The sequence below is a fragment of the Schistosoma haematobium genome, chromosome ZW (assembly GCF_000699445.3).
Source record: "Schistosoma haematobium chromosome ZW, whole genome shotgun sequence".
Classification (NCBI taxonomy): Eukaryota; Metazoa; Platyhelminthes; class Trematoda; order Strigeidida; family Schistosomatidae; genus Schistosoma; species Schistosoma haematobium.
In genome coordinates this window covers 21050741-21168071 of record NC_067195.1, presented here as the reverse complement: position 1 = coordinate 21168071, position 117331 = coordinate 21050741, and the positions used below count along the sequence as shown (strand labels likewise).

At 36.7% G+C, this 117331-nt stretch overlaps 4 protein-coding genes across 5 annotated transcripts; 1 reads left to right on the top strand and 3 right to left on the bottom strand.

The window, feature by feature from the left end:
* Positions 1 to 25780: 25780 nt before the first annotated feature.
* MS3_00001109 (uncharacterized protein) lies at positions 25781 to 36374 on the bottom strand. The gene has a single exon (XM_051208616.1). It carries the CDS (start codon positions 34728 to 34730, stop codon positions 34389 to 34391), a length of 342 nt encoding a protein of 113 aa, XP_051070702.1. The 5' UTR covers positions 34731 to 36374; the 3' UTR covers positions 25781 to 34388.
* An 802-nt stretch (positions 36375 to 37176) lies between these two features.
* On the bottom strand, positions 37177 to 55086 carry MS3_00003005 (uncharacterized protein; the record flags this gene model as incomplete). 2 transcript variants are annotated; one of them, XM_012941134.2, is made up of 8 exons in its annotated part: positions 37177 to 38254; positions 39120 to 39214; positions 41105 to 41146; positions 46188 to 46329; positions 46556 to 46703; positions 49267 to 49311; positions 51460 to 51508; positions 53980 to 55004. In XM_012941134.2, the coding sequence occupies 8 exons, from the start codon at positions 55002 to 55004 to the stop codon at positions 38211 to 38213; spliced, it is 1590 nt and encodes a 529-aa protein (XP_012796588.2). In that variant the 3' UTR covers positions 37177 to 38210. The 2 variants fall into 2 exon arrangements, with proteins under 2 accessions (XP_012796588.2, XP_051070701.1); XM_051210683.1 differs by lacking the exon at positions 37177 to 38254 and adding an exon at positions 45221 to 45294 and having other exon boundaries at positions 38312 to 39214; positions 53980 to 55086.
* A 17594-nt stretch (positions 55087 to 72680) lies between these two features.
* Positions 72681 to 75859, top strand: PAK1IP1 (p21-activated protein kinase-interacting protein 1-like protein). Its single transcript, XM_051210682.1, has 3 exons — positions 72681 to 72871; positions 73868 to 74230; positions 74787 to 75859. Exons 2-3 carry the CDS (start codon positions 74030 to 74032, stop codon positions 75771 to 75773), a joined length of 1188 nt encoding a protein of 395 aa, XP_051070700.1. The 5' UTR covers positions 72681 to 72871; positions 73868 to 74029; the 3' UTR covers positions 75774 to 75859.
* A 536-nt stretch (positions 75860 to 76395) lies between these two features.
* PRKAR1A (cAMP-dependent protein kinase type I-alpha regulatory subunit) lies at positions 76396 to 101963 on the bottom strand. Its single transcript, XM_051218688.1, has 8 exons — positions 101775 to 101963; positions 99955 to 100443; positions 99225 to 99316; positions 94085 to 94193; positions 90488 to 90707; positions 85637 to 85758; positions 79215 to 79296; positions 76396 to 76759 (listed from the first exon to the last, which is right to left on the bottom strand). The coding sequence occupies exons 1-8, from the start codon at positions 101922 to 101924 to the stop codon at positions 76587 to 76589; spliced, it is 1437 nt and encodes a 478-aa protein (XP_051070699.1). The 5' UTR covers positions 101925 to 101963; the 3' UTR covers positions 76396 to 76586.
* Positions 101964 to 117331: the final 15368 nt, after the last annotated feature.

Genomic DNA, 117331 nt, shown 5'->3' with positions numbered 1-117331 from the left:
AAAGAATGTTCTTGAATGAGTGTAGACATCAATATAATACGATTGATGAATCCCACAAGATAAGTGGTTAGCATGCAAATCTACAGTACTTCCTAGCATTAAGCTACGTAGGGTCTTAGTATACAAAGCAATTTGTGACTAGTGAACTGGATTACTATTACTTTCATAGTATAGTGCATGATCAGTGGAACAGTATGAAAGTAAAAGAGTTCGTCTCTCAAAGAAATGATTTGACCTTTCTTCTAAAATTCCTATTAGTTTTGAAATAAATCCTCAGTACTTCGTGATAAATACCTTTATGCTAGTTTTTTGTTAAAATAAACAACATATACTTCCTAATTTGATTGGTCATACTGTTGCAATTTTTACGTCAGCAAAGTGTAGATAAATAAGTACTCACACTAGACTATCACTGAGCAACAAACATATGATCCAGAAGGAGCAAGCACTTTCTCTCGTTCCCCTTCGATGACTGCTGACGGTGTTATGGTCTATAGGTGTCCATCACCGAACGTTGATGAGGATCGTCAGGCCACACAGCACTTATGAGATGGTGAAGATTTGTAACTCAGGTGGATGCTTTTGATGGAGTTTTGTTCCATCCAGCTCAAAGAACAAAACTCCATCAAAAACACAGTACTTATTTTTATGGTTAACGTTCCTGCTTGCTACGAATAAACAGTTGCTTGAGCAGAGTTGTAGCAAGAAAGCAAAGTCAAATTCCAGCCAAATGGCTAAATTAATATTGATTAAATGTAAATCTCAAAAGAAACAACTCCCAAGTTTCAATAGAAATAATCTATTACTGAAGAATCACTATCGTAAATCTTGACCAAACAAAATATATTAGGGCTACTATTATTGAATGGATATCTTGAAAGAAATCGAACTAGTGAAAAGAGAATAGAGTTGTGAAAGATACATCAAATCAGTGGTTGTGCATACCTGTTAATTAAAACAGGGTGACAACTTTAGGCTAACTAACCTCAGCTCCGACAGGTAGTAGATATACCGCAACCAAATCAGACTGTTTGATTCGTGCTCTTGTTCCATCTTCGAAAATGACAAAACATCTGTATGAAACAGTTTAGAGAGAAAACAATCCAATATTTACGGAAATAACATCGATGCAATTAATTTTGCACTACCTGTTTTAAGTAATCTAAGAAGAGAAAGTTCGACAGGTAAAGTATAATTCAAATCAATGATGCAATGCTTAAAAGTTGAATGTCAGAACCAGAAGATTACAATGTCACAACTGTTAAGTTTAATGAATCTACTAAGTGCTTAATGTGAAACAGTATAGAAATTAAAGGAGTGACGAGATAAATCCTAATGGAATAAGCACAAATTCTTATGTTTTGTTTCGAGCAACACATTGATGATGAAATTCAGCTAAGGAAAATGAAATAAATCGCTGATCGAATACGAAAACAAATGGGAAATTTGGCACCAAAGCGATTTGATACATTACCAAACGCCATACAAAAAAATGATCCTATTTTTACCAAAAATAACTGAATAGAACTTTTAACAAAGTGAAGTGTTAATATATGGACGTATTAAGAAACGTCCAACTGATTGCATTTATATGGAAAACTTACATTACATAGCGAAGAATATTATTTATAAATCTGTCATAACCTCTAATAAAAATCAACGAGTCTCTTAAAAGTCAGAAATTAATTTGAAGGGTATTATTGAAGCTTCTATTCTAAGTTGAAATTGTTTTGATTATTGCCGGTTGGTAGTGATGACCAAACTGCTTAAAAGAAAGTGAATATTCCCAAAAAAAATGCTGTATATTTTGTAGTAAGAAAAAAGAGAAATCGTTACATACAATGAAATGAAACATTTTACCTGGAGCCAGATTCATTAGGATATATTTTACCGGCATAATAATTCTTTTCCGTTTTCCATTTGCCATAAACCCACTGTTCGCCTATGTTCAAAAAAGTTTGAAGAAAAAGGCAAAAACAATCACTCTGGAATGATTTTCAATATTTATGGAAACGAAAACCACTGTGAATTATATACCTATTGCTAGAATACTGTATTTATACAAAATATATACACATCCAACGTTCTGGAAGTAGAAAAAATTATGCTAAAATTGCACTGTTACGAAAGACACTAGACTATGTTAACTCGTACTAATCAAATGCTAACTACGGTAATATAAAGACGATGTCAACAAACATATATCCATTGATACAACAACGAATAACTCGGATCCAATGAGAAAAACACGTGAGAGCCTTAATTCTAATGCCTGTTGGGAACTTTGTCTTGCCAATGAACAAGCTGAAAATCTAGTTCCATTATGTGGACAACGAACTTGTTATCAACCCAAAGGATCAACTGGAAAGTATATGACACAAATTCTAAGCGAGAAACAGAATCAAGAAGCAAACAACCTTTCGATGATGTATTGATCACAAGGAGCAGAGCGGTATCGGAAAACCTGAAACTCATGTATTTTAGAAGCCCACCTATACTCCCTAAAACCTTAGTTACAGCAGCGAAAACGTAATGATTCACAAATTAAGCTGTGCACAAACCTTTTTCAAAAGAAAGAATATACAATGAATCTATATCAAAATCATCAGAAAGAAGTAACTCAACGGATATTAAAACCGTTCGTAATATATACAGACTGAATCCTTAAAAGATCACTGTAATCAACAAGATAAAAATCAAAGAATATCACGACAAAAGACAAAAAAATAACGACTTCGAGAAACACTACGTCGGACAAAGTTCACACCTTCTCTGTCTGCATCTACGTCAGAGTTTGCTGGGGGTTAAACGCCATAACATATGTTCGCATACATCAATGCATGTGGCAAATTATTGACATGAATTCGACAAAGAAAATGTCAAAATGACGGACAGAAGAAAAAACCAAACTAGAACTTTTAGGAGGCTGCCATTTAAATCATCAATCAACATACTACTAGATGAAATAAAATAGACCCGACCTAACAATCGTCATGAAAAATGATAGACAATTGAAAGACCAGATATCAGGCCAAAGGACCAAAATCAATATCCAAACAACAATAGTACAATTATGGACAACAATCTATAAAATACCATGTAAATAGAGCAAGCTGATAATCAGTAGTAGAGAAATTGTTTAGTTATTCTTAAGACATACACCCTTATGATTTTTTGCTAGAAAGACATTATCAGCTTCGTAACTAAATCATCCGGCTCACGCAACGTAACTCAAAAACATCGGTGTTTGCACTAACAGAGGCAGTAATTGTCAGCGAAAACAATGATTCATAACAATGTTATTTACTTTTCAGTTACTAATTTTGTACTACATATACTGCCAACAGCATTACCTCGACATTCCAGAAAAAAATCATGATACAATCCATCGCATACAAATTTGTGCTAAGTTACTGAATTGCATTTAATTAATCCTCATTACCGAAAAGTAAACAAAATTAATGAAAATGTATAAGGAAATGTAGAACCTGAAAAATACGAATTGTCTCAAGTTGTTATAACACACTAGCATAGCGAGATAAAATTACCAAGACGAATCCCATATCAGTAGAAGTAGTAACAGTATCAATAGTAGTAGGAAACATTAGGTGAAGAAAATAAACAAAGGAGTATAAAGAGATTTTTGAATTTAGGATCTAAGGGAAAATACAAGGTGAACGCGCGTGAACTATTGCAGATGATTCTGAGCGATGTTACGATAGTTACGCAGACCTCAATTAGGTAATTTGCACCTACTTACATGACTCAGTCCAACTGTCAGTGACTTTATGGAAAAGTTGTAAAAGTCAGTTCACATGAAATTGATTAGTTTGATGCTACTTTTCTACACCTTTTTTACGCGTCTAAGAAAGACTAACTTCTCAAAAATATTTCTTTAACCGACAGGTGACTGACACAGTCACCAACTTACTTTTGAACAGGTAAACACTAACAAATTCTTATTACGTCAAAATGTTGATTTCATAAAATTGAATGAGAATGGTGTCCAGATATATATATATCATTATATAGCAACACTTTAGTAAGTCTGCAAATAAATTGTCATTATTTAAGAACTGTATTATTATAAGCGTAGTGAATAGAGCATGGAAATGGTAAGTGTTGATCCAAAAAGATAAAAACTACGATTACAAAGAATATCAAAAACTGAAGGAAAAACAAGAAAACACACCTGGAGTTGATTCACTTAACGTGAGAGTAATATCTTCAGTTTCTGTGATAGCAGTTTTTGTCGTCAACGTTATGGCACTAGCAGAATCCGATATCAACTCTGTATCGGTCTGCTTGACAAATTGATTTGTTTCAGTGCTAGAGAAAATGAGTTTTTTAAAGAAATTTTTTATGAATAAACTAGTTGCGAACAAAATCACTATATTTTGTTGCAAGCAACAGAGCAATCGAGTCGATTAACATCTCAGTATATTTAGTTGAAAAATCAAATTTCTATTATGAAATTTCTTTTATTAAAGATGGTGAATTTCAATTTTGATGGCTTACATAATGTTATAAATATTTCTGAACATTAAAAGGGAATAATATACAACTGAAAATCTTTATTTCTTAAAAATTATTTTAGTCAGAGAAACCTGTTTAAGAAAAGGAAACTTTGAAGTATACAACGATTATTTAAAAATACCTTCTAATAAATTACACATTTCGTTTCAGGATACCACTTGAACAGAACCCATACATCAAGTACGCGTAAGCATAAGTTAAACTGGCCAGTTCATAAGACCAAAAGAGGTGCAAGAGAGATTAACACTGCGAGCTAACGGATGGAAGACAAATAGTTTAATCACCAAGCCACCATTATGCACCCGTTTGAACAAATGACATGAATACAAGACATAAAAACTTATATTTGAATTGTATGATATTTTTCATTTTATACGATTTATAACTAAGGTGTGGTAGTAAAGGTATCTGTGATTAGTCATTAAGTGTGGAAAACAAGAACTCACATCACTGACTATCAAATATATTGATTTCTATTCCGGACCGACAGAGAGTGCTCGTAACTGTGTGGAATGAAGTATTGTATAGCATTTCCTTTGGTTCGCTATTCTTGATCGTGAATCGTGTATCTGATATAACGTGATCTAGTCTCTATTGTTTACCGTTCGAGTATCCAATCTCCCAGACAAGTTTTATTATCACATAATTGTATTAACATGGTATATAGCAGAGAGAGGAAAGATACTTTAAACCATCCGCTATATCAATAACAATTACCTCTACTCTTTTCATTAGATGTAAACAATGCTATTAATTAATTACTCATAACATAAGTATCAAATGGAGTTATGTCTCGACGCTGATCAGGTTTTTGAAAACAGACCTTGTGTTTAGCCAACCTCTATAAATGTATGAATATGTTGGAAGAAAGTTAGGGGAGACCAAGCCAATGTGGTATCAGTCCATGACGTCACTGGTAACTGTGCTATCATCTATGTAAGTTTGGACTACCTGGTTGGGGTCCATGAGATCATCGTAACCAGTGATTGGGTACATGCCTAAGAATCGACCACGATGGTGGAGACGCATCCACTCTTGATCTTCGCTGAAATTCAAAGTCGTAAGATCTTTTTATACTTTTTTATGTATACCTAGTCTTTCCTACTGCTACTGATATTATTACTACTTGTTTCCCTGGTTTATCTTGTTAGTTTCATATCGCTATGCCAATCTGGTATGGCAACTTGAACCGGTGCATTTATGCAGCAGATTCTACGTCATGCATGTTATTTATTTATTTTTCATTTGTTCCTTTAGGATCCTGGAGTTCATGTGTACCATTGGTTTGGAATCAGGGTTTTCCAACTCCCCTAGGTGGAATCTCCGTGTCCACCAACCCCGTTAAAGTGCCGGACATTCGCTTTACGTCCTCTCAATTTCGTAAACAACACCCCAGCCGCGAGAAGGCAGTGAGTAGGACTTCCTTGGCAGAAATTGTATGTACGTGGCAATGTGAGAGCATTTTGAGAAAGAGAACTGACTCTCCACATTCTCGGCAGCCCAGGGCATGACTGACTATCCGTTTGGTTGTAATCCTCAAACAGTTTAAACTAGAGGTTTGAGATTTCTAGGAGGAAAATATTTGTTAATATGTTCATCAATCGATGGTATTCATGAGTGGTAAGTTCGCAGCGTTTCACGATATTTTCGTTACTAATAACTAGTCGAGCCACATAAGCAACGCGACTTGTTTTATAAATGTCTTTTTAGCAATTAAGCTATTATACAATACCAACAGTAACATCTGAAGCTGGTCAAAACAACAACCTCGTAACGCTACAATCTACAGTGATTGTATTACATACAATGGTTTTGTAAACATATACAAAATATATTCCATTTTATATAGGAATTCTTACTTTGGATAATGGAATGACTCGTTGGTTGTATCCTCAGAAGGTGTTTCACTTACCAGGGTTAATGAGGAACGATGAGTGAAATCTGTTGTAATAAAAATAAATAAACAGATAATATGGTTAACATATAACGAAAAGGGTTATGTACTGTTAACGAATTATGTATAATTTTATGTTACATGAATTCGTTCCTGGTCGACCGCAATGATCTTATCACCAATAAATTCCAATAAAATAATAATAGTAGAGTGAAAATTGAACTAAGTATAAAATATTAACATATCGGATACAATCTACCTCAACTCAATTAAACAATACAACAGGCAGTTGAAAAATAGGTAACTTCAATGTATCGATACTAAATACAAAAGAGGTTGGAGGGAAGGTAGAAGCAACCAAACCAAAACGAAGCATCAGTTCATGAGGTAATCGACTATTAGATTAAGGCATGGTGGTAGGGACAAGCTACCTGGTTTAAATCTGCACGATCATTGTGACCAATAGTTGGTGACTTTGGATGAAACGTCCCAGAGTCGGTCGCATCGGCTTAAATCCATTCACTCCATCTTCCCTTAGATCCTCAGTTTCAAAACTATATTATGTTTTTCACTCTGTGAATTCATTTTTTATTCTTGAATTATTCTGTCCATGCCTAATCCTTCTCCTCCTACCACTACTATTACTTTTACTACTCTGACAATTGTCTTGATAACTTCACCTCACTTCGTTGATATGGAACGATAACTGGTTTAGGTTATCATACAGGGTTCTATCTTGCACATGACTGGCTGAAAAATAGGGGACTGAGTAAAAGGTTAGGAGATATCAAGAACTATTACAACAATTCACAATCATATTAATTATTAGTCATCTACTTAATGAAATGATACGTGTGGTTAAGAGATTACCAAAAATAAACAATCTAGATTTTATTTCTAGAGGAAACTTACCATGTGCCGATTTGTTGTTCGAACTAAAAGACGAAGGAAGTAAACTTAAACGAAGCAAGTTAGACTCCGCTGATTTTTGTGCAGCGTTTAACGTGGTAGATGATTCACACCCTTGTTTATCCTTTAGTTCACGAATGCGCTTTAAAATATATGAAAAGATGGGTACATTTCAAAGTACCATTATTTTTTAGCACTGACGTAAGGAAAACAGTAAGTAGAGTAGAAATACATGTGTGAAATTAAGGCTTATTACAACAGAAATTTAAATTCCAACCAACAGATAACACGCCCATAGATCAAATTACATACTGAGGCTTAGAACACAGTAATATTTCTGGGTTTTACTAAATATGTGCCATTCATATCTTATTACAAAAAACTGCAGTGGAACGATGATATGCATAATTTTGATGTGCAAGAACGCAGACTGAAGAAATGGTAACTCTTTGAACTATCTAGTGGATTATTACTATGTATACTTTTATGACTGAACTACTGTTTCTCCATTCTGTCTATTGTAAGGATATGTTTGACCCATTAACCATTACTATATATCTCATTATTCCTAATCTATTCTTGACCGATTACTTGCAGCTTGTCAGTTTACTGTCAGTTTGGGCCGTTTTATGTATAACTATGACTTCCAACTATATGTTGTGATGTGGTACAGTATTCCTATATATAAATCCACGTATGCTTGGAATAAATATAATAGAAACTTTACAGTATCCTTCCCTTTCAGACTTTATATATATATATATAGTTCGCTTTATATTAGATACTTTGGTAGTTGTTTGCGATACTACGTGGTTGCTCAAAACAAGTTAGGTAAAGCGGCTTTGGAACCTGCAAATTAGTGGGTTAAAGTCGAACGCTTTAACCAGAAAGCAATCTCCCACAATTTGCTTAGTCAATTTCTACTTATTTAGATTAAATTATTAGTCCCTCAAGACCAAGGAAAATGACTCTATATGATACTTCAAGTAGATCAGCGTTATATAGTATTACCAAACTAAATGTTCACAAATCAGGAAATGAATGTAAACAACAAAGAGAAATAGATTTTAATCATAGCACAACCAAGGTAGTAATACGGTAGTACAATTATCTACTTATACTAGGAAAAATATGGAAAACTCAGTACGAAAAATGTTCATAAAATTTATATACGTGAACAAGATATCTTACTTTATTTGCTGAACGAGGAATAAAAAGGTCAGAACTTGATGATGATGTTGTGCTTGCGCGAACTGGACATTTATCTCCAACGAATTCTTCGACACTTAACTGTGAAAGTAAAAAATTCAAGACGGTTATGCATACATGGAGAAATTTAGATCCTGTGTTAAAGATTATGCTTCTTAATTTCCATACTTACAGTTTCTTATATTTTAATTTATTTCAACACATAAATATTGGAACACGAGGGCACGAAATATATATACGCCACACAAAACAATGAGGATGGGAAGAGAGAAAAAAGAAGGTAAGGGGCGTAAAAGAAAAAAAGAACAATAACGAAGAGATTGGTGTAAGGTAGTGTAATAGTAATAATAGTAATAATGAGGGAACGGAAAGGTACAATCAGAAGAAATCTTTCAGTTAAGGAAGATACAACCACATTTTATGAAGAAAGTTAAAGAAATTTACAGCAGGATCGCCACTGGCTTCTATTCTGAGCCATATCTGATAAAGTCTCTAGTCCCTCAGTCGCACCATCTCTTAGACTACAGCCAGGGAGTCGTGAAGGACCAACACCAGTTAGCCCTTTGTAGCTTTCTTTCATACCACGACATCATGTCATACACTGACCACCTCTCCGCTTCTTCCAACCAGTCCCAAAGTCGGCAAGTAATGCACGACGTGGAATTCTCTGGGACGACATTCGTAGAACATGTCCTAGCCACCGAAGTCGGTGTTTCAAGATGGTGACACCAATTGCATTATCGTCTCTGTGCCCGAACACACGACGCCGAACCTCTGAATTACTAACATGGTGCTACCACTGGATGTCAGCAATCCTCCAGAGACAACGATGATCAAACACAGAGAGTCGTCTAACATCCTCAACTCGGAGAGGCCAGGCTCCACAAGCATAGAGCAGAACTGCTCTCACCGACGCGTTGTAGATTCGACCTTTTGCAGCCAGACTGACATCATGAAGGCGCCAAAGATGGCCCAGATTGGCATAAGCCACTCTGGCTTTCACTATACGTGCATTGATCTCACCACTAACGCCACCACCAGCACTTATGCAGCTACCCAGATACACGAACTTCTCGACTACTTCTATCTGCTCACCATTCAGAGTGAGTATAGGATTAGAATCCTGCCAGCCTTGTAGAAGTACTTCGCACTTTGAAGGTGCAAAGCACATACCATACCTACGGACACTGATTGCCAACTGATTAAGTGTGGATTGCATGCCTTGGGCATTATCGCACAGTAAGACAATATCATCCGCATACTCAAGGTCGAGAAGTCTTTCTCCAGACAACAGATCCACACCACCATTACTTACATCCATCAGAGCTGTTTCCAGAATGTCATCAATGGCTTTTAGGATGTTAATAAACTTCTCAGGCACACCCTTCTTCAATAGACAACCCCAGAGAACAGGCCTGTCCAACGAATCGAAGACAGCCCTGATGTCAAGAAACCTACGATTGTTGGCCTTTGATAAGTATGGCGGTGTTCTAACATTAGGCGGAGGGTGAATATATGATCAATACATCCTCGACCAGAACGAAACCCAGCCTGCTCCTCGCGAGTCAATCTTCCTCGCGTTTTTGAACCTACAAAGTATGACGGAAGCCAACAGTTTGGACGCAATCGGAAGTGGACTTATCTCCTGATAGTTGTTACAGGAACGACGTGAACCCATTTTAAAGATAGGGACAACTATCGACTCATTCCATGACGTTGGTACACTCTCTAGTTCCCAGACATTTGTAAACAACGTCGTCAGTTCCTTAGCTAGAAAGTCACCACCATCTTTAAAAAGAGCCGAAGGTAAGTCATCTGGGCCAGGTGATTTGTAGCGCTTCAAGAGTTGGAGTTCCTTGCAGACTTCCTCCTCATTTGGTGGATCAGTTGTCACCGGCCATGGAGGGCAGGACAGTCTGATCGATGTTGCCGGAGCAGCAGGCCAGTTGAACTGCCCTTCGTCCAAGACGTCGGTGGATGTTGGTGATTGGCATCCCCACATCCTCGCAGATTGTTTCGCTCACACCAGACTTCTTGCTGCCAGTGTCTCGGGTGAGTTGGAAGAACTTCCGGTGGTTACCAGATCCAGCCGCTGCTCCCAGCTCATTAGCACGCTCCGACCAGCAGGCTTCTCGGTCCTTACGCAAGCTTTGCTCAGTTTCATTACGTGACATCCTTCGTTTGTGGCCAAACTCACGGTCACCCGGAGTAGACCGACGGGCTTCAATGAGTTGTAAGGAACCAGAAGAAATCCAGTGCTTATAAGCGGGACGTTTCGTGAAGCCGCAAGCGGCTTTACTCGCCATTTTGATGGTGTTATGAAGTTGCAACCAATGTTCATCTATACTTTTCGGTGGAATGGTAGCTAGCCTAGAAACTAGCTCGATTCGATACTTACTTGCAACAGAAGTTGCAACCAACATACATCAATACGTTGGTGGCTTCACTTCGTTGTCCACTGAAAAGTAAGGTAAGATTGGCGCAGACCAAGGCATGATCAGAGTCCAGATAGGTACTCCAAAAGGAGCGGCAGTCTTGTACACAACCACGCCAGCGGTAGCTGATCGCGATGTGATCAATCTGAATCCAGGCTTGAGATGCAGAAGGAGGATGCCAGGTGGGACATCGGCGATGACTGTGCCGAAAGTTAGTGCTAGCCAGAAACAGGTTGTGGTCTGTGGACAGTTGCAGTAGACGGTCCCCGTTATCTATCCTGCGACCAACAAGTCCCCATTCGCCACCTAAACGACTCTCTTCTGTGCCTAGACGCCCGACCTGAGCATTCAAGTCTCCGGCTACTAATACAATATCTGTCGAACGCACTTTCTGGAGAACAACAGTTAACTGGTGGTAGAATTCATCCTTGATTGCATCCGGACTGCAATCTGTCGGGGCATAGGCGGAGATGACGAAAAGACATCGTTTCTCACGCCGATTTCTTCTCACTTTGATGGAACTTTCTAATCTAACAGTACATAACGGACTGTCAATGGGGATCCAATCAATTAGTGCTGCCTCAGCTCTAGCGCTTAGTCCGACACCAATGCCAGCAACACCAGACGAAGATGCCACAGGGTCACCGGATAAGCGCACGTAAAACAAGCCTTTTGAAGCGACAGATGTAGAACGAATTTGTAGTACTTCACCAGAGTCTTAAATACGGGTCTCGGATAGACAGCAAACATCGATATTAAGACTTTCTAAAAACATAGCCAGCCCTATCTGTTGTCCGAGCTGCATGAGTGTGCGAACGTTGAAGGCAGCCAGTTTGAATGATGCACGTGGTTTCAGAAAACTGCTTCCGTACTCATATTCGGTGGTAACATACAATTTTCAACCGGACAGTGACTCGAGAACGTTTAGATAGAGTCGAATTTCCACCATGGGCGAGCTGCTGTATAAGTCGAAAAAATAAGCATAGACAGAGTAGGAATAGAAGAGGGTAAGTGACGTGATAAATAATAATAATAATAATAATAATAATAATAATAATAATAATAATAATAATAATGTGAATCTTTTTAACTGTAAATCGAATCGAGAATGGAATTTTCAGTAGGTATCGACATTTTCATTTTATTTGTGTGTAGGCTGTTATACTGCCCAGTTTGTTAGGAAATGAGATCGGCAAAAAACGGCAACAATTGAAGTTAGTAGTTTCAAAGTTAAGACCAGTAAAAACTGACAATACTGATTTTTTTACAAGTTTAAATATAAGGTGTTTGGAATTGAAAATTAATGAACTGCTGTTTAATTATTGAGTTACAACGAAAAGGTTAATTAGTGAGAAAATGAAACGCGTCACTTTTTGGTTAAAGGTTGAATTTTTAAACCAATGAGTCTCAGATCCACAAAAATTTGGCGTATTTAACTAAAAGATCCTACAAAACAGGGATTTACAATACTTCAAAAACCTTTTGACAGAAATACAAAAGCCCAGTGGTTCGTGAATGATTTTTTTTGTCATTATTCACAAGTACGAGATAACCACCCAAAATCCAAAGAATTCATAGAAGACCGTCAGATTTATTGAATAAAAGCATACAAACCCGGTAATTATATAAAAAGTCTTCATTAGAAATTGAAGAGTAGCAAAAATAATAAAAACCTAAATGTAAATTAGAAGTCATATTAAACTAGTAATTTTCAGGTACACATTGCTTTAAGATGATGATTTTTATACCCGCTATATACAGACAGACAGAAAATAAAATATTCCCACCAGGAAGTCCCTAAACCGAGCAACAGATATCTGTTAATAATTCACAACTAATGTTCAAATAGATAGAGGAAAAAGAAACATCGTTGACTATATCAACGAAGCTTCGAAACTTATAATAAAATGATGTGAAAAGGAAGTTCAGTGATGAATTTTGCGTTATTTTATAACTCATTGTGGGTTTTCAAACTAAACAAAAGTTTATTAGGGTGTAAAGTAAAACCACAGTACCAATTCCAATAATATATATAATTAAAAAAAGTATTTTGTCAGATTAGCATTTCTTACTTTATTCTTTGGGCGAGGTATAAAAAGTTCTGAACCAGAAGATGACGTACAACCTGGTGATTTAAATAGTCCATGATTATCACTACAATGATTGTCATCTACCTGAAATTATAAAAGGAATGTGACAAAAATTTTATCAAATACTCTGCTACTAGTAAGTTTTGTTAGATGAAAGAAAATATTGACGCTATTTTAACATGTTTTTTAGACCAATGTCTTTATAAAGATTTAAAAGCCTTGAAAATGAGAGTCAGAAGATATTTAAATTGTACTGTAGTAACGATAACGTACATCAAGTATTTTAAAAATATCTACCAAATCATTATTGTTTATTTGTACAGGCTAGATAATTTGCTCATATTCATTTTTTAGCGATTGACGTTGTCTTTGTTGTAGAGACGACCTACAATTTTACACAACAATCCTCTTATAATAACACTTTTATTTTCATATGTTCTATTTTCCTTCGATAATCATAAAAGTGAGTCCATCAACATGTACTCATTATACGACACTAGGTTCAAGATTTATATGAGATGGGAGAAAACCTCGTAAATATATACTAAACAAGGTTGAGTCGAACAAGGATTAATTTTTATTAGGCAGACTCCCTCCACGTAAACATTTGTACCGATTATTTACTATATTCAAAACAATTTTTTAATCATCCTTCAGATTGAAATCCTTAAACCACCTGTTACTCATCAATATATTAGAGCAGGTATGGGCCAGTGGCTATCTGAACTTGGTAGATAAGTGGATAACGCAATGGAGTCGGAAGCGAACGGTACTGAACTGAGTCCCATGGTGAAGATCAACTCTAGGATTCAGATAAATCCGGCTGACGAGTCCCAAATAGGACGAGATGTGAGTCCTGCATTCCACTACCAACCGTTATCCAGCTATGCTTAAAAAGTCAACGATATTGCTTTCAAGTAAACCTTCAGCAACATTTACTCTAATATACATGAATATGTGTACAGATGTATGAGGGAATTCTCGAGTCAATGATCACAACAAAATAGATTATACTGGGTAAAAGGTACAAACTGACAGTAACAAAACAGATGTACTGGAAGTGATAAGAATAAAATAATAATCATTAAAACTTGTTGAAATTACATGATAAAAAGCGTTAGTCAAATAGTGAGGAATACCTTATTATCTACACAATTTTTAGTGATTACTATTTTAATATCCATTTGCCCAAGTTTGACCTACTTTCTACGTCGAAATATTGACTAGAGCTTTTGCTATTTTACTATTCCCATTACTATTACTGGTACACCTGTCTTCTTACAATTAGCACGTTTTACGTATTATGTCCAGCTACATAATCTATTTCATTATGATCACTGACTCATTAATTGCCTTGATTAGTTTGATATTTTCACACTAATATTCATGTATATTAGAGTACAGCCTGATGATGATCTAACTGAAAACAATACTGTTCGCTTATATGTGTTGTTCTAGTTTCCAAGATAGGGATTTTTAATATTCTATCCACACGTCATACAAAGGTTTTAGATACAAAAGTTTGAAGTTTGACAGTATGAAAAACAGGAATCCATAACATGTTAAAAATGGGAAGTACTAAAATGAACCGGGAAAGCCCATAGTTACCATAAACCTTAAGTCGACATCTTTTCCTCAAAAACCAAATTAGAAATTAACAACAAGAATGAGAATAATAATAATGATATTTCAAGTGACGTCTCCATACTTTTCGTTGAATAGAATATGAATTCGATACGGATATACTAGTTGAACCGAAAAGTGACTTTGAGCTCAAAACATTTGCGTTAGATGAATCAGTTGTCGGGGGTGATGTTGATAATATTGAATCACTTGTTGATTTAGCCTGAATCTTTGACGGGAAATTAAAAAAATCATCGCATTTTTATGAAATCTAATATTCAGTAAAAGAACGAGTGAACTTGACAAAAAACCATCAAATGAACTAAAGGCCCAAAGCTAGTAAACTGGAGAAATCCAGAATGTAAAAAGCCAAACTGTCAATATGATACAACTTGACATAAATGGACGTTTTCGTGAATGCTAACAACTTATTTCATTGAATGCTCAAGAAGTTAATGTTAGTAGGTTAGAGCCCTAACAACTGCATATCTAGAATCACATTGAAATACGCTGATTAGCTTATTTTCAATCAATTAGCACTAGCGAATGAGTAAAGATGCTAGAAGATCCCCATAAAAACTTCATATAAATGTTAGAAGGACCTTAAGTTACGTTTTTGTTATTAGTTGTCAGTTTCTTTCTTAAGCTAGCAACTTTGATGATATTTTTCTACTTCATACTTCTGTAATCAACTTTTCGGTTATCTAGTTGGCTGCTGTCATTCTGGGTTTACATGTTTTGATGTCCCGAGGTCTCTGGGTCTTACCACATAATATGAGTTGTTCGATTTGAATTTCTGTTAAAAAAATAAAGCCGTAAGATCATATCACAACGACGACCCTGAGTGGTTTATCAGCTAATCATAACCTTATTTTGAAATTGGTTCAAGTTTCTTGAGTTTACTTTGGTATTGCTCGAAGGTCATTCATAAAGTAAAGTCTCGTCTAAACGTAATACAATCAAAGTGAACGACAAATAATTTTAACATGATTAATGAACGAGGAAAACACAAAACGTAAAGAACACAATCGAACGACCTTGAGGTTTGATCCCAACTGCTTATAGCCTGTCAGGAGGCTCAAAAGATAAGTGAATGGATTATCATTCTAGGATATGGATTTTGAGATTCTTGCACTATAGCTGGTGTCAGCTTGTGATAAAGACCCTAACCCTAACTCCCAATCCTAAGTTCCAGCACTATTTCCTAACCCTCTACTAATCTAAGGAGAGGAATCTAATACATCGTTCAGATCTAAACAACATAATGTAAATTTCCATCTAAACAATTAACAAGATTTTACTAAAAAAAAATACCTTTTTCCGCTTCTCATATTTGATTATGAACCCTGATTCCAGTAGAGCCAACTATCATGGAGCTATAGCTCAAATAGCTTTCAACAATTTCGATCTGGATAACTGACCAGTATGATTAAAGCCACCACACAAGTCTAAGTATACACCTGGGTGGTTATCGATTTCTTAGTATATTCTGTGGAACAACTAAGCGTCAAAGTAGCAATTTTTATTTATTTTCAAACATGAAACAACAAAATTAAGATATGCTTGCCTGCTTAGTAATACAACTACTTGGTTTCATGGAAACGCTCAGTTCATTGATCAATTTCGCACTATTTAATTGCACCCACTTATAGGTAGCTTTGAGATTTGCATCATTTACCTAAAAAAAGAAATTTTTTATTATACGCTCAGACGGGGAAAAGAGACGAAGCACTTCTAAGACTTTTAGGGAATAAACGGAATGTGAACTAAGAATACATTTACAACAACGAGTGACAGCCAAGTATGCAGCACGTCTGTAGTCTTGAGCATAAAAAACCTATTAATGATAGTATAAAATCATGCTTCTCGAGTGACAATTAATAATTGTTAATTTTTATAGTTTTATTAAGCACAAAGCTTTATATCAGCCTTCCGACGAGACACCGACAAACTCAACGAATTCCAGATAGCTCTCAACAATAAGTTCCAAGCCTTACAAGATCTACTCAAAGAAGAGGAAACCACTAAGGAGGACGACTAGAAAGTAATTAAAGAACCACTAACTTCAACGTGTTAAGAAATTCTGGGTTACAAGAAGCATTATCATAAGGAATGGATCTCTATGGAAACCATCGACAAGATTCAAGAAAAAAGCAGGAAGATAGTAATTAACAACAGTCGACCAAGATCTGAGAAAGTCAATGCACACGTCGAATGCACAGCAGCAAACAAGACGGTGAAAAGGATCATTAGAGCCGACAAACAGAAATACGTAAAACACCTTGCAGTTACATTGGAAAAACCTGCAAGCGAAGGAAACAGACAACTATATGATATGACCAAAAAAACTAGCTGAAACATATAGTAAACCAGATAGACCAGTCAAGGACAAAGAAGGTAAGCCAATGACTGAAACTGAGGAACAACAAAACAGATAGGTAGAACACCTTGAAGAACTCTTGAAAAGATCAACCACATTGAACCTACCGGACATCGAAGCAGCACCGAAAGACCAAATCACCACACTACGGATCATTATTAAACAATCAGTTGATTGGAACTCGTCACTATACATCAACTTCCTTGACTATGAGGAAGCGTTTGACAGTGTGAATAGAACCTTCTTCGACACTGTGGAGTGAGTAGCCGAGCAGATCTTCAACATCATACGACGAAGTACACTGTAAAGTTGCGCATGCAAGACAGCTGACAGATGCATTCCAAGTGAGGACCGGTGTCAGACAAGGCTGTTAACTCTCGCCTTTCCTCTTTCTTCAAGTGGTTGACTGGATTATGAAAACCTCCATATCTCAGGGGAGCACGGAATACAATGGACAACTTGGAAGCAACAAGACGATTTGGACCTTGTAAATGACCTAGCTCTTCTTTTATCCCATACACTAACAAATTTAGGTGAAGACAACCAGTGTAGTAACAGCCTCTACAGCAATAGGCTTCAACATACACAAGGGAAAAAGCAAGATCCTGAAATTCAACACGGAGAACACCAACCCAGTCACACTTGATGGAGAAGCACTGGAGGAGGTGGAGACTTTCACGTACCTAAACAGCATCATCGATCAACAAGGAGGATTGGCAAAACGAAGACAGCATTCCTACAACTGAAGAGCATATGGAACTCAATACAACTGTCAACCAACATTAAAGTCACAATCTCCAATACGGACGTCAAGACAGTCCTACTGTACGGAGCTGAAACTCGGAGAACTACTACAACCATCATCAAAAACGTACAAGTATTTATAAACAGTTTTCTACGTAAGGTACTCAATGTCCGTTGACCAGATACCATCAGCAACAGCCCTCTGTGGGAGAGAATAAACCAGCTTCCAAGTGAAGGGGAAACTAGAAAAAGATGTTGCAGTTGGATAGGACATACGTTGAGGAAATCATCAGACTGCATTACGAGGTAAGCGCTAACTTGGAATCCTGAAGGTGAAAGGAAAAGTGGAAGACCAAGGAACACATTGTGTCGGGAAACGAAGGCAGAGATCAAAAGAATGAACAGCATCTGAAAACAACTAGAACGGATTGCTTAGAACAGGGTTGGATTAATAGTGATATTGGGCGGCCTATGTTCCTCCACAAAGAGTTACAGGCATAAGTAGGCAAGTAAGTAGATGTAACCATTTTGATACCGCGACTGTAAACGACTAGGTAAACAACGACCAGCTATATATAGACTCCTTATAAACCTGTCTTATCTGCCCTCCTCAATACGAAAATACAATCTTTCTCGTTATAACTGCTTGTGTTCGGTACAGATACCATGTAAATAACACAAGAGCCAGAAAGTGTCTTTAGACAGCGGAAATCAAGTTTTGATAAGCTAAATCACCCGGCTGTAATAAAGCAAATGTGTTTTCGTATGCGATTATGGAGCCTCAACATTAAGCACCGAACTCTGACACAGAGTTTCTTAGAGAAACAGATGATTAGTTACTTTACAGCAATCCAAAATTTAGAAAAAAGTTCGTTTATTTGATAATTTACAATTAGTAACAAAACAGGATCAGCAAACAAAAAGAAATCTACGGAAGTAAAAATATGTTTCGAAAATTAACAGTAAATAAGCACCAAACATTCAAAGAGAGAACATCCATTGTATTTTATTACAGTTGGATATCACTAGTAAGCAAAATGTACATTAGGAGTTAAACAAGATTACAACACTCACTTTAACGTTAAAGCGATTGTCAAAAACTACTTCGTTTGTATTGTCCATTCGATAAACTACTGCAGATAAACTAACAGCTAAAATTGATTCTACAGATTCAGTAACTTCATTTTCCACTAGTTCGGATGTTTTCTTAGCTATTAGTTGTACATCTTTATTTTTCACTAAAGATATAACAGAGGTAGAATACTTGTTTGATAATGAACATTTTGGACCAACTTAAACTATCAGATTCAGTAGGAGACGAATTCTCATGATCATGCATAACTGACAAATCACCTTCATCACCACCACCTTCGCTGCTATTTAAAATCGAAGCTGAATTTGGCAACCGCGCTAGTGAAGATGAACGCGACTCGAACCCAGACAAAAAAGGACTGTTACATGAATCGGCTAGAAACAGATTAAATAAACACGAACTAAAACTCCACTACATTTTTGTCGATTGTTTAAACAAACTGCATCATAATTTGCATTTTTCAGCATTTATATTAGTCAAGGAAATACGTTATTCAATAAACCTTAATTTTAATGACTAGCGGAGGTAGGGATAGCAATTTCAGAAGACTGTAGAAAAGACTATTTTAAGCAGGTTTGTTACAAAAAGATAACTATTTTAGAATTCATGTTATTCATGAATTACAAGTTGCATGCGAAAATGAAACACGGAATAATAGCTTCTAGATCCAATGGATAAATAAATGTGAGGAATAGCACATCCAGATTAGCAGGGGTAGTATAATTTTATTTAATGCTTTTGAAAACATTAACTGTATGAAGCTTTTGGTAAAACCCTATTTCAATCAGAAATAATAAGACGCGTGTTATGGTTTGGTAAATCTTAAGAAATAACACGACTTGTAAAAACAAAAGTAACTTACATTTTAGGGACAGTCATGATCTAGTGCTTGGAATTTAAAATTCTTAACTACCAACTCGTTAGTCCATGGCACGCATAAAAGACAAATAATTAGTTAACTGATGACACGCAACTAATGTGGCTATTAGTTAAGTTTATATTTAGCTTCTGTGAGCTTATAAATTTGACATAACCCTAATTTGAAAACGAAAATAAACCCGACGGATCTTAGTGAATAAATACCTAACCGATTTTAGTCAAGTAGCTCCAGAGAAACTTGCTATACACGTAGATGATTATTGATGGCCTCCAACTATTCCCACTTTCACTGTGTGGGAAATGAGTTTTGCAGAAAGCTTTTAAGTATGCTATAAAAGATCAAACACACAGACAGTCATTGTGATTGATGAATTCAACAGATAATTGCTACAAATCTTTAACTGAAAAGCTATGGAAATCTATTATTTAGTTTATCTAAATCGACCTCAGTACTATAAAGTGTAGATCTACATGAGCAAAATACCTATTAAATAAAATTCATGATGTACCTTAAATGTTAATCATGTCACACGTTCGGCTTGAAAATCACTACGCAGATATTGTAACGAGTTTATAATTGTAAAGAACATACCCGTATGAAACTCATTGGTTTTATGAACACTCAACGGTCCTGACAAGCGCATTGTTTGATTGGGGACTTTGATGAATAGATCATCAGTATGGCCCAGTGATTTCCTTATTCGGTTGTGCTTGATGTTTAATAATGAAAAAGTTCAGTGATTAAAATCCTTAAGAAACAATAAAATATATAAAAAGTCAACGATATTGTACGACCCCTATACATTGCCTGTGGTGGATAACTGTTTCACGTATGACATGATTCAACTCCATTGATCACGGTTTTTCACCAGAACTTCAGTTATATTTTGAAGCTAGACAATAGTAAACACAGGATTAGTGTAAGTCTGAGGGGATTTGTGAAGACGAATTTTCAGTTTAAATCACGAAATGACCTTAACTAAACTACTATTTAAAACCCAGAACTATTGGAAGGCCATTTTGTCCCAGTACGGGACTCCTGACTATGCTTCATTGGGAACAACATGTAAGTAATCAAGTAAAAGAACAGGACTCCTCAACAGTGCACAATTAAGACCCTGAATCCAGAACCTGCTACACTTTCCACAAGCTCACCTATACTATTATAGAAAAATTAACGATGAGGAAACAGAATCGATCTGAACAATGTGATTTACTTGCTCTATACATTTCGAACAACCTGTTCACACATACATATCAAGGTACTTTACATGAAAACTAATAAAGATTAATTAAATAAAAGTTCAAACAAAAGTAAAGTGGTAGTCTTAATCAAAGAAGCTAATTACAACGTCAGCCACAACGTAGGACCGGACACATATATGTATCGGTACAAGTTGCCACACCTCATTAACACAAGATGAACACCGGATTCATAAACGTAGTTAATTCAGAGGTGTTAATACATAAAAGAAAGATTGCAATAAGGATATAGTACAGGAAGAAAGAATTAGTTCGTAGAAACAAAGATATGAAGCAATTTTAATCTCTTAGTTTAAGGGAAGACAGAGAGTGTATACATGGACGCCATTGTGATCGATTCTGAGTAATGTCACCACGAGTCTCCAACCATTGGTTACGATAGTCACGCGGACCCCAACCAAGTAGTCTGCATCTACCAACATGGCTCAGACTAGAAGTTAGTGACTTCAAGCACTGATGCCACGTTTTTGGTTTGGCCACCCCTAAATTTCTTCCAACCATCCCCATTTGAATCCGTGCTGAAGTTTAAGATTACGAGTAATCGTTTCTGTACACATAAACAGAGTTCCAATTTGCGAATAAATAAGGCTTCCATAGACTTAATAATTCGTCCTTGGCAATCTTCACACATCTTAGAAGCTGTATCAATGTCGATTGTATGCCTCGTTATAATCGTGTTTTGATATCGATGAACATGCTTCCCTAACTGCAACGTTTATTGGAGTATTTAACGCTAGCTGGCTACATGTTTCATAATATTTGACTGGATTATTCGACTCCTCCCAAAGTACGTGTCCACAAAAAATGAGTTCGAAGGAGCAGTGGAATGCGAGATGATCGTTTAAAAAATGACTAGGCTCATACGGAATCATTGGTTTAGTCTTTTCAATCACAGTTATCCTACAAGTCGTTGGTTGTCAGACAAATCAAGACCAACAACATTTAACAATAAGTGAGCTGCAGGTCTTGCATTGAAAGGTCGAAGCACCAGATTATTTAAAAGATGGAGATACAAACACAGTAGGAAGTCTATTATAGATATAAGAAAAGTCAAGAGAAGTTTCATTCAATAGATTTAAGTGGCATGGGAGTATAAATTAAAAATAACTTACTGAAGCAGATAACTTAAGACCACTGTTTAAAACACCTAAAGTGTGTTTTGAGCAGGCTGAAACCAGTTCTTGTTATAAATTCAAAATAATTTACGTGTAAGTGAGTTGGAGATTGGACTGCAGTTTAAGCTCTTGAATTCGGATGGATCTGAATTTTCCTTTGATAAATCTCGGAAGTCTAAAGCGATGAAATAAAGTGAAAGCAGTTACCATCTGCCTGTGTAAGACTTCTCTGGTTTTGTGCGGTGTTAGAAGACTCAAAACTGCAGTCCGCAGATACCATAGTGTCAGATACATCAAAGGCTGGTTGGTTTTCAGTGTTGACATCACACTCTTGTGTACGAATATCACCAGGTTTGCATTCCGCTACATGATAAGAAACTGGAGGTGGAGGATCAGATTCAGATGACGGTATAAAATTAGAGCTTTCACATCCACATAATTCAGAATCTGTAGAATCCATCTCGAAAAGACCGCAGCGGCACGAACGTTGTATTTCTGCGCTCCTTCTTAAATAGTTCAACAAGTTCTGGACAAAATAAAAATTTACTCTTAACAGGCTCCCATATCTAGAAATGGTAGATCACTACTGCCTCCAGGTGGAAACCTAGGTAAATTTAACAAAATAAGATATGTCACCGGGAAAGCTTAGTTTTTGTGGCAATTTAAATAATACTAACATTTGTTTCTTTCAAGGATTTGCAGACTTCATTTTTTATCGGACATCATCATCCCCGTTTCGATAATTGTTTCTCTAAGTTAATGCATTCCCGAATCTGTTCAAATTGATATCCCACTTGTTAATAAGAGCTTTTAAAGTTTGTAGAGCATTTCCTACTAACACCCATAGGGTTGAAAGGTAAAATGATAGAGACGAGTTTGTTAGATGGTTCCGTGACGGCAAATGAATGACTAAAATAAAAAGTCCTCCAAGTCTCTGATATTGTTGCAGATCTCATTGGTTTAACTGGACACACCTTACCTGAATGTGCTCGGTCGATCATACGCACCAGATCATGACTAGAGTATCTCTTACAACAATCAGTCAGCTTAGATCGTACATTTCTCGACGCGTCAACCAAATATATCTTCGAATCCTTTCATTCGTGACTTTCAATCTGAATAACATTAGATACTCGATTAAAAGTTTTACGGACATCAGTGTTGTCGAGCCCTAAATACTCGTGACATATTAAGTTCTAATGTTAGTTGAGACATATAGGCTACAGCTAGACCACACTAATAAAGATAGGACACAGTTTTTGGTAAGACAGCGCTAACACAAGTACTAGAACAAGATGATTTAAGTACAGTCGTAATTCGTAGCTTAAAAATGACTGAAGTAAAGCAGTTTTTAGCGGATTTTAGTGTGATAATTTCACAGAGGCTTCAAACGGTTTAACTACGAAATGACCCGGATTTTGTATTGCAGCGGTAAACGAATCCTGAAAATTAATAGCTCTGTAAGTCTTCGATATTCGATGCTCTCGGTCATGCATCCACGCCAGATCACGAGTTCATGCTCTGTGCTCAACATCTCCTACAGCCGCTGGCCAGCCTAGACTATTCACTTCCCAATATATCGAAACTCCATCGAATATATCTCCTCGCATCTAAATTCTGAGTTCACTGGGTTGGCACGCTTCAATTATAGGTATTGCTGGTTAAGATGTTGTTAAACTCAAAATACTTGTGGCACCTTCAATATCACACATGTTTCTCTTCTGAATGCCTCTAAGCTGTGATGGAGTACGACATAGTTCAGAAACATTAAGGGCTTTATCTTAAGACAGAGTTGGTCAATATTTTTTGAGCTAACTGCATTTCACTACTGCGAATATTAGTGTAATCCACTAGTGGGGAAGCGAAATCAAGTTTACACTTACGTAAATGGAATTTAGTGGAAGCACTGATCAACCTGCGACTCTTTAGCATAAGGTGAATATATATAGGTGCAGTTGTGACCTTTACACACCCCTCGGGCATCACAAAGTTATCCCAGGTATGGAAAATACATATCGATTAATGTTCTCTTATAGTCTCACTGAGACATGCAAAATGAATCTTGTATTCTTAGAAAATCAATTGTTCGCGATATGAAAGTCTCTAATTTTACATGCTAAGCAACAATTCTTGACTAGGAGGCAAACCTACGAAAAATAGTGCAAATCCATGGGAGTAACAGGTCTCATATTTGAAATGTATGGTTATCCTGCAAAATGTAACTCTGCAATTTCGCTCGTTATTCAAGTCCCTGACCATTTTATTGCTAGAAGTAACACCCAGAATCTGACTGGAAAGCGGATGCAGCTGCCAGGATCGGCTGCCTAGACTAGGTATTCATGCACTGCCTTGTGTTGATCTTCAATTGTTCAAAGTAAAGTCCATGTCGTGCGACATGAACTGGCCCATGCAGCAGTGGTCTCACTGTCGCTTCAACCTGATCTTACAAATAAAGTTCCTTAAAAACATCGTGTTTTTTCCATATGGTCATCAAAGTAGTAACGACACCTGGTTACTACGACGTTTTAATCCGCGTTACGTATCAATCTCGAGGCGTGGAGTCTATGTAAGCAAGGAGGACAAATACTTTTCATACAACCAAGTTGTAGTTTGGACACGACAATAACTGCAACTAGGGCTGCAACATTAAGGTTGGCCTAAATAATAAGACTTCGGTATCGTTGTAGACCATCCCTGTAAGATCAAGTTATAAAAATGTTAAGTAAATTAGCTTTTTTGGAATAAAAACTGGTTCATTTTGAAAGAAAAAAGACGTCGCTAATCTAGGGAATACATGTCAACTATGGAATTTCGAATTTAAAAAATCATCCGATTATGGAGTATGGATAGTGTGTATAACCTGTTCACGGTTCATGGCCCAACCCGGCAGTAACAATAACCACTGGAAATAATTTTCAGTCATGACCAATGAATTTGTGATGCGAAAACGAATATACAGGGAGTCTTAAGAATAGGAAAGTAACCAATCGAAAAGTAACTGCTATTTGTTTGACTTATGCTCTACCTCCTTATTCTTCATTGTGTCTACGCAAGCGTCAGTGACGAACCAAACCCAACGTGTATGCCCCAGCCAGTGGTAACTCCATACAATGAAACAAGCGTTGATGTTTTCCATACGGACTTACAGTTATAGTGCGTTTCGCCGTTACACGGTACACCAATATATTCAACTCAGCAATAGTCGAATACCAAAGAATCTATACATTAAACTGCAAACATAGATGGAAGTTATAACTAAGTGAACGTGGTCTGTAGAAATCCTCAAGTAAGCTGACGCAAAATGAAGACCAAAACCGGAAGTAAAATGAGTGATAGTAGTTTAATCTGGGCTCTTCAATAAATGCGTTTTCTATATAGGGGTGTCAAGAATGACGACCATGAATTTAAGTGTTAGAAAGTGTGCTGCTGTTATACCAAGCATATATGTTGTGAGAGTTTTACAAACAATCAGACTGATCTACCAAACCCAATTAAATAATCCTTTACTTAGTACGGTCGGTCAAAATCAAAGATATGACACTTCAGCTCCAGTGACGCTTCCCTCTCAAATGTGGATAGTATCGATTTTTCCTGTTAGAACAGATTGAATTGCTAAGCATGTAACACCTAGGAATAAGCCTGCGACAACCCTATGTATAGACAGGTCATAAGCACGCACAAAAGCACCGTCCAGTCATCTAATAGCCGTTTTTCATAAAAACTTCAATATTTGTTTCAAGAGACAAATTTCAAAATATTGAACGAAGAACGAAACGGAAAGTGGAGATTCGTGGCTAAAATTATGAACAAACCAAGTCAAAGGCTTGGGAAAACTAGTACGTAAAAAACTAGTAAAAATGGTTATATTCACAATAATGGTTTTTAGTGAGTCAAGTACTTCAGGAATAATCGATTACACTTATTTTATATGGGGACTAAATATGCTCCTTTTGTATATCAAATAGAGAAGTTTTTATGTGTTTATAGTCAACATACCAAGCCCTCTATTTCTTTTCTGTTTAGTAATAAACAGCTGAACCATTTTCTTAGAGCCACACGATTTTAATACAGATTTGAATAACAGGTTCACTCCATCTGCTCGTTAAAACCACCACAACATAAGCAAACAAATTGTATATTTAGAACAGTCACTCTGGATCCCTATTTAATCATGTCTTAGCCCAACTACCAATGTCAAACAACAATCTAATCTGGCCCAACTTGTTTTTAACAGTTTTAGCCCTCGTCCCAAAAATTTTAATTCTCAGCTTTTACTCCAGCTTAGCTGCCAGATATCAAGGTTACAACCAGGATTCCACTTTTACAGAAGAACCTAAAAATGCTAGCTCACGCAATCTGAAACATACGTTTATTCTGGCTCTTTAACGTCACTTGAAGTGAGTGAATTTCTTGGTCATTCCACTGTTATAACAAGATTGTTTCACTCTGGATTCGGTTCACTCGAATTAAGTAGCTTCAACTCATTGGTGAAGAACAAGATTCTTTAAGAACAAACACTAAATACGGTTTCATTCAATCCAACGTAATTAAATGAATTGAAGCAATCGTCTAACACACAGAGTTTAAAATGTATAAGCGCAACTGACTGTTGCATGTGACAGTTTCATGGTGTAAATTCGACCTTCCGACAATCAAACACTAGTCTTTGTGACGTCTTTTTTAAAGACTTTTGGTGTGAAGGTTGTAGCTGCCCCCAAATGCCCTGGTATGGCCGAGAGCGGGGTGAGTTCGCCCTCCCTCTCGAAATACTCTCACACAGCCACGCGTATACAGCCTCTGTCAGGGAAGTTCTACTCACTGCTTTCTCGTGACATTGGTGTTGTTTACGAAATTGACAGGACGAAAAGCGAATGTCCGGCGCTTTAACCGGATCACAAACCAATGGTGCACATGGACTCCAGTATCCTGTGGGAACAAATGGCGTATGAACCAATCGTTGGTCACCGGCTACCATGGGACTGCATCTCCTCACGATGCTCCACTGCCTTGTGGGTTAGACCTTTAGGTCAAATGCTCGGGGTGTGGCTCCTTAAGATAACCACCTTCGGTCTGGAAACCCGGGCCGTATCTCAGCCCGCACACAGAAACATGATAAACTGTCTACTTGTGAAAAATATTCCTCTCCCTTCAAATAACAATCAAGTAGCTCGCATTATTATTATTTACTACGTCACTTACCCTCTTCTATTCCTACTCTGTCTATGCTTATTTTTTCGACTTATACAGCAGCTCGCCCATGGTGGAAATTCGACTCTATCTAAACGTTCTCGAGTCACTGTCCGGTTGAAAATTGTATGTTACCACCGAATATGAGTACTGAAGCAGTTTTTCTGAAACCACGTGCATCATTCAAACTGGCTGCCTTCAACGTTCGCACACTCATGCAGCTCGGACAACAGATAGGGCTGGCTATGTTTTTAGAAAGTCTTAATATCGATGTTTGCTGTCTATCCGAGACCCGTATTTAAGACTCTGGTGAAGTACTACAAATTCGTTCTACATCTGTCGCTTCAAAAGGCTTGTTTTACGTGCGCTTATCCGGTGACCCTGTGGCATCTTCGTCTGGTGTTGCTGGCATTGGTGTCGGACTAAGCGCTAGAGCTGAGGCAACACTAATCGATTGGATCCCCATTGACAGTCCGTTATGTACTGTTAGATTAGAAAGTTCCATCAAAGTGAGAAGAAATCGGCGTGAGAAACGATGTCTTTTCGTCATCTCCGCCTATGCCCCGACAGATTGCAGTCCGGATGCAATCAAGGATGAATTCTACCACCAGTTAACTGTTGTTCTCCAGAAAGTGCGTTCGACAGATATTGTATTAGTAGCCGGAGACTTGAATGCTCAGGTCGGGCGTCTAGGCACAGAAGAGAGTCGTTTAGGTGGCGAATGGGGACTTGTTGGTCGCAGGATAGATAACGGGGACCGTCTACTGCAACTGTCCACAGACCACAACCTGTTTCTGGCTAGCACTAACTTTCGGCACAGTCATCGCCGATGTCCCACCTGGCATCCTCCTTCTGCATCTCAAGCCTGGATTCAGATTGATCACATCGCGATCAGCTACCGCTGGCGTGGTTGTGTACAAGACTGCCGCTCCTTTTGGAGTACCTATCTGGACTCTGATCATGCCTTGGTCTGCGCCAATCTTACCTTACTTTTCAGTGGACAACGAAGTGAAGCCACCAACGGATTGATGTAAGTTGGGTCTTTCTAGACTCCCTTACGATGAGCGTTTAAAACGCCTAAATCTTTTCCCCTTGTCGTATCGTAGGACACGAGGTGACCTTATACTGGCATTTCGTATCTTTAATTATGATTTGGGTGTTAATATGTCTTATCTTTTTTCTCTCTCCAGCACTAATAATCTCCGAGGTCATAGCAAGAATGTTCATAAACCACGATCTAATAAACTTAAAGTGGGGTCCCGTTTTTCTCATCGAGTAGTCAATGATTGGAACGCCTTACCCGAACAAGTGGTATCAGCCCCTTCACTGAATACTTTCAAGGAGAAGCTGGACCTTCACTGGAAAGTAATGTGTCAGGATTAATACAGGTTCACCAGCTACTATCCTTATTACTGAAGACTGAAGACTAATATTAAGAGTGAATCAAACACTATCTTTAAGCAACTAAATGACATGCGTTCTAAAGTTGAGTCACTTGCTAGCTCTTTACCAAAGCCTGATGATCTGGAACAAGAAATAAAGACATTAAGCTGCTTCTGTCAAAAGATATCGTTCCTGCGAACTTGATGACATCATCAAAGCAGAATCTGTTATCGACTTTATCGCTATTGAAGTTACCAAGCGAATAGTCTCTCGTAATAACGTGATTGTCTATAATATACCTGACAGAATCCCCATTAAAACTGTAAGGAATTCGATATTAAAAGCATCTAACCTTCAAGATAGTCCATGCCAATGCATTCGACTTAATAAAAAGCACCAGAAATACTCGTGCCCGGTCTTGTTCAGATTCGACTCTCATATATTAGCTGAACAGTTAAAATAATTCGAGCGGCTAATCTGCGCGCTTACGAAATTTAGAAACGCTCGTATAGTCTCAGATAAGACCACCAATCAAAGGCTTACGCAAAAACGCACCTTGAACGAAAATAAAGGTGTTGGGATCACAACAAACCACGATGCATCAGCTGCTGGATCCACTGATGCACCTACCTTATCTCATGTTCTCCAGTACTCTGATATGCCAACGAAGAGTGCTAGTTTGTCTTTTATGTCTGTAGTGACATCTGATAGCCAATGTACATCTAATGACGACATTAATCCGATATTACCCAGTTTACTATTAGAAGCCCATAAGCAAGTACTTAGTTCTAATGCGACAGCTTTTAAAAACACTGTCAAGACTAAAAAACCTATGCCACGTAAGAAGAATGTAAGTAAAGAACCTTCTGGTTCTAGACCCAATATCAAAAATATTACGATGACCCTACCCAATAAAAATAAGACTGTACTTCCCGACACCATGCTTTACCGTACGCATCGTAGGGGAGGTTATAAGGGCAGACTTGATTCAAATGTCTCACAAGATGGCCACTGCAATCATTATGTAAGCAGGCCTAATATTGGACAGACCACAATGAACCAACGCACCCTACGGTTATCCTCAAACGTTTTAAATAACATGCCTGTAAGACGTAACTATTCTCAACACTTTCCCATTGGGCAAGATGGATTACTGGGTTACTAACCATCAACCCAACCCCAACTGTCAGGTGCTTGTCTTAACTGTTCGCCTAGTTAAGTTCAACAATTTAATCCACTTTATGAAAATAATGATTTTTTTGGCCTTCAGAAATCCCTGGTCCCACTAGCAATACAGTTTGTTCAAGCGATAGCCCATACGATCAGTCAAACATAATAAGCCACAGTCTATGCAAACCCAAAATACATAACATCAGTAGGGAAGCTCTCGGTTTTTTACACTCCACACTCCCTTTTTAAACTTATTACTTATCAATGCACGTTCACTTCTGAACAAAATTTCAGCCTCGAGAACATTAGCTTTTCTAGCCAAACCTTCTTTCATACTTATCACTGAAACATGGTGCTCTCAAGCAGTATCTGATTCAGAATTAAATATCCAGAACTATCGACTCTATCGCTGTGACAGAGAAACTAAGCGAGGAGGTGGTTGTATTATATATGCTTTGGATACCCTAACAACTAATAAAGTTGAAGATAGTGTCCTGAATAGTTTACCAGAACCAGTCTGGATATCAGTCAACACCCTGAATCATAGTCTACTCCTTGGATGTATATACAGAGCTCCTGATAGTTCGGATAATGGGAATGATCTTATTATCAATGCATTCGTACATGCATCTTCTCTAAACTTTAGTGCTAAGGTTATCACTGGGGATTTCAGTTATCCTGGGATTAAATGGAGTACCGGTAATTGTCAGTCATGTAATGATGAGTTCTCGGCAACCATTAACATGCACTGCTGGTCGCAGTGGGTTCGTACCCCAACTAGAGGCGATAGTATACTCGATCTAATATTTAGTAGAGATGTTATCCCACTATCTGTAAAAGTATACGGTGAATTTGAAAGCAGTGACAATAAGATAGTAGTTTGAGCTCTCCCTATCTATCCCTCTTATAACCTATCCATTCAAAAAACCTGTCAATATAGAGACTATAAGCATGCTGACTGGGACCTCCTGCATTCACTGATTAAACTTTCAGACTGGGATAACTTTTTCTCATGTAATAGTCGCATAGATGCTACCGACGAATTCTATCTGACCATTAACTCTTGTTTAGATTCCTGTGTACCTCTTAAAACGTACAGGTTTAGTAAACCTTACGAATTATATATACCAGCTAAATATCGTAATAAACTAAAACGCCTACAGAATCGTTATTTTAAGTCAAACGACTTCACAGCAGTTGCACAAATAACAATAATTTTTAATCAAATTAAAGAGGAACATAGGTTAAAAGCCATTAATGAGGAGCTGTTAGCACTTATTACTATCTCGAAAGTACAAAACATAACTCTCCTTTTCAATAAACGCACTAAAGCAACTCGAAATGTTGATATACCGTGCATCCAGCATAATAGTACTTTTATATACGACTCTAAAACCATGGCAGACCTTTTCAGTAGTATTTTTCGAATGGTGTAAAAATCATAAGTGGCTCTGCTTCAAGAGTTATGCGCGTGACTAGCAACTCAATAAAATCTATCTCCTTCACATGCATGAAAATTAATAAGGCTATAAATACCCTTAAGCTTTCGAGAAGTCATGGAGTAGACGGGATTTCATCCTTTCTCTACAAATATGGTGGTCCAGGTATTCCACTTCTTCTAAAGGTGTTTACTCTCTCTATGGAAACTGGTTCTTACCCTTACTGTTGTAAAACCGCGTACATCATATCACGTTACAAACCTGGAGATAAGAATGACATGAACAATTACCGGCCGATAAATATTACTCCAGTTATTTCTAGGATTATGGAAAAAATTATAAGTGATGAACTTTCCAACTATTTACTTGCTGGAAAATTTATCAATGATACCCAACATGGATTTCTTAAAAATCGTTCTTGCATGACATGTCATTTTGACTTCTTTAATTTAGTCTATTCTCTACGTAGCCAAGGATATCTAGTCTTAGTGCTATATCTTTATTTATTTATTTATTTATCTATTTGAACACATAAATAATGGTACAAGAGAGCGCCAATATATATGCGCCACACAAAACAATGAGAATTTGAAGAGAAAGAAAAAAAAGATAAGGAGCGTGAAAAAAAGAAACAATAACGAAGAGGTGGGTGTGAGTTAGTGTAGTAATAATCATAGTAATAATGAGGGAACGGAAAGGTACAATCAGAAGAAATCTTTTAGTTAAGGAAGATACAACCACTTTTTATGAAGAAAGTTAAAGAAATTTACAGCAGGATCGCCACTGGCTTCTATTCTGAGCCATATCTGATAAAGTCTCTAGTCCCTCAGTCGCACCATCTCTTAGACTACAGCCAGGGAGTCGTGAAGGACCAACACCAGTTAGCCCTTTGTAGCTTTCTTTCATGCCACGACACCATGTCATGCGCTGACCACCTCTCCGCTTCTTCCAACCAGTCCCAGAGTCGGCAAATAATGCACGACGTGGAATTCTCTGGGACGACATTCGTAGAACATGTCCTAGCCACCGAAGTCGGTGTTTCAAGATGGTGACATCTGGACATTTCTAAAGCCTTTGACATGGTTATCCACCCACTTCTTATAGGTAAGCTCGCATCTTATGGGGTTCAAAATCCTTTGCTTGCTTGGTTTGATTCCCTTCTCAGCAATCGACATCAAATAGTTAAAATTAACTCTTCATTGTCCAACGCTGTCCCTGTTAGACGTGGTGTAATACAAGGTAGTGTCTTAGGTCCTTTGCTCTCTTTAGTGTTTATCAATGATATCTGTGAAAGCTTTTGTGTCGGTAAGCCCCTTCTATATGCAGATGATCTTAAAGTAGTATATTCATTTTCTCCACATGAGCTGAAAAATATACAAAATTGCATCAGCATGGAGCTTAACAAGGTAGCACAGTGGTGCTTAAAATGGCAACTGGAGCTTAATACGGCTAAATGTGGATGGATATGCTTCGGCGATACATCACTCAACCTAGACATTACCATAAATGGAGAAGTGTTATCTAGGTTTCATACAGTAGACTTAGGACTTAGATATTCCCAAGACTTGTCGTTTACAGAACATATATTAAAACAGACCTCTAAGTCTCAACGTCTAATAGGTTACATAACTCGAAACCTTTACAACAATGAGTCACGTATTCCAATGTACAAAGTTTGTGCTCGACCTCTTCTAGAATATTGCACGTTTATTCTTAGCAGTGCGCGCATAAAGGATAAATTAAGGCTGGAATCAGTACAGAGACGATTTACACTTCGTATTCTTGGAGTTGATTGTACCTTAACTTATAATTCTAGATGTAACAAACTTGGGCTAGACCCTTTATGGAGGAGGAGACTCAAATTAAATCTTATCTTTTTCTTCAAACTACTTCATAAACTATCGTTTACATCCAATCACGTGATTCAATATGCAGAAACTTCTCATTATGACATTCGTAATTCCTTGGCACTAGTGAAACAAACTCATTCTAAATCATCTCTTTATATGAATTACTTCACCTGTAAATTTTCTAGACTCGAATAACCTACCACAATCTATCCGCACGATAAAATCACTCCCATTATTTGTTCGCTGCATCGATGCATACTGCTCCTCTGAAAATGCATTGAATGGTCTATCACTTGCAAGTGTATCTCATTCCACAAGTGATATTTTAGGAACATTAAATGTTTAGCCATTCTTATTAATGAATTCCCTAAGTAAAACCACCTACCTGCTGTCACTTTATGTTAACACCGTCCCTAGCAAGTTTAACTAATTTGAATAACATCAACAGTATATCACATGTCACATGACACACGCATTTAGGTAGACCTGATTGATATATTTTGGTAATTACTTCTTTGTTGTTCCGTGTTCTCTGTTTTCGTTTTAATTTCTCTAGTTGTAGATAATTATCATTAATTCGATCTGGTACACGAATTGACCTCAATTACTACATTAATAAATCAACAGGCTGTCCATTTAAGAAATATTAAAAATTACCGGCTGATGCATTGGATCGCTGTAATGTATGTACTACCTAAACAATTACTGAACTGGTTTACTTAAAACTTTCTTCTATCATATGTTTGTTCTCCACGTCTAATGTTACTATTTATATCAAACTGACCATGCCTGTAAACTGGCGTGAATTCTGTAATTATTATTTTCAGAATAAATTATTATTACTGTATTTGGAATTCGAAATCAAGTATTCAACAAGTACAAATGAATCATTATTTCATTCAAACACCATATCCACCACAGCTTAAATTAGAGTCTAAGTGTCTGTAATCGATTGTACGTCTTCTTCTTAAGTTCATCCTTTGTCTGTCCGACATTGTACTGGATAAAAACTCTGTATTATCTAGAATGTGCTCATTAGTATTAGAATTAACAACCGAAATTGGAACAGACTCACCTGCTTCCTTGGATTGTGTAATCAGCATGTCGGTTGTGTACTGAAACCGCTGCTACCTAGAATTTGAACCATAGACTTTTAGACTATCTTCCCCCACGAAATAATATTGTATCTTTATATCCCCAAGTTATGAATATTAAGGCTTCCATTCTCACACTGGTTAGAGTAAACATTAGAAGTGACTTCGTGATAAGGATAAACAGCAGTTGATATGAAATCATCAGAATAGTAATCAAAATCGAGCTCATTTAGTACTTGTGCTTCGTATTGTACAAGTTTCCCAAGAGCAATAAATGCATTATGAGGACAAATAATATTTGATAGAACATCAAGATTTGATTCTTCTGAAATAGTTTCCTCCAATTTATTAAGAATGTCATTGCAGAGTAAAGGATCACTAGAAAAATCAGCATCTATCAAAACTACATCAGGTTTTTTTATCATGACTAGGTTCATTTAAAATATTTTCATCAGATTGGCAAGGAATTTCGTCAGAAATAAGTGAATGATTAGGAAAACCCATATCTGGTACAATGACATGAGAAATGTGATAAGTTGATTGATTAGAAACTGTTGTCTCGCAAGAATTCTGAGTTTCACTTAACTCTGAACTGCTATATGACTCTACACTGTCTTTTGAAATCGTTGATAAAGATAAATGATCGTTATAAATACTCAACTTAATATAATCAGAATTACAGGACATAATATTAGTTGCAGTAAGATGAACAGTAGTATTACAAACTGACTGAATATGTCCAATATCAACACATTTAAAGCACTTAGAATTACGAAATTTACATGAATTAAAAGAGTGGAACCTGCCACAGGACAAACGTTGAGCAAACTTGCGCCCATCTTCGTGAACTGCATCGCAACTCCTCGATGAATCATCTGCATAACCTTGAGTATGCACTGGGTTGGGGTGACGTAATGTAGTGGAATTTTTACATCCTCATGAGTCATTTTACGAAGTCTTCTTTTACCGCATTCGAACTTTGTTTACTTAACATAGTCTAGCATTAGATCCTTGAGAGCTATATAAGAAAGCGAAATGGGCTTTTCCGGTAAAGCCAGAGTTTTTAATAAGCTATATGCTTCTTTTCCGATGAATGTGAGGAAATGTGCTACAATATTAACATCCTCATCATCTCCCTTGGCCGTGGGCCAGATTTCGAACCCTTCGAAGTAATCCTCAAAAGCATCAAAATCTGAATGTATATTCAACAATTCCATCACAGGCTCAATCGAGACGCCAATGTGATGATTAGGAGTATTTGAATTAAAGTACGAAATAAGAATACCAGAAATAACGCAATTGGATCAAGAAGTACTAGATAAGCGCGAACGAATGTACTGCATTTGGAATTCGAAATCAAGTATTCAACAAGTACAAATGAATCATTAGTTCATTCAAACACCACAGCAGAATAACGATGAGGAAAAATTTGTACAAGTGCTAGATCTATGTTATTTAACGATTCATTTATGACCTTCACGAGGCCAGAGAAAACGTTCAGTGTCCAGAGGTCGGTTTCCTAATGTATGCGTGAGTTCAACTTGACTAATAATTTGCCTAGGGCTTAATGATGCTTCACTGACCCTTCGTGTTTTTAAAGTTTTTATAAACCTCAGACTTGTTGAGCTAAGAGCAGAGTGTCACATATATTGATCTAATCTAATTTAAATGTTGGCCAAAGCAGGAAAAGTAAGTTTCTAGATCATCAACCAATGTGACTTACAACATAAATGGAGATGGATTGATCCATAAAATTTGCTCAGGTAATTCGCGTTTTCGTTTCAGGATCACCGTCGTTAGTTGTTTAGTTTTCTTATATTGACATAGGGTTCTAACAATCACATCATGTGACCCTAATAGAATGCTACCGAAAATGTTGTTGATCTCTCTTGAATTCTATACTTTTCATTTCAGCATCCTAACAACTAATTATTTTTTCTTTACGTATTTATTTTAATTGATTGTTTAAGAGAATAAATACTCTTTCAAAATATCCTCAGTAATTAAGACGGCTTTTAGTAATTAACTAATGAAAAAATTAATATGACATTCAAAGAAGAATCGTAAAAATATCATTCTGAAATGAATAAATGAGCAAGTTGAGATATGAAATTTATGTTAATAACTCTTTCAATGAACCCAATTTGATGCCTCGATGTTTCAGAGAACTTTGAACTTAATGTGATTTAATCAATAATGATGTTTCAATTTTTAATTGTTTGCTCTCCAGTTGCTTAAAAAGGTATCATTATAAAATGATTCAACAATCGTTTGTTAATTATTTGTAAATGATATATGTGTAGTATCATTCATCATATACATGTATACGGACTTTTAAAATTATTATACACAGCATAAAATTCATAAAGCACACATTTTTAACATTGAATTAACGTTATAATATAGCAATTAAAATTGCCTGGAATACACGGGACCTGATGGATCTGTAGGGGTCGTGTGTGGGCACTTCTGAAGAGTTCCATACTAGGATGAAAAAGTTGTCTAGTCGTCAATAGCTTTCACTGGGACCTCGCATAAGATTACTGCGTGATTAATCTCACCTAAAAACATATAGGTTTACGAACAATAACTAATAAATTAACGGTGATATTACGGTCTACTTTTAGTATTAAAGTGATTAAATAAACAAACTGCTAGAATATGGTTAAAAGCAGTCTAAAGAAATGAAGGAAAATACTTATTGTATTTCGAATTTATATTTTAATCTAATTTTGTGACTAAATATCACTGTTATCACAGCCTTTTGAAGTTCATTAACGGCTTCTTAGGTTTAACATTAGTTGAAGACGAATGAGGAGAACTATATGTAACGTTTGAAGTTTTATACGAATGCATGCTGTTTGATTAATAGCACACCGGTTACGAAAAATGAAAAATAATTTATGTACAGAATAAACAAAGTAGACTTTAGGAAGTTCTTGAGAAGAAATATATATGCTGAGATGTTAGTTGTGAGCTTGAGAATGAGGAAAATATTCACTTAATCAACCGAATCTTACATATTATTCGTTTTAGTATTGTGTAAACGAACCGGAAAACGATTATCCCACCAAATACTTTAAAGTCTCCGTATTTATAGATAATTTTATGGTATGTTTACATGATTTAGTGGCTAAATATTACCCACACACAACGGCCTCATTTCTGCAACGTCAAAAAATTTGTAAAAAGACTATTATTTTAAACATATATTTGTTAGGATAAATAGGTAATAATAGTCTAAGGTGGTGTTATGCAATGAGTTTTATAATATCGAGGTAAGATAAGTCAATGAAAATTAGTTTTCAACATGTGCTTACATTTATTTGTATCCATGATCCACTCATGTGTTAAACTGAATATGTATTGATGTTACACAACTATCTGGAAAATAACCAGTTCAAATGCCTGAGACTGACTTTTCAAAATAAAGAACTGGTTACAGACGACGGACAGCTATTGATTAAAAGGGTGCAAATACCTACTCCTGGTTTGTCCACATAAACACACAAGAATGAAATGTAGAAACTGATATTAACAGGCTAACAGATATTGATCATAAAAATAATTGTAACAATAATAATAATAATATTAATAATAGTATCAATGTTCCAAGTTCAAAAGTTAGCTTTTCAATTATAAGTATGAACTCAAATTCAGAAAATGAAAATGCGATGAAATAGTTGGAAAATGATATAAATGATTCAATTTGTTATAGAATATTTTATTATTTAAAAAAAAAATGATTCAAGAAACTAAACAGATAGTATTTAATAAGATGTAACTAATTGAATTTTTATAGGAATATATCATATTAACCAGTGTATAATTAAGTTGTGTTTTGTTTCTTCAATAAGAATAAATATAGTTCATTTAATTGAGATATGGTTGATGTATTACAGTAACGATCTCGGTGTTTAATCTGCCGACGAGATAACCGACAGTAATGAGCTTATTTCATCTGTATATAAATAAAGTAACGTGTTGGGTGGAAAAAAAAACAATAGAATAATCAAATAGTCAATTTATGCATATAAATTTAAAGAAATACTTAATTGGTTATAATTATTTGATAAATAACTTATGTGGTAAGCGAATCATTTCATTAATTAAAATTATTCTTAATATAGTTTTGTTAGTAGTATTGCCTTGAAGAAATGTGTTGCACAAACAATGTTTTGATGTCTTTTTGTAAGCAATGATGGATAGTGGCTAGCAGTAAAATCCAGTACGCGCGTTTCGTCCAATTTGGCACTCGTCAGCTGGATGTACCTGCATCTCAGAGTTGATGTTCACTCTGGGACTCGAATGTCTTTTTATGTCTTTTTATTAGATAGCCATAAGAAAATATATCACTGAAAGTGTATTGTCAGTTTATTCTTTATAATTAGGTGAAAATAGCTATTAGATTAGAATTTGGTGAGAAACATTATTTATTCAATTCCTGAATATTTTTAAACCATAAAAGTAATTTTCTAAACATTTATCTCATTTGATCTGTAAGTCACATAGTCAATGACTGACATAAGACAACAGCTAATGAGAGTGTAAACACATATAGAAACAATAGGGTCATTAAAACTGACTAAGTTGGGACTTGAAATATATTTATTAAATCCTTAATCGTACTTGAATTAGAGGTTGATGGCTCCGTGTAGAACGGCAAAGTAAACCACCACGCTTATAATTAATTTCAATGAAGCCATAATATTTTCGTCAACTGTAATATATGTCTCTGCTTACTTTTAGTTCAAATATAAAACTAAAATCCAAACAGGCATCATTTCAAAATCGAATCATATTAATGACAAACCAAAATATCATACCATCATTCAAATTGAATAGATCGGCTTGTTTTCTCAGGAATTCTTGTTTGATGGTTTCGTGCAAACTGAACACATTCATCGTCTGCAAATATGATCTGAATTTATTGTATTCAGAAAGTAGAGAATAGAACAATTATTTGATAATTGCTGTGTGTATTTAGTAACGACTATTAGATAACACATTATGAATAATATAATCACAAACGCTTTCCACATTATTCCTCATCCATTCTGTATAATTATTCAAGCAAGTATTAGAAACTGATTTGTGAAAATAAACAAAAATGTTGTTGAATTAGCTGAGAAATTTAATTTTTCAAATGGGGATAGGAATCGAAACTATTTTAACACCGAAAGAAAATATTTCAGTCAAGCTGTCCTCTTCCTTTAAAATAACTTAATAATAATAAAAATGAAATCATATTTTTAAAGATCGCAGCGTTTCAAATGAAGATGACTCCAATATCTCACTCGACAGTTCAGTCCGAGTACAATAGATTTTTACAAATGCAGTGTAGTTTTTGATGTTTTCTATTAACTCTGCACCCAAATGTTTGAAACTATCTTATCAACAGTAAGCTAGACATCAATATCACTAGACTGTGAAGTTGGGCAGATAATGACACATAGTATGGCGTAAAACTGTGGGTATGAGTTACTGACATTATCATACAGGACAAAATAACTGTCCCGTATTCACTCATTTTTTAATAGTTCCTTGGCTAAAATCTATCTATGGTGTTTACCGACTTAAAAGTAGTTCTCTTGTTTGAATAGTGCAAGTTTGTTGCTTAAGTTTCCCTATAATGTTTATTCCTTTGTTGCAAGAACTGTATATCTTCAAAATATTCAACGCCTAAATAATCAGATCATACAGATTTTATACACTGACAAATAAATTTTTATAAACAAATATGACATCACTATTTACAACTATTCTTTAGATACCTAATTGGATGTATGAAATCTAGTTGAATAAGTTATTCAAACTTAAATTATCATCACTCAGAAACTAAATTTTGCAAGGCAGGCAATTATTTCAACTATATTTTGCTGTCTTCTTCTCTTTATGACCGTTTGTTAACAATATGAGTAAATTGTTCAATGTTTACCCTTTCACTGTATCTTTGTATTTAAAATCAGGATATTGGGATTTTTTAAATGTTTTCTTTAACTAGCACACACCAGCCAACGTTCATATACGATATTTATTCATAATCGGATTTCTTATAATTTGAACTGTATGTGCATCATGTTAAACAGATATGCTCATTATCTGTCGTTTGTTATTTTGACATTGAATAGTCCACTCGAGAAAACGGCAATTTAAAAGAAATTCAGTAGGTCAACCTCTAAAAATCTTTTTTCATTCGCAAATGATCGTTTGTGCAAATATGTACGATAGCTAAACTAATCGAATGTAACACACAAAGTGCGTGCAATTTATTTACTGTAATTAAACAAACAATTGATTTCTTTTCACAAAACCTGCTCATTTTTGTGTGTCTTTATTGTATATAAGAATAATGAGAGAGATTTAAAGGAAAACCCGAATCTTAAATGACTACAATATCTCCGTCAGATTACTGATTTTACATTATGTCCATTTAGTTACAAGTTTTGACTTCGGTCACTGAACAACGTCTTCACCAGTTGTATGAATACCATTTCTTAATTTTACAAAATTTAATTTACTGGCACAAATTTGAATAGACTATTTGCATTGATTCATCAAATCAGTTTAATTTTGCGAGTTGAACTAGTTGGTGGTTACTAACAAGTAAGAAATAGAATGCAGATAAGTTCAGTCAAAGAAACGGATATGAAATTTAATGTAGATCCAGAATCCTTTCATTTTTATTAAAATTAGCTTTAAATAGTATACCAACAATATCGTCTACTCACTGTAAAAATGATAATAAAAAAATCTATACACTTTGACTTTTAAATGATATTAAGAAATTTTAAAAAAATTGTATACTTACTTCAACTGATCGTATGTTGTCGAAGAAGATACTTTAGTTGAACTTGGAAAAACAAAACAAATGAGGTAGTGTTTAAAAACAATTTAGGATGTAAATTAAAACAAATCCTCATCACTTACTGACCCATATTGGTCTACTTGAAGTTAATGGACAAGGAAGTGGAGTTTAATAATCTTGAATGTCAAGCATTCAGATACTTTTTCACGACTTGAAATATCTGCGGGGGAAATATGATTAAAGTGAATACGTTCAGTGTCAAAAGATGCAGAAAGTAATTATTGATGGACACATACTCGGCTTATGTTGATCAATGATAAAATTCATATTTTCTCGATGTGAAATTTTAATAAACAACTTTACTGAAGATTAAAACAAAAGTTAAATGGCTTAGTAGGATCTCGTTTTGAAACAAAAGAGAGAAATGAATTTTGTATAAACTCTAAGAGTGCTAGATTTCAAACAATGGTAAACGGGTTACTAATCCTGTTTCCGATTAATAAGCAAGTGTTAATAAAATGTCAACTGGCAAGTTAGTAAGAAATTATTCAAGCGACAGATGAGAATTAAGTATTACTGTTGAGGTAAAAGGAAAGGATTGTAAGAGTTTTTGATCGACACATTGTTTGATAACCATTTGGTTCTTCCTAACTAAACTATCCCTTTGATAAATTAACAATAGCCATAACGCCATTGACTTAGAAAAAGGAAAAGAAATACTGTAAACAGTTGTCTGTTCAAGAGCTCATATATGTCAGATTCAAACAAACGACTGGTGACATTCAATAACTCATCCTAAACAACTGTTTAATTAGTAAATAATGTTGATCTCAATAATGATGGTAATCATAAGTATTCTGAGAATATAATTTTTTTCACTTAAACCATTCCATCTCTCATAAGTCTTTGAAGATTATAAATTTTGTGATTCTCTTTTAACATGGTCTGATTTGCGCGTTTCAGAGAGAATTAAACTCTCATTGATAATGATAGCGCTGACACACCTTGTATTCATAATCAAAGGGATATATATATATATATATATATATATATATATATATATATATATATATATATATATATATATATGGCAATAATAATTGAAACTGTATAAATTTAATTCAAAAAAGATTTCGAACAGATTATTTCTAGTTCGGTCCAGAAACAATCACAAATCAATGAATACGCAACTGTGCAACAGGGAGCTGATAATGACTTTCGTAGAAATAAAATTCAAAATTTATTAACTCAAAAACGAGTGTGTTAGATGCTTTAACCAGCAATTGGTTTACCTAATTCATTTTGATGGACCGCTTGAATATAGTTACTTTAATCTTTAGATCTTAAAAATGATAGACTGTATTTCAATAATGTCAAACCACTTTTTGCTCTGAAAAGATAAAGTAGTGTCATACTATAACATAATTAAGTTAAGGAATATGAGCTAAAGAAATTGAGGTTTACATTACGAGTAACAACTGAGTTTTTCTACGTTAAAAGTTGAACACAAATTAGTATAACAGAGCTCTAGCACTAATATTGTAATTATGAAGTAATTTACTCGCATGTGCATTTAAGTTTATTTCTCGTTATCATCAACATAGACATCAAGTTGTTCACCACATTACTCATTAATGAGTTAAGTAGTAACAACAACCCTGGCGGTATCCTAATGGTTATATTTTCCAACTTGAAACCAAACGACTGTAGGATTTACCCTTATTTATTCTAAACGAAATTTACAACTGAGGAACATCTGGAACTCAAAGCAACTGTCAACCAACACCAAGGTCAGGATTTTCAACACAAATGTCAAGACAGTTCTACTGTATGGAGCGGAAACCTGGAGAACTACGAAAGCCATCATCCAGAAGATACAGGTGTTTAATAACAGTTGTCTACGCAAAATACTTCAGATCCGTTGGCCGGACACTATTAGCAACAACATACTGTGGGAGAGAACAAACCAGATCCCAGCGGAGGAAGAAATCAGGAAGAAGCGCTGGAAGTGGATAGGACACACATTGAGGAAAGTACCCAACTGCGTCCCAAGACAAGCCCTCACATGGAATCCTGAAGGCCAAAAGAAAAGAGGAAGAACAAAGAACACATTACGCCGGGAAATGGAAATAGACATGAGAGGAATGAACAAGAATTGGATGGAGCTAGAAAAGAAGGTCCAGGACAGAGTGGGTTGGAGAATGCTGGTCGGCGGCCTATGCTCCATTAGGAGTAACAGGCGTAAGTAAGTAAGTATTCTAAACGAAATCGATTTATTGTGTTAATTGTTGATAATTTGTGAATAGTTACAAAAAAGTTCGTATTCTGACTTTTATCAATTTATATACATAATGTATACACAAATGATTCACAGTTTGTTGAGAATAAATTTCAACAAAGGTAATCCAGCTCATCGGTTTAACTTTAGAATTGTATGTGTGATGATGAGCATCTCTCTGAACTAAGGTGGGATGGCTTTGCGAACTGATCTGCACTTGACTATCAGTAGGATCCTTTCTGGCTTTCACTGTTAAATTAAGTCCATCGAATGAACTGCACAATAATGTTGCCAGAATAAATTTGTCGTAATCGTACTCTATAAACTTTTAGTTTGACTATTATCAGTCTACGTACTTGTATTGAATATTCTTAAGCACTAATTAAGATAGATGGGGTGACTACAGAGTGTTCGACCGCCAAACCGAATAATGGCGATTTTGATCTTACGAAAAATGTGTAGCATATCTGTTGTCTATGTTGTAAATGTTATCAGTTCTTCTGATGTTAAAAGCGTGAAAACTTAATACAAGACACATAATGATCCGAATTGATTTTAATGACATCAGCATATAAAATATATTATACACAGAGCCCTACTAATTAAACATAAAACACAAGAATAGAGAAAATGCCAAACTATATCACGAGTTGTCTGTGTGTGACTGCAACGAAACGTGGAAAAAAATCTTTAAAAAAAAAATGCTCCAAACAAAAACTATACATGAGTTAATTGTTTGCCAGCAAACGTTTTTTCCTTAGAATATCACCCACGAGAAGTTAGATGTTATAAAAGTACTAGGACATTTATCTTCACGTTAGATTACTAGTCACCTGATTAGTTGAATATCAGTTCTGACTCTTTTTCTATTAAGTTAACTACATAGATCTGTTGATATTTGCTAAGATATAATTAATTTGGTCAATTAATTTCCGTCTACATACACTACGACTTTATTTCTATTCCATACTCATACATGTTTAAAAATAAATTGGATTTTAATTAAGATTCTGATGTATTTTAATTACTGGGCATTGATAAAGGTAAACACACACAAAATCTATTCAAGGAAAGAAAGATAGTCAGTAACACTAAAATAAATCAGTCTCTATCACGGTCAAGGACATTGTTACTTTAATTTTAGAAAATAAAGTCACATTTTTCAAAATATCTTGAAAGGAAACTTTTAGATGGAAGTTTCATATCTCTATAACTCCTAATTGTATAGTTAGTTTACTTAACCTATAATCAATATAGAACAAATACATTAAATCAATATAATCCGTTGAAAATACGTCAACTGTATAATATATATATATATATGCATGTAGGTACGCAAGTAGGTACATTGGAAGAAGATAGGTATTTGTTTGTAAGTTGTTTGTCAGAGTAGATAATAACTAATAGTTTGATTGAAATATTTTTACTAGTTCAGCCTTTTTTATCCTCTGGTTACTAAGCTACAGGCTATATTAAATGGGACCTTTACCAAACTAGTATTTGTTTTAAAGTGTTGGTGAGGCAAATTTCTCAATAATAAAAACCTATAATGATGAAGAACTCACGGAATTAGACCAGACATTTCACCCTTAAGGGAACCTTACAGCGCATTTGGAATTTTGTATGTACACAGCAAATGTTTCGTATGATGACTACTTCAAACTAAATCGATTGCAATATACTATGTTGCTACTAGGATGAGTGCAATCGGAACTCGATACCTAGCAACTATATTTTGAAAACCAAGGGACGATGTCGTTCTCTTGCTAGAAACCATAATCTAGATGGATTTTTTACTAATTAGTAAATGGATGTTCAGACTGAGTTTAAAGAAGACTTACTACTTTCAAAGTTCCAATTAGTGACAAATTCTATTGGCAGTTTGAATCACAGAGTTTGGTCGTATTTATTCTTTCTGATGAATTTAATATACAGAACATTAATATAGAACCATTAAGAAAACTCTTTCCAAATGTTTAACAATAATCAGTGAACGAGACATAATACTCAAATACCTAGAAAATTCGAAGTAAACTTTCAACAGAATGTTGAACTACACTATCTTAATTTGTGATATTGAACAAATTTCTTTGATCGTATAAGAAGACTTAACAAGTAGTCTGTAACTTAAAACAATAGTGAATTACATTTGGCAGGCTTCTTATTGTTCTCAATGAAGTAGACACTTCAAGGTTATAGATTTCGAAATTTCGATACAACCCTATTAGTATATAGGAAACTTATGTGTAATAAATACTGAGATATCTTTCTGTGAAAGTTTGATTACTGGCCAGAAGCAGTCACTAAATAGTCTTGAAATACTTTTATGTTAACTGCTGATATGTTACAACTTTTAGTATCTAAATTAAGAGCAGACATTTGAGCAATAATATACTAAGTAGGCACTGTTACTTTATGAAACTAGAGAAACAAGTCTCATCTTTCCAAAGTATTCAGTGTAATATATAAATAATGAGGTTAATTAAAACCTCTATTAGATGAAAAACTATATCGTTTCATGCTTTCCAATTTTTATTCGTAAACTTGTGTACTATGACCATGAGCTAAATGATATAATTATGGTGTATATATTACTGGGTTTTGCAGTAATTTAAGAGCCGCTTGTAATAAAGGCCATAATAAATAATGAGTTTATTTTAATAAATGAACAATGAACCAAGCCAAAAAAATATTAGATACAACTAATTAATACCTGTTGAATTTTTTATTGAAGTAGTGAAATTACATAGGATTTGATCATCCATCGTAAAATTCAAATTAGACATAATTAAATGTTATACGACTTACTCATATGATGATTCCTCTGCCTTTGAACGTGCCTCCTGTAAAGATTGGAAAAAGCAGGCATTCCAAAACCTTAAAGATTGCCAAATTGGTTGACTTTTGATATACACGAAAATAAAGGTTCGGTCCGTAGATACCGATGGATCTATGGGTTATCACAAAAAACCAATATATGAAATGACTTGAAATATAACAAGCTATGTCGTTTGACATTACATCTAATTAGTTCAAGGTTGAATTAATGAAGTCAATCAATAAGCTCTGCTGAATGTTTCACGGTAATACCAATAAATATAAATCGGAATGCATAGAAAATCAAACTATCTCAATAAAAAATGATACAAAACGTCAGCAGTATATCGAAAACTTACCATAAGTATAAAACTTCAGTGATATAGAGAGAAGTTTCTTAGCTGGTTGAAAGTCCTCAGCGTTTTGACATTCCACAAGTAATAAACTTATTTGATCGAGTAGTTTTGGTAATGCTTGTAAATCAACCAAACCTTGTGTACGACGAGACTGATGTTAGTGAAAAGACATAATAATAAATGAAAAAGTATATCAAGTGTCGATTTAAAACCAAACCAAAAATATTTAATAACCTTTCATAAATGCTGGTCAAATTATGATAAATGAATCAAGTACGGTAAATATTTAAACAAAGTCATTTACCTGATATTTGGTCTTGTTAAACATAATTAAAATTGGGAAGTTACTCGATTTGAAGGAGTATTAAGCATGTTTTCAGTTTTAGAACATTCTCAATCTGAATCTTCACAAGTATAATATACTTTTCCATAGAAAGTTATCACAGACAACCATGGAAACGCATCACAAATTTGGGTGTTCAATAACAATTTTTACTCTTGTTTACAAATGTACGATCGGTCATCACTTAGCAATTACTTAATGCACATATTTCAGTGTTATATAGACAAAGAAAACTTTCGTTACAGACTGATATTAGCAACAGAACTTTTGAAAGTAGTGATAATTAGACATATCTTTTGTCCTAGCTTGGTGCCCCTCTAGATTGGTCACCCACCATCCTATACACCATCATACCAAGGAATTTCAACTCTGTATGTAAGTTCAGTAACTTTGGACACCAACTGGAATTCAACATTTTAGATGTAAAACTCCACTCAGTTTATCACATATTTAGGTGACTATGTGTCTTATTTAATTACTGTCCTATTCAACATAAGATAGAACATTTCAAATTGAACTAATGTTTACAAGCTATCCATTTAGGTGTGGATAAATTCTGCATATATTTGAATATGTTAGGCATGAAATTATCAGTATTTTATCTCCATAAAGTTTAAACAAATGTTAGTATGCAAAATATACTTCATTGACTGCCTACTGTATTCCTTATCGCTTTTATCACAAATATAATCAAAAACTGAAAAGAAAAAATATTATTTACGAAAGAACTCCACCAACAAAATAAAAAAACAATAACAATTTTGATGAAATTATCCACTTGTGGAATAATGCCAATAAAGAATGCAGGGAATGAATTAGATTCTAACTAGTGAATCGCTTTGTTGTGTTATTATCATTCACACAATTAAAATAATATGTCACTCTTATAATAAGAAAATACAAAAAAAGTGTTAATAGTAAGAACAACAATTTTCATAATTCGATAATAAAACAAAAATAAATGAAAAAGAATAAATAATTTACTCAATTTGTTGTCTTCTATTTTCATTATTTATTAAAATTATACTTTCCTCCCAAAGATAATTTTGCGTTCGATAGATTGTTGTTGTTTTGTTCATAATTTTACTCGAGTATTAAATATAATGTAATTAAATAACTTAGTAACAAGTTAGATTGTAACTCTTTGAACTTTAGATGAAAACTGATAGAAAGATTTTAAATAAAATTCAGTCTTTATTGACACAGTTTCATCAAACATATTACATAGTTCAAAACTGCAGTTTGAAGTACCATCAAGAATATACCCGTTTCGAGCAGAGTGTATTAATCACTCAAAATAGTAGTATAGGTTAACTAGAACCACAATGCTTATAACTAAGACTTAAAATAGGACTATAAAAATATCATTGTTATACAAAATATCTAGTCAAAATTATCGAGTAATGAGAGCGTAGAAATGAAGTAGAAAGTTGAATTACAGGTGATCACTCTTCTGAATTTCGAAAAGACGCCCAATCAGATCACTAGATTTTAATATGGTCTACATTTGAAAATTCTTTCCTTAAAAACGTCAAATAGTTTAGTCAGTGGTAATCCATTATCACTAACGCATGGAAGTACCATCAAATGATCCTAATCATCTCCAGTAGTTTGATCGGATGGATAAGGAGTTGCATCTAAATGGTTATTAAGATAGTTCTAAGTTTAGATTGACTAACAACTAATATAAAGATAGAGTGACAAGGACTTTCTTCATTCCATTTTCACTAAGGCTTAACTACCGTCGAAAAAAGAACTCACAATAATGTATATTAAAAAATATCATCTTCACGTCATTCAGGATATGATCAAGTTGAGAGAAACTGAAATTACTACCATTAGAACCCACGATTACCTATACTATTAAGAATATATCCTCTGTGTAGTTTGCTCCAGAGTGCTTTAGTGAAAAGCTTGTGAAAAATATCTCTAAACAAAATATTGATCAACACTAGTTGAAATCTTAAAAGAGCATATTTAGTTTTTTTAAGTTGAATGTAATGCATTTCGTTAAGTGGCAAAAATACTTAAAATCCGACCACCGAAATAACTTCTCTTTTACTACACCATAAAATCAGGTAACTATTTCAACATTTACTATCAATATATGTGCTCATATGGACGACAAACTTATAATGGTTAGAAAGACTTGATATTTACCTAATTAAACGAGATGTATCTGAAAATGAATTCATTTCTCATAGAATAAAGTTTAGATTTTACTCATTTTTATATAGAAAATGGGAACAATAAATTGGATGATAGTCTTTTATACATAACAGTAGCCTTTATATGCTGTATCATTCAAATGAGAGTCGAAAAATAAAATGAAAATACCAACTAAATTCATTCAACTTTTTGATCAACTCACCTCTTGTTCTAGCGCATTAACAAATGCAATTCTCCCAGCTGGCATCTATCCATAAATAGATGCGTAGAAGTATGAAAATAATGGTGAAAGGAACAAAGTGGTCAGAAATTAATTAGAAGTAATATCAGTTTTATGGAAATATTATTATAGATAACTTGGCAAATGTAACATACCCCTGAACATCAAGGGCGAAAAAACATTGTTTGAAAACTAATTTATTGCAATTATTCCCATAAAATAAGCATTTAATTAATATAAAGCGACAGAAATTAAGCCAGGAGATTGTAAATATTGGTTTCTTAACACAGAAAAAGTGCTAATATTATGTATCACAGTGTCAAATGTTCAAAACTTTGATAACACTACTGGAAGTTCCTTCATATACCATATGTTCTGTGCTGTTAAAGCTTAGGCTACTATACGATTTTTTCGACCAAGTAAGGTAGAATTAGATTTGACCACAAAGACAAAAAGAAACCTATTATATGTTATTTATTTTAATTAGCTGTTCTACATGAAGGATTTTCATATGATATATGACAGTCATATCAAGTCAGTCCTTAAAAGTTACTGTGTTAAAATGTCAATCACGTTTTATTTGCATAATAAGTAGTTAAATTTACATAATATGGAATAACACTATTATGATACCCAAACATTTCAATCCAACAATATAGACTGCTGAATCGAAACTAGGTGGGAAATTATAAACAGACAAGGTAGAGAAATTTTATTACCTTTATGGAATAATTAAAATATTGTTCACTTAATTTTTCAAAAGTACTAGACACCGTGACATTCACATACCGGTTTTGTGTTAATAAAGTCACCGATTGGTGTTATAATTTTACTAATCAGTTTATCAGGGAAAAATAGGAAGAAAAAAAGTAACTTTGGGTTACTGGTTTGAAACATAAAAGATCATATTATTTTACTTTGAGTTAAGATTTTTAATACAAAGCTTCACAATACATGTACATTGATCAACTGAAAGTCAATGGAAATAAAATCGGCAGGAATTGCATTAACAACGAAATTTTTGTTTCGGAAGTCAACTTTTCTTCAATGCTGTAACGTTATTTTGATATCCGATAAAAATTAAGTTACGATGGTAAACTTTGTGAAGGAGAAGATTGTTCTAGTTGGGAAATTTAGTATAAAACTGATAAATGAATTATGTAATTATGAAGTGAACATATTTAATGATTGATAGTTTAATTAAAATGGACATAAATTACGAGAACAGAAAAATTAATCGGTGTTGTTGCTATGATAAGACGAAGACATGTACACTGTCTCTGTAACTTAATATCAGGTTGAAAGTTATGAATGTGAAATGTTCCTGCTATGTATGACATGGTGAGGTTGCCAATGATGATATGAGCAACATACCACCACGTTTTTTTACAAATAATGGTAACAATGGGATAAACTCTGAATAATCTTTTTTTTATGTATGACAACAATTCTGTAACGAGTGCACGAGGGAAACACTTGTATCAGCTTCCATTTTATAGAGCTCAAAGATAGTTCCAAATGAATAAACTAAGATATTTTTAAAATATTAACAAAGCGCACAGATCGAGTTGATATTTCTCAAAAATGTGTAATCGTACAGACTACTTAACAAAGCTTACAATCACTTTCCGAAAAGAAACTCTTCGTTCATCACTGAAACTGTAGTCTGTCTGGTTAAACTACTACTTAGTAATAGAGTATATTGAATATATATATGTTGTGTTTAAAACTTAATCTTGGATATTTCCGTGTCCCCAAGATAGATGATCATTTATCAGTAATCGAAACAATTTATTCCTCTTAGTTGCATCAATCCTGACACGTATATCAGACAAACATCAAAATAGAAAAATGTTCAGTATTCACGCTCTTCCATCTGAAAGGCCTGTACAGAAAAAGCATATTACATGGATAATTATCACGTACAAATTTATACTTTACTAACTCGATTTTTCAAGATAAGTCGATTTTCAATAGACTAATTGCTGTCATTTCAAAAGTTCCTAATATAACCAATATAAGTGACCTGACAATCGTAGTTTGTATGAATCCAGTTCCATCTCTCTGTTTCACCTATTCAGACCAAATGATATCACAAATAATCCGTTATAAATTTTGTGCATAGTTTTTTTTAAAAAGGAGAACGAAAGAAATTACCCAAAATAGTTAACTTACAATCAATAGTTCTTGTAATTCATTTTCTTTACTCTTTAAATAATCCGATCTAAATGTATAAAACAAGAGAAAAGTATAAAGGATTAATCATCGAACAGTTTGTCCCAAAATGATTTGGATTATAAAATGAGTTCTTATAAAGTAACAGTATTAAGAAATAAATTACAGTAGATAGTTTATTTCATATCACAATCAGTGAAGAAAGTGTAGATCGGTAAATAATTTTAATAAAGAATCTTCTAGTGAGGTGATGTATCTCAGGCAAGTCATTTTAAAAACGAATACAATTTTCTTAACTTGATAACCCACTGGAACTATTACTTAGTTTCGTCAGAAACCAAGCAATTTCATTTCATGATTTTAAATAGTTTTTCAGAGTATTTTAAACATGAAGACAGCATTCATCATGAACTGACATCAGCTGACATTAATAAAAACTAAGATGAACTAGAAAATTGGCTCAGATTATTTCATTACTTCCTAGAAAGTTGTACCTTAGGATATGGAATCGATCTTAAGATCTATAGCTTTAGCTGCTACCACAATACATTTGGACCATTCAGTTGAAATCCAATCTTTCCCATTTCTAACCTTTATGTAGTGAGGTCATCATCAAGCGTTGTGTATGATAACTCTCATGATTGAATTCTTTTAGTTACGACTTATTACTAAAACTTCGTAAATTAGACTCAAAGCTAGTTACGGGTGAACATAGAACTACTACTTAGTTGGATACTATTAAGTTACCAAGATACATTAATTTCATATACATATGTGAACCATTAAGAACTTGGTCATCAGAATCGCTACACTTAGGCAAAATAAAACTCTTAAGACAAACGGAGAATTATGATGATGAATTATTATTGATTTGATTCAATAAAATGTTGATTAACCTTATTAAATCAATTCGATGGAATAAAAATTTCATTTATTCAGACTTTTAAAGAAGACATAACTTAGAGTACCTTTGAACACTGAGTTAAATAAACTTACAAGCTGTTATTCTGTCTAACTCTATTAAGATATTTAGCTCGAAAAAGTTAAATTCCTTTAAGCCTATCGAAAGTCTGTAAACTAATTTACAAAATCCTATGCTGAAAAAAAACATTTAAATATGCCAACGAAAGGGAAAATAATCAATATTGTTTTTAGCGGAGGACAGAAACTACTACTAGTTTTTTCATTATCACAGTAATCAAATTATGAAGCATCCTTTTATATTTGATCAAAGAGCTCTTTCTATTTCATCATAGTCATGCTGTGGTGCGTGCTACTTATATTGATATAAGTAGTATATAACGTGAGTCAAAAGAACGTTACGTCTGGCAGCAGAAGATGGAGAAGATCAAGAAAAGAAGAGCGAGAAAACAATGGAATTTGTAAGAAATCGCATGAACAATGAAATGCGAGACAATGGATTGATGTTTGCAAAAGCAACAGTCCGGTTTGATATAATAGAATAATATTTTGCAAATTAACAATTTACTATATGGTTTTTCTATTTTACCAAGTAATTCTGTAATTTGTCCTAAATACAATTTGGTTGTCCTCACCCGTGTTCTCCTTCACTACAATACTAGTTCTAAGTACGGTATGGAATATTTCAACAGCATCTTTTGTCTAATACGTGGATAACGTGATAATTTTCTGACCATCAGTCAAAAACAATAAATGACGCTGCTTTATATTAGGTAGGAGTTAAGTATGGCTTGTTAGAAAATATCTTCGTTCACAATTCTTTATCATACTACTTTACAAAAGTCTTTTGTTTTAGGAAAGTAAGTTACATGTGAAATCAATATCCACAGTACCTTGTTTTGTATAATTACTACTGACTGGCCATGACATCACAATTTTAACATTGATGTATACGTGTAGTACACAATAACTTCCTCCATTCTTTTGTAAACAAGAGAGTTACCACATTAAATGAATAAATTTCTTCTTATGCAGTCATTGTATAGGTTATTTAAAGTAAAGCTTTTTCATAGAACATGAATTTTTTATATGTTCAGTTCACTAAAATTCTAAAGTGAGATGCTGGAAATTAAGGTAACTTTTTTCATTAAACTACAAAATATTACAACATTAAGCTTTTTGAACCACGTCATTTTGAGCTAGGTTTTGATGACTCGTACTTTTTCCCTAAGCGACTCTAATCTCTTAAAACTAAGGGGATATTCAAGTGTGAATATTTTTGTTAAGATAAGACTACCAGGGGTAACTTATATTGAAATAATTAAGAAACGCGTTTGTAGCTGAGATAAGATGAATGCTAAAGGCATATATATTTCAGTGACAAATTATATCGACCATAAAGTATGAGTCTGTTAGAAATAGTATAAAAAGCTGTTTGTTTTGTCTAACATAATTCTAAATCCGTACTAATAATTTTTGAAAACTAATGACACCTAACTAGATTAGCTATATGGTTAAATATTATTTAGGATTCCAAATTGTTAATCAATTGTTTTAAGACCATAAATGTACATTACCCTTGTATCATTTTAAACTTACCGGCCTATTATCAAAGCTGATGTATATAAATCCATAAATTCTTGAATTTTTTCTATACTAGGTGTGTTTGGCACAGTTGTACATGGAGGAGCAAATGTTTTATCTTCTATTGATATATTTTGAGTTTCATATGAATTCGTTGTAGAACTAGTTTGACCGCTTGCGGTAAGTATTAAGTCTCTTTCCTGTTTATAAATTGGCTGATCACCATTTTCACCATATTCTGATGCTGAACTGTTTTCCTCCTCCTCAATTACAGATGCGCTAGGTTGCTGTAGTACATGTGGTTCATCTATTAATTTAAACGGTTGGCCGCGATCCTTTGAAGGATATTTTAATTTTTGATCAACTGGCTGCTCATCTGTTAACTGATTTCTGTCTTCTTGGAATGAAGATGATTTCATTTGTGCAGAAAGATTTGTTTCATCCAAGCTCATAGCTCTACTCAAAGCTGCACTACTTGGAGGGGGTGGTCTAGGTGGACGTGGAGTATTTTGTGTACTTTGTCGTCTCAGTGCACTACCACTTGGTGTTAAGTGGGATTCTTCAGATCTTTGTGAATCACAACTTGGTGAATAATGAACATAACCTGTAGACTTTTCTGTCTGTGATTTATCCAAATCCACTATAGATCTATTATTAAAAGGTGCCTGTGAAGAAAGATTTGTAGTCGAATCCCTGACATCTTGATCAAAATAGGACATCCTAGGAATATTTTCTATAATATCATCTTTCTGAGTCTCATCTTTACTATCTGATCGATTCACAGAAGACCCACGTACAACATGTTCCAGTTTACCAACCGAAACTTGTTTAATCGAATCGAGTTTGCCACTGATATCTAATTTCTGATTTAAATCTGATACTAGATGACCTGTTTTTGCATTTACACTTTCGAATATTCGACTTGGTGATGTGAAAAATGAATTCATCCCAGGTGGATCATTACCTTCAGGAGCTGATGAGTCCGTATGAACCTTTTCACTGTCGAATGATATGCGTCTCAAGAAATTCCCAAAGCTCATAATTCTTACGTAATTTTTAAACAATGAGATTTGATGTACTGACAAATAATAGTCCAAAACAAATAAAGTTTATTGATTCACGTTACGATAATGATATAAATCAAAGTCTTGGACTGTTTACCAAACCCAGCTATATTTTTACGTGAGATGACTTGTTCTAGTAACCAATTAAATTAATCCAGTCAAGGTCAAATTTCCATCCCATTCTCTTAAGTTTGAGTAGAAATCAATTAGTGAATGGCAAATATTTTGCTCCCTTTATAGACTGAACGACAGAAATGCTAAATAAGAAATAATTTCTCCCCTTTCTCAATCGATACACGAGATAGTTTAAACGTACGGAAGAGATTTCCTTTTCGTCTGTCCTTTATTCAAGAAAAATTTTGCAGTTCATGCTCATATCTTTTCACTCACTTTGAAAGACTGAACTGCTGCAGATACAACTTTTCATTCTTCACCCAGATATCCTTTAGCAATGTAATAAAACATACCCATGTAAATAATAGCTATCATCATTCCAACATTAAGACGCTAGCACAATAAGTAAATATCCTGTTTAAATCCTAAGGAAATAATTGAATTGCTGGATTATGTATACAGTTCATTTTTTTAATGAATCAAAATCATACTCAAGTAATGCTTATTTAATGAGGTGTTTGGCATGGATATCGCAATTTTATTAATCTATAAGAAATAAACATGAAATAGAATGTCATCTTACAATTTTGGTAGACTGTAACAGAAAATTATAAATCAGTCGACGGTACCATCATTTCTGTACAAAATACACAGTATAGTGATGTTGTATTAATTTTCCAGTGTTTTCTTTTTCAAACTAGTCCAATAGTCGATCATTTGAATTAAAATTGTATATATCATTCTTCATTTCGCCATATAAAGTAAAATTATGTCTTTCAGATCAACCAAATGAGGTAGAGATAAATACAATTGCGGTAGGAGTTTCGATCCAAGGACGAAACAGTTACATAATGCTTCTTATTCCAACCTAGATCGATTCATAAAATTAATAACCTTCGATAATATCCTGTTTTCACCAGTATCTTATTTCAAGAAGTAATTCTGGAAATCTAGGGAGAAACAGTGACCAATGTGGTCCAAACATGTCGGGCATGAGGCGGCTACTCACCCACAGTTTAGAGGGATGTTTGAGCAATATTGCGAATTGATTGAAGTTAAGTATATAAATCGCTAAATTCTGGGTCACTGGTCTAGAGGTTAAACACACATGGAACTGGAATTCCTAGATTCGATTTCCTGTGGTGGGGTCGTGACGTGCACTACCGAGGAGTAACATACTAGGACGAAACATCTGCCCGATGATTTTCGGTTCTCATTGGATATCTAACTTAGGTCAGTTTGTGATATCAATAACAATCAGTAAATGTTTGTCATAAAGTAATTAATACTGAGTTCAGCTAAGCTTTCGTAACTATTCTACCGGAAATTATCTTTCATACTTTTACTGTATAATTATTAAATACCCGGATTATTGTGTGTTTGTATTCCCTTAGTTGAAAGCTCTCGTGTGATACATAAATACATGCTGAATGTTTTACTCTTCTTGAATTGGTGTTAACCAATTGCGAACCTATCATTTTATTCTCTTCAACTTATAGTATAAAGGTACCAATGTTGCAGTTCCTTTTTTATAATGATGTGTGATAAAGAATTCACTCTATTTTATCGTATTAGTTGTGTCATAAAATTGAATCGCACAATGAAAAAATTATCTACTATCTGCGTTGTATTCCGTCCTGGCCAGCGAGCACATAAGGACTGAATTCTTGAACAATAGTCATTTAGTATTGACCTCAACTCTTATCTCACTATCATTTTGTCAGTGATTAACAGAAAGTCACTTGTTTTATATCCTGAAAGATATCTTGACGAAGTAATCAGTGCCTGAATTAGATCTCATAACTGTTCTTATAACTACGGTTTGACCTACAGGCATCAATACAATGCAAGTAATCTGTTCTTTTTAGTGTCATATCATTATTTTTCATAAGTTTGCAGATATACATTGTTCAGACGTAATTAAAATCATTACTTGTAATCCTGAACTCGATCTGATTTTACTTTTTAAGATCTGAATCAATAAATGTATTGTTATATTCGTTTATCAGATCAATAAAAAAAGAAGTAATAATTGGTTTTAATTAGAGAAGGGTTTTGTGGATATTATAATAATTTCAAAGGTCGAGATCATGTGTGAATTGAAGCTAAACCACCATGGAAAGCATGGAATAAGTGGACGGTCGTTTCGTCTTATTGTGGGACTCCTCAGCAGTGCGCATCCACGACCTCGCCTGGGTTCGAATCCCACGAAACGGCCGTCCACTGATTCCATGCTTTCCATGGTGGTTTAGCTTCAATTCACTCATGATCTCAACCATTAAAATTATTGGATTGATGGGTACTTCCACATAGAAGACGAACTAAAATCATACTTGGCACTGAAGGCTCTACAAGCTGGTCAGTGAATTTTTTGGTGTGTCAAAATATATAGTTACTGTTAAGTTTGTTTTACATCGTTTTTACTCACTTCTCGTTTAGTCTTTTGCATATTGTTTTATACTACTTATTTATATTCAGTAAAAAAATGCATTCTGTCGTGTAATATTCTGAAATATTTACTTATACTTATAACGTTTATTGTACTTATGATTGCATTCATCATTACAGTTACTTTGCCTTAAACACTGTAGCGGTTATCTTCAGTTTTGTGCATTTGTTTAAACGCAACAGTTTTAATATTTTTTTGCTCTTCGTTCAGGTTTTGGTTGTTGGTAAAGTGTTATCAACTTTACACACTGCTATCAGCTGTCCTTTGTACTATCGTACGTTGCAATTATTCTTTACGCTAGTGTTACAAGAAGCGTTTTTATTTCATACAAAAGGACGCGTTTAAACGCCTGAGATACCTCACAAGTTGAGGTTTGTAACTAATTTTTGTGTATTGTTCAATAAACAACCGCTATTGTAGACAAATCGTTGTTTTGAGAACTTCGATTTTGAGCATATCTCAATCGGGTGACCTGGACGCTTCAAAAGATCTAACAGTCACTTTGGCAGTCGTAATTTACTTAAGTAAATTTGGTACATTAAAAAGTATGATTTATTTGGGAAGAAACAAACCGTATAATTTAAAAATTTTGTGGAGATAAAATGTTCGATATGTCAGCATTACGACATGAGATTTTGATCAATTTAAGGAAATAAATTAGGATATTAGCATTAATTAATGAATATTTTTGGCCAATTCAAAACAGCTTTTCATTTTCGAGTCTCATTTTTCCACAATTCTTTGATGACAGGAGTTAATTAAGTATAATGATACACAGCACAAGGGAAGTAAAGTAATTAATGCATAAATGAATCCTAGTATCGCTTTCATGTTTTGCTGATTTTGTTGATATGTAGTCTTCTGAACTAACCTTCTCGCCTAATAATAATAACTTTATTCAATGTTGCATGTCTAGTACAGCAAGTTATTCCATTGTCTCTACTGTCCCACAAGGTTAGACAAGTCGTTTTTATCAAATTAATAGGTTTTAGAGATGATTTTGAAAAATAAATTATGACAAATAAGGAGGAAAAATAAAATCAAAGTAACTAATAAGCGATGACGACAGACCACTGCGAGACGAACTATGGTGTTTGTGTAGTGACTTATTTTTATCACGAGAACACGATTGGTTTAATGAAAACAATTATTATTATAACCAACTGTACCAGTGACTGTTTAATGTGCTCTTTGTTTAACTGTGCTAAAAACACCTATTATACTTACTCCGATTGTGACCTCGCGCGAATATGGTTACGCTCAGTAACCAAGCTTGTATCCTGGAACGATCTCGGTATTCTTTCAATACCACGAGATCGCCAGCAAATATATCTCGATATGGTCCAATAACTGCCTTCGGATATTTGGATTCCGGGGGATTCTATGGATGTTCTGACACGCGTTACTTTGTAGTGGTGTTCATAGTCAAATTCGACTCGATTCCACCCTACATTTGTATGAACTAATGATTCGTTTGTACTTGGTGTCTGCCTGGTTTTGAATTCTAAATACAATGAGTTCGTTTATGCTCATCTAGTTGTACGTGGTCTTGTAGCGGTAAATAAATCCCCAAAATAAATAGCTCTGTAAGTTTTCGACATTGGATGCTGACCAGATTAGTTTTAGTGGACTCATCTAGCTGAGGGTGCTCGGTCATGCATCCGCACCAGATCACGTGTGGTAACGCTGTGCTCAACATCTACCGTAATCGCTAGCCAGATTAGATCAGAGAATTCCGATATATTGGTAATCGCCAAATGCACTCTTCCGATCTCCTCGACTCTGTCTTTTGATTTCTCTCGGTGGGTACAAATCATACTAGGTGTTACTGGTAGAAGCGTTTTCAAACACTGAATACCTGTGTCATCTTCATTGGTGAGACCGACGTGATCTGGTACACCTAATTGCAACTGTGAGTCTGTTCCTTTTTGAGATTTTTATATATCATTGCCTTATTTTTTTATTTTTTAAACATTGTGATTTTTTCGTGTTTTTTTTCTTGGATATATATATATATTTTCCCCTCGTTCATTACCGTACTTCATATTTCATCATGACTGAACAGACACCCAAAGTACTCAAGCTTAAGACCTTGTCCCCAACTTCGTTTCAACTGATGCCTTTCTGGCCCGACAATATCGAAGCCTGGTTTTGCTACGCAGAAGCCGACTTCTCTGAGCACGGCGTGATCGACACACGTGCACAATTCCTCGCAGTAGTCAAGGAACTACCGCGCGAATTCAACAGGTACGTAGCACCTAGTATGTTTACTAGTGATGTTTCTGAACCTTACGAAACCTTGAAACGTTCGATTCTTAAACGAGGAGACCTAACCGATCGACAAAGGTTAGATCAACTCTTTAATAACATAGACCTGCAGCACGGTTCTGCGACGGACATGTTGCAAAGGATGAGAGAGGTTATAGGCCCAAGAACTTTCGATGAAGGTCTATTCAAACAACTTTTCTTGTCAAAACTTCCCCAACAGATGCAAGCGGTTCTGGTCTCGTTTCATAACAACGCCTTAGACGAACTGGCTGCATCTGCCAATCGTATCTTAGAGATTACGAAATCTACCGAGGCCTTCACAGTCAATGAAAAGCCTCAAACGACTCAGAACGACATAACCGAGTTATGTCATACACTCATGCGTTATCTTAATCTCCGTAACGACAGTAATCGTTCACACACCCTACGTAGAAGCATTTCACGTAAGCGATCTGTCTCTAGACCACGAGAGACGGATAATCCAGACTGGTGCTGGTATCATAACCAGTATGGAAAGTTTTCCAGAAATTGCAGGAAACCCTACAATTTTTCCAACTCAAAACCGACCGACTCGAAAAACAACTCGGGAGACTTCCAAGCCGGCACGCGTTAACGGCAACCGTAGCTGGCAAACATAGCCGTCTGTTATACGTCACAGATGTGACAACGAGATTTCGCTACCTCGTCGACATTGGCTCAGAAGTAAGCGTTCTCCCAGCGAATTCTGACGACCGACTTCACGAATCGGCTCTAAACTTACCGGCGGCAAACGGAAAACCCTATCGCTAGGTATGGCAAAAGGTACGTTTACCTGAACGTGGGTTTACGCAAACCCACTCACTGGACCTTGAAAGGTACAACTGTCTTTTCGAAAATCGACTTGGTTAAAGCGTATAACCAAATCCCTATGGCTACTGACGACATACCGAAAACAGCTATCATTACTCCCTTCGGACTCTATGCATTTTTGCGAATGCCCTTCGGTCTAAGAAACGCGGCTCAAACATTCCAAAGACTCATAGACGACGTTTTTCGAGGTCTCAACTTCGTACATGGGTACGTTGACGACTGCTTAATCCCAAGTCCGGACAGAGAATCACATCTCAAGCATCTGAATCTTGTTATCGAACGAATACAAAAGCATGGCATTACTGTAAACGTTCAGAAATGCCAATTCGAAACCGACTCATTAAACTTCCTAGGACACACTATAGATGCTCAAGGCATCCGACCCCTTAGGACCAAGGTGGCGGCAATTCTGGATTATCCAGAACCGACCACCGTCAAGCAAGTACGAACGTTTAACGGCCTCGTATGTTTCTATAGACGTTTCATACCGAAATGCGCATTACTCATGAAACCGCTAACCGACCAACTTCGTGGAAATGCGAAATCCATCAATCTGGACGACACCGCACGAAAAGCATTCTCCACAGTTAAGGAACTGATTGCTAAAACAACAATGTTTGCACATCAGGACACCCGAGCACCCATTAGTATCGCAGTAGACGCATCTGACTCGACAATCGGAGGAGTCTTACAACAATGGGTTAACAAGTCCTGGCAACCATTGGCATTTTTCTCTAGACGGTTGCTTGACACCGAATCAAGGTACAGCACATTCGGTAGGGAACTCCTAGTTATGTATTGTGCTGTACGGCATTTCCAACACTATATCGAAGGCCGTGAATTCACTTTTCACTGACCATAACCCACTCACCTTCTCTCTAAGCTCTACTTCAGACAAGTACTCACCTCGTGAGTCTCGACAACTGGACTACATTTCGCAGTTTACTTCAGATATTCAACACATCTCTGGAGCAAACAATGTAGTTGCAGACGCTTTATCTCGCATAACTTCCTTGAACAGTTTCCAAGGAATCGACCTTCTTAAACTCGCCGAGCTTCAAAAAGAAGACAGTGATCTTCAGCACGAGTTATCGTCCACAACACTTAAACTACGCATCAAACAGATGAGAACAGGTAAGGAAACCTTACTTTGTGACACATCTACAGGTAGGGATCGCCCAATCGTGCCGAAACGTTATCGACGCAATGTTTTCAACACATTGCATAAACTTTCTCATCCAGGTGTCCGTGCAACCATCAAGCTTATAGCAGAAAGGTTTTGCTGGCCTGGAATGAATAAAGAAGTGAGGGAGTGGCTACGCTCCTGTGTAAGCTGCCAAAAATCTAAGGTTATCAGACACAATAAATGTCCCTTAGGCTCGTTTAAAACTCCCGATGCTCGTTTCGACCATGTTCATCTGGATTTGGTAGGACCGTTACCAGATTCAAATGGATACTCTCACCTCTTAACCTGCGTGGACCGTTTCACTCGATGTCCAGAAGCAGTACCTATCAATCACATCACTGCTGAAACAGTGGTCCGCACCTTCGTCGAACGATGGGTAGCAAACTTCGGCTGCCCTTCAACCGTCACTACAGACCGCGGACGTCACTTTGAATCTGAACTTTCCGTCGTCTGACCACACTTCTAGGAATCACTCGCTTCCGAACGACCGCCTACCATCCACAGGCAAACGGATTGGTAGAACGTTTCCACCGACAACTAAAAGCTTCACTATCAGCTGCAAACGTTTCTCAGTGGACCGACGCTCTTCCACTCGTCTTACTAGGTATTCGCAATGCAGTGAAAGCTGACATTGGATACACTGCATCTCAACTCGTTTATGGAACGACACTTCGACTTCCAGGAGAATTCGTGGATCCTTCATCCTCTTTAATGAGCATGGATCTAACCTGCTACATGAACAGGCCTACAAACGCAATGCGTTCAGTTAAACCTGCTTCCACTCGACCACAATCAACCGATGTTTTCGTTAAACCTGACTTACAATATAGCACACACGTTTTCGTTCGTCGAGACTCACATTGATGACCTTTCGAATCATCAAACGAAGGACTTTTCAAATTTTTTCAACGTGAATCTAAGTACTATATAATCGAGAAGAACGGAACAAACGATAGCATCAGAATCGATCGCTTAAAAGCAGTGTACTTAGAAGGAAATCCTATTCACGTCGATTTCCCTTCGGTACAATCGCACAACACGACTCCTACACTCATAATTCCTCAACCGACAACCAACACTAACGATGACACTCCGAATGTATCTGAAAATAAACTTAAAACGACGCGTTCTAGAAGAAAAGTAAGATTTCTAGAACATTTAAACGACTATTGCACGTAACGCAATACTCGACATTTTATATTATCTCGATCTTTCTTTTTACGATATATAATATTAAAAAAAACAATTTTAGTATGCTTATATATTTTTATTTTTATTTTAAAAAAAACGAACAAAAAACATAAAAACATTTTTTAATGCTATTACGTGTGCTTGAGTTTAGTTTCCTTTTTTTTCGCCGACATTGTGTTTTTACGCACATACGAGTGTATTTCGACATGCACTTACATTTTCTTTTTTCTTTTCCAGGACGGCTGGAAAAGAACGATACAGTTTACGAGGAGCCGAAATTTTCATTGTACATTTTGTTTTTTTTACTATGTTGTACCTCGGTCCCATATAGTAAGGAAAGACGACCAGACGCTGCTAAACCTAGTGAGCTACCAGAAGAGTGTTTACCAACGACAGACTGGTTGAGTTTGAACTTCTGGCTGGCCACGTCTTAGGGTCATCACTGCCCCACTAGGGAGGGAGTGATCTGTAGCGGTAAATAAATCCCCAAAATAAATAGCTCTGTAAGTTTTCGACATTGGATGCTGACCAGATTAGTTTTAGTGGACTCATCTAGCTGAGGGTGCTCGGTCATGCATCCGCACCAGATCACATGTGGTAACGCTGTGCTCAACATCTACCGTAATCGCTAGCCAGATTAGATCAGAGAATTCCGATATATTGGTAATCGCCAAATGCACTCTTCCGATCTCCTCGACTCTGTCTTTTGATTTCTCTCGGTGGGTACAAATCATACTAGGTGTTACTGGTAGAAGCGTTTTCAAACACTGAATACCTGTGCCATCTTCAGTCTAAATTTTGCTATTACGGGGATTCACAGTTAATTCTGTAATTCAAATACTTCGAATTATCACATAGCTCCACTGCACTATATTACGCGTTTCATTCAGAATCCAAATAAAATACTTTCAATTGTACTCGCAGAGTTCTACTAAACTTGTATACTGGTTCATACTTCATTATTAAAGCATGAATTTGACAGCTTCCATATGACAATATTTCACGTGAGGCATGCCAGATTACGGGCAAGATCAAATTGTTAAGGATAATACAGTATTCGGAGGCATTAATGACTGCGTAGGACGAGAGCACATGCTCCATATGTGTTTTCGGTGGCGCATCACGAGGGTAATGAAGAGGATAGTAAAAAACCAAAGCACGAGAAGCAGAACGAACAGTTGAGCCATTTGTGATGGAATGAATAAGGTATGACTACTTAGGTTTATTCTCTTTTATTTAGTCATTCCTAAGCAAGTGATATTTAACAGGCTAAAGAAAACAAGCCTAAGTATGGCGATAAACAGACAAAAAACCGTATAAATGGATGTGATTCAAAAAGAACCTGAAAGTTTGGAATCATGTGCAGTTTTAGATTTCAGTATGGGAAACACAGTATCTGGGCACACAAATGGCTATTGTTTTCGTTAGAGCTATAACAGATCATTTTTATTATTATGGATTTTGTAGTGTCGTGAATGGATTTTGTTTTGGTGTAATTGTCCAGTCTTGCATGTAACGGGATGTCTCGGTGGGAACTGAAACAAATTCAGGGTTACGAACATGAGTCAAAGAGGTGCTTGGCATAAAAAAGACAACCAATACCATTTGATAGTTACATCCCGTTAGACTATAAGGAGCCTTAACTTTAAAAAATGTCTTGCCCCACAGACATGGGTGGATTGAAGTTATCCCTCCACCATCGTGTTTGCCGTTCAGTAACGCCACCTTGTTTCCCTTTGAGATGTTGGGCTCTTTTATGTTGGTGTTATGTACGAATATTGCTTCAATTTGTGTTCCATGTTGCACACCTTGTTGGGATACGCTGTGTCTACTAGTTTTATGTACAAGCGAAACAGATAGCCAAAGCTTTTATATTCTCAGTTAGATTTTCATTTAGTATATTACACTGCTATAAAGTTGAATAACGGTATAAATTGTAAGATACTGGTCAGTTAGTATGTGGTTTAGAAATGATAAGGAGAGATAGCAGATCAAAGAATATGAAAGAAGAGTTTTGAGTTGTAAAACTTCAGAATGAGACGATAATTAAGTGAACAAGACATTCGAATGCAAATTAAAATTTATGATAATTTATGATATTATAAGCCTAATATGATCGGGAGTAGTTGGGCAGCATCAATAGGGTTGTTTAGTTATCTGTCTACTTGAGATAAAAAATTAGGAGCGGCAAATGACACTTCATGGGAGAAGTAATGAAACTGAACATTATAGAGACTCAGAATCTGAATGCGAGGGGTAGGAGCATGGAGGCATGACAAATAATCAATGAATAATAGGAGAGGGTAAACCATGTGTTCCATCATTTAGTCATATGCAAATTGGTGACAATGGAGTCCGTCATATTCATGACCGGTCTATATATTTGGTGGTCTATAATAAAGTGTCTCACTGATGGGCTGAAGTCCAGAGAACAGTTGATGAAGCTATTTAGAGTCAAGTAACAGGATTATAAGTCTTTTGAACTTGATGATAGTGTCACAGTTGCAATTAGGTGTTGGCAACCTGTTCCATAATAATTTTTATCGCAGTGCAAATACTTACAACGTGTAGGTTTTCGGTGTCTTACAGTAAGCAAAGTAAACGCGTTGTTTCTGTTATAACTTGTGACCGCCGATTAAAGGGCACTCAATTATCGACCGGACCAAGGACGCGTAAACACGTGCGAGCAGTCTAGAGTCCTGATTGGTTCTGCTTACATACGAAGCAATAATGAATCTAATACACTCGCCTAGATGAATCCACCAGTTATTGGTCTATGTGATGAGTAAGAATCATTTTACATTAAAATTTGTTTATCTTCTGTTAAGAACGAAACTATGGATAAAGTGGGTTGTCGATTCCGAAGGTCTTTAGTTTGACGAGAAGCCTTTTGTTTGAGACCATTTCAAAGGCTTTCTTAAAGTTTAGGAATAGGACTGATACAATGAGTCCGTTGTTTCGTTTAGGAGTTATGTCATTCATGTAGTCTACTACGCATGTACCTCATGGTCTGGACCAGAGAAACTCATGCTTGGAGGTTGAGGTGAGATTACCAGTGAGTAAATGTCCAACTAGCACCGCCACAACTACCCTTTCCATGCTTTTAAATACGACTGAGGTTATGTTTATGGGCCGGTAATTTTCAATATTTGCTTCAGGTCCTGTCTTCATTTTGTGGATGATATGTGTAGTTTTCCAGATAGTAGTGCAACACGCTGTATAAAGTGATATAGCAAATATACTGAAAAGTAAGCCACACATATCATCACTGTAAGATCCGTTTTGAATGTTTTGTGTGTGTGTGTGTGTGTGTGTGAAAATCACTCCATGTATACACTTGTACTTAATTCCTATTAACCCTCTTAGTTGTACTTTGTTAGTTTTTTGATTACATTTGGATTGTTAATATTTGTATTTTTTATTTTAGTTTTTGTTTTTCTTACGCCATCACTAAGTTTTGTGTTTCTGCCCGAACTGCATCTATTTTACTTTACTTGGTACTTGTTCTTGACGGCAGCCATATTGATTTGCTCCTCCTTTTGTGCGTGTTATATCCAGTCAGGATAGAATAGCGTTCATTTGTTGTGACTGATTTGATTAATTGAACAATTATTGGTTGAATAGCCGGGTGATAATATTTGTTTAGAACTGCTATTTACCCGATTATGTGTTTTGAATTTGACAGGCGAGGGCGCGTGTCTAACCTACCTGATCGGCTATTCTTCAGTCCAAACCGTAGTTTGGATTCTACAATCACCACGTTTTAGCATGCTAGCCGGAGTGTCAATTGGTCAATCAACCTAAGTGTTTCATTATGATAATTGCCTAGGAAATTTTCTGTAGATTGAGTTCTACACTAGCAATTTCACAAGAAGGTATTAGTATTGATTTTTATTCATTTAGTGGTTTTTCTTTAGTTAATGAGGAGCAAATGTGTTCACCAAATAGTTGCGTAACTAGTCTAGGATCTCATTGCGTTTTTTGTCCTTAACAGATATGTTTCCTCCTCTCGACTTATTTTGTGGGAGTTTGATAAGTGTGACCGTATTACATCTTCCTGGAAAAATATTTCTGTCATCTCATTCAAAGAAGAAATTCTTTGACTTCGGGATTTATTTACAGCTACAGTACGAAAGTGTTCACCAGAAAGTTCCTCAGAAATCTTAAGGTCTTCGAATTATTGATTGTCTTTCATAAATATATTTCCTTCTGTTGATCTTAAACGTTTGAGTTTACTCTGAATTCGTTTCATAACTGCGGAGTCATTATTACGTTTCATAGCGCGTTTTTTGCGCGACTGTTTTTTGTACGTATTACCTCTACTAGGACAAAAATTTATATTATTGTAACTAAAGAAGGAAGGTCATTAAGGTTGTGAATTTGACTGCAATGCCTTCATAGACGTCTGCGCTTACGGACCGACATATATATTTCTTTGGAAAACTTATGTTCACACTATCCTAAAGGTGCGATTTCGTTCAAGATATTACTGGGATTGTGATAGAATATAATATTTAGCTTTTCTGTAGTGTTCATGCTAAAAGAAGTCCAACAGTCAATGCTTCCTGAAGAATTTTGGAAGTTTTTCCAATTGAACTTGTGATAGTTCCTACGAAGTGTGATAATTTTACCTCTATAGGTTGTAGTTTTTATAACCATCTGTAGGACGGTTGATATGGGTCTACAGTGAGCATTGATTGTTCTTCGGTAACTCGTTTTCTTGAGTTAGAAGATGACATATCAAGTGAGCTGGTGGAGTTGTTTGAAGAGTTTAACCAGGAGTGATGGAAGTACTCTTCGATCGAAGCTTCAAAGAAGGAACGAGTTTGTATTTCTCATGTGATTTGAAATAACATGGGCTAGATGCCTCTCCGGAGATGTCACTAGGGGTGGTATTCCAAAAGAATCTTGTATATGCTTATTGCACAATCTACTGCTGTTTGTACCATAGTCCTGACAGTAAAGCTCGTATCTTGGGTGAAAGCTATTTGCATTAGTGTTATCCTTGGGCATACCCACTGTAAGTGGTTGAAAGTTGTTATGACAGTTTTTATATTTTGAAGCCATTTGTATATGGCTGATCCCATAGAATGTGAAAGATTTTCACTCAGAGAGTAGTGATGGCTGCACTTTCGGGGATTTAATATGACATGTGAGGTGAAAAATCTATTACTACCATACTTACAAATATTTCTAGCCTGTAGTGGGTGAGTGGTACGTTCATTCATTTATTTGATAGTTACAATTAGTTTTCACGTTCAAAAGTTGGCCACAAGTTTTGCTACTTAGATTGGTTTAAGGTAAGTTACATGATATAAGAGGGGAAAATCTGTTCAGTGTTAATGGAAAAGCCATTGAGAAGTTGAGTTGAATCCTACGTGTTTCCTTGTTAAATGTTGTTGTAATATATATATTTCTGCAAGGGCAGGTATGCGTCATTTTACAGGCATGATCAACAAATCACAACATTTATTAACTCACAGTTTGCATCCCAAGCAGAGTTATTAAATAAGTATAATCTATAAAAAAGAATATCACTTCATTTGTTCAGATATACTGAGTAGTCTTTAAAATATTTTCCGATGTGTTCGTGCTAAGTATTTATGCAATGCAACTTTTTGAGTTCGGAGTTACTATAAAGTAGATATACAGAGCGCTTGTTGTGAACCATAACTCTGAAAACGCGTACATCGAGTTTGTTCCAGATATCAGTAGTTCCATAACTGTGCCTTCAGAGCAAGATTCTGAAAAAAAGGAAACCAAGGAGCAGCAAGACAGTTGGATATGAACGATAAACAGTACTTAACACTTTGTAGTGGAACAGAGGTATGATAAATTATTAGATTAACTTCATACTAGCTCTTGTAGCTAATATGAATTATGATCAGAGGCTTCAAATGAGAGAATGCAGTAATAAAGAACAATGAGTCGTGATATTTATCAAGGTGAAGTAAGTTCAAATGAAGGAAGGGGAGTCAAGATTGGAGTAAGAAAGGCTTTTAATTAGAACAGAAGGTGCATATAGAAAGCAAAGTGTTAAGAAAACTAATAACTGTATCTTTTATTTTCTGAATTTTTTCATCCGATGCCTGCCACACAGTCTCAATGTAAAAGTCCGAGTTAGCATGTTATAGGTTGTCTTAGTGGAATATCTAATTAGAAATATGAGTCTGAATGATGGGCGTAGGAGAACAACCTCAATATCACAGATCGATTGACTTGTTCACAATCATAAGGAGCCTGACACAAACAAAATGTTCTGCTCCACAAACATGGGGGATTGAAGTCATAGCCCTCACTACAAATGCCTGATGGTCAGTAACTCCACACCCTCTTTTTGTGATATTAGGCTGATTTAAACTTTTATGGATATATATCATATCTCACACAATGCTTCGTGTTTCACATCCTGTTGGAAAACACTATTTCTATAAATACCATTTTATAAGCTTATCAAACCGTTACAAATTATGGACTGTGAGCAAGTCATCGATGTAATGCTTTAGTTGACTATAGTATAAAGTATAGGTTTCTAATCAAAGCATAGGCTATAAGGAGGGTATATTGTAGGATAGTTGTTCGCCGAAGTAGGAGGAGGAGTAGAGAAATATATAAGTCATAAATAAGGTATAGAGTGGTGAAACAATAATAATGGCAAGTCAACATAATGTACAGGAGAGTTAAAAGCTGATAAAAAATAAACAAGGGGGAACTCACATTAACTCGGTACTGTCGTTATCTTGTTCTATCCTAAGCGGTTGATGGGTAACAGGTTCCACAGATTCAAGATCACTGTTAGTAGGCAGTCGAGTTCGCGGTTCTTCTGACTTTTTAGGGTAGTAATAAGCGTCTCTTAGTGACCGAGTATCTACAGGTTCAGTGAGTTATCAAGTAAAAAATTAGAGAGGAAAACGTACCTAATATAACTACAAAGTAGGAAAATAAGGCAGTTTGGTCTACACATGCAGAGAGCCTATAGTGTCTGAGTGGGACGCAGATGTGTTCGTTTGTGCTAGATCTGTGCAAGTGAGTTCTTGACCAATAAGTCTTACAAGAGTATGTAATTCATCTGACACGCGTATTTCAGAGGGAAGACTGTCCCATATTAACGCCAACTTGGTGAGGAAAACGTTTTTCCGAGTGTTTTAGCCCCCATTTACTGGAGCTGGATAGTTTTTCTGTGTCTGTGAGGTGAATATGCAGTGGCATTGGATCGTAACTACACAATCCTCAAAGCTGAACATGAGACAAGTGGGAAAATAGATATTCAATATTTAACACAGAGGAAACTCAAAGATGTAGAAGGCGGAAACAAAAAATGCAATGAATTCCAATTGATCGGATGGCATGGCTCAGGCTTGCAGGCGTGGTCACTGTTTACTGTTATCTTATATCTTCTATTCGTATTAAATATATTGATCTATCTCTAGCCTATGTGTGTTCTTCATCATATATTGATGATTGTTACAACGCGATGAGTTGGTGTAGATAATAATGTGACCTCCACGTAAGATCATATAGATTAGGTTGCATGACAAGTCTACAATTTTAGGATTAAGTCTATTATTAGAGCGATACTAATATCACAGTTTACCATAATTCTACAAATACAAGTTCATTCGAGTCATTTTATGTAATGGTTTTAAGTGGACTACTTGACTAAGTTAAGTCGGTTTCATATCGTCATATGGCTCATATTAAAATAGCTTACTACGAAAACAGTCTGGATTATAATTAGAAATATCATTATCTGTTTTGGTGTCAGTTGGAATCCGTATCTTATTCATAAATATCTGATCTCCAGACTCATCTAAGACTACAGGGTTTTCTGTCGTTTGTATATTCACATCATGCTCATGATGAATGTGTTCGGAAATCTTTATATTATTGGAAGTTGTCCTTAGTTGTTTATTAGCTACAACTTTCCTATCGCTTCACGTCTCCTTGCAAGACATTGTCAAGGTGTTCAGTTTGGAATAACCTCTATATTTTAATATGGAATCAATGAGTAAATATTTATGCTCGAAATAACAAACTCTTTAGTATCGCCACAACAGCTAAATTTAAACAGAAGGGAACATGTTGATCTATCCAATTTTTTCCAAGGCCAGGTGTCTTGACAGCTGTCGTTGAGGATACTACATGCTCGAAGGCAAAAATCTCTTGGCTTAGCCACAAGCTTTAAGACACTCAGGTTTATTGAGTTGTCCGATAGTAAGCTTAAACCACGTGAAAAAGTGTCACCACTTTTAGAGATCTCTGGGAAAGATCAAGACTAATAAGATGTTGCTGAAGAATGACTAGAGGTTCAAAGACATTGTGCCCAAACTACGAAGCAATATCAAACTTATATAATACGGTAGAGAACAGTGGTTTTCTTTACGAGTTCTTTTGAAAATTTTCAAATTGGTTCAATCTCCGGACTTATTCTCCTAATGTACACTCTGTATTTACTAATTATGCAGTCTTGGAACAGGTAGTTAGGATTGTAACGTGTTTTACGTAAATGTACTGATGCCAAACAATGTTATTCATGAACTTAGAGGGGAACATCAACAGAATTTTAAGGTACTTAACAACATTATAAGCATTTATTTTGAAAAAAATTCACTGTTTCGTAAGGCTTTACAGTCCACCTATCACCCTGAAAAATCCTAGTTACAATGCCTAAACAGTAGAGACGTGCTCCGAATACATCTAACTTTATTATTTGACGAAAAAAAATAGAGAAATTCAACGTATACACTACGTTACCTGACAGTCATTTAGAGATAGACCTCTAAATACAGAAGACGGATTAAAAGTACAGACGTCACGGGCAAAGCACTTAGATCTCCTTGGAAAACATCGTCCATACCTTTAATATACGTACTAAATGCTATGCCAGGAGTTTGAAATGACAATCTAGAACGTAGATTTTCACCCTATTTCGCCAGACTTCATCAGTGATGTACCACTCTGACGGTACTTTGTATTTATAAGATCATATTGTTATTCCTCCTGTATTACGTGGATCTGTCCTTCAGAAATTACATAGTGGGTATTTTGATGATGAGAAAATGCTATATCTCGTAAGGCTCAGATGACGACTACCGTAGATAAATAAGATATATTTTGCACAGCAACACAATTATGAAAAATGTCACAACCTACAAAGTCATCCTTCAAAGTGAACTCCATTGACAGTGTAGTCTGAAGTCTGACAGAGAACCTATGCAGAAACATATATCTAATGGTTTTATTGGGAAATAATACAGTCCACCAGTCCATCGTAATATGCAGTAGCCTATAAAGGTATACGAAACAGTCATATTCTTCAACCAAAAGCTGAAGTTATTAAAGTAGAAAGAACAATGTAGCCATTTTTTATTTACACGCTGAGAGTAGCAGAAGTACTACTTAATTATTATGTAAACTCCACGATTGTTCCCAAAAAAGTTGACATCGCATATCCGTACGACTACATAAAAACCTTATAAGAAAGATATACTGTATTTATTTATTGCTTTGAAGATTAATCAAACTCAATGTCACCGAAGTTGCTTATCTCAAGTTTTTTTGTTTAAATCATTCATTTCATATAAAAGCCGTTACGTGGGTAAATTTTTGTTGGTGTTTCTTTAGCGTGGTTTTATGCGAATGGGGAGTGAGGCATTTGTTGCGGTCCACCTTCGATTTCACTTATTCGTATAATACTGTAAAATCATTGTTTTATTATACTAGTGATTCGGGAGTACTCATGTGTAATAATCCCTTAAATGATACACCGTGTCTAACCACGTGAAGGTACCTCCAACCTACTTAAAAATAAGATAGTTTTAAAAATAGCTTGACTTCAGCGAATATATATATATATAATTATATATGGCATTTGTTTGTGGTTACTAAAATATACCTGCAACTACATATATCAGAAATCACATAGGGGTTGATGGAATGTTCACGAGATCCCACTCCCTCATTTTAAGCCAATAAAAACATGAGTCAGATGATCTGTCTGAAATTCTTCCAGAGATTTACCTTAAAATGTTTGCGTAAAACGTTGACTATACAAAGGCGAAGATTATAAGTGAATGAGAAATATACGGACACTATCCAACTGACACGAATATCAGTCCTCATTAATTTGGATGAATTCTGATCTAAAAGTCTTTTGCAGATACATATGACATCTCATGGCCATAAACAGTAGACTGACTTGTCAGTGACTCCCTGCTATGGGAAGCAGTCTTTGTACATGTTTATGTAATCACTAGAATTACTTGATAAGATCAACAGTTTGGATGGTAGTACCTTTTAAAAGGTAGTATTGAAAGCCTTGCGGTGGTGTAAAGCTAGTCATACCTAAACTTTGTATGGGAGCGTTCAGATGTTTTTTTTGTTGACAATTTAAAACTGCTCCTGTATACATTCGTAATTCAGAATTGTGGATGTTTGTATTCTTGATGCTCCTGAAACCATGTATGCGGCGTTGAAAGGAAAAAGACAGTGTAGTTCTAATTAAAGATAAACTTTACAACGAAGTGGTACTAGCTGTCGCTTTGGAATTAAAAATTCCATACCAAAACATCTCGTGAATGATACTAAAGAAAAGACATCCCATTCAGCGGGAATTAAATAGACAAATATGAACATTCTTGTGGCTATTACTAATGGAGCGCAAAATTGTCGATCTAGTCATTGTGACGTTAGGATGTTTATTTGTTTCATTACACATTGTTTCTGTGTTGTTTCTCATTCTTGCTCGCATTTTCAAAACCACCTCTTATCGCACGTTTGTAGATTTTAAGGAGTCAGTGAATCGCCTGAATTTCTGTTCGTTTGTCTTTCTAGTCCTCGCGTCGACCAAGCAATATATCGCTGCTGACCTGAAGCACGTTTTCCTCACTGCCAAAAACGTGTCCGAGAATAAATACAAGCCCGTTAACAATTTGAAGTTGCACCATGTTTTCTGTATTGGTGTCTTGTGGTACATATGATGGTAGTGTTTTTACGTTAGAATATCTCCATGATACCATTGATATTGCTGGTCCAAAACTGTTAAAACCACTATTCATCGACCCTACAGCACATCCATCGCCGGTCACAACAGTAGCTACCAAAGACGATGTGGTTATTTCTGGAAGTAGCGATGAAACTATTCAGGTTAGTTCACAAGGCTTTAAATTTTTATGTATATGCACTGAACAGAGTTTTAAGACTATCCCACCCTCTGTATTTGTTGGAATGCATCAAAGTAAGGAGCGACCGAATAATTGTGACCTATTATTTCTCTGCATCGTACCTTTGTTTTCCCGGTTACAGAGCTATAGCTTTTACCAGTACCACTATCAGGACACTATAGTGGTATAAGATATGTTGCGATCTAAAGGTCTCTTCTGCGATAATAACTTTCTCATGTTAACTAGATATTGTTCTGGTTGTAATTGCAAACCAATCATAGTAACTATGAGTTGTTTTCTAATTAGTGAATATAAAACATTCCTCACATTAATGCCTACTTAGTGTATTGGCGTCACAGAAATAACCAAGCAAGTATGTTGGTTTCTGGTTATTATCGTGGCAAATTTACAGTTGGGAGGAAAAACATGTTCCAATGATCGGCAGTAGGCTAGTTCTCATCAAATCACCCAAGTATTTATTATTGTGTAGTGATTTTTTGCAATAGTGACACAGAAATTTCCTCAATCTTGTTTTCTAGGTATTTTCAGTACACACAAAAACTCGTGTAGGTGCACTCGAAATGCATGTTGGGACCATAAGACAGCTTAAATTTATTACAGAATCGCATGACTCGACGTACTGTCATTTCTTCAGTGCTGGTGATGATGGATGTATTGGCATCTGGCGTTGCGAAACCCCAGGAGGTAAACTTACCAAATGCCCACATCCATCGGCTTGGGAGTGTATTCGTCAAATTCGTCGCCATAAAGGGTCAGTACAAAGTATAGCAGTGCACCCTTCCAATCGCTGTCTTTTCTCCATCAGTGCAGACAAAACGTTTCGTGTATGGAATCTTCTTCGTGGTCGACAGGCTTATGCTGTTAGACTGAAAAATCTGGCAAACGAGGCAAATAAAATCTCAATGTCACCAACTGGTAACCGTCTTCTTTTTATTTGGCCGAATAAATTCGAAATGATTGATCTTGTCAGCGAATCGCAGACAAGTCCCGATACTATCAAAAATGAAGCTTTCATTCTTGGCAGCGTCCAGTTTTCTAATCCCCCTACTTCAGACCCTATTTTCTTCAGTGAAGATGATGAACTCTGTAATCAAAAGTCTTCAGACCCCCTGTTTGTATATGTAATGGTTGGCATTGACGCATCACTTACTTTGATTAAATTCAACGTTCGAAATAACGCGTCTGAGTCATGGACACCTAAAATTACAAGCAAAGTAGTTTTGCCGGGTAAACGAATCAAATTCATTCAAGTTCTACACTGGCCATCTCATGTGGAAGAGAAAGAACCAATGTGCTCTGGACGTAGTCGGTTGGTAGTAGTTGTTACGACAGAAGCCGATGGTAGCCATGTACGAGGTTATGCTGTAAACCTCAATTCGACAGACATCCTTGAGCCAGGAAGGTCATTCATCCCTTTGTTCACATATGACATCCCAAGCGCTCGAATTACCGCCCTAGCTGCCACCTGGACTTCAACAAGTTATATGCATCATTCAGAGGTATGAAGACAAAATCAATCCCTAGTGAAATCGATTTTGAATGACGTCTACCTGTACATTTATTATGTAAATAAAATCTCGTGATTTTCCGATTTCATCAGTATTAATTACATCCAATTCATTAAACATGTAGCCTGACAACGACGTAGATTGCCGAACGTACTTGCGCAAAAGTCGACCCATCCTAAATACATATATGACAGCGGAAACTGCTGTTTAACAGCATGGGGCTGTAGTGGCTGATAAAATAAACAAGTAAACTACGTGCCTGAGACATTGATATTCTTGAATCTATGCACTATGTTTTGCATATTGTAATGATTCAAACATTCCGAACCCAAACAGATCTGTAGCTAAACCACTCCTTGCCTCTCGGGATTGGGTCACATGCAATCGACTTGCTGACGATTCTCTAAGCTAAGTGCAGTGTTTGCTGCAAAATTGGGGCTTTTTTATAACCAAGGCCAAATAGATGTATTAGGCGTCTATTCACTATGCCGAGCTTCCTTCAATCATGGACAAATGTCAAGAACTAGATGGAACGTGCACGTGTTTATGTTATTGAACCATGTTTAAATGAAGTATGTTTTCCCGCACCAGTTTACAATTGCTTTCAAAAAGCATCAAAGGCGTTCCTAGCATATATTTATGTCGAGGATAATAAATAAAGAATCCATTGTTGGCGTTTACAACAAATTAAGTGACCTGTGTTATAGTAAAAGAAATTACTTTGGAAGATTCGCAGCTGTTCTGAATTCATACTGAGTAGACCCAACTTTCCATTTTGGGAACTAATTACCCTAAAAAAGAACTACAAATTCATACACTCAAAGAAATATAGCTGTTATATTTAGCTATGTTGCGTTTCAAAATATCTGAACACGGACCCATGACACGCTCAAATCGTTTGCGGTCAAGTTTCACGCAACGTAGAGTACCTTGGGCAACAACAGTTGCTGCACGTGGTCGATCAAGCAGTAAAGCAATCTCACCTATGTAAAATAAATTGGAGAGTCAAATAATTACGTGCGTAGGAAATTGGTAATATATTTAATTCTAACAGAAATTGCTAACAGTACGACTTTTTACGGTGTTATTGTATGAAATGTAGGTGTATTATTGGGGAATATATACCAACGTGTGTCAAAGGGACAAGTAACTGATAGTTGTGCGTTACGATTTATGAGCTAAAATATTCTCCGATTATTCAAATATTAGGTTCTAGAAATGTGCCACATTCTAATGTTTACATCACTTGATTTAGTAGCGACTTATGTCACAAAATGGGCGAATTCAGAACTAGTTACAGAACGATTAGATGTAATAGGATCAACGAGTGATGTAAACAAGAGAGCAGAAAGTCTTACTGTCTTCAACTTAACCAGTAATTCTTTGAAGTAACAAGTCTGATATAGTACGATGAAATAAAGTAGTGATGCGAACAAGCAATCTTTAGTGACATGTCGGTCTGCTGGAATTTCTCTTCAATGTGCAAACAGAAGAAAAACTGAAAATGCTACTAAGGAGCAGCTTGACAGTTCGACTGAACACTAGAAGTTGATTTACAGTCCAGTGCAAATATTGTAACCTGTTACACATCTAGGATCAGATTCACTGTATCTATGACTTCCAAATATAGTCTCGAAATGCCCTGGTACGGCCGAGGGTGGGGGAGTTAGCTCTCCTTCTCGAAATGCTCTCACATGACCACGCGTATACAGCTACTGCTAGGGAAGTCCTACTCATCGCCTCGCGGCTGGGGTGTTGTTTACGAAATCGACAGGACGAAAAGCGAATGTCCGGCGCTTTAACCGGGTTGGTGGACACGGAGGACCCAGCTAGGGGAGTTGGAAAACCCTGATCCCAAACCACTGGCGCACGTGGGCTCCAGGATCATGATGGAACAAATGGCGTATGGACCAATTATTGATCACCTGCTACCATGGGACTGCACCTCCTGGCGTTGCCCCACTGCCTTGTGGATCACACCTTTAGGCCGAAGGCTCCGGGCGTGACCCCTTGAGAAAATCACCTGCTTTGGTCTGGATACCTGAGTAGTATCACAGCCCACACACAAATCAAGTGACTTGTGTGGTGCACATGTATTCGATGCCTGTTTGTACCAATATTTATGTGTTTAAATAAATAAATAGAAACCGAAAAATCAACAGTGAGGTGTGCCGAAAATAACATCTAAATGGAGTATTATTTCCAAAAATATAAGCATATCAGGGAAGTGAAGCAATTTCCCGCCAGAATAGAATTCGTTTAGTCAAAAAATGTAGTCCACTCATCAAACCAAGCCCTATATTTTGAGTCAGTTTTTTATTCAGATGAGTGACGTATTTATTGAAACGCATCAGTAAAATACATCAAGGACGAGGTCGTATGTTCATTTTACTAGTAAGGCCTCCTTAAGTTGAACACTACTTTGTCAAAATAAGCTGCTCATGTAGATGAACAACTTATGTTTTTATCTAAATTTTCTTGCTGAACTCTACCATAAACCCTTCAGATGACTTTGGCGGTTCGAACTCACCGAAAGAGATTTTCTGTTTTTTCGATTACATGTGGTCTATCATATTACCTGGAATAACGTGTTCTGAAGTTTATTAGAACGAAAACTTTTTATCTTCATCAGATTACACACCACATGAATGGCTCGATAGTAAATAATAACTGGTCTATTTTACATTCAACGTGATTAAATTATCAATGAGTACCAATACTTAACAAAGATAAAGGTGGACAGTACAATATTGGTCGATCCGAAGAAGTGAGTCAACGATCAACTAATAAGACGTGCGCAGGAAAATTCCACAGTATGTTAGGTTCTCATGAGTAACATACTTTAGATTGCACGAATCTAAGTCCTTTTTGTCTTGCACCTTAACGTAATGGAAGACGCACTTTCTAAAATAACAGTCCACAAACTTTTGTAAATGTCGATGTTTACTCCACTTCGTCCCAGCATTTTTGAGTGCATTTACAATTTACTCTTCAAGATTCTTGTAATTTACCTGGATTCACGAATGAAAGGATAAAAACTATTGAAACTCGTTTATTTGCTTAAGCGTTGAACGACCTGAAACATGTTGACTTTCATTCAATTAATATAAATTAGGTGTATGATTGCTTTCACATGACAGAATAGACATGGTTATACTCTAAAGACCTAAAGAATTATCACTTTCGTTTAATGAATTCGAACTAGACTGTATTCTAATTTCGTACTTTAAAATACAGATTTACGGTTAAAAAACTAAGTCGATAATGTCCAGAACTCTAGATTGCAATCATAATAAATTATTTGTGGTGAGTGCTAAGTTTCTAGTGTTTAATGAGATGTATAGCTTCACGACGTAACAAAGCGTTAAATTGTGTGCTTTGATACCCTATGTTAAGCTAACAACTTATACAAATTCTTTAGACAAATAAAACACTTACCAAAATAGTCTGATGGTCTTAATTTACCGACTTCAACTTGTTCACCCGATTCAGACGGCCTTTGCAAAACAGCAGCTGTACCCTAAGAAGAAGCAATTAAACAAAAGTAGTAATTATAACACAGCTTCAGTTTGTTTATTATTCTGACATAAACCACAAAAAAGAACCTAAAAATAAGATCAGTCAGCTACAACGTAGGACCGGACACATATATGTATCGGTACAAGTTGCCACACCTCATTAACACAATAAGATGAACACCGGATTCATAAACGTAGATACTTCAGAGGTGGTAATATATAAAAGAAAGATTGCATATAAGGATATAGTACAGGAAGAAAGAATTAGTTCGTAGAAACAAAGATATGAAGCGATTTTAACCTCTTAGTTTAAGGGAAGACAGAGAGTGTATACATGGACGCCATTGTGATCGATTCTGAGTAATGTCACCACGAGTCTCCAACCATTGGTTACGATAGTCACGCGGACCCCAACCAAGTAGTCTGCATCTACCAACATGGCTCAGACTAGAAGTTAGTGACTTCAAGCACTGATGCCACGTTTTTGGTTTGGCCACCCCTAAATTTCTTCCAACCATCCCCATTTGAATCCGTGCTGAGGTTTCGTCAGACACCAACTCATTAGGGATGATCAGACTTCCAAGATAACTGAAGTTGTCGGCTCGTAGTCTATTTTACTCCCTATCCTTAGTTCAGATGGTGATGCACACCAGTCCTGAAGCAACGACTTGCACTTAAAGGGAGAAAAGCGCATATCAAACATCCTGACATTGTTGCTTAGTGCTACTAGAAGACTGTATTTTATCAGCGTCTTCACCAAACAGGACTATATTATCTGCGTATTCTAAGTCGATAAGTGGACCTCCTGGAAGGAGGTCAATGCCAGAAAATTCAGTCGACAGAAGCGTTAATCAACATCAGTAGGTCTATGATGAAGTTAAAAAAAAATGGAGAAAGTGGACAGCCTTGACGGACACCACTTGAGGTTGCAAAAGTAGATGACAGTTCGCCATAAGCTCTGAGTCGACTGGTAGTGTTCGAGTAAAGAGCTTTCACAAAGTTTATGTACTTCTGAGGTACGCCTTTCAATGATAGACACTGCCACAGAATCTCTCGGTCAACAGAGTCAAATGCTGCTTATAAGTCAAGAACAACTATCATTGTCGGACGCCGATAAGTATGCCTGTGTTCTAGAACCTGACGAATGGTGAATATGTGGTCGATGCAGCCACGACCAGGTCTGAAGCCAGCTTGATTCTCTCGTGTTTGCAGTTCACGAGTCTTAGTTAGGCGTCCGATAATTATCGAGGCTAGTATTTTAGATATTATATTAGTTAAACTAATCCCTCTATGGTTATCACAGGATGATTTTATCCCTCTCTTAAATATTGGGACGATAAGTGATTGTGACCAGTCAGATGGAATAACGTCTAACTCCCAGATCTTAGCTAAAATATTAGTCAACCTAATCGCTAAAATTGGACCACCATCCTTAAAGACCTCTGGAGCCAGTCCATCTGGACCAGCTGCCCTTCCTCGCTTCAGATTAACTATAGCCTTTTGAACTTCTGCTAGAGTTGGGGGACCTACTTCAATGTTCCATTCACACTGTCTGGGAATGGAGGGTAGTTGTACAGTAGCTGAAGGCCAGTTGAACTGTTCTCTGAAATGTTCCGCCCATCGTTCTAAACGTCTGGACTGAGAGCAGATGAGGGTGTCGTCTTTTTCCGAAATAGTCTGACTTACACTTGACTTATTAATTCCAGTTTCTTTTATTAGTCTGTAGAGCTGTTTTGTGTTCCCTATAGCCGCCGCCTTTTCCATCTCTTTTGCTTTCGTTGCCCACCACCGCTCATGGTCGTTCCTTAGACTTTTGCCTAACCTAGATCTGATTTGTTGTCGCTCTTCATCGTGTTCAGAGCGTGATGGGACGAGTTTACGAGAATCCATCAGTGCAATAGACCTTGAGGAAATCCATTGGTTCTTTGTAACCCTGTGGTTTAAATCACTGATAGATGTCACTGCTGTTTCCACAGCTGTTTGTATAGCTTTCCAAGCAACATCTGGGTCAGTCTCGTTTTCAGAACTACCTCAGTTGTTCCTGGAACCTACTTTTGGTTTTCTCGCTACTCAATTCAGTTCTAATTGGTCTTTTTAATGTGGCTTTTTTGCGTCCAGTGAGGCGCAAGCAGATGCCTGCCCGTATTAGGGCGTGGTCGGAGTCCAAGCAGGTACACCAGAATGAGCGACAATCTTCTACCGACCCTCTCCAACGATGACTGATGGCAATATGGTCTATTTGAGTTCATCGTTGCTTTGGTGTAGGGGGTCGCCATGTTAGACGATGTCTCTCCTTATGCTTAAAATGTGTTTGCTAAAAATAAACGATTGTCTGAGCACAGTTGCAACAGACGATCACCATTATCTGTTCGTTGTGCTGGAATACTAAAATACCCACCTAAATGCCTTTCTATTTGGTTTAAACTACCTATCTGGGCATTAAAGTCACCTGCTATGAGTACTATGTCTGAATGTTTAGCTTTCTGAAGAAGTTCAGATAGCTTTCTGTAAAACTCATCTTTCACTTCATCTGAGCTGCAGTTGGTGGGAGTTTATGCAAGTTGCTTCAAAGCAAAAAGTGAATATAAATGGTCCAGAAATATTACCAACCACTTAGTGACTGATTCCGATGATGACAAGTAACATTACCACATAACTATGGATAGTCCTGTTTCAGAATTGTAACAAGACGGAAAGTGTCTTTGACCAAGCGAAAATACGGTCCCTGATCAGATTAAGATGGTTGATTAATACTACCAGATCTTTAGACCAGTACAGTCAAGCTTCTGCCACTGTTAGATTCGAGAACAGCTGGGTTTCTATGCAAAAATGCTGAACCACATCACAATATAAGACAGAAAATAAATTGCACACAAACAAGCTAAAAAAGGATGTGAATAGAATGAGCTGGGGAAAACTGACTGGTAATAATTTAGAAACAATAGGCCTCATAATAATAGTTTCCAGGCCAAACAGAATATAAAATAAAGTAATTCGGTCACTCAGTAATCATACAATAATGATACATATAATATTAATCCATAAAGCGACTCCACCTGTAAGTCTTCTAGAGCTACCGCTGGTCCCAAACCCGGGTAAAGCAGGAGGATTGCGCATGTGGTCGGCAACCCCATTCTGTAGAAAACCAACCAGAACAAACAAATTAAAACATTTAAGCTCTGCCCTCCGAGTTGAAGTAAGAACTATGACGTCTCACGATGAAAACCAAGATACTTCGAGAGTCACAAGACCGATGTCCCTTCTAATAACCAGAGAAACAGTTTTTATAGGTACATGGAACGCCTGCACAATGTGGGAGACCGGAAGGACTAGTCAAATAACAACGGAAATGAGGAGATACAACTTGGCAGTACTCGGAATCAGTGAAACTCATTGGACCTAAGCTGGACAGAAAAGGTTAGATACGGGAGAGATGAAGCTGCACCGAATATGAAGGTATCATGGGATGACATGGATTGGGAGAGAAACGAAAATGGGGAAAGATTTGCAAGCCTATGTGCACTCAATAAATTGGATATAGGTGGCACAAAGTTCCCACACAAACGCATACACACAGCTACATGAGTCTCACAGGAGAATCAGATAGATCATATTTGTATCATTGAAAAATTCAGAAGGACAATGGAAGACGTGAGAACCAGGAGAGAAGCTGACAGACTGGAAAGAAGGACGACTCATCAAAATACCAAAGAAAGGGGATCTGAGCAAATGTGAGAACTACAGAGACATCACACCATTGTCAGTACCAGGAAAGGTTTTAATAGAGTGTTGCTCAACCGGATGAAAGACGGAGTAGATGCCCAACTTCGAGCTCAACAGGCTGGATTCCGTAAGGACCGGTCGTGCACAGACCAAATCACCACACTACGGATCATCGTTGAACAATCAATCGAATAAGGCTCGTCACTATATATCAAATTCCTTGAATATGAAAAAGCATTGGACAGTGTGGATAGGAGAACATTATGGAAACTTCTTGGACACTATGGAGTGCCTAAGAAGATCGTCCGGAGAACATCACCTGGAACTCGTACGACGAACTACAGTGCAAAGTCGTGCATAGAGGACAGCTAACAGACGCTTTCCAGGTGAGAACCGAAGTCAAAAAAGTATGCTTACTATCTCTCTTTCTCATTCTTCCGGTAATCGACTGGATTATGAAGACCTAGAAACCTCAGAGGAAACACGGAATACAACGGACACCTCGCAATCAATCAGAACATATAAACTTCGCAGATGACCTGGCCCTTCCATCCCATACACACGAACACATGCATGTCAAGACAACCAGCGTGTCAGAAACCTCTGCATCAATAGGCCTGAACATATACAAGGGAAAATCCAAGATTCCCAAATACAACACAGGACACCAACCCAACCACACTTGATGAAGAAGCTCTGGAAAATGTTAAATCTTTCACGCATCTGGCCAGCAGCACCGTCGACGAACGTGGAGGATCCGATGCAGACGTAAAGGTGAGGATTGGCAAAGCATTCCTACAACTGAAGAACATATGGAACTCAACACAACTGTCAACCAATATCAGTCACAATCTTCAATACGAATGTCAAGATAAATCTACTGTACGGAGCTGAAACTCGGAGAACCACTACAACCATCATCAAAAAAGTACAAGTATTTATAAGCAGAAGGCGGAAGAACACAGTGTCGGGAGTCAGAAGCAGACATGAAAAGGATGAATAGCAACTGGAAAGGATTTTCCAGCACAGGGTTGGATGGAGAGTGCTGGTGGGTGGCCTATGCTCCTCCACGAGTGATAAGTAATTCATAAAGCAGTTACAGTAGTTTCCAGTCTTAGTTCCGATGCATCACATATTATATGACCAAGACGCTTGGAAGGAAATATGATAAAGCAAAGATATAATTTGCGAGCGAAGAAGCAAAACTAGCTACTGAGGCTTAAGAACAGCAGAACGAGCAGGTATTACACTTCGAGGGGCTCTTGATTAGACCAGGACTGCTAAGCTCACTGGATATTGAGGTGACACACACAGACCTACCTGTAGATGATAACCCACTAACAGTAGAAAAATCGAGAAAATTCATCAGACGAGCCGGGAATGGTAAAGCAGAAGGATCAGACAGCACACCAACCGAGGTGCAACGTCAAGTATGGAATAAACTGTGAATGTATTTTTTGTTCTATCCAGAAAGATTTGAGGTGAACAACACATAACAAACTGGAAAGTAGGACGCTTCTTTTACATACCAAAGAAAGGTCTTAATATTTATCAGAACACACTATCTGTACCAGCTACGGATTTCAAAGGTGTTACTAAACCGAATGAACAATCAATAGACACCTAAATTACAGATCAACAACCTGTCATTCCTAAAGATGGGTCATATACGGATCAAATCGTGACACGTCGGATCATTGATGAAGAGTTTATTGAATGGAACTCATTGCTAAAAACTTACTCCCTCTACATTCACAAAGGAAAAAGCAAAATTCTGAAGCACAACACACAGAGCACCGACCAAATCATACTTGATGGAGAAACTTTGGAAGAGGTGGAAATTTCCACATAACTGAGCAACATCATCGATAAACCAGGAGTATCTGATGCAGATGTAAAAGCACGATTTGACACCACAAGGGCAATATTCCTACAACTGAAGAATATCGGGAACTCAAAATAACTACTACACAATACCGAAAGAAGAGTCTTTAACATTAACGTTAGAACAAATAAATAGTATAAAGCTGGAAATTAGAGAACTGCCACCACCATCACCAAAAGAGTAAAAGTACTCAAACAACGGTCGATGTGAAGTACACCAAACCCAACAGCCAGACACCATAAGTGATAACCTACAGTGGAAGAGAACTAACAAGCTCACAGTTGACAAGAATAGAAAAGACACTGAACGTGTATGGAACACACTTTCATTAAACTATCAAACTGTATCGAAAAGGAAACACCAACATGGAATCCCCAAGACAAAAGAAGAGGAACATCTAAAGACATAGTGCCTGGAGTCGGACGCAGAAATCATGATTACGAATAGCACCTGGTAACAACTGAAAAGGAAAACCCAGTACAAAGTTAATTGGAGATCTCTGGTTGACAGCCTATGGTTTAAGAAGGGACAACAAACTTCAGTTAGTACATCTGTACGGTTTGTGATATTATGAACACACTTTATGCGATTTCGCAAAGCACATCACTCAGTTTGGAATGATGTCAGTAGGTTTGCAGATTCTAAATATCTAATATTATGTTAATAACAAATGGCAAAACATATTAGCCACAACAAGAAACAAGTATCTTGTCTTAAGAAGTAAAGAACTGTACCTCTGTAATAATAAAGAAGTCATCACCATGTTCACCTTGACGTACAACAACTTCACCATCTTCGAAACGGACTGGTTCGAGAGCATCTGCTACAGTTAATCGTTCCCATTTGTCAAGATTATCTATAATGAAATTCAAAGATACCATATATATAGATACAGAACTTGGAGATAAAAATTCGTAAGGAGATAAATACTGGAGGTTACCTTGGTACAGCACGTTCGTTGAAAGTTCTGCCGTTCTCAAACGCCGTCAAGTCGCTGGTTGGTCGAAATCATGAGTGTTTCCGTTGAATTCGATCCTGACACAGCTTTCCTGAAACCACGTGTATCATTCAAATTGATGTCCAACGTTCACACACTAATGCAGATCGAACAATAGATAGGTTTGTTGTGCCTTTGAGAAGCCTTAAATCGACGTCTGTTGTTCGTTCAAAGCTTCATCGACGTACTGCGGATACACACTGCATCTGTTGATCATAAAGTACTGTGGCAGTGTCTATCATGGAAAGGCGTATCAAAAAAGTAATTTGTCCTTACACAGGCTCTCTGTTCGAACACTACACGTCGAGTCACAGCATATGGAGAATCGCCATCGGCATTAGTTACGTTAAGTGACATCCGTCATCGTTGTGTAACTTCCACACTTTTAAACTTGTCATAGACGTTCTTTTATAGATAACAATTTTCAGTCTCATCAGTCCTGATGGTCAGCTGCCTAACGAACTCTACGCACGGATTCAGAAAGATCGACTGGCTTTTGCCAACTCGCGTCACTTGTGGCGTAGGCGAGATATCCGTCTGTTAAACAGACGACGAGTTTACTGCATATCAGTCCTCTTCGTTCTATTTAATGGGTGAAATATAGCCATTAGGACTAGAAGGTATTCGTTGGTTAGATGTCTTTGGAGCATCGTTTTTATATGTTGGGACCACCGAATACAAATTGTCAGAGTTAGTAATAGAGTGCCAGGCAAAGATGGTAAATAGATTGATAAGGTAGTAAATCTTCCCCAACTGAGGTGGTTGGGACATTTTACGCGTACTCAACCACCGCCTACCTCGACGAGCGATGTTGTGCGGTATGGTAGTAAGTTGGAAGAAAACTAGGGGTGGCCAAACCAAAACATGGCATCACTCCATGAAGTCATTGACAATTGCTCTGAACTATGTTAACAAGTGTAGACTACTTGATTTGGGTTCGCGTGATTGTCGTAAACAGTGGTAAGAAAATTGAATGATATGGCTCAAATCGTTCACAATAGCGCAGGTGCATCGACTCTTTACCATTCTTCCTATCACGAGCTTCTGAATTCGTCATAACTTTTTTGTTTCACCAATTTATATCTTGAATCATATCTTTGATGCCTAATCTTTCCTATCACCACTGATACTGTTACTAACTCTCCTACTCTGTGATTTGACATAATAATTTTAACTTGCTGTGATAGTGAGGTAAGGCAATTTGAAACGATGTACATACGTGCCAGGTTCTACGTTGCGTTTGACTGACTGGCCATCTGTCGATTCGAACAGCTTGTTTCATGTGCATTTATTCGGCAACCTTGTGGCATCTTTGTTCGGTTTTTCTGGCTTTGGTGTCACCATATATGCCGTGTTAGAACCAGCACCCATCGACTGGATCGCCATTAACACCGGGTTATATACTGTTAGATTAGAAAGCTTCATCAAAGTAATAAGAAATCGGTGTGGAAAACTATATCTTTTAGTCATCTCCGCCTACACCCCGACATATTGCAGTCCCAATGCTATCAAGGATGAGTTTTACCACAAGTTAAATGGTCTCAAGTAGTACTAGCCTGAGATTTGAATGCAGAAGCCAGGCGTCTAGACACAGAGGAGAGTTGTTTGGGTGGCCAATGAGGACTCGGTCTCAGGTCAGATAACGCCGACTGTCTCCTACAGTTTTGTACAGACCACAACCTGTTTCTGGTCAGGATCAGCTTTCAGTACAGTCATCCCCATTGTGCCACCTGGTACCATCCCTCTGCAACCCAAGTCTAGACTCAGACCGATCACATCACGACCAGCCGCCGTTAGAGTGGTTGCCTTATACCTATGTTTCTACGAACTAATTCTTTCTTCCTGTATTATATCCTTATACCCAGTCTTCCTTTTATATATTACTACCATTGAAGTAACGACTTCTATGAATTCGGTGTTCATCTTGTTGTGCTAATGAGGTGTGGCAATTTAGACCGATGCATATATATGCCTGGTCCTATATTGTAGTTGACTGACTGGAGTGGTTGTGTACAAGGCTGGCGCCCCTTTTTGAGTACTTATCTGAACTTTGGACGTTTCAGTGGTCGGTAAATTCATTGTCCTAGAAGAGATAATGTAAGCAAACCTACTGTAACTCCAATCGTAAAACATATCAAACCTAACTGGATTCAAGTCTAGCTGTCAACCCACCGAAAAGTGTAGATGAGCACTGGCTGCATTTACATGATGCTATGAAAATGGCGAGTAAAGTCTCTTGTGGCTACGCAAAACTTCCCATACATAGGCACTAGGTTTCTACAGTTTCCCTACAATTTCTCGAGACACGTCAGTCTACTTTGGTCAACCGCAAGTTTGACGATAAACGTCGATTCTTGCGTAGTGAAATTGTGAGAAGTTTATGTAAGGACCGTGACGCCCGATTGTCTGGGTGCTCCGAGGAGTTGGAAGCAGCAGATCGATACGGAAGCTGTTCCAACCCACCCGAGGCACTGGTAACGAGAAGTCTGTTGTGAATGAAATAATCTGTGAAGCCGGTGATACTTCTGTCGGTAGCATTCAACGGTATTTTGGACAATGGACAGGGCTTTTTGAGAAAAAGTTCGGTTGGTCTGTCGCCCCAACAGCATCGCTTAGATATTTGTCCTTTCTAGTCGATGACGACTGTCCTCCCAACGAGGCGGAGGTCTCCAAGGATCTCTCGCTTTTAAACCGCCATAGGCCATCAGGGCCAAAGGATCTATACCAGATTCTTTATGAGGATAGCGGTGAACTTCTGACTGAGTTGTTTGAAAATATATGGGAAACAGACTATACTCCTTGCTCCTTTTTTTTTTACCCTACTATGTTATGTGTGTCTGTGTGGTGGACTCTATTTATATGCACAATCGTATTAGAACTCTCATTTGTAATTAAATACATAAAGTAACTGGAGCGTGATCTAACTTTCTACCTATAAGATGGACATAAGTGTGCACATCATGCCTACATTGTGATATAATATCTGCGTAAATACGTTCATTTGCTTATATTTATATATGCGTGTTAAAGTCTTGCTTATTCAACCCAATTACTTCGTTTGCCTAGTATTTTTCGGACACTAGTCTAATCAACTGGTTCTTGTATCAGAACACGGCTTGTACAGGAACGTAATTATATTCTAAAGCAAAACAGCAGGTTAAATAAGTTGATGTTACAATAAGAATTCATGTTTACGATTTTTACACAGGAAGATTCTAGAGTCTTCGCCACTCATCCACTAGCTCTGGTGGGCCCACTTTGTCCAATTTAAGTTAAAGACTTTATAAATTGGAAAAAACTACCCGCTCAACTTATCTTTTACTTTGCAACTTTTTATTCGATTGACTTTCTAAAATCTGGTTTTACATTTATTTAGTGATATATTTGATGCCATGTTCCCTGTACATCGTAATTCAGGTGATGTGATTATTCAGCAAGGAGATGAAGGTGATAATTTCTACATAATCGACCAGGGTGAGGTTGATGTAAGTTGAATATATTAACTTATGAAGTTATATTTTTTTTATTCACCTATACGGTTTCTCAGTAAACGTATATCATTATTTGTTAAGAGTTGCACGTTCATCACACTTTGTTAATAAGGAGTAGTGATAACCAAATGCGAGTAATCCATGTATGGAAAATATTTTACCGCAATATTGTAATCACTATCGACTTTCTTAGACTCAAGTAGTCAGTGATTTGCCTTGTATAGTTATGTGAAATCTAATATATCATAGACGTGACAAATTTAGTAATTGAGCAGATCAAAACTTAAATATAGTTAACTAATTTCTGTAGAATCAGGAGGTAATATCAAACTGATGGTATGTTAACCCATTTGGGCCTGATATCAAGGGATTTGGAGTGTCTTAGTTAACTGATACATGAGGGTCGGATAACTTACATGATCCTATCATTTTAGGATTATATATATTAGAAAGTTTGTAATAAAAAACACGAAAGTTTCGTACATATTAGTTCATCGTGAGAATGGAGCACTTTGAATATTGTATATCATTCCTTATTTTCGACCACACTTATCTTAGAATTTGAATTGTAGTAACATATACAGTCAACTTGTATTCACCAGAATGATTTGTTGACAGTCCTTACAAGTAGGCTTTTTGTATGATTGTATGGATCCACTTCTGTAAGGGTAATTTTGAATAAATTCCATGAGAATAAAGAGTTTTGCGCAATAATCCAACGAAGATTGACAGCCCCATCAGTCCTGGTGGTTTGTTGTCTGGAAACATATTGACACATTCAGAAAAGACCTCTTGGCCTTTACTAACTTCAGTCGCTTATATAGTTACTATTAAGAACAGGTTTATACTGATCATCCTAAAGTTTTTCTGATTTTCGACAACCTACATTTTATAAGTGATATAGACAATGTGCTTTCCGAACACAAGATTTTGAGCGTATTATTATGGTGAATATTTTTTGGACTCAGAATCACCCATCTCAATATTTCACAATATTAAAAAAGAATGTTTCATATAAGGATGATTGTGGATATGTTTCACATGCTAAATCAAAGTAATGAATAATAAAAATCTCAGGAAAGTAATGAAAGACATACCTAAAATAGGTACACGACATAGGAATTCCTGATACACTTTTCGACGACGAATAGTACTCCCCATCAATATTCTTCTGTAAGAATCTCGATCAATACCCCATAATTTAACTTCCGTTTTCGCTCTAACCGTAGCTGCTCTAGGCGTACCGTAGATGAGAGCTAGTTCACCGAAACTACCTCCTTCCCCGATTGTACTACTATACTCATTATTGAGGAAGATCTATTTAAGAGAAATGATTACAAAATAAATTTGAGAAATACAAATAATACCAGAAAAAAGTAATCATAATATTCTCGTGAATCTAAAAGCGAACGTGGAACCAAATATTAGAACACAACTTTGGATTGAAATACATTAAATCAACGCTATTCTTTATAAGTAAAGTGTCCTTTATGATCTGACTTGAATACGATAGAAGACATAGAAGTATACACTACTAACGAGTGAAGTTTTATAAACAGTTGATGTAATTACATTAAAATCTAACGGATCGTGAAAAAAATAAAGGGGTGTAAAACCAGCCAAATTACTAAACTATAAACACACTGTAACAGTAAGGGGAAATAAACAGGGACGAAAACTATGCTGAAGTCAACAAGAAGAATTAGTAAAGAGCACACAGAAGCTGACATTTGATTTTTTACTCATAGATGGATCACAAACTTATCACTGTCCGCAAATGCCCTGGTACGGCCGAGGGTGGGGGGAGTTAGCTCTCCTTCTCAAAATGCTCTCACATGACCACGCGTATACAGCCACTGCTAGGGAAGTCCTACTCATCGCCTCGCGGCTGGGGTGTTGTTTACGAAATCGACAGGACGAAAAGCGAATGTCCGGCGCTTTAACCGGGTTGGTGGACACGGAGGACCCAGCTAGGGGAGTTGGAAAACCCTGATCCCAAACCACTGGCGCACGTGGGCTCCAGGATCATGATGGAACAAATGGCGTATGGACCAATTATTGATCACCTGCTACCATGGGACTGCACCTCCTGGCGTTGCCCCACTGCCTTGTGGATCACACCTTTAGGCCGAAGGCTCCGGGCGTGACCCCTTGAGAAAATCACCTGCTTTGGTCTGGATACCTGAGTAGTATCACAGCCCACACACAAATCAAGTGACTTGTGTGGTGCACATGTATTCGATGCCCATTTGTACCAATATTTATGTGTTCAAATGTTCTATGGTGGTCTAGATTCAATTGACTCATGACATCAACCACTAAAATCAATATAATATTATTAGCGATCTATCCAATGATCAATTTATTTGAAGTTATCAAGTCAAACCTCAGTAATGGTACTTACAAACTTATTTATGTTACTTGAAAGTGAAACGCTATGCCTACACTACGGCACACGACAGCCTCTTTACATACCATCAACTATCTGTCAAGCTGAAATTGACTATGCCCTTCTAGGCATTTTAATTTTTTGTAAAATAAGTCTTTCATTCCTTTAAAATAAGAATTTACTATTTTTACAGCTATTTTTATTTGAGAAGTTATAAAAGTGTTATCCCTTTGAATGATTTATTCCACAACTTTAGATCCTTTTTTATAGTTCAACAAATGATTCAGTGTCTTTTGTTATATAACTTAATTAAATTCATATGTGGGAAGAACTACATGGTTACTTAGGTTACGTTAAACCATATTGATAAGTATCCTAATCTTTATAATGAATCGTTCTGAGTAATCAAAGTGAACAATATATTAGTTGAGGACTTGTTTCTTCATCATGATAGTTACACAGTTTATTATTATTATTCAAGTTTAGCGAGTAAACATCAGTAGTTTAAATGAAGTGATTTGTGTCTAGGTGTGTCAAATACTTTAAAATTAAAGTTGCATGTGAGTGTTAATGTCAAGTTATTAATTCTGACAGAAGCAATTTTATAATTTTCAATTCATAATTCAAAACGGTGAAATAACTCGGTCATGTCTGAAGTCCTGTTTAAATATTGCTAACACGACATCAATATTTTGGAAATATAACGCCATAACATATGGTGAAATAGGGAACTACAGCCGGTTAATCATTAGCAAAATAGAACCTGGGAAATAAGTGTACCACTTCAGGTTGTCATACTATATCAACATGGCAAGATGAAATTAGCAAGACAAATATCGGAGTAATGGAAGTAGTAACGACATTGGTAATAGTAGGAAAGACTAAAGATCAACAATATGATTCAAGAATAAGGGATAGATTTGCGGAATGGAAAATACAAGATAAGATCAAAACTCAAAATCCAAGGAACGATAAATAGTGTATCTATCTGAACTATTCCAACAGATTCTGAGCCATGTCACCCAATCTCCATTGATTGATTACAATAGTTGGGAAAATATCAATCAGGTAATCTGAAGCAATCAACATGTGTCAATACAATATATAATGACTTCATCAACCGGTCGCCCGTCTTACTTTGTTCGCTTCTAGTTTCCTCATACACCACCAATCAGTGCATCCAGATGGGTGAAGGCTGAATATATATGATAAATGCGCCAAATGCATCAGTCGACGGAGATTTACTACTTCATCAACCGACTAGTGGTCTTTACATAATACCCTGTGTCTAATCTCAGCATCGCCCTCTTGAAGGTCCGGACACTGATGAGAAACGTTCCAAAGGCATCTACGACAAAACAGTGATAATCTACAAATACCCAATAATGTTAAAGACCATGTTTCACGGTCATCAAGGAAAATAAAAGGAACTACCAAAATGTATTCTTGTGTTGTAGCTGGTAGACAAACATACCTAACCCATAGGTAATTAAAGTTAGTACAAGCCAAGAGGTCTTTTCTGAATGTGTCAATATGTTTCCAGACAACAAACCACCAGGACTGATGGGGCTGTCAATCTTCGTTGGATTATTGCGCAAAACTCTTTATTCTCATGGAATTTATTCAAAATTACCCTTACAGAAGTGGATCCATACAATCATACAAAAAGCCTACTTGTAAGGACTGTCAACAAATCATTCTGGTGAATACAAGTTGACTGTATATGTTACTACAATTCAAATTCTAAGATAAGTGTGGTCGAAAATAAGGAATGATATACAATATTCAAAGTGCTCCATTCTCACGATGAACTAATATGTACGAAACTTTCGTGTTTTTTATTACAAACTTTCTAATATATATAATCCTAAAATGATAGGATCATGTAAGTTATCCGACCCTCATGTATCAGTTAACTAAGACACTCCAAATCCCTTGATATCAGGCCCAAATGGGTTAACATACCATCAGTTTGATATTACCTCCTGATTCTACAGAAATTAGTTAACTATATTTAAGTTTTGATCTGCTCAATTACTAAATTTGTCACGTCTATGATATATTAGATTTCACATAACTATACAAGGCAAATCACTGACTACTTGAGTCTAAGAAAGTCGATAGTGATTACAATATTGCGGTAAAATATTTTCCATACATGGATTACTCGCATTTGGTTATCACTACTCCTTATTAACAAAGTGTGATGAACGTGCAACTCTTAACAAATAATGATATACGTTTACTGAGAAACCGTATAGGTGAATAAAAAATATAACTTCATAAGTTAATATATTCAACTTACATCAACCTCACCCTGGTCGATTATGTAGAAATTATCACCTTCATCTCCTTGCTGAATAATCACATCACCTGAATTACGATGTACAGGGAACATGGCATCAAATATATCACTAAATAAATGTAAAACCAGATTTTAGAAAGTCAATCGAATAAAAAGTTGCAAAGTAAAGATAAGTTGAGCGGGTAGTTTTTCCAATTTATAAAGTCTTTAACTTAAATTGGACAAAGTGGGCCCACCAGAGCTAGTGGATGAGTGGCGAAGACTCTAGAATCTTCCTGTGTAAAAATCGTAAACATGAATTCTTATTGTAACATCAACTTATTTAACCTGCTGTTTTGCTTTAGAATATAATTACGTTCCTGTACAAGCCGTGTTCTGATACAAGAACCAGTTGATTAGACTAGTGTCCGAAAAATACTAGGCAAACGAAGTAATTGGGTTGAATAAGCAAGACTTTAACACGCATATATAAATATAAGCAAATGAACGTATTTACGCAGATATTATATCACAATGTAGGCATGATGTGCACACTTATGTCCATCTTATAGGTAGAAAGTTAGATCACGCTCCAGTTACTTTATGTATTTAATTACAAATGAGAGTTCTAATACGATTGTGCATATAAATAGAGTCCACCACACAGACACACATAACATAGTAGGGTAAAAAAAAGGAGCAAGGAGTATAGTCTGTTTCCCATATATTTTCAAACAACTCAGTCAGAAGTTCACCGCTATCCTCATAAAGAATCTGGGATAGATCCTTTGGCCCTGATGGCCTATGGCGGTTTAAAAGCGAGAGATCCTTGGAGACCTCCGCCTCGTTGGGAGGACAGTCGTCATCGACTAGAAAGGACAAATATCTAAGCGATGCTGTTGGGGCGACAGACCAACCGAACTTTTTCTCAAAAAGCCCTGTCCATTGTCCAAAATACCGTTGAATGCTACCGACAGAAGTATCACCGGCTTCACAGATTATTTCATTCACAACAGACTTCTCGTTACCAGTGCCTCGGGTGGGTTGGAACAGCTTCCGTATCGATCTGCTGCTTCCAACTCCTCGGAGCACCCAGACAATCGGGCGTCACGGTCCTTACATAAACTTCGCACAATTTCACTACGCAAGAATCGACGTTTATCGTCAAACTTGCGGTTGACCAAAGTAGACTGACGTGTCTCGAGAAATTGTAGGGAAACTGTAGAAACCTAGTGCCTATGTATGGGAAGTTTTGCGTAGCCACAAGAGACTTTACTCGCCATTTTCATAGCATCATGTAAATGCAGCCAGTGCTCATCTACACTTTTCGGTGGGTTGACAGCTAGACTTGAATCCAGTTAGGTTTGATATGTTTTACGATTGGAGTTACAGTAGGTTTGCTTACATTATCTCTTCTAGGACAATGAATTTACCGACCACTGAAACGTCCAAAGTTCAGATAAGTACTCAAAAAGGGGCGCCAGCCTTGTACACAACCACTCCAGTCAGTCAACTACAATATAGGACCAGGCATATATATGCATCGGTCTAAATTGCCACACCTCATTAGCACAACAAGATGAACACCGAATTCATAGAAGTCGTTACTTCAATGGTAGTAATATATAAAAGGAAGACTGGGTATAAGGATATAATACAGGAAGAAAGAATTAGTTCGTAGAAACATAGGTATAAGGCAACCACTCTAACGGCGGCTGGTCGTGATGTGATCGGTCTGAGTCTAGACTTGGGTTGCAGAGGGATGGTACCAGGTGGCACAATGGGGATGACTGTACTGAAAGCTGATCCTGACCAGAAACAGGTTGTGGTCTGTACAAAACTGTAGGAGACAGTCGGCGTTATCTGACCTGAGACCGAGTCCTCATTGGCCACCCAAACAACTCTCCTCTGTGTCTAGACGCCTGGCTTCTGCATTCAAATCTCAGGCTAGTACTACTTGAGACCATTTAACTTGTGGTAAAACTCATCCTTGATAGCATTGGGACTGCAATATGTCGGGGTGTAGGCGGAGATGACTAAAAGATATAGTTTTCCACACCGATTTCTTATTACTTTGATGAAGCTTTCTAATCTAACAGTATATAACCCGGTGTTAATGGCGATCCAGTCGATGGGTGCTGGTTCTAACACGGCATATATGGTGACACCAAAGCCAGAAAAACCGAACAAAGATGCCACAAGGTTGCCGAATAAATGCACATGAAACAAGCTGTTCGAATCGACAGATGGCCAGTCAGTCAAACGCAACGTAGAACCTGGCACGTATGTACATCGTTTCAAATTGCCTTACCTCACTATCACAGCAAGTTAAAATTATTATGTCAAATCACAGAGTAGGAGAGTTAGTAACAGTATCAGTGGTGATAGGAAAGATTAGGCATCAAAGATATGATTCAAGATATAAATTGGTGAAACAAAAAAGTTATGACGAATTCAGAAGCTCGTGATAGGAAGAATGGTAAAGAGTCGATGCACCTGCGCTATTGTGAACGATTTGAGCCATATCATTCAATTTTCTTACCACTGTTTACGACAATCACGCGAACCCAAATCAAGTAGTCTACACTTGTTAACATAGTTCAGAGCAATTGTCAATGACTTCATGGAGTGATGCCATGTTTTGGTTTGGCCACCCCTAGTTTCTTCCAACTTACTACCATACCGCACAACATCGCTCGTCGAGGTAGGCGGTGGTTGAGTACGCGTAAAATGTCCCAACCACCTCAGTTGGGGAAGATTTACTACCTTATCAATCTATTTACCATCTTTGCCTGGCACTCTATTACTAACTCTGACAATTTGTATTCGGTGGTCCCAACATATAAAAACGATGCTCCAAAGACATCTAACCAACGAATACCTTCTAGTCCTAATGGCTATATTTCACCCATTAAATAGAACGAAGAGGACTGATATGCAGTAAACTCGTCGTCTGTTTAACAGACGGATATCTCGCCTACGCCACAAGTGACGCGAGTTGGCAAAAGCCAGTCGATCTTTCTGAATCCGTGCGTAGAGTTCGTTAGGCAGCTGACCATCAGGACTGATGAGACTGAAAATTGTTATCTATAAAAGAACGTCTATGACAAGTTTAAAAGTGTGGAAGTTACACAACGATGACGGATGTCACTTAACGTAACTAATGCCGATGGCGATTCTCCATATGCTGTGACTCGACGTGTAGTGTTCGAACAGAGAGCCTGTGTAAGGACAAATTGCTTTTTTGATACGCCTTTCCATGATAGACACTGCCACAGTACTTTATGATCAACAGATGCAGTGTGTATCCGCAGTACGTCGATGAAGCTTTGAACGAACAACAGACGTCGATTTAAGGCTTCTCAAAGGCACAACAAACCTATCTATTGTTCGATCTGCATTAGTGTGTGAACGTTGGACATCAATTTGAATGATACACGTGGTTTCAGGAAAGCTGTGTCAGGATCGAATTCAACGGAAACACTCATGATTTCGACCAACCAGCGACTTGACGGCGTTTGAGAACGACAGAACTTTCACCATGGGCGTGTCTTTGATTGAGTCGGAAACTAAAGACATACACAAAACGCGGATAAAGAACAAAATGAAGACACTATAAAATAAATTCAAGGGTAACTATGCAACTTCGAAAACAGGTAGAGTGATTTCGAACCGTAAATCGAATATTTATTAATAATGATCATCATAAATGTTTGTGTGAAGTGGGATACTCCCAAGGTATAAAGGCTAGGCAGGTGGTTTCCTTAGACTACTCAGAGGGATGTGACCTAGAAGTTTAATCCACAAGTAATTGAAAAAAAGCATTAGGTTTCGTCCCATATTAGTCTGTTACCGAAAATAGTTTCATAAGCAATTCCTTCCTACCTGATTCTAGAAACCATGTGCATCACTGGTTTGGAATCGGAGTGAAACTTTCATGTTCACCAGCCCGGTTGAATCGCCGGACATCAGCCCTTCATTTCAATCTTGTAAACAACACTAGAACAGAGCATAAATGGTGAGAATTTACTTGCACAGGCTATAAACGTATAGACGTATGAGACCAATTCGAGAGGGAGGGAGGGGGATTCTCTCCAACCTCGGTTGTACCAGTATATTTAAGGACGTACTTCAGTCAAATTAGCCTGGTAACACCTTTGGTTTTCAGTTTATAATTCATCAATAAAAGAGGACATGAAACAGGATTTTTATTTCATTCCGCAGAAAAATCACACGAAATACAGTAATCGTTTATTGATGAGACGCAGACAAGCACAACAACCCAGCAACTGATACCGTTTAGTACCATTTTATACTAAAAGTCTAATCTAACCTATCTAATTCAAAGTAAATTCGATCGACTGTTATCTCATTTCTTAAGTACTATATATTACAATCACAGGTCATTATGGAATATGAGAATCAGGTTAGAAAAGAACGAAAATAAGTTGTACGGTCACATAGATGCTACCTGAGTTCCTAGCAAATTATTTATAAGAAAGGTGTGTACTACTGTTTTGGTTCGGCGAGAACCCTCCTTTCCCTGTGACGTTTGAGTGGGAAATGTTTGCATAAGTTCATGTTCAAACTATAACCGTTGGAGTAAATTTATCAGGGCTGAAATCATAATCAGGATTATATATATATATTACATCCCTAATTATTTAAAAGATCATGTGATTACGTCATGCATGAATTAAGATATACCTGAATTTTTTACATTTACAGGTCGCATTTGATTATACCTAACTGAAAACACACTCGTCCAAACTGTTCAGCTGCTCAGTCATATTTCTATTTCGAAGCTTTGTTTGTTCCTAACACTAGATGGTTAGTTTTAGTAAACAAAACGAGGAATTGTTAGTTGGGATTATTAGATAAGTTTGTTTAACTAAATATGAACTTGAACTTTACGTCACTCTAAGATTGTGCATTTCACATTTGACTACCGGGTTACTTACCACCAATCGTAACGAAACAAAAACGTAGTGTTCTTGATTAAAAGACAAGGGTCGGCTACATACTACAGTGCTTCCAACATGTACATACTGCTAATAGGAAGGTGCGTAGTTCGCTTAGTGAAAAACTGATTTGAAGATTTTATCGACTGACTGATAGCAATTTGTTTAACATAAACCAAGCTAACAATAAAAATACATACCTCCTTTCCGTCTCATCTAAATGAGAAAATAGGACATTTTTGGCGATAGCCTTTGAAAGAGCTGTCATCGTTTTATAGTCCTTCGGTACAACCTTATTGAAACGAAATAATGATAATACGTCGATAATAAGAATGAATATAAACAGAAAAATCACAATCAAAATAACTTAGTAAAACTGAACTACATAATGACGTTATCATGCTAAATTAATATTCTGACGTCTTGATTATTGACAAATGGTTTCGAACATTTATTTTCCTAATTTTATTGGTTGATATACTGTCGTTAGCTTTTATACTATAATTATGACAGGTGTTAATGCATTTGGTCATCAAAGTTCGTTTGCTTTCGTTCTATTATATTGAATTTCTGCCGGAGTTGAGTTTAGCTGCTTGAATGTTATCCTTTTCCAAACTTTCCAGTTATATGGGTACAAAGGCAATATAGAGATTAGTAAGTTATGCTGGAAAGGCCCAAATGGTTAGAGGGAGGTTTATTGAAGTTGTTATACAGCCTACATTAATCAGTAAAACTATTCAAAATGAATATAGACGACAGAACATTAAGATTTAAGTAGTTGAGAGTCGTGATGATACACAATGACGTTACTAAGTGACAAAATAAAGCACTAAAATGTGATAAGATACTCCAATTATAAGCTGAAATTAGAGAGATTATGTTAAGATGTGAAGCTTTATAAAGAAATGACATTGAATGAGACACAGTTACCTTCTTAACGTAAGATGCAGCATCTTCTTCTGTATAAACTTCACCACTAACTGCTCCTCTTCGAGATCGACGTCTAGTTAAACTAACTCCGGAAGGTGATACAGCTAACAAGCCTCTCGTTCCCCCACTATTTCCTCCATCATAACTACTTCCATCCTCGTTCATATTATTGGGTTCGTAACTACTATCAACTTTCAAAGGAGTTTCGGTCAAACTTTTTTCAAGAGTGTTAGGAATAAGATTATCTGTATCACAGGAGCATCGATGGTTATTCATTTCTGAAGATTGCCCACAATTTTGAGAGCTTACGGAGGGAATAATAACACCAAAGCAACCACTCCCATGACTTTTAACTTCATTTTGGAAAGGGCGACTGGAGGTATTTGATATAGGAAATGTGTGTGAATTTTCATTGCGTTCTGAGTGTTTATGAAAAGCGAACCCAGTTACATGACTAGTTGATGCTGCACTACATTTTCCATTACAAACCTAAAAAATTGAACAAAATATAATAAGACAAGAAGTAAAATCACATTTAAATACCGGTTTATAGGTGATAAAATTTACACAGACTAACCTAAAACCCTGCATAAACACACTAGTTAGATCTAACACATTTTAGTAACTCGGAAGACAGAGCGAATTTTGCTTTTTTTTTAAATCCCAGACAATTGAACCAAATAACCCAGGATTTCCACCAAATAATCCGCAACTTCTTTATATTTCCTATACTGAATAACTATTCCATGACTACCTTAGGTAAAATTAATCATCACCTTAAGTTATGAAAAAAGTATTAAAATGACAGTGTGTAGACAGAAATATGTAGGAGATTAATGTGCTTTTGAGTACATTCCCCATACACTATATAATACCCAAGCGCGAGAAAGAAGGCTCTCGAACACTATCCTTAGATAATTCAACAAATTTAGATATTTAAAGTTTGTCTCACATAGATTGTCGTACCGTATTTTATAGATAGTTTGCATTCATTATCAGGTACCTAAACACTGAGTTCTGTTGCTCAATTCTGACATTAATGCGGATATTAAGAGGCTTAGTGAAGGCTTCAAGTGTTAATTAAGTGGCTAACAACCACTTGAAACCTTAATTAAGCCTCTTAATATCCGCATTAATGTCAGAATTGAGCAACAGAACTCAGTGTTTAGGTACCTGATAATGAATGCAAACTATCTATAAAATACGGTACGACAATCTATCTGAGATAAACTTTAAATCACTAAATCTGTTGTGCGGAGGCATATATGACCGCTAACTCGATATTAGGACACACCTGCGTGCTCATTGTTTTCACCACATCAACGTAATCATAATTATTGATCTTCGTATGACTACTGGTTGGGAGTGCATTGAGTGTTTCTAATTGGGTAGATTTGTCTGGCTACTTGCTGGTTAGTGCTAATAATCATAGTTCGACTCAAACATATCAAGACAAATTCAACACAGAAGTTGAAAGACAAAAATGAGGATCCACCTTATTTCGTGGCTTCTCTCCTGCTGTTTAATAATGTATTTATGTTGACTTGTTTAATATCGGGTACAGTAAAAATAACATAACCTCCCACCAAAAACAGGTCTCTGTATCGCACCTTGGGACTAAAAAATTATATCAAAGCTTTCATTCATATAACTAAACGAGCGGAATTTGATAGTCCGAGTCAGCAATTAATTTTGTTGGGCTAAACTACTACTTTAAGCTTCCAATGATATTAACTAGGCATTTCATGTAAAGATGGAGGTTTATGCAAAGGAATATTATTGACCAAATGTTACTATAGATATTTAATGTTATAACTTGCCTCCAGCTTCTCAAAATACTCACGGAGAAATGCAATTGGATTACTAGGACGATGTAGGCACAAGTTAACAACGCAGTCCCTGAGAATTTCGTGCACATTATGCTGTTTAACATAATCCTCAACATCGCTCATAAACGACTCATCCTCCATTATCCCCAACTTCTCGGAAGCATCCGCAACTCTCGTAATGGCCGCCCGTCCGGTGTAAAATCTCGGTATCCAATATCTTGTGACTGTTCTTGTATCAAACGATTGATTTCTTTGCGCTCGCTTCTTTTTGTTTCGGTATACTTCGAAGTCTGCGTTAATTCTTAATGGGTGTTAGTCTAGTCACTCGACTGCACTAATTCCAGTCAATTCGATAGGTATTTGTGGATTTGTTTCACGTAGTCTGAGTGGGTGTATTTGTTTCAGAGCAGTAAGGTTTCTGGAAAGCAGAAGCTGACACGTCACGAGATAAGGGGGTGATTGGTTGAAATTCGGACACCAATAAAGAGAAAATCAGGATATAGTAAAGCTAAGAGCAGACGATTGTCTGACGTAAGCAGACAAAAGGTGATCAGCTAATAATGCAGATGGAGTGAGCTGTCCACAATCAAATAGTAAGGGCGTAAACGTAGATGATAACGAGCGAAATAATAATAAGCTAATGACAAGTGATAATGATAGTAGTCAGTAGGTTATGAGACATACATCACGCACAGCTAGTCCAAGGGGAAGATGGTCATACATGCGTGAGTGCGTGTTAGTAAAGTCTTATCTCGAGGCTATCCACTCTGTGGAGTCAATTTTATTTTAGGTTGAGAGAGCGTTTTAAACAGGAGGAACTGTAAATGAAATAAGCGAGAGCATATCTGGATGCGGTGTTTGTACGCACTAATGATTCCTTTGTACTTAATGGCCCACTGATTACGAATTCCAAATATAATATGTCCATTCATGCTCATACAGTTCCACTTGCCGTAAAGCACACTATTCTGGGAATTCCTATTTAGTACATTGGTTCGAATACTTCTAATTATCAATCTGGGTCTTTGTTTTCTGATGTCCAATTTTTCGGTGGTTCCTCACGGCAGTGATTTCTGGTAGGATGTTCTTCTTGAGACGACCTGAGGCACTTAGTATGTTGAGCGTTTTTATCAGGTCATCTCTAGTTCTCCCATAACCCAGATTTATCTAAGGGTTTATGGTCTTTCTTTTCAAGGTTTGTCCCTGAGGTCAATCATCTACTTAGTTCCTTGTCAACGTACGTGCTCTGAGAGATTTATATATATAATACACATTTTATAGGATAAATATTTACAGAACCGCTTTTTACTCAACCGTTCTACTTTATATTACAACTGGGGAAGAGCAAATGCGTCTGAGCTATTACTAAATCCACACCAAGTTAGTTTGTATGTAATACGAAGACTAGAAGATTTGTATTTATTTACTGGATTTATTAATAGTACATTATCAAAACTTCTAGCCTACAGAACCCCAAGCCCAATAGTGATAAGATACGTCGTTATCAGAAAATGGTCTATAGGAAAATTTTATGAAGCAATTTAGTGATTCGGCTGAAAAAGTAGTAATATCGGCTGAATTCGTGATTTGGTTTGCTCAGATTGAATGAATGTTAAGTTTACAGAAATACACAAATCTGATACTAATATCCTCTAGCACATAGTACTTATTTGATAGAACAGAATTCTACCACAAAAGAAAATAAGCATAGTGCAAATTACCGAAATCAATATATGTCTCCATAGTAGTAGCTGAACTCATACGACGAACTACAGTGCAAAGTCGTGCATAGAGGACAGCTAACAGACGCTTTCCAGGTGAGAACCGAAGTCAAAAAAGCATGCTTACTATCTCTCTTTATCATTCTTCCGGTAATCGACTGGATTATGAAGACCTAGAAACCTCAGAGGAAACACGGAATACAACGGACACCTCGCAATCAATCAGAACATATAAACTTCGCAGATGACCTGGCCCTTCCATCCCATACACACGAACACATGCATGTCAAGACAACCAGCGTGTCAGAAACCTCTGCATCAATAGGCCTGAACATATACAAGGGAAAATCCAAGATTCCCAAATACAACACAGGACACCAACCCAACCACACTTGATGAAGAAGCTCTGGAAAATGTTAAATCTTTCACTCATCTGGCCAGCAGCACCGTCGACGAACGTGGAGGATCCGATGCAGACGTAAAGGTGAGGATTGGCAAAGCATTCCTACAACTGAAGAACATATGGAACTCAACACAACTGTCAACCAATATCAGTCACAATCTTCAATACGAACGTCAAGATAGTTGTGCTCTACGGATGTTAGAGTTGGATAGAACATACATTGAGGAAATCACTGGAGTGAGCCACAAGGGAAGCCTTAACCTATAATCCTGAAGGGAAACGGGAAAGAGGAAGGCCAAAGAACACATTGAGTCGAGAATCGGGAGCAGATAACAGAAAGGTGAACAGCATATAAAAACAACTGGAAAGGACTTCTCAAGACAAAGTTTGATGGTTAGGAGCCTATGCTCTTCCTCAATGCTGACAGGCGTAAGTAAGTAGTATTGGAAGGAAAAACTCTGCCTACTTACTTCGATGAAGCTATAGGTGAAATAACATTTTTTAAAACAACGGTGAATGAGTAGGAATAAAGGCTAGTTGTATATTAGCACATCAATCTGTCATTATTATGATAAACCTTATGCCAAAATTGTAGATTTGTCATGATGTGACTAAACAATCTGTAAGATCTTACATGGGAGTCACATCATTTTCTGTTTTGACTCGTCGTACAGTGACAACGAGCAATACAATACTTATCGCTTTTGAAGAACACATTTGGTCCGGAATTAGAGTAATATATTTGGTGTGAATAGGAGTTGATTACGCAGAACAGCCGCTCCTTCAAGGCCGAGCCATGCCCTGGCAAACAATTGTCCCCGCGCCCACCATCTTTGACCTCCTCTAAGTGCTATATATTAAAAGTAAATCTCGGAAATTGTATGTTCGGCTTCAAAGATCGTGTGGTTAGGAACCAATACCACTACACTACTTTCCAACCGGGATCAACATAATGTTTGATTTAATAGCAAATCGAGTGGGATCGGCGCACACTTGAAAATACAAACGAAGAACAAGAATCCTCCAGGTATTGAGAAACTGAAAGATAAATCAAAAAGAAGGCGGCAGTAATTGATTAGTAAATTCATGTTATTTACACGCGAAAAATGAGAATCTACGTCAATATTATTCAAGAGTTAAACAAAGTGAGATTATGATAATTAGGAATGATTAGGTTTAGAGTTATTTTAGCAAGCTACCTAGAGATGCTCAGTAATAGCCGTTGGTTAATTGCTTAACTATTGGGCAGTACAAATAGTTTGTGCCTAATAACAGAAAAAGCTCAATATTGTAGAAATGTTGATATTAGTATTACATTTGGTTCATATTAGAAAGTCAGCTGATGTTTATGTTAGCAAGTTGTCTGCATGTGTTATTTCCACCCGCATTTGCATGAGTAAACTAGCTGAAGGAACAGAACTATAAACGTGAAGAGGAAGAAACTCAACTGGTGTTCAAGTTAGTTCGTTTAGCTTGAGTTGGTTTATTTTGTTACAAAGAGATTTTCCCGACCTCATTTTTGCTTAATCGTGATAGGGTTGACTAATGCTACAAATACGTATGAATTGTTATCACAAACTCATTTAATGTGTGAAAACGCTGATAATTGTGAGAATCTTGGAAAAACGGCTGACGTTAGTTCGTTCAACATAAATTTATCCTTGAAAAACATACTACGTATCTAATGTCCTGATGGGCAGTTAACCAATTTTTTATATTCACACATAGTGATTGTTGGTCTATACAAATCAGTTGCAAGTATAAAATTTGGGATGATATAACGATCGGTTTGTATGAACTTTATTGATTATAAAGTATTGAAATCAACTAAGCTTATCTGCCACAACTATGGATGACATGGTGTTGTACGATGCTTCCGGCTGAATACGTTTCTTTATGATGATAAACAGTAAGCAGTGTTCATGTGATTATCAATTGGGGCATAAGCTGTAAACAAGGGGAGTACCATTCCAAACTCATGTCTATGATAATGGCATGAATCTCTGTTAATGTTGTGGTAAATTCGACAGTGATGTTTTAAGGTTGTGGGAGATTTGCTTAACTGCTGATGCTGATGATCTGCATATTATTGTGTCGCTAAACTTCCAATTAGACTGACAAGGTTCTAAGATATTTACTAAAGGAAGAAGTGATAGGTAAACATACTGAATTCGTAGATAACAGATAAAGATAGACACGAAAAGATAACACAATGTAGTAATAACTGTATGCCGACAGATCTTGTGAATATATTCACCAGTTTTATCAGTTATATTACGTGGTTTTCCGGCTATGACGACGCTTGCTGACGATATCCAGAAACTATTATGAATAATTATTTATAGTTTTGATTAAGGATTAGCTATTTAAAAACAGGTTTTGTTTTTAGCGATTCGGAAGTACCAGAATTTTGTGGCGTTAACGAATTCGAGCTGCATGATTATACTACAAATATCGATCCAGAAATATTCTTTCACTCAGTGTTGCTTTTAATATGAAGCTCCAGAATTTTTTTATTTTGAACGCTCGCTTGACGAATAACTACCTTGTAGTCTGGCTATAATACCATTACAGTACAATAATGTCTTATTACTGTGAATTTATTATCTTAACTATGACTATCCGATGGATAACATTATAAATTAAAAAATGACGATGAAACAAACAATACTTTTTGTTAGTAGACTATAAAAGAAAAAAACTTGACTCGACCTAGAATAAGCCCTTGACATGATGGACAAATTGGTCTAATCTTTAGGCTAAAAATGTGGGGATCCAAATTGAGGCTAACGGTCTTGAGCGTAGAGACGCAAATCCTTCCATCATAAAGAGAGCAAGAACGAAGATTGTTGCAGAATAATATGAATTTTATTTCGTTAGCCTCTCATCAGCTGCCTACAACCTAAAATATTTGAAAATCAACGTAACAACAGGTTTTGAGATACTTCTACAAAAGAGGGTGAATAAAGGTGCATATATGTACATGATGCAACGAAGATTTCGATAGAGTTAATAAGGTCATAAAAATTTTGTTTCGGATAAATAAAGTTTGGGTGGGAAATTTCTAGGACATTGAAACAATGATTAGAACTCATGGGGTTAACAAGCATTAGATTATTGTGTAATGAAGCAACCGAAAGTAGATTAATGGTGATAATGAAAGATATGAATTAAAATCAGTCAGTTTTGAATTGAAGGAAAATGACAATTATGTGATTTAAACTCCAGAAAGAATTGACATAATGAATGAATTAATAAATAAAAATGGGTTTAATGTTAGCAAGGCAAAGACAGATTTATTGATGTCTCTTTTTAGATACACAGATCTGCTTTTAAACGTTCGATTACTATCGCTAAGGCAAATTTCAAAAGGTTGGAGTTTGATTGTTTGTAAATCATCTTGAAGGAATCCAGTTTGTCGACTACATGTCCTATGTCAAGGAAATGTCTTGCGATGGCTCGACCTAATGCTTTTAACCCATTTGACTTTGAAATTTTCGGAATATCTTCTTTGAGTCGGACATCTCTCCTTTCTGTTCTAACAATGTAGCTGCTTTGGTAGATACATGTAAATTTGCATACACAGTTGGTGGTGACATAATAGAAATACCTATCGATCTTTGATTGTGTTAAGGAATATGTAGTTTTGGACAGGACAATCGGTTTTGCTGCAGAATATTGATTTACCTTGCGACATCACTGTTAAGTTTAAGTTGAACAAAGATAGTTTAATCGATTTTCCGTAGTATCTTCATGTTCTTCATATTTCTTAATAAATTTCAGAGGGTATCCGTTATTCTTCTGACATTTTTCAACATTCATAACTTCCTCTTCTAGTGTATCCACAGTAAAAAATTTTACTGTTCTGTGAATCAGTGATTCAAAAAAGCTATCGAAGTTGAGATGAGTGCCACTCCATGTGTCATTCTTATAAATTAAAAGTTGAACATTGTCATCGGTTCTTCGTCTCATTACGATATCGAGAAAATGGAACTTGCTTTTAATTTTATGTCTCATAATAACATGGATATTTGAATGGGCTTATGGTGACGCATATTCAGTGATTTTTGTAACGACAAAATAAAAATCGCATTTTCTCTCTAATTTGTCACACCTTATATGTAACCACATTTTTATTCAATATCTGTTGTTTTTCTGTACCACTTGTTTAAAAAACGATGATAATTGTTTGATGACCGATATACGAATTGACTACCGCGTTGCTTGAAATATAAAACGCTATCTACACCGTCCGTTCTTATTCTTTATTGGCCAAGGTTTTTGATTGAAGACTATAATAGTAATATAACATCCTTTTAGGCCTTCCGACACTAAGTTGGACTTTTGGCACGGATTAATATCATATAATACTATTGGACTGTTTCTCACCACGCCGTTGGTACAATCACTTGCAGAAGAATCTTCGTCAATCAAGTGAACTCCTTTGTGGTTGTTATCTCACGAGGCAGCTTGCAAGCAACATTCATTACATAATGACTGTTATTATTTGTTTTTTTAATATACCATTTGTATCCTAACTGTATTTTGTTACCCTTGGTTTTACTCGCAGACAGACACCTAGGGTTTTTACTGTTAGCTCTCTTGGTATATTATTATTAACCTAGTGTATCGATATATCTTGTAAAAGCTCCTTTTGCTGGAAACAAATTCAAATCTGGTGAGCCCGTAAATTTTTTTTCTCGAATCTAATTTCGAGTTCACTCACATACATTAAGGCGTTACTTTCCTTTTGGTAGTAGTTATTTTTTGTATATTTGTAATGCACCCTTCCGAAACTGAAGGCACGAGCCAGGATAGCATTTCAACAGGGCTACACGCTTCAAACTTGATAAATGTGCCTTCATTCAGTCAATTAAACCCTCGCATTTGGTTTGCACAAGTGGAAGTACAGTTTCAGCATCGTAACATACGCTCACAGGTATCAAAATACTCTTTCTTGCTTGGATTACTGCCTACTGAAGTAGCATCTGATGTATCAGATTTGATAGATAACATTCTTGCATCTAATGCATATGATCAATTGAAGCAGGCCATTATCCAACGTACCTTACTATCAGAATAAAAGAGGTTACAACAATTACTGCACGAATGTGAGTTAGGCGACAAGTCACCTTCCCAATTATTACGTCACATGAGGCAATTGGCTGAACCTTATAAAGTTGATGATGCTTTTCTCAAGGAAATTTGGCTACAACATTTGCCAACAGTAGTTAGGCAAATTCTTTCTGCTTCTAGCCATCCCTTAGATTTAGAGAGTCTTGCTGGCATGGCTGACAAAATTTTAGAAGCTACACCTTGTACTACACCTTATGTAAGGACAATATCAGAAACTTCGGACGACAAGCAAACTCCTACCAAAGTGTCGTTAACAGATGAGTTTGGCGAACTATAAGCACACCACGAACGAACTGTTGCCAGTCTAAAAAATAAACTAGATGCATTACAATTATTAATTTCCAATCGCACATCTTGAAGGCCTCACTCCAGTTCTCGGGGGAGTAAGAATCGAGACACCTCAAAAAGAAATAAAAATGACGATGACATATGTTGGTACCATAGACAGTTCTAGGAAATGTGTTACGTGTTGTAAATTTTTCAAGTCATTTTGCTCACCAAAACGTGTCGACCAAACCATGGTGACGACAAATGTTTCTGGTCATGCGCCTACTTGCCTTTTCCATGTTTTTGAAAAAACTTCAGGGTACGAATTCTTAGTAGATACCGGAGCTGAAGTCAGTGTCATCCCACTTACCTTAGCCAATAAACCCATTGCTAAGGGTGGAAAATATACTCTAAGGGCGGCTAACAAAACCGAAGTAAGAACATTTGGCGAGCAATTCAGTCGGACTACCACATACACAGTATAAAAATTGACACTCCAGGAAACGACATATTCACCACCATTTTATTTAAATTTCCCAAAATAACGAAACCGAACTACAGTGAAAACACGGTCTAACATTCTGTAGTACACTGGATCATCACAAAAGGTCAACCCACTTCGGCACCATTACCACCGGACAAACTGAATGTTGCAAAGGCTGAATTTGATCACATGATGCATCTAGGTATAATATGTCCGTCAAGTAGCCCCTGGGCATCCCCACTCCACATGGCGCCCAAGCGGGATCAAGATTGCGACTTTGTGGTGATTAAAGGTCATTGAATAACCTAACGCTACCGGATCGTTACCCAATCCCTCATTTACATGATTTTTCGCTCACTTTACATGGCAAGCAATTTTTTTCTAAAATCGATATTGTGCGAGCGTATCACCAGATCCCAGTAGCATCCGAAGACATAGCAAAAACAGCCATCATTACTCCATTTGGTTTGTTTGAATTTCGATTCATTACTTATTCCCGGCTCAGATTAGTATAAAAATATACATAAATAGATGGCTAACACAACCGAAACGTATAAACAATCAGAAAAATATGGTTGTGTTCAAACTGAGCATTAGGGCGGAAAAATAAAGTACAAAATTTTATGTTCAAATTACAGTAGCTTTGGAACAAAAAGAGTACGTCAGTGAACCATACACCAAACGAAAGCTAATTGTTTACGAAATAAACTAGGGACAAAACAAAATTTTAATATTCTGCAAAGTGTGAAATAAATTAAATAACGTCCCTAAAAACAGCTTACGTTGTTTTTGATGGCTTCTTCATATCTTCGTCCACGCTAGTTCCCATACACCTTTCACATTTACTACTGCCGCTACCGTTTCACCATAAAGTTTGTTTCTCTTGATGTATTAAACTGGCACTTTCCTTTTTACAACATTTATGGTAATAAACGAAGAATTCAGGTGGGTGAGACCAATTTATCGTTTGAAACAAAATTAGAGTGACGTAAAATATACAACCATACATTAAATACAATATTTGCAAATGTTCCTTCATCTATCCTTTACATACGTCAAGATTCTCTCAATTCTGTTGTTATTCTAATTGCTCTCTGTTTCTCTTACTGTTAACTTCAATCCAATTTTCCCAATCACCTGCCGTTAGGTATTCCACTACTTATGCCTGTCAACAGAAGTAACATACACCACAGTATGTCATAATATTCTTTTAACTATTCCTTTTATATTACGAGTTGGTGTGATTTCTGTAATTTTTTACTGAAAAAGATTTCAAGTATCATGTGTAGGGACGGTATTGTTGTGCTGTGAATGGACGGACATTTAAATCAATCCGGTTATTTACCGAGATATGGTACTTTGTTTGATTTACTTAAATAGGCCGTGCGAAAAATACAAATTCAAAAACTAAATAATCCTGGAGTCGACAGTTCCAGACAAATATTACCAACTATTTATTGAAATAATAATTGTTCCATCTACAGTTAAACCAAGTGAAACAAATGGATGTTATTCTACCCTATCTGGATAAATTGTAGTGGTATTGGTTCCTAACCACACGATCTTTGAAGCCGAACATACAATTTCCGAGATTTACTTTTAATATATAGCACTTAGAGGAGGTCAAAGATGGTGGGCGCGGGGACAATTGTTTGCCAGGGCATGGCTCGGCCTTGAAGGAGCGGCTGTTCTGCGTAATCAACTCCTATTCACACCAAATATATTACTCTAATTCCGGACCAAATGTGTTCTTCAAAAGCGATAAGTATTGTATTGCTCGTTGTCACTGTACGACGAGTCAAAACAGAAAATGATGTGACTCCCATGTAAGATCTTACAGATTGTTTAGTCACATCATGACAAATCTACAATTTTGGCATAAGGTTTATAATAATAATGACGAAGATTTATGTACTCATACCAAACTAGTCAGTGATTTTACGGGATGATTTATGGATTGTTTGAAAGATAATATTTGATTTCGTTATAAGAAAGAGTGTTTGCTGTTGTGCTCTTATGACCTGATGAAATCGCAAAATCAAACACCGACTTGTTGACCGGACCAATGATGCTTAAACAAGTACGAGCAGCGTGATGTCAGCTTAGAGTTCTTATTGGTCGTCCACTCTAGGATCTTATCGCCTAACCCGGCCGGTTGAGTCTAGAACGCCGATATCAGCCTCTGCTATATGAGTCACGTATCCCAGACACACACAGCTTGTATACAGCCAAATCAAGCCACACCGTATCATAAAATAGAAAATAACAATTATACAAGGTCAGACCCAAAGTGGCTGTGATTTAGGAATAAGCAACTTAACCCATTATGGGTGGCGCACTTATTCAGTCGTGAAATGCAAAGACGTAAGTGTTTTCAAGTATATAAAACAATACTAGCTACTTTCAATACTCTGACGACACTTTAAGTTATTTTACGATTTCGTTGATTTATATGTTTGATTCCCCGTTTTGGTATCTCATGAGACTATTATCATTACTTTCGTTTCTGTTCCTAATATTTGTTTAGTTTTTTAACGGTTGTGTAGATTCCCACTGACTCAGGTTTATTCCACTCGGTCACAGGACTGTTATGACTGCCTTTGTTTTTAGATTGTTAAGGTTTTTTAAATCGGCTGTAACGGGAGGAGTAAAATTCCTTTTTCTGTTTATCGGGAACGTGTGTTTTTACAGAAAGCAATGGTTACCCATCGCCTAAGGGAACTGAATTGATGTGCTTACTGTGGGCGTTCCTTGACTAGCAGGCCCACTGTTTGTCACCCGCCACATTTATTCACAGAAATTTCTGTTATACAAACCTTTTGATCACACAGAATGGAGATGTTATTTGCCAAGGTATTTTGTGTGGTTTATACTTATTAGCGTTACCGTTAGGAACTTACCAAACCGAACTATTTAGTTGTAAATTTACAAGTGCATAAAGTTCCACCGGATAAGATAAGGGATCAGTTCAGACATTACACCTAACGTGCATTATTTTGTAACGACTTCTATGGATAAAGTCGTTATGCAATACAGTTCAACCTTCAAGATAAGTTTATAAAAGTGAAGGAACTTACGATTGTAAAATTTGATTGTTAGGTTACTCATTACCTAGTGCCTATAGATAGCGTGTATAGACCAGTAATTTCAGACGCCAACGTGCTTTTCTTTCTTAGATGAATTTATTTTTATCTGATCACTATAAGTGTTGAGTTGACACTCCATGTACTTATGCGTACTCACTACGACAAGGGATTCGTTCATTGCTTTAGCAGTTGTGTTAGTTTTTCATTACCAATTATTACATCACTGCGATGTCTAACGTTTCGTACACTAAACGTTGATACTTTTAGTTGGAATATTTTTTTCTTACAATTTGCCGTTTACTAGCTTTGTCTTTGAGCTCACCTTAATTTTCCTAGCCGGTAGGTACCCGATGTTTTATCTATAGAAGTGGCCAGACCTGTGGCCGAACAATTCTTCTTTCAGATTATTTAGCATAACATTTGAAGCTTTGAGTTATCTATTCAGGCACACTACGTTTTCAACGTTCAATATTTATAGAAAAAATAATGCTTACACAAAATAAGGAAGGGAATAAATATTAGAGGCGTGTTTTGACACTACTCAGATGTTTTCGGCCAACTCCTAGCCAGTCAGTCCAGGTTGTTACCAGCTCTTGAGAACTATTCAGATTGCGAGCATATCCAGTAAAAATTACTATCTCACCATTCGGTGCCTTTTGGACAGGCCTAAGCTACTGTTTTTCTGAGTTGTTAGTCTTGAAATGTCAGGTTACTACCCAGACTGATGTCAGATTGTACCTTGGCAGCCGGGTTTAGCAAGCCAGCAAATCAACATGATTCATTAATAGAACTTGATCATTGTAATCCTTATGCACAGCCCTCCCTATTTAGCGACTTCCGAAATATTACTGCAAGACAGTGATGTGAAGCTGTGAGGGGAATTAACTATTTAGTGTCCCTGTATATGATTCCTATTAGATCGCATGATGTTTGCTATCGAAACACACATACCACTAATCCGTCCAGATAACAGGGCTCAGACGCATCCGAATAGTCTAGCTTGTCCCGTCATTGTGCCGCTGATCCCTTTTTCCGTCCGTCGATTTTACGTGAACTCATAATCTCTTTAAACATGAGAGACCATCTGTCTCGATCAACGACTGTACGATTGTACGTGTACAAAATTCATTCTCGTAGTTGACTCACTTAATTCTGTTACTCACCAATGTGATTTAACTATATACGAGGACTAGTGGCATGTGTATTTCGACAGCAAACATCATGCGATCTATTTGGAGTCAGATGCAGGATCACTAAATGTGTCGAGCCCGTCGATAACACGATTTATAGACTGGAAACGATCCGTTTATTGATTTGTACAAAGTCATTTTTATCTGAAAGGGAGTTTAACAATTTTAAGAGTTGTCTTTTCTGTCTAACTCTATGAGAAAGATATGCTCAACGAAAGGCTCAAAAACTGACTCTGCATGTATTGAGACTAGCCAAGAAGGATGGTGATACTAGACCCTGTCTAATGAAGATAACCTTCCCATCCCCCACATGGCGGCTGCAACTCTGGAAGCTTTTCGTGCCAACAGACGTCGACTGCCACCTGGAATCCACATGCACCCGGATAGACCATACGAAGCTAGGACTAAACACAAAGGCAAGTTGGAGCTGACCATTCCACTTGTGAACTGTCTAGACGATAAAAAAACGTGTAAATGGCAGGGCCTACCACCTCGGCAACCCTCATATAGGTGGGCTACCTGCCTATTCACGTAAAGCTCATACAGACAAACAGGAAGAAGCTCACGCGTTCCAAATTGAAGGCCTAAACTGCTTATATTTGAACGCCGCGAGTCTACCAAACAAAATGGATGAACTACGTGAACTTAGCAATGCTAATAAGGCCCATCTGATAGGAATATCTGAAACCTGGATATCTTCTCAGTTCTCGGACCATGAGTTAGCATTGCCTTGGATGTCTTTGTTCCGCAATGATAGAAAATCAGGATATGGGGGCGGAGTAGCTGTTTACATACGTTCTTGCTTGGAGGTGCATCAAGTTCATAACCTCGAGTTTAACAATCTTGAGGAATCCATATGGTGCTCTGTAAGAATGTCCAGTACTTCGAGGTGTCTAGTCGGAGTCATTTACAGGAAGCCAACTGCCGACATCGAGTACGATAGTCGTATGCTGGAAGGACTATCCCGCTCCACCCGTCTCGGTTTCACACGCATCCTGATTCTAGGGGACTTTAATCTCCCTAGAGTCAACTTCGCGGAACACACGTATACTGCAGGCGACAACTCAATTGAAGCTCGGTTCTTCAACCTCATCGATGACTTGGGATTGTACGAAAATGTGAGGTCGGCAACTCGTTGGAGCAACAGTCAGACGCCATCGCACTTAGACTATGTATTCACAAACGAAGAACTTCCAGTTGACAACCTCTCAATCTTGGCTCTCCTAGGAAAAAGCGATCATGCCGTAACAGCCTTCATTTTTGTCAGCAAAACTGAGCTAATATATCCCACCAACAACATGTGCTGGAATTTCGAACGGTCGAATGTGTCAGCTCTACACGACTATCTACAACAGGTGGCTTAGGATGTTCACCCCCAACAAGATGTGGACGGTCATTGGGACTTCTTACTGCACACGCTCTTATGTGCTACAAAGCAGTCAGTTCATCAAACCGTCCCCAAAGGCTACAAGCAACCTGCAATCATTAAAAACCGCACTTTTCGCCTGCTAAGCTACAAAAGGCACTGTTGGGCAGAATACGAACAAACTGACAACGACGGAGCGCACAGGCAATATAAACATATCAGGAACATATGCACGAAGGCTATAAGAGAAGATAGGCTTCAGTATCAGACAAAGCTTATGGACAAATCTTCCTGTAATCCTAAAAGCTTATTCCGTTATGCAGCCTCTCTGCGTCAAGCCAAAACTGGAGTTTCCCAACTGCTAGGTCCTGACGGCTCGACCAATAACGATGGCGGCACCGCTAACCTTCTGGCTGAACATTACTCCCAGACATTTCAACCGACCGACACTAACTTTACTGATGACAGTTTCGTTTGCAATTCCACAGGACTTTCCGAAGTGAACCTAAGCGCTGACTTGGTGTTCCAGAAACTGCAGCACTTTAGATTAGACACTTCTCCTGGCCCGGATATGGTTCATTCGGCCATACTGAGGGAAGCAGCCTCAATCTTGGCAACGCCGCTTAGCGTGATGTTCTCACACTCGCTAAGTCTAGGAAAACTACCGGAAACTTGGAAACTGGCTCACATCATACCAATTTTCAAAGGACGTCGACGCAGCGAACCTTCAAGTTACCGACCGGTGGCTCTTCTCTCAATAACCTCAAAAATCATGGAGTCCCTGATATGCGGTGGTATAAATGACTATTTACTATCCTCAAATTTCTTCTCACCCCAACAGTATGGTTTCAGGAAGGGGTACTTTGTAATATCAACCTGCTGACTGCGGTGGACAGATAGACAAGCATCATCGATCACAAGGGGGAAGGTTGATATCATCTACCTAGATTTCTCAAAAGCTTTTGATAAGGTTAACCATACATGTCTTATCAATAAGCTCAAACAATTGGGTATCAGACCACCTCTAATCGATTGGCTTACTTCATACCTAAAAAATCGACACTTTAAGGTTAGGGTTATTTTCGCTTTATCTCAGGCTATGGAATGTCCTAGTGGGGTCCCCCAGGGCTCAGTACTAGGACCTCTTCTCTTCTTGATCTACACAAATGATCTTCCTCAACAGGTAACGTCAGACTTATTACTTTTTGCCGACGACGTGAAACTTTGGAGAGAGATACGCAACCAAGACGATATACAGGCACTTCAGGAGGATCTGACTCGACTTCAAAGTTGGGCAGACGATAATGGACTTGCCTTTAACACTTCAAAGTGTAAAGTAGTCCATCTGCGACATGTCGCAGACTACAGTTATAACTTAGGCACCTCCTCTCTAGTAGTATCCTAAGTCGAAAAAGATTTAGGAGTCCTGGTGCCCCATGATTTGAAGTCTTACGCTAACTGTGACAAAAATGCCTTCCGAGCAAACCTTGCACTGGTAACGTTGAAGCGCATTTTTGGACAGTTTGACGGACGAACTTTCCATACAATCTTCAATAGTTTCATCCGTCCCCATTTAGAGTACGGAAACATAGTATTTTCCCCTCGCTCCAAAAGGCTAAGGACACTGTGGATCGTATCCAACGGCGAGCCACGAAATCACTTCGAGGACTCAAATTTAGACCTTATGAAGAGTGCCTCCAGTCACTTAACCTTTACACATTAGAGTATATGCGTCTTAGAGATGACCCTCTGATGGCTTACAGTACCTTCAAAACTTCTGGTCATCCTCTCAAACACCTACGTAAGCTTAGTCTCAATACTGACCCGAGGGGTAACACCCATAAATTGGTGACACAACATAGCAGAACAGACTGTAGACACAACTTCTACTCCTT

Excerpts from the sequence above, each read along its gene's own strand:
- PAK1IP1 (XM_051210682.1), top strand. The coding sequence starts at position 74,030 with ATGTTTTCTGTATTGGTGTCTTGTGGTACATATGATGGTAGTGTTTTT. Across the intron at positions 74,231-74,786 it reads GTAGCGATGAAACTATTCAG|GTATTTTCAGTACACACAAA; the intron begins GTTAGTTCACAA and ends CTTGTTTTCTAG.
- MS3_00001109 (XM_051208616.1), bottom strand. The coding sequence starts at position 34,730 with ATGAACCTAGTCATGATAAAAAAACCTGATGTAGTTTTGATAGATGCT.
- PRKAR1A (XM_051218688.1), bottom strand. The coding sequence starts at position 101,924 with ATGGAGGATGAGTCGTTTATGAGCGATGTTGAGGATTATGTTAAACAG. Across the intron at positions 94,194-99,224 it reads TTAGATGAGACGGAAAGGAG|TGATATATTTGATGCCATGT; the intron begins GTATGTATTTTT and ends ACATTTATTTAG. Across the intron at positions 90,708-94,084 it reads TCGACCAGGGTGAGGTTGAT|ATCTTCCTCAATAATGAGTA; the intron begins GTAAGTTGAATA and ends TCTCTTAAATAG.